This window comes from Agelaius tricolor, unplaced genomic scaffold (assembly GCF_023055355.1).
Source record: "Agelaius tricolor isolate 1412-34295 unplaced genomic scaffold, bAgeTri1.0.p SCAF_18, whole genome shotgun sequence".
Lineage (NCBI taxonomy): Eukaryota > Metazoa > Chordata > Aves > Passeriformes > Icteridae > Agelaius > Agelaius tricolor.
The window spans coordinates 907,630-1,049,189 of NW_027269278.1; the positions used below are offsets into that span (position 1 = coordinate 907,630).

Genomic DNA, 141,560 nt, shown 5'->3' on the forward strand with positions numbered 1-141,560 from the left:
AGATGAAGAAAACTTCTAGTGCCACTTACAGCAGGGTCAGCAGCAAAAAGCAGACTGTGGGTAAGAAAGAAGACAACCAGGTAAGGATGGTCCCTCCATCACAGCTCCCTGTCCTGAGCTGGCTGCAAACCAGCCTGGAGGTGAGGGGCAATTACAAACACAAGGCCAAATCCTCTCAAAGCAGCCCCAGGAGATGCAGCTCTCACCTGTGTTCAGGGTGTTCACCTGGCACCTAGTAGGGTGCTCTGTCTGTGCTGTCAGCACAGTGCCCAGCCAGCACATTGCTCCTGCAGGTACCCCCAGCTCATGGGGGTGAGGACAGCTAACACCTGCCTCTTGCTGCCCTATCTGGGGATGGCAATATGCAGTTATTTCAGGCTAAAGTGAAATATTCGGATTTTCTGGTGTGCAAGTGATCTTTTTTTGACATCAAGAAGGGTGTTTTGATGCCAGCTAAGATTTTGGCCCTTAGTTCACTGGGACAGAAACTGTTGGCTAGTGAAGGGAGGAGGAGCCTGGTGGAGAGGTTATGTGACGGCCATGGGACAGGGCAGCTGAAGATTATTTCATTATGCCAGAATGTAAATTAAGGTTGCATAGGAAATCTCTACTGTCTCTATAGCTTCTGATTATTTGGCTACAACTGCGCTGTGGTTTTAACCATGCTTAAAATACAATTTCCTAAGTTTTGTAAAAGCTCACTAAAAAGAGAATTCCATTAAGGGAAGCTCTGATTTTCCCCTAGTTGTCCCTGTATGGCTGTTTCTAAATCACTTGTAAGCCTTTTCTGCCATGCTGAGTATTACACAGCACAGAGCCGAGCAAAGTAAAATGATCGATATTATAATGGACTTCACATCCTAGTACCATGGCAGAAATAATAAATGTCATGATATATGACAGCCCTTCTAAAGCCCTATGGAGCCAAATGAGACGCAGTAAGCATATATCTCCTACTTCCTACCCCTGTTTTGCTTCTCTGTGTCTGTCCTTTGTTTCCTCCCACATTTATTTCCTCCATAATGGAAGACTGTAATTGTATTAAAAGTGACTCTGCACACAGGACATGCTGTGGTTGCACTGTTCCCTTCAGCAGGATCCAATCCACCGGGGTGTATTCTGGAGCTGCAGTTTGTGAGCTGCTCAGTGCCCTGGGGGCAGGGCTTTGGGCAGGTTTGATCAGCAGCCATGTCCTCCTGTTGGCATTACAGGTAAATGTAATTCACTCCCTTCCACTATTATTGTGTAGGATTTGCCTTCCAGCTCCTGTCTGACATCTGGGTCATGCCATAACTTCATTTGAAATTTTGATACTAGTTCCCATTTTCAATCCAACCCAAACAAATGCCTCATTTGCATTTTTGCAGCTTTTGAGGCTGAGGTGTCTGATCAGTTAATGATGCCTCTCTCTGCCAGGGACACCAGCAACTGCACTTGGTGGGATTTCTGCCTCTGCTGCTCCACAGATCCCTGGGTGTATCTTCACATAGTTGCCACTCTTCCTACCCTAAGGGCCACCCTCAGCAGTAATTACTTTGTAAAGATAATAAGAAATTAACCAAACCAAATGTTAGAAAATGAAATAAACACTGTTTGTTCATTGGTTCCTTGTGAGACTTTAAGGGGAGTAAATCACAGAATCACAGAATATCCATCCTCACTCATATGCTAAGCTGCGATTTAATTTATTTCTGTACCTTGTTTTCACACACAATTTAACTCTTACTGAATTTTAGTCAGCCTGTGGCACCCCACCTGAAACACCTCACTGGACAACCTGCTCTAAAGTTAAGAGGACGGTAGGGGATCATATCCTGATGAAACCATGCGTATCCTATGGAACTGCATTTGCTGTTTGCAAAGGGGCCAGCTTCATGGAAGAGTGAGGAAGAGGAATCTTTGACAGGGTAAGTTTCATTTTCCCATTGTTATTCTTCAGTTTGTCTCATTTTCAGCAACACCATTTAATGTTGTTCCTTTGTGAATGTGAATGAAGGTAACATGACTACAAGTTACACATTTCAAATCAATGGAGAGATAAGTGTACCAAGAGCCTATACGCTTTTATTTTTGCAGAGTAAGTGTTCAGGTAAGTGTGAGATTAGCACACAAGGGACCTGACTGGTGCAGATCAGCCCCGGGACACCATGACCTGGAATGTGTGGATGGTGAGCCCAGCCCAGGGCCACTGATGGGCTCCCACCGCTTAGGCAAACAAGTCTTTCCAGGACTGGTAGCTCTACAGTATCACATAACCCTGTGACTTTAAGCTTTGTTGTGACAGATTTCCCCGTGTGCCAATTCACATTAAAAAGTGATTTGCTCCCATCGCACGCCAGCTGAAAAGGAGGTTCCCACAATGCTGTTGTCCCTGGCAACAGAGCCAGTGGCACAGGGAGCAGTAGCTCGGGGTGGGTGCTCATCCTAACGGGTAATGCAGAGAAAGGGAGCTGCTTTCGTTCATTTATTATTTTAGCGAAAGATGACATCAACAACCAGCTTCCGTCACAGAGCGAGGAGGGCACGTTCCATTGCAGCACGGCTCTCCGGCCAGCGGAGCCCCTCGGGCTGCTAGGGCTGCAAGCCCTGTGCCAGGCCCGGGGCTGTGGCCGCGCCCCGCATCGCTGTCCCCACGTGCAGCGCGGCCGCGGAACGGAACGCTGCGATCCCCACCCATGGCTCTGCCCCACGTGTGATGCGGCCCAGGAGCGGAACGCTGCGATTTCCGCGGCCCCGGCTCCATCGCGGCAGTTCCGGGCCCGCGCGGGGCGCGGGGCCCGGCCCCCTCTCACGGCCCCTCTCCACGGCCCCGGCCCCCTCTCCACGGCCCCGGCCCCCTCACACGGCCCCGGCCCCGCGACGCCCCCTGGCGGCCCGCCCGGCTCCGCGCGCTACCACCATCAGCGTGCGCGCGTGCGCAGGGGCGGCGCGGGGGACCGAGGGACGGGCGCGCAGCTCTCGCGAGAGCACGAGGCTATATCAGCGAGTGGGCGGGCACGGGGCTTCCTTTAGTGCGCGTCCGCCCGCAGCGCAGGAGCTTCACTCAGTCGTGCCCCAGCCCCGCGATGGAGGACAGCGCCATGGACATGGAGAGCATGGGCCCACTGCGCCCGCAGACTTTCCTCTTCGGTAACGCCCCCCGCGCCACGCTCTCCCGGGGCCCGCTGGCCCCGTCGCCCCCGCAGGCCCCGGGGCCGAGCGCCGTGCGGGTGCCGTGCAGGGCCGCGGCCTGTGCCGGCCGAGCGCCGCCCCTCCGCGCGCGGGGAAGGGGCGGGGGGGCTCTCTCGGGACCGGGGGCGCGCAGCGGCCGTTCCCGCGCGCTCCCCACGTGGCGCGCGGCCCGCACGTGGCGGGGCCCGTCCCGCTTTGTTCCGCGCTTTGTTCCCGGTGCCTCCCGCCGTTCCTAAGGACGCGGCGCCCCGGCAGCGCCCGCGGAGCACGTGGCAGCGCGGCCGGAGGCGGAGCACGTGGAGCGCCGCGGCCGCGCGCGCCGTGCTGCCCATCGCCCCGGGGGAGGCCCGGCCGTCCACGGCGGGTAGGTGCGGAGCTGCCATCGCCCCGGGTACTGCGGCGGACGCTGGGCGGGGATGGTCTTAAAACTGCTGGGCTCGAACGGGCCGCGCGGGGAGCTGCGTGGTCGGCAGCAGGCCGCGCTCGCCTGGGGTTTTCCTCTCCCCACGTGTTCCGCTCCGTGCGTGCTTGGAGTGTGCCGCTAGTTCCCTGCAAGTATGAGGCCTGGAAGCAGCAAGCTGCCAAGTAACTAGTTAGCAAATACTTGTGTCTTGAATAAAACAGTAAGCTTATAATTAAACTGTTTTCTTTCAGGCTGCGAGCTTAAAGCGGATAAAGAGTTTCAGTTTAAAGTAGATGATGAAGAAAATGAACATCAGTTGTCTCTGAGAACGGCAAGTAGTATTTAGCTTTTACGTTTTCCATTTTAAATGTAGTGGTGTGCTGTGATGTTGGTTTTTTACGTGTCGTTTATTTCTCCAGTTATAATACAGACGATAATTGTTACATAAATCTGTTTAAAATAACCACCTCTTACTGGCAGTGGAGAATATTCTGTAATTTCAGATATTTTCTGTATTGAAAACGTTTCTCCACTGATATTGCATTGTAGACAGCAAGCAAATGCAAGGCTGGAAAAGGTTAAATATCAACTTGGAGTGGGTTAATAAATATATGCTAAATGGAATTAAAGACTAGACACTGAGGCATCCCTAAGGCAAACGAGTGCGGGTACTACAGGAGCAGAAGGGGAAGGATAGACTTGTAAGAGTCATACATAGGCACTCTCTTGTAGATTACTAGAAAGTTGATTTTTAAGAATCATTTGTGTGTTCACAAACATAGGTAGGGTTCTTTTTCTTTCCTAGAAGCAGATAATAAGTAAATCCAAATAAGAGAACAGAGAGTTTATATTTTGATTTATTGTCCTTGGTTTGCCCTCTCCAAGGATGTAACTGGGAAACCCTATCTTTCATTCAGATAATTCATCTGACAGACTCCCAGGGAGTTCTTGGATGGGTCCTTAGGGCTTTCTGGTGCCACACAAGTTAAACGTAATATTTCAAGGTTTTTGTTCTCGACTGAGCATGGTTTTTTTGAATAGCAAAACAATAATGTGCCCCATCCTAACAGACAAGAAATTAAAGAGTTGTAGCATCTTTATGGCATATTGCTGTGTTTATTTATATGCAAGGAAATGTTTTGATACCTGGAAGCAAGAGAGTCTTTAAACTGTGGACTAATTCCTACAGGAGAATTGCTTCCTGGAGGTACCTTGCATAACAAGTATCTCCAAACATTTCATGCTGTTACTTGAAACACTTCTGTGTTAGCTCTGTGAATCATGTGTTTTTCATCCTTGTATATTATGAAAACTACCACCTGGACTTGACAACAAGTAATTCGTTCTTTAATGCAATTCCTTTTGATAGAGGAGAATAGCAATGTTTAGGGCAAGTCCACATGCAGATTTCTTTTGTCTGAATGTTTGTTATGCAGTTAAAATTAGTGATACTTTAATTGTATTGTTTTACTCAAAGTTCTTTTTCTAATTATATTTTCTAAATTAACTGTAGCTTGTCTTCTGATGTACTCTGAGGGATGAAGTAAAAATCCACCCCACTACTTTGTTGTTAGGCTTGTGGGGGGAATGAAGTCTTAATGTCAGTAACCTGTTCTCATAGAATTAAAAGGGGTGATGCACAGGAGAAATAGGATTAACGTACCAAAGGACAAACTAGGAAATACATAAGAGACTTTAAGACTTGAAAGGTGTGGGACATGGTTGAAACAAAAAAGACCTTATTGAGAAGAGGAAGGATTTAAAGAAAAGGTGTAAAGGCAGCAAATACCTGGGGGCTGGTCTATGCTCCCAGATGTCTATCTTTACACCACCAAGTGTGGTGGTGGACTTGGGCATGAGGTACAGCAAGATGGGGAGAAAGGGAGTAAAAAGGAAAAAAGAGGATAGATGCAGGAGGTAAAAGTGCCATGAATTTCTGTAAATGTCTTACTAATGGCAGCTAAGAACAGGGATGGTTACTGCTTCATGACCTATTTGGTGTGCATTCTTTCAATGTAGAAATTAAAGCACATGCATGGATGCTTGACAAACATATGAGAATTAAATAAATAGTGCTATAGTATTGAACTGGGGCAAATGACAGGACATGGTCTAAAATTTTAGTTCCACTAGCTGAGCAATTCAGTGTTGTTGACAACACATTAGAGAGGTGAGATCAGAGCTGCAATTTCACCTCTCTGAATTGCTAATAACAAAATTTGCCAGAAGTAGTGAATCCAGTGTTCTATTTTCCAGCCTTCAGTCTGATACATCTTAAGTGTGGACTATTACAGCCTCATTAAAGCTCTTCATCTCTTGAAGAATAGAAACACAGCACATCTCGCGGGGGGGGGGGGGGGGGGGGGGGGGGGGGTTGGAAAGCTTTCTTTGTTTGGGGATTAGGGAAGGAAGCACAAAACCTTGTGCACTGCTGTTGGGAAGAGTTGTAGTCTGAAAGATTTGTGGTTTTCACATCTTCTGCATGTACTCCTGTTTGAGGGGCCCAAGGTTCAGTGAACTGGAGTTTCAGGCCTGACCACTGTCTGTCACTCATCTCCCTACAGAGTTTTGACTCTTCAGAAAGTGCCAGATTCAGTAAGGGGTCCAGGTACTTCAATTTAGAAATGCCTTGGGACAGCAGTTCCTAGTCTGTGGTGAATTACAGCAAAAGGCATGTGCATAAATCACAGTATTCAACTAAGCTGCTGTTAGAGTCCTAAGTGAATGTCAAATAAGCAAAAGGTGCACAGTGTGGTAAAGAGGAGCAGTTGGCAGATAAAATGTGGCAGGAGGGGGAAAGCTATAGGTGTGATTCTGTAGAGGAGATAATGTGTTCATACTTCTCTCCTTGGACCAGCTGTAGAGCTGACTAAACTTGCCACTGCCTCTTTTTGGTGCAGTGATCCAGCAGCAAGTGACCTGATTTCATTGTCATCAGAACATGCCTGGAGGTACCCCTTGGAAGTTTCAGTGTTGTGGAGAAAGGGTGTCAGCTTAGGATGGAGTCTGATGGAATAATTTGTAGTCAGAAATGCAAATTTCAGTATTTAATGATGCAGAACAGTGAATGGAGTTCAGAAGATTTAAAAATATTTAGGATGCTCAGACAGTGTCCTGTTCTTGACTTCACAGGTTACTTTAGGAGCTGGAGCCAAAGATGAATTACACATTGTAGAAGCAGAAGCACTGGACTATGAAGGCAACCCTACTAAAGTAGTATTGGCATCTCTGAAAATGTCAGTGCAGCCTACAGTAAGTGCAAAAACTTAGAGAATCTACTGTAAATTTGGTGTCTAGTAAGAAAAAAGTTAAGAAAGGCTTGAGTCAACTGAATTTTAGTGAAACTGAACAGTGTGTTCAGAGAAGTGTCTGTTTTACTGCATGAAGTAAATACATCTTTTTTTGTGCCTAGAAGAGTACTTGAGTCATGTGGAGATAACAGACATGTTCAAATTACACATTTTTAAGCGACCGTAATTATTCATGCCATCTATAGACAGACAGGTCCAGGCATATGCAAGCAGATGCATCTTTAGGTTGTGTTGCTTTCTTTAAACCTGGGATGGGAACAAGTCATTTTTTCTGCAGGTCCCAAGCTCTAATGCCACTCTGAAGATGATTGCTCCTCTCTGATTGAAGGGCGCCTTGTTGTCATTTCTGCTATCTGGAATGTAGTTTGACTCAGCTGCTGATAGTGTACAACGACAAAATGCTGGGGCAGGTGGGATGGATGATGTTCAAATCGACATTGCTGCCAAGTGGAGTAGAAACAAATGTGTATTTTTCTGGCCTTGGGGTGCTTTAACTGGGATAAGCAACGAGTGTAGTAAACCCCTGTGTGTGGCTTATTGACACTGAGTTGACCTTTTAACACTTGCAGAACACTCCTTTGAAAGGGAACTTGGAGTAGCTGTTAGCCATGGAGTCTCCAGCTGTTAATGCTCGTTTCCACTGGGGTGGAATGTCTGTTAAATACACTTTGCCTGGAATATGCAACTGACTACCAATGCTTTGTCTCACAGGTTTCCTTGGGTGGCTTCGAGATCACACCACCAGTGGTGTTGAGGTTGAAATGTGGTTCAGGGCCTGTTTACGTCAGTGGTCAGCACCTCGTAGGTATGTATGGCTGCTCACTGCTGTGTCCTGGCACCTGGCAGCACCTGCAGAACTAAAGGATGTGCAGCTGGTGCTGCAAGCAGTGCTTTTGCTGGTAATGACCCTCTGAATCTTAAAGGCACATCCTCAGCAGAAAGGGGCTGTAGGGCAGAAGCTGGGAGAAGTGCTTGCATGCCTTTGCTTGCTACTTGGTTTTTGTATGGATAAGGGGCATTTGTCATCCCTGGAATTTCAGTTCTAATTTCTCCCTTAGAAGTGGACCTTGTCCCACTGTTGGCTTTCTGCTTATCAGCTGAGTATGAGAAGACTGCCCATGAAATAGTTCTGGTCTTTAACTAAACTAACCCAGGACTAGTCTTCTCCTTTAAGAAATTGTCTTTGATCTTTCTCTACTAGTTTACAAAAGTGTCTCCTTAGGATTGGAGAAAACATTATTTTTGACTTTGTGTTGTGTGTGAAAAGCATTCTGACCAGTGTGAGGGGTGGTAGTTCACCTGATTGGGATTTCCTTGTAGTAGTACCTGCTTAAGTCAGGTGGAAAACCTCCTAGTCAGTGGTTAAGTCACTAGTGGGAAGCTTCCTGATATCAATTCAGCACCTCAGCCAGACCAAACCTACTCAGTTGTGGGTAATGCTCTTTGTTTCTTACTAGCAGTCTTGCTTTATATTGTTAAGTGAAATGAGGTTTTTACACTTTGCCTTTGCTTTATCAGCATTAGAAGAAGAACCAGAATCAGATGAGGAGGAAGATGATGCAAAAATTGTTAATGCTTCAACAAAGAGACCAGCAAGTGGAGGAGGAGCTAAAACACCACAGGTATATGGACTTGCAGTTACTTTGTTCGAAGCATTTTCTTCTAGTTTGGTATTAGTGCTGCCTCTAGGATAGTTAGATGCCTTGCTATTATAAGTGGGACATGATTATTTTGTACTAAATTGCAGAAGGTCCCAAAACTTTGCTGAAGGGATAGTTAAGACTGGCTACTATTGTGAAAATTCTGTCTCCTGTAGTGACAGCAGGTTCTGGTATAAACATCAGTGTACTGTAAGAGTTGATGCTGATTAAAGCACTGGACTTTCCTAACGAGGAAAGGTTAAGGTTCCTAGGCTCAGAGCATATGCAGTTAACTAGTCAATAGCTTTGGGCTTGGCAGCTGTAAGTTCCTGGGTTTAGCTAAATTGATTGAAAGTAGCCTTGTACTTGTGCCGTAGTTGTTTTGTATGGCAGTTGCTCTTTATTACCAAAAAATGGTATCAACACTTAACAGACTTTCTTTCTTAAAGAAAAAACCAAAATTAGCAGAAGATGATGAGGATGACGATGAAGATGAGGATGACGATGATGAGTACGTATTCCTGTTTTGATAATGTGTTTTAAAATAAAGGGCTAACTTTCAGAACATGAATTGTGTGACACAACTGGATGCTAAGTGAAAAAGCTCCTGTATCTTGACTGGGGAAAAGGCATCCTTGTCTTACTTATCTCTACAATGCTATGTAAATTAATGTTCTTCAGATATGTTATACTGGGCTTCCTGTTACTCACTAACTTCTAGAAGTAGTAGTGGAAGTCCCTAGGAAATGTCCCTTCAGTATTGAGGGAAGGGAGTGCATTTAACTGCTTCAGAGGTAATGCTTGCCCTAGCATTTAGCCATGTGTTAAGGTATAAAGTAAATTTGAAAAGATTGCTTGCTTCTTTCATGAATAAAACATTTTATTGGGAGGGAGGGAGGGGGAAGATCAATTCCTAACGTGGATCTTGAGTTATGGTGAGTGACTTCCTTTTTAATTGTAGTGATGAGGATGACTTAGAGGATGATGAGGAAGAAATTAAAGCACCAATAAAGAAAGTAAGTGGCTAATCCTGTGATATGATAGTAATCCAGCAGGTAGTCCCTTAAATCAATGAGTTTTATCACAGCTCTCTGGATTGTGTGAATGGGGGATGCACTAGGTTTAGTTCAGCCTGTGTGAAGAAATTATAATAGGGTGTAAAAGCACTTCAGTGTGAATGTGCACCCATCCAGTCCATGTTCTATTTCCTTGGCTGCAAAGGGGTGACTGGGTCTTACCAACACAGGAATGCAGCTGTCAGACGGTGTGGGCCTGGATAGCTGTTAAACAGCAAATGAAATCCTGCTCAAAGGGGGTTGTGCTTCGCAGTTCTAGTCCTGCATGCTGTGGAAAGGAGTTTTCAGCGACTTCTGATGCAAAAGGCTTTAAATGTGAGCCTCTGGCAGGGTTCACTGAGGGAGGGACGTGCCGGGAGGTGCTGTTCCTTCGGCCCTCGAGGGCCATCTGGTGGTGCTGTGAACGTGCTGCAGGGCAGCTGCGCCGGCAGGACAGCTTTTTTTCTTTTTTTTTCTTTTTCTCACACTTGTGTACTTCAGCTTGAATTTTTATGTTCATGCCTACTGTTTAAAAACAGAGATTTATAGTTTTACTTACCAATGTGCTGTTCTGTCCCTACTGAATTGCCATAAGTGATAGTGCACAGTGGCCTGGTAATGAGTCTGAAACACAGATTCCAGCCATCTGATGTGATCTGGGGTGACTAAACAAAATGGTCACCTGATTGATACAGGAATTTTAGACTCTGTGTCTTAGATAGGCATGTGGTATCATGTCCCATGCACATCCCAGACAATATTTCTGGATGAAATGCCAAATAAGATAACGGTTGTGTTTCAGAAAAAAGACAGCACTGAATGATGTAACAGAACTTGTTCTTGGGTGTGTTACTGTTCTGCACGAAGAGGTTTTCCTTTGGGTTCCTGTAACATGCTATCTTGAGTTTACTTGCAGTTCATTTGACAAATGAACTTGTGTGCTTGCTTTTCAGCCTGTTCGTGAGGTTGCAGGAAAAAATATGCAGAAAGCAAAGCAGAATGGAAAAGATTCTAAGCCATCCACACCAGCATCTAAATCAAAAGTGAGTGAAAACAACTGAGTAAAACTAAGGTTTATTCTATTGGGAAAGCTAGTTTCTTGCCTAATGGTAACTTCAAACAACATACTAACATTCAAATTAGGTTTTCAGATCTTGATATGAAGCATGTTGAAGGTACTGTTCACTGCTTCATGTTTTCTGTGAAACTCTTCAGTGATCAGTATGTACCTACAACAGTCAGGATCTGAAATCAGACATACTGTCTTTTGGGAATACTGGTAATTCTTTAGTTGGAAACACTAAATGTATTGGTTTTGTGCAGCACCTGGTACAAGAGGGTGACTGCCAAGTGTGTTTCCACTGGGGAACGCTGGAGGCTGTTTTCCAGTGGAAACAGGAAAAGGGACTCTCCTGACAATGACCCACTGCAGGACTGGCAGTTTCCTTCCTTGTTAATGCTGTGTGATTGTGTCCTGATTCCTTGTACAGCTTCTCCTTGCTGCATGTACTCAGACATAATGCCAGGAAGGTTCATACAGATATGAGCATGGGATGCTTGCCAGGACAGCATTTGAGAAGCACTGCAGGTGTGCCTTTTAAAGCATGACCTAATCTGGCTACAGATGTGGAGTAAACTCTGAATCACTAAAAATTTTGGCTATTTTTGGTTTAATTTCTATTCAAAGAGCTGTGGAGGCACCTGCCCAGAAGCATGAGACACCAGCTATGCTATCTCTAATAACTCAGATTTGAAAATGGTTATTTTTCATGCTTCTAAGGAATGTGAGGGAAGCATAAATTTAGGTTTTGTGACTGTCTGAAAACTGTATGGACTATCAGTGTGATAGCTAGTTTTGTAAAATGTATCTTATATTCTCTGTAACTTTATGTGCAAGTTACTAATGAAATAATTTTCAGACTCCAGATTCCAAGAAGGATAAAACTCTAACTCCAAAAACACCAAAAGTCCCTCTGTCATTAGAGGAGATAAAAGCAAAAATGCAAGCATCTGTAGATAAGGTGAGTGTTTGGGAATGAAGTTTCTCAGCCTTTCTTTTACACTTCCACAGATAAGAAGAATTGGATGTGTCAATAAATGGTTATGATGTTGCTGATTCCTGTGCTGTTACTATGAGTGGGTGTTGATGTTGAAGCTCAGAGAAATGAAAACACATTTGCAGGGAAAAGCCTCTACTCATGAGAAACAAAACCACTTTGTTTGTATTTTTCCAGTAGTGCTGATTAGCAGTTTGGTATTTCTTGGTGAACTGTCTCTGTTCAAATTAAAAAACCCATTTAGGCTATACTTACTGTTAGGATTACTTTAGTAACCCAAACTGTATATGCACTATTTAAGTCAAGTGGAGTTCTTCACGTGATTGGAATGCCTTGGTCTTGAAACAGTATATCCTGATGCTTGTAAGGCTCAGTAACTTCCAGAAGAGGGAGATAGGTGCTTGTGGTATGAGTTTAAGCACTGCTGCAGACCTGAAAGCTTTTGCTTTTTGGAGGGATCCGGGCTTGAGTCTCCCTTCAGTGGATGCTTCACCCTTTTAAGGTGTCAGGCCAGTCACTTGCTCCGGTTGTTGCCAGGCTTGACCAGCACTTGGTGGTCACACATGTCAGTAGTGTTCTTAGCAGCTATTTAAGTATAAAATAGAAAATCGGGTTGCAGGCTGGTTGGGCATAGCAGGTGATTCTTTACCTCCTGAGCCAGGGTTGAAGTGCATGTGCCAGCAAGGGCTGTGTTCTGAATATCCCTGTGCTTGGAGCAGATAGAAGTGAGGGCCTGCCTGTGGCTGCACTTGGCTGGCTCACAAGTGCTGATGTGAGTGCTAGGAAGCATTGTTGGTTTGCTGATGGGGTTTTTTAATTCAAGATAATACATTTCTTAAACCCATAAAATGGCAAACAAAGGTCACCTAAAGAATTAGGATCATCTTCTGCTTAGATCCATTAGTGTTTTGGAGCTGCTTTTTTCCAGGAATGCAAAATCAGACCAGAAGTGTTTAAATACAGGGTGGATGCAGAATGAGCAATGACAGGCTGTGATGAGGATGGAAATGCAGAGCCCTGGCCTGTGAGCCTGGCGTGATGGATGGGCCCATCCTGGTGGGTCACAGTAACCCAGGAAGCTTCTGTGGTGTTGGGAATGACTCAGGAGATCAGTGGTACTTCTGCAGTGTGAGCACAAGTGCATGAGCTGCTCACAGTAGACATGGGAGCAGACAGTAGACTCGTGCAGAGGGAAGCATGCAGAGCAGATAACTGGCAAAAAGAGCTTTAAAATACATTACCTGGTGCTGAATAGTGCTGCTGCTGGTAAGTGCTGTCTAGCAGGGAGCAGCTAAGTGTGCTGTCCTACTTGACATGCAATATTTCAACTGATTCACCTGGGAAATTGGAAAGTATTTCTTTTGGGACATAGGAAAGGAAACCAGTGTCTCCTAAAATAGCATGCTGTATTATTTTCCCTGGAGATACTAGGAGACAAGATGATAACCCTGTATGTATGATTTATAACTGAATCTATGTTGTACCTTTGAGCATGTGCAAACACAATTCCAGGGATTACAAGGAAGTGTTTCTAGAACAGTTCTTTAAATTAATAAAAGTCACATATTAATGAGTAGTGTATTAGTGAGTTTTAAAAGATAGATGGGAGGTCAAGTTCATGTTTTGCTTTAGAGAGCTGAAGTTAAAAATCTGCCTGTGAAGGGTGGCCTCAGGTTGTGTGTTGCAGTAAGAGTCCATAAATAAAGAATTAATTGTAATTTATCTGAGTCGCATGGGACTGTTTACTGCAAACAATGATTTGAAGTGGTGAACACTGTTATGCTCTTCAGCATCAGCAAAGAATCTTGGATATCGATTCAGTTTGTAGCCACGTCTGTCAGAAATAGCTGGGCATGGTAGAAAAACAAACTTCCTAAAATGGTTTAAAGCAGACTAGTGTGGGAAGTTGCCAGGTGAGTTCAAACTCCATGTATTGCAAAGGGTTTTCAGCATCATATGTTAAAAGCATTAAGTGATCTGCAGACCCTAAAGCTTGGTTTTTTTTTTTTCCAAATAGGGTACTACCCTTCCTAAGCTGGAGCCCAAATTTGCCAACTACGTTAAGAATTGCTTCAGGACAGAGGACCAGAAGGTAACAATTCATCAGAGCTTGATATAGTCCAAAAACTTTTATAACCTTGGGGATTCTTTTCCACTTCTTAATCTTTACAAGCTTTGGACTGTTTTAAAGGGTTGCAAACCACAAACAATACTTCAGGTTAAATATATGGGAATGGTTTTAAGGGTTTTAGTTGGCTAAGATGAGAAAGCTACTATTTTATTACATTTTTCCAGCTTTTATATGGTTGGTAAATTATCTCTTGCTTACTAAACCCACAGAATTTTCCTTTTGGCACCATATTGGCTAAGGAAATGAGCTGTGGTTTCCCTTGCTGCTGAATTTGGCTACCTCACCCAGTCTGGTGTTCAGCCCTTTGTTGGGGAGGGTGTCTGGGACAGCAGAGCTGTTTTGTGATGGAGATTATGGCATTCTCGCCACATTCTCTCCAAGAATCAACAGAGCTCTTGAAAGAGCACAAGCCAAAAGATGATACCAGGAAGCAAGTTTCTGAATTGGTTACTACTTAGCACAGACTAAGCTGAAAATCTTAGATTTCCCTATCAAAATTCTACCAAGTCAGTTTTGCAGTGACAGAATTACTTATGCTTTCCTGCTTCCCTTAATGGTTTGGTGTAAACTTGTCTGATGGACAAATTGATATGTTCCTGAAGGAATGTTAAAAGGCAGTCAGCCTCAGCCACTGGACCTGCTGTGGCATTAGCCAGGGTAGGCAGAGTTCAGCCAGTATTTGCCTCACTGATCCACACCCATCCTCTCACTCAACCTTCACTGAATTCTTACTATTGTGACCTAGTGTGAATAATAATCTTCTAGCAGAAGGATCCAATGTCATGCTTTCAACTTGATTTTCTCTGAAAGGAATGTACTTTTGTTACAATTTCTTGTCAGTATTTTCTGAAATTCAGTGGTGATAGTAAGCTAAAAATAATTTTTAAAAATGGATTTCAATTTCTAACTTTCTGTGTACACTTCCAGGTCATTCAAGCTCTCTGGCAGTGGAGACAGACTCTGTAAGAAAAGAAAACAGTTTAAACAGTTCGTTAAAATCTGCAATCTTACTTCTGTAACCATTATTTGGCTGTTCTTTTTACAAATACTGAAAGAGCTTTTCCTCCTGTGTCTGATAAATGTCATCCAGATTACCTTGCCAAGAATGTGTTGTCCAAAATGCCTGTTTAGTTTTTAAAGACAGGACTCCACCCTCAGCTTCATTTTAAGTATGTATGGAATGTTTTGATAAGGCATGGTGGTGGTCAGACAAATGGAAACGGTGGGGAGACTAAATGTATGTGAAAAAATAAAATTTAGTATTTTGATACAGTACTATTGTTTCTTTTTTTATGGATGAGGGGAATCTGCATACTGAACCCAGAGATAATTGGGCTTGAAAGTTCTCTGAGGAACTACCTTTGAGTATTTTAGCTGCTTCTCTTTAGCAAGTACACAAACTATTGAGTGTTGTCAGCTTCAGAAACAACTCCAGTTCCATGAGCTTTGGAGCTATGGAGCAGATGATTGGGAAGAAGACTGAAGTGGCAAGTGGGGCTTTATTCTTGTCTGAAAGTGACTGCTAATTGTATAATTGCCTAAAACAGCCCTTCCTGCATCTCAGTTTCTGACCTGCTTCACTGCACTTGGGTTTATGGTTTCTCTCTAATTACTGGGTTTATAGGGCCTGGAACTCTGCTTGTAAAATGCAATACTTTTATCTGGGATTTGCTGGCTGTGCTGTTCCTCTGAGGAGCTGCAGAGTCTGAGGCTGCCTCCCATAATGACTCCTGTGAGGATTTTGTGGAGAGAAGAATTAGCTTGAATGCTGTAGGGTGTGCCTAGAGAGCTCACTGAGTGAGTTCAGAGCCTGTGGATAAATTCCTGGGAATGCTGAGACTGATCTCCAAGAAATCCAAAAGCTTAGATGAGCAGGAAGTCCTCTCTGGTCCTCTGGCCTACACATGATGCTCAGAGCCAGAGTTAAAATTTTGGGGCATTCTTGTTACATGAAGTAAAAACATCAATGTAAGGGCTTTCAGGTGAAGGGAAGCATGGATGTCTGTGCCATGAGGATGAGACTCGTCAAGGCTCCTGTCTGCTGTCACTTCCAATGCATGACTGTTCCACCTTGTGTCCAGTAACTGCAGACATGGAGACTGGAAGAATACTCAGAAAACATTCAAACACTTGAATGGTAACTATCAAACTCTGCTTTAATCCTTGCTGTGTTTGGGAATTAACTGACTTGTGTTCTCATAGCAGAACACCCCCTAACTTGAGTAAAGCAGGTTGAGTTTTCCCCACTTGAAGGACTTGGGACACTTAGGTCCTGCAGCAAGTGGCTTTGCAAGACATGTGGTGAACACACGCTAGGTTGTGCTGATTGGGCATGGGGTCTGTCTTACTGAGCATTCTTTACAAGTTGTTAAGTTAGGATAGACAATTTGGTTTGCCACTGAATTTATTTTTTTATGTTTGCTGTTACAAAACCCTTAGTTCCTAAAGTTGAGATGCTGGGTGAAATGGAAAGCAGTACAAGTCTCCAGAAGCAAATAGCTCTTGGGGAAAATAGAGCCAAGGGAAGTGCATGGTAGACGAGCAAAACTGTGCAAGTCTTGTGTCAAAGTTTCATTTAAGCTTGAGTATAATTGCAGCATGTGAAATGGCAGAGTATAACGGTTTGAAATGCCTGTTTTGGTGGGGTTATGTCAATAGATGATGTCATATTCACAAGTGAGAGCAGATTTCCCTGGTGAAACAGGGCTAATGGCACAGACAGGCTTATTTAAGCAAAATTGCCCTCAATTTTGGCTGAAAGAAGTGAAAATTGTGCAGTAATTTCAGCAAGAAATTACTAGCCAGTAAAATACTCTGATTATTGCTAGTTTTAAGAAAAGCCAGGGTGTTGTCTGTCAGTAGGTGACTGACCAGAGCAGGTCTGGGGTGCAGCCATGTTCTGCAGAAGCATTGCAGGGGAAAGGCAGAGCCTGCTGATGCTGGGGTATAGTGTAGGTCAAGTCGTTGTCAGCTGCTGTTGAACCTCATGAGGCATCTTTGAGGCACCCTCGTGGCATAACAATAATTTCACATGGCCCTGGTTAGATCCCACACTGTTCTCTGCCAGTTCATGGAGTAGTGAGGGGTGGTCACTGCCCCACTTCTGGCTGTGGGGCCTTTCCCTGCCTCTGCTGTTGTGCTGGTCACATCTCCAAACCCTGGCTCCTTTTGGGACTGGCTATCTGGTGACTCTGGATGCAGCTGTATCCTCTTGGATGTTCGCATGCAGCTGCCAGTTCTTTCACTTTGAACAGAGCCTCAAAGTTTGATCTTAAAATAAGCTCAGATGTGAAAATACCTGTTGAAGAGAAAAGACAAGTAACAGATGTGGGTTTTTGAAGTACTGCTTTTGACTTTCTGCAGTTGAAATATGTTCTTGCCATGGTAATGATGGCAACAAAGCTGTAGTGTTTTGATAGCTGTGTTGAGGGTTCTGAGCCTCTGTGTGATCCTGGTCCTTGAGGATGGCTTACTTGAGAGCGTGGAGCTCTGCAGCCAGATGCATTGCTATTTCCTAACACTGTGATGGGGAAAAACTTTACAGGATGATGAAATGCCTCTCCAGGTAGTGGTGCCTTCACCTTTCCTTTGTACATGAATTGCCCCTACTGCTGCCGTTCCTGTTGCAGATCCTGTCTGTTCCAGCTTTTTTCATATTTCATTTCCTTCTGCAAGTGTTTCATTCCCTACAGTGAACAGGTAGCTGGTGTCCCCCTGTGCAGGACAAAGGGGAGGCCACCCAGCTGAGTGGGGGTGTGTGACTGTGCTGCAGATAGAGCTGCTCCATACAGATCTCTCTTGGCATCTCACTCCAGAAGAGGTGATAACAGAAGGGCACCATCCTGTTAGGAGCTCTCAGTCTGTGCCTAATTCCTAAGGGTGTTCAAGAGAAATGTTTGTAGCCGCCTTAGGTCTGTCCTGGGGTTCTCTTTGCTCCTGTGATCCAGCAAACCTGCCAGAATGGTTTTTTAGAGTCCAGGGGCTGTGATGAGTGCAAGGCTCTTTGCCCTGTGCTCAGCAATTGTTGAAGCCTTTGGAGAGAAGCAACTCAGGCATGGCTGGCAGGAGGGGTGGGAGTGTGTGTGGGCTGAGGTAATGGAAAACAGGGCCACGATGGGTGGCGGTTCTGGGCTCCTTGCCACCCAGACGGTCCCTCAGGGGCTAAGTTCATGCTCCTACCCAGATACCCCAAGCCATGTCCTGTCTCTTTTGCATGTGCATTACTGACTAGCAGCCAAACTCAACTTTTCCTTCCTTCTCTGTGGAACCAGCACCTAGATCCTTATTCTCCTCACTGTTTTCCCAAAAGGGCGTTACAGACTGGTTCCTACTTAAAAATGTCAGATAAAGCTACAAAAGAATGGGGTGGTTTGGAGCTCAGTGTTGGATGGAGCACAGTGCCTTTATTCCTGCCCTTGGCTAGTGGGCAGTAGTTTCTGGCAAGCAACAGCAAGTGCAATTGTGTTGAGTGAGGTTTGGAGGTTTTGTGATCTGGTATTTATTAAGGATTGCTTTGTCTGAGCCTGGTTCTCAATGTGAACACGGAGAGCTGAGTGTGTATGATGGGGTGCAGAAAAAGTGATGCTGGATTTACAGGTGTGCCTCAAGGGGCCTGACTTGTCCTCCCATTTGCAGGTAGCACAGGGAATACCCTCTTGGCTGCTCACTGGTTTACTGCATGGACACTTTTGGGAACAATTCTGTTGGATCAGCTCTTCAGTGACTGGCCTTTGGATTGTCTTACATAAATGAATTTTAAGCAGTGCCTAATTGGGACCAAGTAAATCAATCAAATATATCAAATGTTAATTAAGATGTCTGCTATGGGGACCACATCTATGGCCTGCATCCAGTTCTATAAAGATGACTCTTGCTCTTCTCCTTTCTTCAAAAACTTTTCTTCCACCACTTCTGTCACCTCTCCCTGACCAAGCCATAAGAGCCTCTATGGAAAAAGGATCCTGGGAGAAAACAAGCAAGAAAGGGCAATGAATAAAACAAGGGGGGAAAAGGTAGCCAAGGGTCAAAAGTGAGAATGGGAAAAGTGAAGACCCTGGGAGGGATGCTCAACAGGGCACCTCTTGTGCTGCTGCCTAGAGCTTCGTCCAGGACCAGGGCATGGCCACCACCCTGCTTGTACTGCAAATGGCAAAGAGAAGGAACAGAGCTGGGCCTCTCAGAGTTGATGTGCCTGATTCACCTCAAGTGATTACACTGGTACTAGAAACAGTCTTTGAAGACAATTGAAGGCAATTTTGTTAGAAGGGTCCTGGAGTCTTACTCAACCAATTGCTGGGGCCTGAAGCCTGCTGAGCCCCATCCAATTCTGTTGACTTACTGTATTTAAGAGAAAAGTTTTTCTTCCCTGTTTTCAAATTAAGCCTTAGGTTTTACATTGGTTATGGTTTTTCTTAATGAGTAGTAATGGCAGGGAGAGTGAAAGACGTATTGTAGCTGTTGAGGTATTTGGCATTTCACCACTGCAGCCACCTTTATCCGTGCCTGTTCATGAAACTTTTCCCACTGCTCCTTACATTTGTCCCAAAGCTTGTAATTGTGCTATTTTCCCAGGAATGTCCTTGATAAAAGGCTCCTAGCAGCCCTTATCGTGCTATTTTGAGGCAGTGAATGTTATCTGGGCACTGCTGTAAGTGGCGTAAAGCTGTTCCCTGGGTGTAAATGTGTGTGAGGACACCAACAACAGTGCACAGCTACAGCTAATAAGTAAAGCTTCCAATTTAATAATAAGGCCACGTCTGGTGTTTAGGACATTCTTCCCTGTTTCTTAACTATTTTTCCCATACTTTGAAGCCTTTCCTTCCAATTTTCTACATGGAAAATAGATTTTAATTCAATAATTGTAGCTAAGAGCAATAACATGTAATTGGACCACTGAGTGCAGGGCCTTCAGCCAGTCCTTGTGATCTCCAGAGAGCACAGGACAGGGAGATAGGGGGATCTTGGCTTCATTTTTAGGGTCTTGAATTAGGAGAGATGCTTCTACTTGTTCCCTCTGGCTTCATGGTTCTAAATAGTCCTTTCCAATTCCTTCCTAGTTCTACATCTTGCCTCAACCTTCTTGCTTAGTCCTTCACTGCTCTTCAGACTTTTCAGTCTTCTGATCCTTTTCAGTTCCTCCTCCAGTCTTCCCTAGCCACTGCTGTTGGAGCAGCATGGCCTTTCCCTGATCTCTGGGAAAAGCTTGGACACCATTGCAAACGTGCTCCTGCATGAATCTGTGCCCTGTCTGGGTTGCTTGGCAGTGTCCCTGAGAGCCCAGCTGTGGCTGGTGCCCTCACTGTGGCCATGGTGGAGAACACTGATAAAAGCCCTGCTGTTGTACCTCCAAGTGGGTGGAGCTCTGCTTGCAGGAGACGTTTGTGCATGCCCCAGGAGAATGGGACTTCCGGAGATGTCTCTTTACTGATCTGTGACATTGCAGAAAAATGGCATTTTCCAATATTTTTTAGTGTAAATCCACCCATATGACATTTTCTAAATCCATGCTCTGATGCAAAGTGTGGCTACAGTTCCTCTTCAGAAAGATTAGTAGAAACACAGGTTTTTCCAGTGATGTTTTCAGAAACTGAGCTGTCTCACAGCCCACCCTGAGTTCCTCCGGGGTCACTCATTCACATGTGGGGACAGTGACACAGGGCATTGAGAGGTCTGTGATGTCACCAGTCAGTGCCTGCATCAGCACTGAGCTGCCCCTGCAGTGTCCCTGCCAGCTGTGGGGACATGGGTGGTCATGCACGTTGTGTGAGGTCCTGCCCTGAGCCAGCAGCTGGGGCAGAGGGCAGGAGCCCAGGGTGGTGGTGTGGGGAGGGATGGGTCATCCCAGAGACAGGGCTTGAGATGGGGACTTGCTGGAGACAGCTTGATTCAGAAGACTTCAGTCAAAGAGGTTTATGTTTAAGAGCTGTTGAGCTGAAAAGCTCTAAGTTAAGGAAATATTAAGTTTTGAAGCTTAACAGCTTGTGATTTTTTTTTTTTTTTTTTTTTTTTTTTTTTTTTTTTTTTTTTTTTTAGGGAAAAGTGAAACCATAGAGGAATATAAATCCAAGGAGCCAAGCCCTCGGATTTAATGCAGTGCAAAGGCTGAAAAGTGGAATTTCCCACTGGTTTGTGTAGGGTTGTCTGCAGAGGTTGGCCTGTTCTTGCCTCCCTTCAAAAGCATTCTAGCAGCTGTCTGATGCTTTCAGAGGGGAGCTGCCGTGCTCCTGGGCACTGGGATCAAGGAAGGCCCATGTCCGTGTCCACCCTGTGCCAGACACTGGAGCAGGGTGGCCGGGCTGGGGGACACAGGGTGGGGGCAGGCTCTAGCTCAGGGGCTCTGGGCACTGGAGAGGGGCTGGATACCCAGGAGAGCAGGGTGTTGAAGCAACCCACTGGTCTGCCCTTTAGCTTGAGTTGTCCATCATTGTTAGGGACTACCCTCATTGCTCTGCTGATAAAACACTGGGATTTGTTTATGAGTATGCTGGAACTTTTAGAGGAATCTGAGGTTTCAGTCCCCAAATCCCATTGAAAATCCAAGGGGTGTTCCAGTGGAGTAAAAACTTTATAAACTCTGAAACCCTGCCTGCTGAATAATGCCTGCCTCTCCAGGGTTTCTTTTCTCTTATGAAGTAATGATACACATCAGAATAAGGGCTGTAGCATGCTAGGTTCTCCCTCTGCAAGGGGCCATGAGACATCCCTGTGGTCGAGAGCTGGAAGGGATGCTGCAGTTGCCTCTGTTCCCAAGAAGTCCAAGCTGTGACGGCTGAATCCAAGTCCTGACTGTTCTTCACCATCTTCCTTCTGCAAGACTGTGCCTGAATGTGGTGGAGCTGAGGCTGAAGTCCTGTCCTCCTGGACAGTTCAGCGTCATTTTGAGGTGGCTTTTCTGTCAAATGGCAGTAACTGCAAAGCATCCCCCTCCTTCCCTGAGTGTCCACACTATGTGGCAGAAGTGTTCCTTACCTTGGGATGAAGTTGTCTTTCTGTGTGTAAACTGGATAAAGAACATGCACCCCAGTCAGTCTGAAAGTTGTCTTTCCTTTTACCAAGGCTTTCAGATTCAGAAAACCTCCTCAGCTGGATTTTCTGTTAGGAAAAGTTTGCTTATAGAACACAAGGCTGGAAATGCAGATAACAGGAGCAACCACACATGGATTTGCTCACTGGCAGCAGGGCTGGGATGTAGAGCTGAACTTGGTCTTTATACAATATCAGCCCAGGTTTTTCATTTTAATTTAAATCTTGGTGTACCAGATGTAGCAGGGCCAGATCCCGGCCATTCCTGCTGGCTTCTCTTTCACATACCAAAGGGGTATCTGGGGTAGGAAGGCTTCCCATTCAAGCATGCTCTTAAGTCCTTGGCTCCATTGAATGGGCTCCATGCTCTGTGAAATGCCTGCTCCTCATGGGATTTGGACCAGTGGAGCAGGGCGAGGGAAGCTCATTTCACTGGGGGCACCTTCACTGCCCTGCAAGTGAAAGGTCAGGCTGCTCAGACTTTGATTTGAGCTGCTGAAGGGCGGTCACTAATCCAATAAGCCAGCGAGGGACTGTAGGACACAGCCTTAATTCAGGCATTTGCAAGGGTGATTGGAAGGCAGTAACCCCAGGAGCTCCCAGGGTGTCCTGCAGTGCATGCTCCTACCTGGCCCTGTCTTGGTTTATAATGTGTTGAGAACGTCAGGCTCTCAGGAACTGCTGTGCCAGCCTTCACACCCTGAGCGTGCTGTAAGAAAAATAAACACCCTTAAAGGTTTTCCAGTGGGCATCAGCTTCTCTGGCTAGATTTGTGCTGGGAATCTGATCACACAGGAGCCTTCAGCAGTGGAGCAACAGGTTTGGGTGTGGAGCTTTTAATATATATACACATATACACACACGCTTGTATATATTCATAACAGCATGCTGCTAAATGATATTTCTATTTTTTCAGAGACATGTATGAGCTGCCTCTATTCTGTGCCCCATCTGTGTTGTTCAAGATTGGTAGTCTGAAATTCACCCAATATTGGTATTATTCTCCAGGTAACTATTTGGACATTGAAGATTTAGGGATTTTGTCAGACTACTGAGGCACAAAGGATGGCTCTATTTTAAAAAAGAACTTTTGCGATTACAAATACAATAATTGAAATAAGAAAACCCTCATGTGCCCTCTTTAAAACAACCCCTCGTGTTGCCCTGGCAGTTTTTGCTGTTTGACATGTCCAGGTCCTTCTGGCCTGTGTGAATCCAAGTCCTTCAGGTCATGGCTGCGGGGGCAGCTGTGCTACCAGCACATGGCTCCTCAGCGTGGTCTGGGCCAGCATCACCTGGGATGAGTTTTTCCATGTGTAGCTCACAGCTCTGTTGTAGCTGCTGTAATTTTACGTGCTGTTGGGGCAATTAAAATGATAAATGTTAGCAGCAGCTTTACAAATTCCTTTTTGAGCTGTTCTGCTTCCAGCCAGGTGCAGCAGCCCTGGGCCACCTTGGGTATTGGGCAGAGCCATCAGTGACTGTCTGTGGAGCTTTTTCTTGGAGGCAAGTGATGGAAAAGCCTGAGGAGCAGTCAAAGCTCATGCTGACAGGTGACTGTGAGGCTTTTGGAGGAGTTACTGCCCCTGGCTTTGCAGAACTCCTGTGTGCATTGGGCAGCAGATACTGGACTTAGCCAGGTGAGTGGCTGGTGGTGGGCATGACCCTGTACCTTTCCTGTGGGGCTGAGCAGCACCTACTAGCATAAGATGGCACAGGCTGGGCTTCTGCCACCCAAACCTCTTCCAAGAAATGAGGTACTGGTGATGATTAGGGATATATGGAATATTTTCACATCTAAGTTAAATACTATGATCTTGTGAGTCCCCAAATTCTGAATCGTTTCAGTGTAGGCATCTCAGTGAGCTCAACTTGTAGGGCTCAGGATGGTGACTCTGATGTTCTTGGCCATGCTTTCAGCTGTGGCAAGGTGCCATGGGACTGCCAGGACAGGGATGCATGGGGCCTCTGATGTTGGTGACATCAGCAATTGACAGAAGTTTGGGTTTTTGGTTTTTTTTTTTTTTTTCTTTTTAACTTGCAGATCCATAAGAACAGAAGTGTGAAGTCTGTTAGATACATCACAGACATGTGTTAGTGCTGGAAATTTTATAAGGATTTGCTTTGATCACTGTTTTAAAACTTAATGTTTTCTGTGCCTCTTGAGCCTGAAACTATGGGCCAAAAAAACCTGTGAATTGATACCTGAAGGCTCCCCAGTGATGAACTCCAGGGATTAAAGATGTTGTTTGATTTGTGGCTGAGAGTGCCAGGGGAGCGAGCACCTCAGTCCCTGCAGAGGTGGGAGCAGCTGGGCCCGACACGCTGCGCTGATGCACGCTGTTATTTGAGTGGAGAATTTGGAAAGCTCAGAGCTCTGAGCTAGGGTTATGTTCTCACTTAATAAGGTGTTAACTGACGTTGGGTGCTCTTTGGAGAGTTCGGCTATGTGTGGAGGTTAACGGTTCCTGGCATCTTGTCTGCTATAAACGAGCTTTCAGACAAGAGGAAAGAGTTACCACACGCTATCAGCGTGTGATTTTTTTTTTTTCCTAAAAAAGCAAACCCCCAAACAAACAAAAAAACCTCCCCAAAGCTGAGGCGGAGGAAGCCTCTGGGCTTTCCCCGGGGCTGCGGGAGGTGCGGGGCGGCGGAGCGGCCGCTGGAGGGCAGGCGAGCCGTGCGGAGCGGCGCCGGCAGCGCGGCGCTCTGACCCCGCCGTCCGCGTCCCGCCGGGGAGCGGTGCCGGGCCCATGGACCGGGCGGCCGCGGCTGTCCCGGCCCGCGAGGGGCCGCTCCGGGGCTGCCGGGCCCCGCTGCCGCCCGCCCGGGGCTCGACGGGCACGGGACGCGCTCCTGCCCCGTCGGAGGTGAGGGCGCAGCGGACTCCGGGCAGCTGCGGCCACACGTGCCGGTGAACGGGGCAGCGGCCGCTGTGCCGGGGGTTCCGAGCACCTGGCGTCCCGGGCGAGCGGCGGCGCCGCCCGTTCTGTCGGGCCGGGCAGGGCTCGGGGGAGCCCGACCCCCTCCCTCGCTTACTCTGTAAAAAACGCTTCCCCGGCCGGCGCTGCCCGCGGCCGGGCGGTGCCCCCTCCGCGCAGGCGGTGCCAGCCCCGCTCCGCCCGGGCGGGTCCCGCCTCCCGCTCCGCGCCCCGCGCATCGCTATGCCGCCCGCCCGGAGCGCGGCGCGGGGCGCGGAGCGGAGCCCGGAGCGGGGCGCGGCCGCGGCCGAGAGGCTCCATCCGCCCGGCGGGGCTGGCCCGGCCCGGGGGGACGCGGGGGGGCACTTGCTGATGATCGGAAGTTACTGACAATAAGCACCTTCATCCCCCCAAAGGCGGAGAGAGGGAGAGGAGGAGGAGGAGAGACAGGGGGAGAGGAGAGCTGATGCCTGACGAGTCACTCGGCGGAGGCAGAGCGGGCGGTACCACAACTTCCCGGCGGCGCGGAGCGGCGCGGAGCAGCGCGGCGGGGATCGGAGCTCGCCGGCCGGATCGCTCCCATGTCAGCGCGGCGGCGGGGGACTGCGCTCCGCTAGCGACCAGCCGCCGGCCAACCCCGTCCTCGCCCAGCGATGTATTCACTGCTCTCAGCCTGCACTTGCCTGTAAGGATTATGGCATATTTCTAAATATTTTTTAAAATGTTTAAAAAGATTTAAATTTTTTTTTAAACTTTCATTCTGGAGGCTCCGGTTGCATTTTCCTTGCAGCCAGGTGGTAATGGGGACCTGAGCCTTTTTATAAGCAGAGCATCGCTCTGAACCCTTTAAAAATTGCAAACAAAAACAAAGAAAAAACCAAACAAAACAAAAATCAACTTTAATCATTCTACCGCATCATTTGATCTTTTGTTGTTTTTTTTCTCCTCTCCAGATGTTTACATTTCCTGCTGCTGTGCTTTCAGGTACAGGTACGTGTCCTTTCTGTCCTCTCTCGCTTTTGGTTGTAAAATAGAAACAAAGGCGGCGTGCTGACCTCGAGTGCGAGGCAGGTTTGGCTGGGGCTTTCACTTGTTTCCCTCTAGTTTTTATAGCTGTATTAAACCGAGCCCCGCACCAGATGCTGGAGTGTCACTTGCCCTGGACCGGGGCTTCCCCTGTGCTCAGCTCCCGTCCCGTGCTCCGCCGTGCTCTGCCGCCGGTACGGGCAGGGGTGCAGCCGGGTGCGCCGGTAGCCTGCCGTAGCAGCATCCTCTGGAGTGCATTAGCCTGGCTAATGATGTGAGAGGGAGAGCTGGACTCTCCTTGCACAGTGTTGATTGATGCACTTGCCTTGGAAGAGCAGGCGCTCTCCTGCTCGCCCTTTTTTCCCATTTCTTTTTTTTTTTCGCCCCTCTCTTCTTTTAAATTTTCTTTTCTTTTTTTTTTCTCCCCCTCTTCGGTAACTCACTCCCAAAAACCGATGCTTTGAAAAACACAAGTTTTCCTAGCCAAGAGAAGGAGGCTGCGTGCTCCCTCCCCATTATTCAGTAGAACGCCGTCCAAGTCAGCTCCAGCCTTTGATCCTGTCTCGGCAGGAATGAGGCCGTTGGAGGAACACCCTGAGCGAGGCTCTGCAGCCCAGGTGCCCGCGGGGTGGGGATGGCAGCTGCCCCACTGCCTCAGGGATTTTAGCTGGACATCCTGGAGCGCACCCACCTGCGGGGCCGCGCAGAGCAGGTGCCACTTCGGTGGCTCTGGCCACCTTCCCGCCGGAGCTGGGGGACACTTGTGACACCCTTGGCCCTGAGTTGTGCTTTGGCCGGGATTGCACCTGCTCAGCCTCTCCAGATCCCCAACGGCAGCAGGGGATGGTCCTGGATGAGCACAGCCTTGGAGGGGGCTCCATCCCTCTGGCCAAGCTAAAACCCGAACCAGCCCCATCCCCTGCTCTCCCACCCATCCGAAAAATGCCCGATCACATTTTTTTCCTCATCCTCTCCAAAAAGTGCAGCTCGAACCCGACACCAGCAGAGCCTCCCCTGGTGGAGCAGCCTCCCCAGCAGGAGAGGATCCGCAGCTGTAAATTACCCTGCCGTTGGAAGGTGTTTGCTCTGTTTCTCTGGTGCGGATTTTTTTCAGCCCGAGGAATCACAGGCTGCGCAGGGCTCGCAGCGCCGGAACCCTTTGCAGCGGGGAGAGGTTTTTTTGCGCTTGTGCGGTAACTGAAGTTAATCAGCCCTCCAGCCCCCTTCCTCTCCCCCTCCCTTTGGTGCTTTTAGTGAATCAGAAAAAGTTTGGCTGGCTGCCTGGAAAGCACTTGCTAAAATCTGATCTCTTACTTCAGCAGCCTTAAAACAAAGTTATTGGCATTTATACAGTTGGAGCTTGCAGGCTTCCAAAGCAATAAAATAATAAAAAAAAAAAACAACAAAAACCCCCCCCCAAAAAAAACAGGAAAAAAAGGAGAAAGCTCTGTGCTCTGGTGCTATTAGAACCATACTTGCTACCTTTTGTGCTGATTTTGCAGCGTTTTGGGGGCTGTGAGGTGGGATGGCTGCGCTGGGCTCTGCGGAGGTGTCCTGGCTGCGGCTGGAGAGGCGGCGGAGCTCACTGGGTGACACACACAGAGCCGAGCTCCTTCGGCGATTGGTGTGGGGAGCCAAAACATTAGATTAGTCATACTCGAGGGCCTTCGAGTGAGTGTTTACAGTATTAATGGTAGATGAAAAGATGTGAATGCTGTAAGTTTTTATTGCCCATTTTGTTACACTTTCTTTCTGGATTTATTCATGGGATTACATGTTTTGAGCCTGAATGGGACCAAGGGATTATAGGATTTCTTTAATAATGATCAGTTTGGGTAGGAGTTAGCCTTTGGTGAACTGGAGTAAATTAATGCATCACTTAGGTTTAATATTTATTTAGTCTAAAGGAAGTTGTTTAGTTTTGCTTAAAGGGCTCTGTGTTGTATTGGGGAGATTTAAGAGTTCCTGAAGGGGATTATATTCTAAGGCTGCCTCTCGCCCTGCGTTCAAGCCATGATCTGTGGCTCATCCTGTGTGCTGGTCTTAGAATTACTCTGCTCTGCTGCTGCCTGGTACCTGTGGCTCTGTGTAGAAATCACCTCAGCGTGTGTGGGGCTGGAGGGATTCTGAGACAAAACACCATGGTTTGGGTACGCTCTGTGTGTTCGAGTGGATCCTTGTGTGCAAGGGCTGTGGTGCATTGACGTGTGAGCTGCTGCAGTTCTGTGGTGGGGGCTCAGCTCTGGCCAAAAGCTTTCTCATAGACCCCAAGGCCACCCTGAAGCCGCCAGTGGATGATGGGGCAGCTGTAGTATCTCCTGTGGGCAGGTTATGGCAGCACTGGGAAGTGTTCCCCAGCCCTGGCCACAGGGAGGTTGGAGGGTTGGGAGTTTCCAGAAGCAGGATTTAGACCCCTGGAGGAGTTGGATTCCTCCAGGCCTTTGCCATCGTGTGACATTTCCACCAAGAAGCGCAGGGATTAACACATGGTGGGACAGAGGGGAGCACTGCTGGAGCATGGGTGCAGCACAGCCCTGGGAGCAGCCCTGGACCTCACAGGGCTGCCTGGAGGATAGGTCATTCACCTTCCCCTGCGACAGCAATGACCCTATCTTGTTTTCTTCTCTTGCCTCTTAGGAAGTCACTCTGATGCTTGGAGTTGCTACAGTTCCAAAGCAGGGATACTGGATACCCTTGCAGACCTGGAGACAATAATTTATTTATGCAGGTTGTTCTTAGGAATGCTCTTTCACTGATGGTTACTGAGCTCTCCCTATATCATGTCTTTAACATTTTTCAGTTTATTCTCCTACCTTTTCACACTTCCAGGAGCAATTTCTCTTCCATGTGCTTTTGTTCTTTATGCCCCAGAGTGGTTTTGGGTTTCGCTTTGGCTTTGGAGTCAATCTCTGCTCTACAAGCAGGTGAGAAACCCCAGAAGCACCTTGCAGGGTTGGAGGGGATTGCCCCATGCTGTGCTGGCTCTAGCAGCACCAGTGACCCTGAGGATAACAAATTTGGGGACATGAGATCTCAGAGGGCCCCCTTTGCCAGGGCAGGTGGGGGCTGGAGGCAGCTTCAGTGTAAGTTGAGCAGTAGGATCCGAGGTTCTGAGTGCTGTCCTGGTTTGCAAGAGCTTCCAGCTCTTCTGTCCCTGAGCCACCTCAAGTGCATGGCCAGGCAGAGCACGGGGCAATGCCAGCGTGGGCTGCCCTGGCTGTGCTGCAGAGCAGAGGGTGGTCCTGCCCCAGCCTCTTCCCTGCCTGATAAACCTTGCCGTGTTCTCCTACACGGAGTGCATCTGTCTTAGATTATGAAGAGGTCCCTGATAGGGCCAAATCCTTTGCTTTTATGGCTCTTGTAGGTTAAGATCCAGCTTTGGAATCTGATCTAGAAGCAAACAGGAGGTCAGAGGAATGCACAAGGCAGCACTAGGCTATTTTCACATCTGCTGGTGTTGTGTAAGAGGAAGGCTGCTGTGTGCCATGCCAATAGCAACTTATGTTTCTCCTAAGCTCCTGTGCAGCGACAGACAGTTATTGTTTGGGACATTGTAAAGTGAGACACAGAGAAGCGTTGCTTCCACACGTTCAGTGAGCCAGATCCTGCGGTCTGGCGAAGCCACACACAGCACATGTCAGAAGCGTGAGCCTGCTGAGCAGCTCCGTCCCCTCTCCCTGCCTGCTGATCCATGGCTGTCCTCCCGGGGACAAGCAGGACGGGTGGTGAGTGCCACCAAATAGCTCTGGGGACTCACTGTGGAGAAGCCAAAGGAGGTCCTGGTCACAACCTGGCCAGCTTGCCTTGGCTGGCCACTCCTTCTGCAGGTGTGCAGCAGTGCTAGAGCCACAGCTCCCTGCCTGCCCTGTCCTTGCCCTCCTGGTGACAGCACCAAAGGCAGGTAGCTGGACTGCACATCACCAACAAGGTTATTCTCATGTCTCCCCTCCCTGCAGATGGGCACCCACCTGCCTTTGTCCTCTCTGGGTGGCACAGTGTCTGTCTTGAGGCGGTGCCAAGGCTGAGTGTGCTGCCAGGGATGGAGCTTTGGGCATCCCACATTGCTCCTGAAGTGCTGTGGGATGGGGTAGGTGGTGCCTCCGTGGGCTGCTCCTTCCTTGTTGTCAAGCCCTGCGTGCCAAGACTCCTTGGGGCCTAGGCTGGGTGAGAGCCCCCCAGGCTGGGTGATCCCGTGCCTGCCCTCTCTGCTCAGCCTGGATTGGGAACACCACGTCCTCAGCACAGCATCCCTGTGCCAGTACCTGCCTCCTGCTCCATGAGGGTGGAGAAGTCATCCTGAAAAGGACAGAATATGGCAAATGTGGTCTGTGCAAGGCTGGGCAGCTCTCTGTTGATTTTTCGGATTGCACCTGCCTTGATTACTAGGCAGTGAGAAGACCAGAGAAACTGTGTAAGCAAAGCCTGAGTTAATGAGCAGAGGAGCTCAGCCATGTGAAAGTGCTTGGCCCCATCATGGGCTGGAGCTGATGGGATGGTCCCTGGGATGGCTTTGGCTCCGTGCTGTGCTGGACTCCCAGTGATGGATGCACTTCCTCACAGTATGGCTCTGCTGGCCTGCAGAGGCAGGGTCCTGTTGTACATGAAAGCGTTTGATCCAGTTGCAAATGCCCTTGCTCTCCAGGAAATAACCATGTGGCTTGCCACAAGGGATTTTTATTCCCTGCTGCTGACTCATTGCACCAGAATACAAAGTGTTGTGTCCTGAAGCTGCCCTGTGTATCCTGCTTCTGCCTCCTGTACTTTGGAGAGCTTGGGCTTGTGGAGGAAGAGGAGACACATTGGAGCAGTTGTCTGGGCTGGAGCAGGGAAGCTGAATGGCAGTGGGCTGGGGCTTGTGCTGATGTGTGCTGGGGTTCTCCTGTGGGAGGGGTGAGACTCAGCTTAGCTTGGGTGAGCATAGCTGTGGGTCTTGCTCCTCACACATGGGGATGTGCAGCCTGTGCCCCACCAGCAGCTCTTGGCTGCCTGCCCTGGGCACACCATGCCTTTGTTTTTCACTGAAGGTCCCCAGCCCTTCAAAGTGCTGGGATGGGTTCTCTGCCACAAAGACCCCTCAAAGACATTTAGCAGGGAGATTTGCAAAGCTGTTTCCAGGTTCTCACCCCAGCCAGGCTGACACAAATGTGAGCTGCTTCAGCATTTGGGGGCTTGGCTTTGCTGTGGCAATGGGCAGCAGAACAGAGCTCCTTGGGGGCTTTGTTCTGCACCCCTGCGTGAATGCAGTTTGCTTTTCCAAAGCTCCAGAGATGTGTGAGGTGCTTCAGAGGAACGGGGATGGACATGGGTGTTGTTGAGGAGAGTGCCTAGAAGGACATCATGAAGTTCAGCTTTTAATTGGATGCAGTGTGATGGTTGTGTTGTATTTTGCTTTTGCTTTCCTTATTGCACCTGACAAGTACAAGACTGGATGGGGGCTCGGGGCGCGGGGTTTGGAGTAGTGCAGGATTTGAAGTGGTGTGAGGTTCAGTGCAGTGTGGGATTCTGAGAGGTGCTGGGTTTGGAGTGGAGTGGGATTCACGGGAGGAATTCCTGCTCAAACTCAGAATTAGTTTTTCTTATAGAGTAGCTTGGCTGTAGCATACCAAGGTGGGAGAGAAAAGAGCAGAATGGGCAAAGGGTGGCACTGCCTGAGCTCTGTGGCTGTGGCTGGCATGTGGGATGCAGCTGGTGCTGTGAGTGACTGCTGAGGGTTGCAGGAGGCTCAGGGAGGATGAGCAGCACTGGGGGCTTGGGCAGCCACACTGAATACTTGATTTTGCTGTAAGCTGATAGCACTGAGCTGGTCAGCCAGGCCTCTCTGCTGTGTGAGACTGAGCTCAAGAGAGAGACTCATCTGGGACTGAAAATCATTATTTTGGATATATAAGCTACTTCCTAGATCCTTGGGAGTATTTTTATGTATCTCTTCCTTTCCTTAGGACTCTGTTTTGCTCTTTCCTCTTCTCCCTTGCAGAGCTTCTTTTGCTTTGTTTTTCCACAGATTTAGATAGTTTATTATGATAAGTGCAGGTGAAAAAAATGTGTTAATGGAACATGATTTAAAAAGGGAAAAGAGGAATGGCTGCTGTTGGTGACTGCCCAGGGATGGGGATACCTCCTGCCAGGGTCCCTGCCTGGGGTCTGTGAGCTGCTCTGGGAAGCCTGGGGTGGGTTGTGCTGGGGGAGCTGGGAGCCCTGGGCCCAGGGAGGCACCTAAATGCCCTCCTGCCTGTGAGATGCTCTGCTGCAGGGCATGGCCTTCCTATGCTCTGATGCTGAAACCAGGGGGCTTCCACCTGGGTACTTGTGGCCTGGAAGGTCCAGACATATTGTTTTTCTTTCCTTCCCTGGGTTTTTGTGTTTTGGTCACCTGCTGTGCCATAACAGCAGGTACAAGCAGAAATTATGCAGAGCTGTGCAATGTGCTGCCTACCTAGCATGTCGCCTCTGTCCTGATGCCTCTCCAGATGTCCATGGAGGATTAGGCATCCTGCAAAGCAGCTGGAAGGAAAGTAAGAAAAAAACCCCAAAATATAAAAGACCGTCTGGCTCTGCAAAAGTATTTTGCTGTTGCCATTCAGCAGCCTCGCCATAGCATGAAGAGAAAGAAAGGGGAACAGAGAGGAAGGAGGAGGCTTAGCCTGTCATGGTCTGTGTGTTTCCCTTTGTGCTACCTCCTCACAGCCCCAGGGGCTGCGGCGGGTGGGAGCCGGCTGCCAATCTTCCAATCTTCCCCCTCCAGGGGCTGGGTTCTGGTTGTGCCCCCGGTGCTTCCATGTGGCGCTGGTTCCCTGGGCAGTGCTGCCTCAGCCCCTGCCTGCTCTGCCCACATAAACAGCTGCATTTCAGGCTGAACCACACGGCAGTGACAGCACATCCTCCCCTTTGCCAGGCTCTCTCACACCCTGCTCACTGTGCCTTTTCATGGAGTTACTGCCTTGGTTCTGCTGCAGCCAGGAGAGCCAGAACAATTTTAACCTCTGGAGCTCAGGGTGCAGAACAGCTCTGATGATGTCCTGCACATGGCTCTTTGCCTGGGCTGGTGCTGCTCTGGCTGCAGGGCTGGAGCTGGGCTGGTGCTGCTGAGTTTGCTGCTGCTGCTGCTGCTGCTGCTGGAGGTCAACGTTGCTTTGGAGGCTGTGGGAGAAGAGGGGAAGATCTGAGGTCACTGGGGTAAAAGGCCTCAAGTTGTGCCAGGGAAGGTTTAGATGGGATATTAGGAAAAAATTTCTTCAACAAAAGTGTTGTGAAGAACTGGAAGAGTGGAGCCACCATCCCTGGAAGTGTTCAAAAGATGTGTGGGTGTGGCACTTGAGCACCTGGGTTAGCCATGGGCCTGGCAGTGCTGGGTCAACAGGTGGATTGGTGATCTTAGAGGATTTTTCCAACCTAAATGATTCTGTGATAAGAAGTGGGCAGCACAGGAATGGCCCAGCACATCCTGCTCACTGTTGTGTGGCTGGAGATGGACAGGAGGTGGGGCAGAGTCCAGCCCATGGGCTCACCCATGTGGAGATGGAAGTGGGGGCAGGCTGGGGATGCTGGCACTTGCCCCAGGCAGACCCAGCACCTCCATGGTGGCCAGGCTAAGGGGCTGGATCTGGAAGCAAGGAGGAGCTGGCACTGAGGGAAAGCAAGGTGGAGAGGGGCCCGGTGTGCCCTGTGATTCCTCTGCTTGTCTTTTAAAATCCAAATGGATGGATGCTAAATCTTGGTGAAGGTCCCAGAGAAGTGCATATTGTGTGGATAGAAATGTTAGGATGCAGCAATAAATAACGGATTGCTTTTCCTACAAGGTATTCCCAGCACTCCTTAGTCCTCCCAGTTCCTTTTTCTCCTGTATTTCAAATCCCTTTTTTCCTGCTAGAATACTATCTTTGATATAATTTTGAAGGAGAAATTAAGAACTTTAAGCTTGTTAAAAAGCTTTTGTATCTTTTGGAATACCCTGAGCTGCTCTTGCACAGAAATCCAGAATTAACAGAAAAATGCAGGGAGCAGCGATTAGCCTGGTCAATGACTGTGGGTACTGTGTGTGCTGGGTGTCTGTAGGCATGGCTGCTGGGATGGGAAGCCCTGGGAGGATAAATTAGAAAGTGGGTGAAGGACATTTTTGATAGAAGGGCATTTTGCTGCTTCTCTGATGGTTTTTATCCATTTGAGGAGAGGGGTGGTCTGAAAGCTGGCAGTGCTGTGACCACCAGGACTGGGGTCACTTCCTTCCTGTCACACCCTGGGTGATCTCCTCACAGTGTGGCTGCATCGCTTCTCCCGTTGGAGTATGGGGTACAATCCTGGTCAGATAATTGGATTTGCCTTCCCAAGCTGAATTCAAACCACAGGTGGAATTGGACTGCATTGTAGGAACAAACAGGGAGTGGAGTCTGTGCTCTGTTTCCAGCCGTGTTCTCCAGCTCTAACACGAAGCTGCTTTTGGCCCCCTTACCCTCCCAGGCCGGAAGGTTACGACCCTACATGAGCAGCCTCAGTCCCTGGGTGTGAGGCTGCACTGTAGGACTGCACAGGGCAGTGCAGTATTGATTAGCTGTACAATAAATTATGATGTATGTAGGTGCAGGTTTCTGACCCTGTGGTCGCGACCTTGCGGTGATTGGGAGCGTCCTGGCCAGCTGAGATCAGAGCAGCACCAGCAATTGATGGGGCAGCACTGCTGCTGCTGCTGCTGCTGCAGGGACAGCACTGCTGCTGCTAATGCAGGGACAGCACTGCTGCTGCTGCAGGGACAGCGCTGCTGCTGCTGCTGCAGGGACAGCACTGCTTGCTGCTGCTGCTGCTGCAGGGACAGCACTGCTGCTGCTAATGCAGGGACAGCACTGCTGCTGCTGCTGCTGCTGCAGGGACAGCACTGCTGCTGCTAATGCAGGGACAGCACTGCTGCTGCTGCTGCTGCTGCAGGGACAGCGCTGCTTGCTGCTGCTGCAGGGACAGCACTGCTTGCTGCTGCTGCAGGGACAGCACTGCTGCTGCTGCTGCAGGGACAGCACTGCTGCTGCTGCAGGGACAGCGCTGCTGCTGCTGCTGCAGGGACAGCACTGCTTGCTGCTGCTGCTGCTGCAGGGACAGCACTGCTGCTGCTAATGCAGGGACAGCACTGCTGCTGCTGCTGCTGCTGCAGGGACAGCGCTGCTTGCTGCTGCTGCAGGGACAGCGCTGCTTGCTGCTGCTGCAGGGACAGCACTGCTGCTGCTGCTGCTGCTGCAGGGACAGCACTGCTGCTGCTAATGCAGGGACAGCACTGCTTGCTGCTGCTGCTGCTGCAGGGACAGCGCTGCTGCTGCTGCTGCTGCAGGGACAGCGCTGCTGCTGCTGCTGCAGGGACAGCGCTGCTGCTGCTGCTGCAGGGACAGCGCTGCTGCTGCTGCTGCAGGGACAGCACTGCTGCTGCAGGGACAGCACTGCTTGCTGCTGCTGCTGCTGCTGCAGGGACAGCGCTGCTGCTGCTGCTGCAGGGACAGCACTGCTTGCTGCTGCTGCTGCTGCTGCAGGGACAGCACTGCTGCTGCTAATGCAGGGACAGCACTGCTGCTGCTAATGCAGGGACAGCACTGCTGCTGCTGCTGCAGGGACAGCACTGCTGCTGCTGCTGCAGGGACAGCACTGCTGCTGCTAATGCAGGGACAGCACTGCTTGCTGCTGCTGCTGCTGCAGGGACAGCGCTGCTGCTGCAAAGACAGCACTGCTGCAGGCACAGGCATCTTTGTCCCAGGGAGCAGGCAGTGCTTCAAGCTTCCCCTGCAATTCCACCTGGAGCTCCGTGCTGGGAGCTGGGCTGTGCCAGCCTGACCCCAGGCTGTGGGCATGGGAAGGACTCTTTGTGTGTTTCCATTGGGATTCTCAAAGCTGGAACATCTCAGGCTGGAAGGGAGGAGTGAGGGCAGCTCTGGCCAGCATGGAGAGTCTGCCCTGCTCATCACAGAACCAGAATGGTTTGAGCTGGGAGGGACCTTAAAGCCCACCTCGTTCCACCCCCTGCCATGGCAGGGACACCTCCCACTGTCCCAGGCTGCTCCAAGCCCCAGTGTCCAACCTGGCCTGGGACACTGCCAGGAATGAAGCAGCCCCGAGGCTGCCAGAGCTCCAGGAGTGTTTGGACAGCACAGGGGTGGGACTGTTGGGGTGTCTGTGCAGGGCCAGGGGTTGGACTGGATGATCCTAATGAGTATCTTCCAATTCAGAATATTCTGTGATTCTCTGGGCAATCTGTGCCAGTGCCTGACCACCTTTCTAACATCTTATCTATATATCTCTTCTTTTACTTTAAACCCCTTCCCCCTTGTCCTGTAATAAATGGGAGAAGTCTGCCAGCAAGGCAGACAGCTTGCTTTGTGCTGTTTATGTTGAAGGAGTAGGTAATAGGAATTTAATTGCTCTTTAAATGTAGCAAACAAGAAAATTGAATTGATTTGCTCAGCTTTCATTTGTGGGAGCCTGATTTCCCCAGTGTGCACCATCACTGTGTGAGCCAAGACACCGAGCACCATCAGGTTCAGTTGTGGGGTTTCACTTCCAAAGGAAATTTGTGCAAAGTCTGATCTGAGGTGAGCAAGGCTCAGCTGGCAGAGCTGCCCTGTGCTGGGTAGTGGCTCTGGGGGGTGGCACCTGAAGGTGTCCCCAGACCAGACAGGGACCGGGGGTGTCTGGACAAGGCACGGGGCCTTACATCCCCCCAGTGCTCAAAGAAAGGGCTCCTGGGGGATCCCCAGCTTCATGCCACAAGGTCTCATGTCTGTGTCTGACCATGTCTGGCCTGAATTTTCCCCCAGCAGCATTTTCCCACTGCTGGTGACTGGTGATGGACAGATCAAAACGTGTGGGGTTCTCCCTGGTACCCCCAAGTTGTGCAGGGATGCAGCAGCCCAAACCTCAGTGATTTTAACACCACTTTATTTTTTCCCTTATTTAAAATATTTTAAAAAACAGATTTATTTTCCTAAACTGTTGAGAATTGTTCCCTGAAAATGGGAACCTTGCAATCTAAATTAATTAATACCAAATGTGACTTTTCCCTAACTCAACAAAGCTGAAAGATAAGAAATCCTATTTGCCTGGTGTTTGCAGTGTAAATATTTCCAGGCAGAAGTGTGGCTAATAGAGATCAGAACAAATCTTCTATTAGAAAACAAACTCTGCTTTTCTTTTCTGACCCTAGGCTCATGTTTGTTATATGGGATCCTGAAGGCAGATTGACAATTTGGTTTGGATTAAAATCAACACATGGTTTATGCCATATTTTTGATAAGGCTCAGTAGTAATCTGATTTTTTTTCCAGGCTGTCTTTAGTACATAAGTAGTAGACTTGTCCATTCCTGGGAATATTTTTGCAGTGAAGCTATTGAAGAATTTATTTCTGGAGGGAAGATGAAATTTCTTGTTTTAAAAACTCTTAAAATCCCAAGTCAAGTTGAAATCCATTAACTGCAAGCTGTAAGCTTGATGTGAGCTGGGCAAACTTCAAGCTATTTTATTAACTGATCTAGACAGTGTTTTCTTTAAATACCTTTGGAAGGACAGAGAGGAGGAGACTGGTTCATGCAGGGGGAGCAGAGCAGGTCCCTGTGCTTTACCACCAGCACCTAGTTCCGACCAGCAGGAGTAAAAACTGCCACCATTTGCACCTGTATGTGCTTGTGAGCTCAGGCTTCTTCCTGGGAATGACAGGCATTGCCACATGCTGCTGGTTCCCTCCTTGGTGAGTCCCCAGAATGGGCTTTGGTTACCCTTGGCCCCTTGGGTACAAACAGCTGTGTATTTGTACGGTATAGATTTATCCTGTTTATAAATAAGCTTCACTCTCCAAAGTGAGTGTCTCTTTGTCATTACTGTGTTTCCTAGAAAGAAGGTGAGGGAAAACAGTAGAAAAATTGGGAATGGGGAGGACCCAAGGAGGAACTGGGAATTGCTCACTGCCTTTGAACTCTGTGCCTGGAAACCCATCTGCAAAGTTCTGGGTCTGTGCTCACTGGAGGATCCAGACAGCTGTTGTGGCTCATTCTGTGGCCACCTCCATCTCTGATGCCAGTGTGGAAACTTCCAAATGGGATTATTTGATCAGGATTAAATGGGTCCCAGAGTTGTCTTTGGTGCTTGAGGGTAACTGGTGCTGGCAGGACTCATTGGGTGATTGTTCAGTGCTAGAACTGGACACTGGGAAAGCTCTGACTTGATGGTGATGCTGAAAGCAAGTGAGATACCTGTGCCAGCTGTACATTAACTCCCTTGAAAGTGGAATTAGTGGAGCTGAATGTTGCCTGCATCTGCATTCATTTGAAGGTGCCTCCAGCAGCAGGTTGTGCCCAGCAAGGGGCTCAGGTGAGCTGTGCCCTGAGTGACAGCTGCTGGGACATGGCCTGGGCTGAGGTCCTTGTCCCTCAGCCCGTGGAGTGGGTTCCCTGCATGCCCCTGTGCCGGGTGAGCCGGAGAGCTCTGGCCTGCCATGGAAATGTGTGTTTGCACAATTAGCGTGGCCCCTTCCTTCCCTGGGAGCAGAATGGTTTATTGATTTCTGTGGCCCACTCACCCCCACCTATTCAGCAATAATGACCCTTCCACCCCAACTCTAAATCATCCCAGCATGCCTCGCCCGTAAGCCCTCTAATCTTTTTGGGTTGTTGTTGGTATTTATGCTCGTGGAGGTTTATGATCTGTCAGTGCTGGCTGCTGAAATGCTTTATTTATCCATAGGCTGGGCCACACAGGGAGCGTCCTTATTCTGGTATCATGTTCAGGATGCTGTAGTTAAGGGTTGTGTCAGCACTTCCATGCACAAATCTTGTTATTCAGGGGTTTTGCAATTCCGTGGAAAAGAAAACCAGCGACCTGGCACGGCAAGGGGAGGCTCGAAGGCAAACATGAAAGCCCAACAACCCACTGCTCATTTAGGGATTATTAGATGGGCAACCTTTTTCCTTGAGGAAAGTAGCCAGAAACATCCTCCTCCCTTGGTTTGATTTTGTGCAAAGAAAACCCTCTTTTGTGTGCTTGTGTTGGGGTCAGATGGGGAGAGCACAGAGAGGCAGGACACTGGCTGGGATCCTCTCTGGATGCTTGGGAACAAACCTGTGGCTGGTGCAACCAGAGCTGCCTTGTCCTCGGAACGTGTGGCTGTGGAGAGCTGGGGAGCTGCTCCCGGGGCCACAGCCCTGGAACAGCAGGTGATGGGTTTTATAAATGTGATTTATGGCCCTGTTAGTGCAGGAGCTTGTGGGCTTATAAATTATTTTGAGATTTCTCAATTATAGAGGGAGTGTGGTTTAAATGGGAGAGATAACAGGGCTTGAGAATGTATTTCAAAGGGCTTTTGGGGAAGGGAAGGGAAGGTATGGGGTGATCCTGGCTGTGCTGGAGGAAGAGCCTTTACAGACCAACCCAGCCAGCATATTTTTTATTTCTCCCTGTTAATGCTGATGGGTTTTGTGGGCACTCCATGGACAGCCTGGAGCAGAGTTCATAACTTGGAGCAAAAATGCTCCAAGCATGGCCTGGGACAACAGACTGGAGCTAACATTGAGGGTGACTTGCGCAAGCAGAATTGATCAGTCCTCAGGCAGGAGCAGGCAGTGGTGAAGCAGTGAGGGAGCTGACAAAAAAATGGAGAGACAATTTACAAGGTGATACAGTGCCAGGACAAAAGGAAATGGCTTCCCAGTGCCAGAGGGCAGGGATGGATGGGATATTAGGAAAAGTGCTTCCCTGTGAGGGTGGGCAGGCCCTGGCACAGGGTGCCCAGAGCAGCTGGGGCTGCCCCTGGATCCCTGGCAGTGCCCAAGGCCAGGTTGGACACTGGGGCTTGGAGCAGCCTGGGACAGTGGGAGGTGTCCCTACCCATGGCAGCATTGGAACCAGGTGATCCTTAAGGTCCCTTCCAACCCAGGTCATTCTATGACTCATCCTGTGGTTCCTCAGGAAGGGGACTCTGTCACAGAGGGAAATCAGGATGCCAGACTGCTGCTGGATCCTTTTGTTAGCAGGTACGAGGCTGGTGTGAATGGCAGGGACTCCTGAGGAGGTCCCTTCCTTCCCCTTGGCACCATTCCCACAGAAGGTCACTGGGTGTTACCTTGTCAGAATGAGCAGGAGTGGAACTGACTGGAGCTTAGTAAAAGATTTCCAGAGAGGACATTTGACAGAGGAAGGTGATGCTGCGATAATTCAGTTAGGTCCCCAAGTGTCTCTGCTGAATCAGCAGAGAAGCCACCTCTCACCTGAGGTCAGGACTTGGGAGCTGCTGTGGGGACAGTTGCTGACCAAGTCTCTGTTTTCTTTGCAAATGCAATGCAGAAAGGTATTTTGTGAGTTCTGCCCTGGTGTGCACTGCTCGGTAGTTGCCGTGTTTTACCCTAGAGGGAGTTGCTTTTCTGCAGTGGGAGCAGGGATCTGTGTTCCTTGGAGGGTGTCAGGGGACCAGATGAAAGGAGCTCCTAGGATAAGCACAGTATCACTGCTGAGGTGCTGCCCCAGCAAATGTTTATTCTCTTATAGGGAGGTTGGTCTTGGATGATCTTCCATCTCCTTCTGATGGCAGGGTTTTCCTGAGTATCCCTCGGGTTTTCCTGAGTATCTCTCAGGTTTTCTGTATCTTGTGCCTTTGCTCCTGTTTTTGTGGCAGTCTCAACTGGGCTGGCATCAAGCAGAAGAGCAGAGATGTCACCTTGAACCTGGCAGGCCCATGCTTCAAATTGACATTTTTAAGTCCTTGTGGTGAAGAACTCTGCCTTTTTCCAGGGTTTAGGAAATGCCTGACCAGTTTCAGGGTAGTGGGCTTGGGGTTTCTGCTCTGCCCTGCTGCTGTGGCCAAACGGGTTTGCAGCAGGAGCATCTCCCCTGGGGAAAGGGGAGAAAAGGTCAGGGGTGCTTTGAACCTGGCAGGTTTCTCAGTAATTGGACTCGGGTCCAATTGAAGGGGTGAACAAATTGCTGGTAAGTATTTTTAGTGGGGTGCTGCAGCTTTTGTCCCAGGAACACCCCACTGGGAGCTCTGCCCACTGCAGCCCCACTGCTGTGGCCACCCAGGCTCCTCCAGCCCTGGGTGAGCAGCAGAGGGCCCTGGGGATAGCAGCACGCTTGGGTGGGGCAGGCAGCCCCTCGGCCCTGTGCTCACCTGTGCAGAGCCACCTGTGCTGGGCAAGGGCTTAATTCCTGCATACCAGGGCAGGTTATTTCAGCAGGAGTGCTTTCTCCATCAAGAAAATAAGGGTTTTTGTTAAGGTAGTGGAGGCATTTGTAGCATGCCAAGCTCCCCGGTCCCACAGTTTCACAGGGGTTGGTTGGGGTTGTTCTGCAAAGCCTGTTGCAGATTTCTTTGCAGCAACACCAATGCTGTGAGGAGGGACAGGGACATGAAATGACTTCTGAGAAATCTGCGTGTCCTGGAGTGAGCAGTGAGGACAGCAGCACAGAGCCTCTCAGGGATGCGGGGTCCAGCGTGGCCCATGTGAAGGGTGAAGGACATTGCCACTGGTTAGCAGAGTGCAGGGGACATGGATGAACACAGAAACTTCCTCTGGAGCCCCATGCAGAGATGAGGTGCCAAAGCTGGAGTGGTCACACCTGTGTGGTGTCAGCTCAGACCTTGCAGCTCCGACCTCCCTCGCAAGCCCTGGGCAGCGGCTCGGGGAGGCAACACTTGGCCAGGCGCAGGGGAAGTCAGAAGGACCACCCAGTTCTGATAAGGGCAATTTAGAAAGGAAGGGGAAGATTGTGAAAAGAGGGGCAAAGGGGCACAAAGGGAAGAAAAAACCCACCCCACCGCCGAACAAAACTGAAGATCAAGACTGCTGTTAAACACACTGCCTGTGAGGGAGGTCTCACCGTGCCTTTTCTAATCTAGAGCCAGCCAGGATTGTATTAACAGCTTCAACGCAATGGAACAAATTAATCCCTGATGTAATTGAAATCGGTGAGGTCTCACAATAGGTGAGTTTGACCCAGTGGGATAGAAATAGAACAAGTATTGGAATGAAGGAGTGAAACGAAGTCACACTGTTCAGCCATTGGTATTTCATTCCTAGAAACAAAGGCCAGACAAATGCAGAGAATACATGGCTCTGCTGGGCATGGTTGAAAGCTGCTCAATAATATCAAGCTTTGAAGGGATATTTCTGTGTGGAGAGGAAGTATATAGCAGAGATATAACAAGCATTAAAAAAGACAAAGAAAGAAAGGAAGAAAGAAAAAGCCCTGCTTGCTCCTTGCCTGATGGATAGCATGGTAAAATAATACCAGCTGTTAACTAATAATCGTCACCATCATTATCATCAGGATATATCAGAATTGGAGAAAAATAAGAAAAAGAGTTAAGGTCTAAACTGTATTTCTGGAGACTTGAACTGTCAAGAGCCCATGGCAAGCTGTGGCGTCCCGCAGATCTCCCTCAGCTGAGGTACATGAGGTTGGTTTGCTTTGGTCAACACAGGTAGCAGGAACTGGTCCCACTGGGAAAGAGCTGCCTTTGGGTGCTGGGAGGGGGCTCAGTCTTGGCCCCTTTGGTGCTGCAGCACCAGGGCACAGCTCAGGGGCACAGGGGGCACTGGGGCTGCCCAGTGCAGGCAGCTGAGCTGCTGCTGCTCATGGTGACATTGTCAGTAACATGACCTGGGAGCTGCTGGCAGTAACCTGTTCTGAGCCAGTGAGAACAGACAGGTGCAGGGGGAGATGGGAGGCTGGGGGTGATGAGAGGCCATGAGTGACATCCTGCCTCCAGCTGGGCTCCTAAAAGCCATTCATCAAGGCTGAAACCCTGCTCTTCCCCAGGATTAACCATTTCCCAGGGTGCAACAAGTTTAGAATCTCAGCGTATCACACATGGGGCATTTTCACAGTTCTGGCTATGGCTCATTCCACCATCAAAAGGAGAAACTTAGTTTTCTTGAAGGTGGCATCATCTTTCTCTAGAAAATGGTCAAATATTGATTGATGGGCCATAAAACATTCATTTCCTCAAACTCTCAGATTCCAGTTGTTTGGCGCTCCCTCCAGCCTCCCTCCTGGTTTCATACCAGGCTCAGTAACACTGTGCCTGCCATTCCAAGGCCGACAGATGCGTTGCTTTTGCAGTGGTGCATGGCTTGGACAGCCAGCGGGGTCTTGGAGCTGCTGGAGGTGTGGCTGAGTGATGGCTGCATTTCTCAGAGGTTGTGTGTTTCAGAGAGAACAGAGGTCTGGCAGTGCCCGAGGAGATTCAATCTGCCTTTCTGAATGTACAAGGCAGCTCTCCAGAGGAAAGGAGGCTTCGCTTGCAGAACAGCTTTTGGATCCAAGTATGTGTCACCTCATGGAGCTGTGTCCCTTTTTCTAAGCCCTGGAAATGTGTTCTCCTTGGGTCTTATTTAACATTTCTGAAATCCAAAGGGATGGGCAGGCTTGACCCCCACATCACCCCATTTCCTTCTCCTTTTCCAGCTTTCTCACCAAAAAGAAATACCAAAAAGCATTTCAATGTAAATGCCATTGGTAAAGTTTTTTGTGGAATCTCATATCTGATCACTTTGAACAACCACTTCCACAGTGCTGCATGCCCTTTCTCACAGACCATCCCAAAAGGTGCACAGTCACCATCCATGGTGACATCTCCCACAGTTTAAGAGTGCAGCTTAAATTTTTGGATATTTATTTTTCAAGACAAAAATATTTTTCCATGGGTATCGGGAAGAAACAAACACCAAAGCAAAGCTCTAAGTTCTGTTTTTTGGAAAGGCTTAGCTCTATTGGTGGAATTCTGGCACTGTTGCACCATGGCCTCTCTCCCATTGGATGTGCAGAGCTTCACTGTAAGGTACCTTCTTTGCATATCTGAGCATGGAGCTGCTTTTCCAAACATGCTCCTAAAGCCACAGAAGGGACCACACCCAAGCACTCCTGTCTAGCTGTGGGAGGCTCTGTGACATGATGATAACAACATCATGGTGGTGGATTGACTTTGCAGTTAAATGGAGGAAAAAGGAGTGCATTGTGTTTCACTGTGTGCTGAGGGTGGCTGTCATGGGGAGCTAGCAAATCCTGCTGTGATTTGTATACAGGAATTCTGCCAAAGTCATGGAAGCAAAGTGGTTTGTTACTTGCCTTTGAGGGCTTGAGAGAGATCTGTCTTGGATATCCTCTTGTTGACCTTATTGAGTTAACTTTCATGTGTTTAGAAGGTCATGGAGAAAATCATTAATATTAGCTTGATTTGATGGCTGAAAGGTAATAAGTATTTCCTGCTTATCAGATGGGGTTTGAGAGGACTTTGAATAGCCTGATTTGTTTATCTTTTGCAATTGGTATGGCCCTTAGCTAGAGGGATTTTGTATTCCTGGTTCAGCTGGGGGAATGACATATGATTGAGTGACATACGGAGCTCTCTATTGAGTGCTCTTGTAGCATAAATAGCAAAACACCAGGAAATTCTCAAGTCCAGCTCCCAGCTAACTTGGGTATGCTGTGGGCCTTGGACATCTCATGCTGTAACGCTTTATGACATGAACAATAACAGATTAACATCCCCCGTTACTGGAAAGCTTGAAATAGAAAAATCCAAAGTGCTGGAGGTTGGTTGGGTGGAAAGCCAAATCCTGCAAACGTGGCTTGGCACGGCCAGGCTTTCATTGACCTTGGCTGGGCTGGGATTGCTCCGTTCACAGGAGGCATCCGTGAGTGCAGAGATGGGGCACGAGCCTGTGCAGGGCTGACATCACAGAGCTGCTGTTGGAGGCTTTTGCTGCTGCTCCTGAGCTTTTCTTGGGTTAATGCACAGTGAAACCTTAGGCTGCATCAGCAAAATGGTCCTTCCCTCACCCTCTGTCTGGGATTTAACAAAGAGGGCAGTCGTTCTTTAAGCTGAAGGATCATTGTAAAGCCATTTAAAATGAAATCCACTCTTATTTGAGACTCATTTGGCAAAAAAGCACATGAAAATCTCCCATTGTGGACTCGCTGGAAGACAGATGTAATTTCTGGTTCCTTTGGCTTGTTGGGAAAGGAGGTAGAACTGAATGCTCCACCTTGAATGACCGGGCAAGGACAGCAGACAAGGGAGAGCAGCTTCCTTTCATGAGTGAGGCATTTTTGTTGCTTCTGGGGCTGGAGGTGATGGTTATTTTTAAAGTAAATGCTGTTTATTCCTTTGCATAAACTTTGGATAGCCAACTGTACTTGTAGCTGGATATTATCACTGAAAGGTGTAGTGACAAATAAATAAAAAATGGATAAGAAACTGATGGAAAAGGAAAAGAGAGGAAGAATGAAAATGAAATGAAATTCAATGCTCTGATTTAACAGCTGGAATTTTGCAGGTTATAAATTGTTGCCAAGGAATGAGGTGGAGTTACACAAAACCACTGTCTTGAGATGCTGAAATCGACATGCACAGACAACAGCCCATACCAGCTGGACAGATGCCAGACAGGACAGAGTCCTGTCTCCTGTGTCCCACAGTGCTGCTCAGGAGCTAGAAGGTGCAAACAGCCCTTCCCTTCAGGGACCTGTTGTGTGGAGCTCTGGACCCAGGGTCTGTTTTGCTGCCTACGTGGAGATGTAGATGATCAGACTGAAAGGCAAAAAAGGGCCTCATTTCGTGTATGATGTGTTATGTGCAGTAATAGCATTTCAATAGTCAAAACAAAAAAGGAAAACTTGCTTTGGTGAACAGGAGTGAAAGCCCTTCAGTTTAAGGGACTTAAAGACACTTCTGCATTCAAGTGTATTTGAGGGTGAGTGTACTTGGTTTCAGGTGACTGAGTGTTGGTGATCAGTTGCCAAAGGAGACATATGTTACTAATTTTTATGAGATTTATAGAAGAGTCTCTCTTTTGGTATATATATATGGACTTCCTTATCTCAGAGAGGTTTGCTGCTTGAGGGAGTGTACCCTGTAGGGAAGGGGTCCTGGGAGAGTGGATTTTATCAATGATCAAACAAGTTTTATCTCATAAAATCAACACTGCGTGAAATTTTTTCTTGGGTATTGATATTCTCTGCTGCAGGCCAGATGCAGCCCAGGCTGGCATGGGTAATTCCCTTTGGCCACCCTCCAGCAGAGCATCCTGTTTCCACAGGGTGGTTAAGTGTGAGCTTATCTTTAAGCAGGTGGCTAAATCCGGGTGGTTTCACTGCTGCTCTTACCACGGCTTCTGGCCAGGGGACAGCTCAGCTGCAAGGGAACCTGCAGCCTGTTCCTCTTCCAGGATTTTTGCCCTGAGCAGAACTGGGCACTTCTAGGGAAGTGGTGGAGTGATACAGGCTAGGCTGGCTGTATTTCAGGGTCAGCATCACCTGCTGATTCCTGCATCAGCTACTTCAGGTCTTGGCTAAGGGTGGGGCCATCCAGCTCCTTGGACAGGGGAAGAGGAGATGTCACCCCCTGTGCTGCTGGTGCCCTTCTTGCAAAGGGAAGGGGCGCTTAATTAGCTGATCTTAGGCAGGACAGTGGTGACAAAGGTGTGTTGGTGACATGTTGGAGCTGAGCACTGTGCGGGATGCTCCATGAGTGTTCCTGGGCCCACCGAGGCACTGCAGCTACAGGCTGGAGCCTCTGCACTCTGAGTGCTCCAGAGACAATTAGAAGATAATTAAAACATGTTTTGGAAAACAGATTGCATTTTCTGTTGGGAGTTTCCAAAAAAGCAAAGCAACTTGCCCTTCCCCCCATTTCAAATCCCACCTGTTTTGGTTTTTTCCTAGAAAAATGTGAAATTCATTAACATGTGGTGAAAGCAATGTAACGACGTCATCTTGATTTAAAATCTGTTTTAAATCTTAAAATAATGGAGCCAGAATTTTAGCTGCAAATAGCCTTGCTTTGTGGGCACAAGGCAGACTGTCAGCATGACTGGAACCTTTCTGGGTTTGGTAGTTTAGCATCCTTTGCAGCAATGGGATTTGAAAAGAAAGGAAGAAAAGACATAGCAAGGAGAAAAATAAATTAATATGATTTCTGTCAAAAGTCAAGTGCTATGTGCTTCGCTCAGGTGTAGCTGTGGTGCCTGGAGAGGGCAGGGCAAGCAGCCCCTGCTCTCTGCTGGCCAGAGCTCTGTCAGCATCCTGATGTGGCACCCTGCCATGCCCTCTGGCTAGGGGCTGCTCCTCCTCCCACTCCCCAGCTCTGGGTCACAGCTTCTGGCCACCCTGTTTTCTGAGAGTGTGAAATATTGTGACCCCTGTCTGTCACCTCTGACAGCGCTGTGAATGTCCCAGCATTGCCCTGCCTCCCTTGTCCAGCCTCTGCCTGTGCCTTCAGCTCCCTATGGGCTTCTGACAGCCAAATCAGAGATAAATCACTTTCTCCTCAAAACATCAATACCAGAATCCCAGATTTTACTAAGAGCACCGAAGGCAATCCCACAGCATCACTGGGAACCTCATTGCTGCTGCTGTGCTGAGCTTGGGCTTTGGCTCAGGGTGCTTTCTGAAGGTCTGGTGCTCAGCACACTGCTTTTCTTCCTGCTGCAGGCCTGGGTGTCCCCAGGATAACTGGAAATGCTGCAAAGTTCTATTGAGGTTTTGACTTTCAGGCTTCACTGTATTTGCTGGTATGAGGTGATGTGCAGGAGGCTGAAGTGGGGATCTTTGGTGTGTTGTGGCCACTTTCTTTATGTGTTTTAGTCTGGAGCAGATCTGAACAAGGATTTATTGACCTTTTCCATTTTCATTGCCAGTTCCCTCCTCACACTGATACATCAGAACACTTTTGCTTGCAGGCCATGTTTCATGTCATTTGTTGTCCTGTAAACTCTGCCACCAAAATGTTGCCCATCTGTGAGTTTGGAGTGGATGATGTGGATGTTGTGGTGCAAATGCTCCACAGATCATAGATGGACAGTTCATGGGGCAATTTTTGGGGCTTCCTATTGTTTGGGTGTGAAGAGCTTTTTGGGTGCATGCTGCCCAGTCTCTCCTTTGGGAAGGCATCTTGAGAACAGTGGTGTTATTGGGTCCTCTGACCTTGGGCAAGTCAGGATGACTATTTGGAAGGAAAAGTGGGACTCCTGTTTTGATATTTCTTGGGGATACTTAAAATAGGAAACAAAATGAAAAGTTTATGGTAATAATTTAAGCTGTAGTGAACTAAGGTTAATTTATTCCCTTGGCCAGAAGAAACAGATGAGGTGGCTGAGGTTGTCAGACCCCTACTGATCACAGCCACTGGTGAAAAAGCTGGTTTGACTCTCACCAGTCCTCCTGTGACCCCTTTTGAGGTGGACAGAAACACATCCATGGCTGGGGATCATGAGATGGCTTCACTGCAGAGCAGAGTTGGTCAAACAGTTAAGCTGCAGAGTGTACAAGTGTCACTTCTATTGTAGTGGACTTTATGCCAGTGTGAAGTTGAAGTCCATACTGCTAAGGGCAACACAAAGAGTTTTTCCCCTTGATGTTTTCCTGCAGTTAACTCAGAGAATCAGTGCAGCTGCTGAAGGAGATGCACCAAATCTCTGAGAAGGGTTCGGCTGTCTCCACTCTCCAGTCTGGGCCTGTGTAACCTGGTAGAGGCTGCACATATGCAGTGGGGAGCCTAATTTATGGTCAGCATGGCTGACTAGGATTTAATCAAAGCAGGGATGATCAGAAGTTTTTATTCAAAAACTCCCAGTTTGATTGCAATGGCCCAGATTTGGTTTACAGTGGAGAATCAGCTCTGGATGGCTGCTAACACTGCTGCCAAATGAAAGGCAGCCAAATCTGAGGCCCCCAGTGCCAGTGCCCTTGGCAGGCCAGTCTGCAGTCCCTCTGCCCCAGAGCCTTGTTGTGTTCATGCTCTGTTCTGCTCTCTCTCCCCACTCCCCACCCATCTCAGATGTTTGCTGCTGAGGAGAATGTGGATTTTCGGATACACGTGGAGAACCAGACGCGAGCGAGGGACGATGTGAGCAGGAAGCAGCTCCGGCTCTATCAGCTCTACAGCAGGACAAGTGGGAAGCACATCCAAGTGCTCGGCAGGAGGATCAGTGCCAAAGGAGAAGATGGAGATAAATATGGTAAGAATATTTACTGGGATCCCCCAGACTTCAGGTCAAAGGCTTTAATCCAGGGTGTTGTGCTAAGAACCTCTTGGGAGAAAAGTAATAAGAGCAATAAAAACCAAAATAAAAGGAAAAATAACATTTCCAGGTTAAGAACATGAGATTTGTTTTGCTGGTGCTGCCTCCCAGCTGCAGGCAGTTCCAACAATACTGCCATGCCCCAATTTATTAGTATATGGTTGAACAAAATGTCTTTCTCCCCAGGCCATGAGCTCACAGTGTGTTTACTGCAATTCATGAATGATACCTAAATTGGTGATTGGGGAAGTCCTTTCCCCATGAACTCTTGAGCTCGTGTTTGGGTGAATCCAGTGTTTGAATGAAGCCCTTTCTTCTTTTCGGGTGGTGGGATATTTGGTTTAAACTGAAAGTAGACTTTGAGAGCTTTGAGGTACCCCAGAGTTCAAGCTGAATCTCTCGAGTGTGTGGATCTTGCAGGATCCCTGTGCTGACAGCACATTCAACTATTCTTCTTGTGATTTGCACACAAGCAACATGCTGGAAACACTGCTAGAGCCTGGGCTATGAAAAATGCTGTAATTCTGGTTCATTTTGAGATGGTTTCTGCTGAGATGCTTTTACTCTAGTTGGCTGTTGGGAGGAGTTTAGGGCTGTTGAGAACACTGGTCCTGTCTGTGTTTGGGATGTGCAGCCCTGTGAGTTCCTGTGCTGCTGCAGAGGTGTGTGTGAGAGTTTGCTGGCTCAACCATTCGTATGGGATTGTCTGGTGCAGCACTGGTGAGATGGAGCTGAGCTACGAGGAGGGCAGGTCAAAATCTGGGAGCGGTTGTTCCCTCGGGAAGCTTCAGGACGGATGAGGCACACGCTGAGCACTGAGGACAGCTGCTGCCACTGCAGGTGTAGCAGCAGCGTGAGCTGTGCCACGGGAAGCGACAGTCAGAGAGCACCGGGCAGGTAGGGAGTGACCCCCCCAAAGCACTTGTGTGGGGTCAGCCCCTCTCTCAGAGAAAGCCCTGCCCTCACGTCTCATCAACCTTGCCCTTTGTCATTCCCAAATTTTTTCCCAGATATTACAGGAATGAAAAGTGCCACTTGGCTGCTAATTATTGTGTCATTTTATGGCATTCATCCTCCTGAGCTCTGATGTGTAAACGAGGCGCTGGGCGCTGCCGCCGCCGCCCGGGTGCGGCTGCTGCCCGCGGTGGCTGTCAGGTGCCGTGATGGAGTTTTCCTCTCGGTGAAAGAAGGCGGCATTTACAGTGGGTGCAGCAGGGAAGTGTTCCCGGGAGCAGCTGACAAGTGCTAATTTATGTGTCAAAGCCCATCTTGTCCCCTTCATACATATGCAATCGTGTCTGAACAACAAACCCCGCGTGCGGGAGCGTGCTCGTGGCCGAGGGCGCTGCTGCCGTGAGAGCCCGAGATTCTCGGCCGGGAGCTCCTGCATCCCTGCCTGCCTCCAAACCCCCGCTCCTGCATCCTTGCCTGCCTCCAAACCCCCGCTCCTGCATCCTTGCCTGGAACCAAACCCCCGCTCCTGCATCCTTGCCTGCCTCCAAACCCCCACTCCTACATCCTTGCCTGCCTCCGAACCCCCGCTCCCCATCCTCGCCTGTCTCCAAACCCCGCTCCCCATCCCTGCCTGCTCCCCCAGACCCCGTCCGGCTCCGTCCCCAGAGCCTCTCAGCAAACGCGCCGAGGCTGTGGAGCCTTCTCGCCCCCAGCGCTGTGAAAGGTTATGGAAATCTGCTCTTGGTGCTGCTTGGCATGGAACACTCAGAGCATGATAATCGGGAAGACAGTGAGGTGGGACACGGCGGGCCGGGATGGATCCACGCAAAGCTCCTGTCTGGGATAATGGAGGGGGGAGAGATGTCGGAGTTACTGGAGTGAGAACCATCTGTGTTACAGCCCAACCTGGACACAAAAGCAATGACACAGGGTTCATTATGTGCCAGGAACCCCGCCCCCTGAGGCATTATTATGGAGTAACCTTTGATCAAGACCAGAGAGGCTTAAACCGGGTCTGGGAATCTCAACAGTTGTAAACTTTTGATCCACATCTCCGTCTTACCGATCAGGTCTGCATCTGGAGGAGGACACCTCTCCTCCCACGCAGCAGATGGCTGAGTGTCCCCCTGCCCTTTCCCTGTCCGTGACAGAGCCGGGCTGTGCCACCCTCGCAGATGGCACCGGCTCCTGCCCCGGCCCTGCTGGGGGAGCACACGGCGAGGATGATGTGGGCTGGTGGCCTAAGGATTGCAGCTTGGGGAAGGTTTTAGGAGGAGAAACACGTCTGAGAAATGTCTGAGAAAAGGCAAGAGACGTGAGCAAAAAGGTGCCCGTGAGCTGGCTCCAGCCGTGCATCCTCTCAACAGCCCGGTCCCATTAGGAGAAGGTGACATCGGGCAAGGGCCACGCCAGCTCAGGGTTCACGTGGGAAGCTCTGTCAGGGCGAAGGTCCCTGGTGCTCATCACCAGCCCTTTAGCACCAGCCCGTTTTAAGGATAGCGGAATAAATAATGTTTTAACACCTCTTTCCCGTCTTCCCTTATATTCACAACAGTGTCCAAATGTTTCTTTTTTCCTTTTTTTTTTTTTTCCACATATCCAGCTTCCAAATGGGAGGGTTGTCCTGCCTTTGAAGGGAGGTTACTTTTATTGCAAGGCTTATTGACTTCTGTAAAACTTGTCACCTCTTGGTTGCAGAGAATGCCCAGAACAGAGGGGAGGTGGCAGATCTCAGGCAGGGAACTTCTGCTTTCCAAGAAGCCACCCCAAGTACAGAAAAATGAGCAGCCAGCCCTGGTCAGGGAGGTATGCTGCTGCAGGGCTGGGGGATCCCAGGGCAGAGGAATCCCCATTGATTGTTTTATCCAGGTGTGTAAATGCCATGTGCAAGGCAAAATGCATGCTCTGCAATGCATAATTCTGCTGCCGTAACAATTCCAGTGTGTAATTTTTGGTTTATGCATTCTTTGGGGCCAAGATCTGGTCCTGTGTGTTGGATTATTAAATGTCAAATTAAGTCAGTTAATATAATTAATTGAGTCGATGTAATCCATTTAATCAGATGGATTTGATCCCTTCTCGGATGATTTAGAATCCATTAACAGATAAGTCAATTATTGGACTAAATTAAATCTAATAATAATGCCTACTGCTCACAGCAACACTAATTAATCTAAATACACTTACCTATCTCCTAAGGTTGTTTTTTTTAAAGGCTTAATTGATGTTCCTAAAGTGCTCTGAGATCTTTAGATAATAGATGATCTGTGTGAGCAAAATATTATCTCTTAACAGACTATAAACTAATTAAACGACTGATGTATATACAAATTGCATTTTTACTTTAATCCCTTGAACCTATTCAGAAAGAATTTGCACTGGCCCAGAAAAACAATATTTCTATTATAAGCTTATTATTGCTTTACAGGTTCCTAAGTGGTCCTTTCATTCAGAAAATGAAAGGATGAAGGAGAAAAAACAACCATTAAATTGCTGACAAAAAAAAAAAAAAAAAAAAGACCTGGAACCTTTATAATCTACCTCCGATAAATGGTACAGATAGGGAAGAGAGGGATCAGTGACCTGAAACCTTAGATCCTTTCATTTATTTTCATTTCACAAAAGGCAGAAGACATTCTATCCTGTTTGTTCATGATCTGTGTATCCGGCGCAGTTGGGCAGGCAGAGCTCTCTTGGTTGGGTGAAGGCATTTTTTGCCTCATTTGTATTTCAGAGGTTTTTGGTTTAATTTGTTCCCAGTCCTGCTGTCCTACGGGGCATGGAGCAGCGATAGCCGTCAGTGCAGAGGTGTGAGAGCCCTCTGCTCCCCTCGGTGGAGAGAACTTTAATTTGCGGAGTGTGGGGGTGTCCCGGGGGCTGGGCTCGGGACAGAGATACATCCCTGAACGGCACCTTCCAGGTGGTGTGTGCTCCATGCATCCATTCCATCACAGCTTCAAAAACACTCTCAAGTCCCTCAGGAGGTTACAAACCCTGTGTTTTATAAACCGTCCTACCGATAAGCTCTCTCGTCTACACGTGGAGGCTTTATTTGGGGACACCCTGTGCAGGGGCAGGGCACAGGTGGGGCATCAGCACTGGGCACTGAGGCGGTGCCAGCCCCTGGAGGCTCCCCCGGCTCAGCGGGTTCGGCTCAGAACTCCCGAGGGACGGGTTTGGGGTCTTTGGGTTTGTCAGTGGGGTCAGGAGGGAAGGGCAAGGGCGTTGTGGGCACAGACATCACGCCCCACACAGATGTGCTGCTTTGGGTGGTACAGAGACAGCAAGGCGCTGAGGCAAACGGGTGTCACTTCCTGGGGCCGCTCCAGCCGGGCTGCTGAGCCCTGCAGCCTCCACCTCCTGCTCGAGCTGGAGCTGCCCTGAGATGCCAGCGGACCTGCCCACGGAGAGCACATTACTGCTGTCTAGACATCAGCCACACTCCATCCTGCCAGAGATTTCATTTGTGGTAGAAGTGGGCTCTGTTCCATGAGGAGGTGTAATATGTGTGGAAAATATTATAGCAAAATAGCCTCCTTTAATTGACTCTAAATTTTGCAGGATTCCTTCCTAGGTTTGGGTAATCTGGTGCTCTCCAGAATTAATGGCTGACATAGCACTTCTTCGGGCTTGGCAGCCTGACAGCTAATTTAGAACTCCCTAAACTCATTTCACTAATGACTCCCATTTGTTCTATCTGAAAGCCTGGAAACAAATGCAAAATACCAGTGCCATTGTCCCATCTTTAGCAAGTCATTCTTTCCCTCAGTATTTCTGGCACCTTAACAGCAAGCTGCCTTGGGAAATCTGATTAACCCTTTCCCTTCCTGGAATAGTTTGAATCAATTTTGATCCATCTCCTGGAAAGAGCAGGAGTAAAAAACTAAACTCATTGTGGCTGGAAGACTCAGAATTTCTGTGCAAGAAAGATAAGAGATGTAGTCCGAACATCAATTTTGATTTGTGAAATATCACTGTATTTCCGCAGTTTTTCCACGTGTATTTCCAAGCTGCTTTTCTTTCCAGGAACAGGTGCGTGCAAGGTTTTGTCTGTCAGTGCAGCTCAGCCCCAAATCCCGCATGAGCTGGGATCTGCCTTGTAATTTATTGTGCTGACCCATCAGAATGGCTGTTTCCCATTTAACCCACATATCGCTGCCTCCAGTCTCTTCCCATTACAGTTTTGACATCACAACAAGACAAATAAATTTTTTAAAAGACCTTTTATCTTCTAAACCATTTATTTTCACTTACTTAGCCCGGGGGCAGAGCTGACCTCAGCGTAGGGGATGATCATTCACCATGGCAGCTGTACAGTCAGATGGGTCCTGGGGACAGGCCTGAGCCAAGCAGCCTTTGCCCTCCAGCTGCTGTGCTGTGGCTCTGGGCTTTTCCCTGCTTGCCTAGCAATCCCTGAGAGCTGTATTATATTTTGTTCCTTAAAACGTCTCCCCTTTTCATCTGCAGTGGGGCAGCGGTGAAGCTGTTCCTTGAAAGCAGATGAGGGGATGAGCTGAAGTTTCAGGCAGCTCAGGGTTTTGCTGAGCCAGGAGGAGCTTCTGTGTGAGGCAGAAACCTGAGCTGGGGCTGGGGATGGAGCTGGGGCTTCCAGCTTGCTCTGGGCAGCGAGGGCTCTTGGTTGCCCTCACCTTCCTGGTGGCTCTGAAAAGTTCTATTTGAAACACACTGTTAGCATCTTATACAAACCATCTGTATATTGAAGACATTTTCTGTTTTTATTCTGCCATATTCTGTGCTCGCGGCAGTGTGGGGAAAAGCCTTGCTTAGGCAGGATGAGAAGTTTGAGAAAAATCCTAGCCTTTTTGATTCATGACAAACCTCTTTTGAACAATTAATTTGTTGCCAATTTCCTTTACTTTTGATTTTGATAGCTGCTCTCCTGAGCTCCTGCTGCAACCAGCATCACACCTGAAGCTGAGTCTCTCTGCACCATTCCTTGTTTTGTACCTGCATAACAGCAAAGCCTTACGTTTATTTTCCCTCTGACACCGCACTGATTTTAGATTTCCCTACTGCTGGATCTTGCGATAGCTTAAAGAACCTTGACTTTCATGGGGAAACAAAGAATCTCCTTTTAACTGGGTATCTATACTTCACAAGTCTCCACAAGCACTGGTCAGGGTTTTGAAAGCATAAGCCTGTCTGTCAGCAAATATTAGAGACTCAGAAATAATGAGGAGAGGTAATTTAGGGATCTGCTGATAATTTGTCATTTTTAATTCTTGTGTAGAGTGGAAAGTGAGCTACAAAGTGAAAAATCTTTATTTTCATGTGAGTCATAAAAGGGTTTTTGTTAACAGTTTGTGTGTGTGTGTATAATTCCGCACTGTGATTTAAGTGTTCCCATTAGAAATGCAGAATAGGAAATAGGATCCCATCTGTGAGCAATTTAAGAGGAAGTGAGACAATGGAGTCGATTGCTGCTTCAGTTTAGATAATCAATACAAATATTATTAGTATAGTGATTTATCTTCTTAGACACTTTATGAAAATGTGAATGCCAGCCCCTGAAGACAAGTCAATATGATGTTATCTGCTCCTGCCTTGCTGTGTTTATGGTGCTTTCCCACGAAGGTCAAGCATCTGCTTTGTTAAATGTTCTTCCCTGGCTCTGATGAAATAACACAGAAACAAACTTAGGGCTTTCCTTTCTCCTCCATGGCTCCAGAAATGCTCTATGCTTGTCAGTATAGTGATTACTTCTGTCTGAAATCTGTACTGGGGACTGCTGGGGGGACACTGGGAGGTGATCTTCAGGGTCTTTCCAACCCAAATCATTCTGTGATGAAGTTCTGGAAGAAGTTTGCATAATTTTAAGTATATTTCTAGGCCAGGAGTGATTCTGTGCACAAATGCTGAGAGCTCCTTTGGGTTTAGTGCAGTTGTTTTGTGTTGGTGCCTATTACCAAACCTTGTTTTGTGCTCTCTGAGGTTTTCCCATATCTAAGCATTTGGCCAGTCATTGATTAATTCAAGTCAGTTCTTGGGGCGCAAGTAAAAGTACCCTACAAATAGGCTAGTCTGCATTTCCAAAAGGGTTTTTAATTGCTTGTACTTTGAAGAAGAAGGAAGGAAAACATCATCAACAAATGCTCTTGTACATTTTGCTTTGTGTACATTCCCATACATGATGTCAAGTGGCCAAAGAATTTTTTTCTTCACAAGAAACATTTGGAAAGAATAAGAAATGTCAATAACCCTGTTAAAAACTGCCTAACTAAAGACAGGATGGGGAATACAAAACTTGATGTGAAGATTACACTTCTCCTTGAAGTTATCATGGAACCTCACTTGCCTGTTGTTTGAGATTCCTAAAGTCAGATTCCTGGAGACTCATGGTGGTGTTGGCATTGGCCACACCTCACCTGGAGCATCTCCTACTCCAGGAAGGGTGATCTGGGGTGGTGGGACGCTGGGGCTGGACCCTCCAGACACTGGACACAGAAGGAACTTTGTTCCTCATGTATAATGAAGCAGCATGAATTTCATCATCTCAGTGTCCTCATGTGTCCCTCCTCAGCCCAGAACCCCCTCAGCCCATGGTGTGGCAGCAGGATGAAAGCTTTGCAGATGGAGAGATGCTAAGGAGACAGTGCTAACGGAGACCACACTGGTAGCCTGGGTAGAAGTAATTATTTGGTGCTTTGAGATGCTGTGAGACTGTTCCTATTTTCAGGTTGGGGTTTCCTCAAGAAAGGTGCTAAATTTATAAAAAATAAGGCACTTCAGTCACTCGGATTTCACCTCAGCTCTTTGAAAAAACAGATAGTCAGGAATTTCCGCAGCTGCAAGGTGGAGCACAGCAAACATTAACAAGGCCAGTAGCACTGCCTGGCTGTCTGCAGGAACAGGGAAGAGCCCAGGTCCTGCAGAACTGCACTGGTGTTTGGCAGAAAGGTGAAAAATAATGAAGCTGTGAAGAGGAGAATCTGCTGATGCATGGTGCTTGGAAAGCTGGAAGAGTCCAGAAAGGGAGCTGAAAATACCCCCCAAAAATTACTATCTGTGGCTTGAATGAAATAGTGTCCGATCAGCATTCAGAAACCGCTGAATCCAGGCCGTTCCAATACTGGCATTTTCCAGACTGCTTGCCAGTCGGATGCAGAGGAGAACACGTGTGGAGCGTCTGCGGTCGCAGTGCTCGCAAGAAGTGGAAGGTGAGCTGGATGTAAAGGCAGTGAGAAGTCCCAGTAAAAAATAAGAAACACCTACTTTTCATCCAGTGAGGAAGTGTGGGGCTATTGGGGTTCAAGGGAGCTGCACTCAGCAAGCATCCCTTTTAATAAGCTGTGTCAGCAATAAATAGTGCCCACTTTGGTCCCTGAAGAGCTTTCAGTATTTTTGAATGCCCATAATAGACAGTTCATGCTTTCATGGTGAACACAGGGGCTGAGACCTTCTCAATATATCCTGAGCTTTGGGTCCCTGAGTTGTGCTGTAGCTGCCTTGGGATGTGTCTGTCCTTTGCTGATGCTGCCTGGAATGGTGGAGCTTGAAGTGTGATTGGGTAGTGCTCAGATATTTTTGCCCTTGTCTCTGTGAGCTGAAACATGTGCCTGGAGGCCTTCTCCTTTTCTGCATTTGCAGCTGCCAAAAAAGGTGCCTTTCTTCCCAGAGCAATATGAACAAAACCCCACCATCCACTGTGGCCCTGCCTCTTTCAGCTGTGATGAGTTTTGGGTGTTCTCCAGCAGTGACAGCAGCTGTGCTGGCTGGAGGGGTCTGGCCCCAGGTATTACTGTGGAGAGGAGTCCTTGTTCTCCTGCGCTGCTCAGCTGCTCTGGCCTCGTCCCACAGCTGGGCTGGTGGGGCAGAGAAGGAGCAGACATTGCTCCTGAGCAGCTCGATGGTGATATGAACCTTTGGTGTTTGACCCACATGGTGGGTGACATGCTTGGGATCCTGGCTTCGAGCTGGTGTGCTTTGGTTTATATCTGATGTACTCAAGTGCTTTTGGAAGGACAAGCAGGAGAGGAAATGGCTGTTGGAATGTGAGAGGGGAGCTCTGAGGTACTTTGTGAGAGGGATGTCACCCCCAGCCTCTGGAGGCTGTGAGGACCTTAGAGTAGAGAAGCAGCAGGGAAGGGCTAGGAATAGGATGGCATGTAAGCACCAGAAATGCCACTAAAAAATATTGTCCAGGTGTCCCCAGTGCTTGGCCAGGGACAGCTGCAAGTCTCACAGTCTGCAGGGGTGAGTGCTGAAGCAGACTGGGGGATGCTTCAGGCTCCTGATTTCAAATCACATACTTGGTTAGTTAGAGGGTGAACACCACAGCTCCCAAAAGCTGGTCTTGTCCTCTTGGCATCAGTGATGTAGGCCCAGGTTCCAGTGCCAAAGGAACTTGCCTAAAGGTAACCAGCATAAATCCCTAATAAGGTTTCTGCTGGTTGCATGGAGGGATCACAGGGCTCGATCTCTGTTACAGCCAAGGCTTGATTATCCTTTTTCCTACACTCCCGAAACTCCACCGACTTAAACAGAGCCATTCCTGGAGCTCCTGTGTGAGACTGAAAGGAGATTAAGTGCCCAGCAGTGCCTCCCATTCCTCCTGTGTCTTGCACCTTTGTTCAGACCTTGCATTTCAAACCATTTTAGCCCGTGGGAGGCAAATCAAAGCTGTTAGGTTTGAGCCAGTGACAATGGCCTGGTGCTGTGTGGTGTGCCCAGCCCCTTGCCTTTGTGCAACGTTTGTGATTCTTGCCTTTATTTCATTTGCTTCGGCATCTGCATTTGTAACCGTTTTTTTCAAGTGAAGTTTCTGACTGGTGACTCATTAGGAGTAAATAGGCAAAAGGATATTGACTTTACACCTACTAATTTGGGGGTGCTAACAAGCACATGTAAGAGCTTTATAGTCACCGGGTAAATTGTCCCACCTGGGGGGGCTGGAGGAGGGGAGATAAAAAAGCATTACAAAGAAGCAGCGCTTTTGTTTCTAGCTCCTAGCCTTGGCTGTTCCTGCTGCTACTGGAGCTGGGGTGGACGTTTGATGGTCACCATTGCTGGAGCCTATTCTGAGCTTCCCCGGGATTTTCCAGCACCATTAGACCCGTGTGGGCACGGGACTAAGATCCTAATGATAGGATGCTAAATATGTTCGCTCGGAAATGAGGTGCCCCTTACATCGGCTGAGGGAACAAACCCTCCTTCCCGTGGTGTGAGTGCAGGCCGGCCGTGAGTCAGGTGTGCTGTGCCTGGAGGGCGGCTGCAGACACAGCGTAGCTTGAGCACAGCCCGTGGAGGCTCTGCCAGCACAGCCCAGCAGTGTGGGATGGGTGCCTGCTGGTAAACGTGACTCCCTGTGCCTGCGAGGGCACCAGGGTCTCATGGTCATGGCCGGGGGCAGCTCACTCTGCTGGGTTAGTGCTCAGCCCTGCTGGTGGTGCTGGGACCCTTGTCAGCTGCAGATGTGTCTGTCCCTCTCCAGCCATGCCTGCGACACAGTAATGCCACCCTTAGGTGTGCTTAGATCAGGATGTCACTTGCTCAGAGAGTGACCTGTTGCAGAGTAGCTGGAGCACAGCTGAGAAGTGATGGTCCCCAGCTCTAGTGGTCCTGCTCGAAGCAGAAGGTTGAGCTGGGTCACCTCTTGAGAGCCTTCTCAGCCTGAATGAGTGTCTTTCAACACTGATTGTCAGAACAGAACTGGCAGGTAAAGGCATTGGTGATCCCTTTCTCTGATTTTCCTTTGGATGCATTCAGAGGGACCCTAGGGCAGTGACTTTTGTGGTTTGTCCCCATTTGGGATTTTTGTATTGAGATTTTTAAGAATGACTTCAAAAACTGGAGATAGGCAAAGTTTTTCATCCTCCCGCTTTGGTCCTTCTGCCCTTTTGCTCAGCTTGGGGTGACCCCCTTGTGTGGAACGGATGATACCATCTGGTACACAAGGATGTGTAAGCTGTAGTTTATCTCAGAAGATGTGTGCTGGGAGGGGAGAGGCGTGCTGTGTACCAGGGTGAGAAGCAGCTCTCATCTCGGCTCCTCTCTGGACACAAGCCTGGTGTGCTGTGTGCTCGGAACAGAAGAAAACAGTCCCTGCTGGCTGTATCTGATGTCAGGCTCCCACTCTGTGGCTGTGACTTCAGCCTCACCCCTTCTCCTCCTCTGTGCTGCATCCAATATCTGTCTCTCAGCAGGAGGAATCTGAGGAAATGCAGCAAACTTCAGCTCCTGGGGCTAAACTGTTGTGCTCTCTAACAGCAAACTGTGTTGAACTAATTGACAACCAGCTTTAAACATACCCCAATCAAGCAAAACGCATTGATTTATTTTTTCCTCTCTCGCCAAGCACTAAGCAGCTTCCAGCTTGGTTTCCTCCCCAAGAAGTGGATAACTCATCTATTGTGTAGTAAAACTGATGGGCAGTGTTGACTTCTATACAATCCTTTCAGTATGCTTAGGGAGGAAGGAGTTCTTATGCTTCTATGAATGTTTGACCACTTAAAAAAAAGCAAAACAAAAAAAAGCCCAACCCAAAACCACACACAACAACAAAAGATGATCCATTTTCTCTGGATGTCTTTGAAAGAAGCTTAGTTTAGAGACAGACTGGAGAGAAAGGCTATTGATTTTGTTTGACCTCCAAAGAGACTGCGGTCAGTATATTTTCCCTGCTGGAGGTGGTTCAGGGCTCTGAATTTCCGTGTCAGCGTTTGTATCCTGAAGCACGCTGAAGCTTTTCTGCTTCTTCAATAAATAGCAAGCTGTAGGGAAAGGTAACGCTGGAGTAAATTTATTTCCCTCTGGATCTGCCCTTCCTTTCTTTAGCTTGGTCATGTTGCTGATGAAGCATTTACAACCTTTTTCATTGAATGCTGTGCAGGTTCGTGGGTTAAGCTGAGACTACAAGCATAGTTTTGTAATCCCTCTCTTGCTTTTTCCAGGGCTGAGCCAGGTCCTTTCCCAACCTCTTGCCTGCACCAACAAGGAACAAAATACCTGCCTGTGTAGAGTAATAAATGTTCTAAAAACTGCCATCCTCTCTTCTACCCTGATTATTCTCAACCTTTGCAGAGGAAAGCCTTCCTGATTTTTGCTTAGTCTCCTAAAGAGAAATAGATTATTCTGTCTGGGGACTTGGTTGTATTGGAAATGCTCTGCTTGATACAGGTCTGTGTAGTTTTGTAGATGTTCTTGTAAAATGGCTTATGACAACTGATGTGCCCTTTCTCTGGTAGCCACCTACCAAAGGATGGCTTCCAAGGATGGCAATACCTGTGGGATAAGTCTGTTGTCAGGTCTAAAGGAGCTTCTTGGAGCTCCCTTGAGATGAGCAGTGCCAGTAGGCATCTCTCCATGCCAAGATGTCAGCTGTGTTATCTGTGTTATCGCCTCCTCATTTAACAAAACGCCTCGCCTCACGTGGTGTGGGTTTGGGGTGTGTGCTTCAGCCTGAGTGGCCACAAGTTCAACACAGGCAGTTTGCTGCTGTCAGCACATCAAAGGGCAGCCTGATAAAGCTGCTACAGTGTAATCGAGTCATGGTAGAGAGTTACTGATGTTGGGTACCAGCTGCTGAGCTCCCCTGTCGCCTTTGCCAGCAGGAACTTCATTCCTAACTAACACAGACAGAGCTTCTTCTTGGAATCCCCTCTTCAGAGGAAGGGTTGGTCTTCCTGCCACTGCCAGCCTCACCTCTGCTTCTGGCTGTGCTCTGGGTCAGGGTGGAGGCTGCTGCTGCGGGTGTGTGAGACCTGCAGTGTGTGTGGGCTGCTGACAACTGCATGGCACCAGTTTCTAACTTAAGCACTCCATTTCACTGAGAGCAATGGCCCAGTGCATCCCTAAAAAACAATGAATGGCTGAGGATTTATTTGTGCACTCTCGGCCAGGCTGAGGCTGCAGCCTGTGTTGCATGTGTAACTCTGCTGAGACCCCAGAGCAGGACTTTGAGAGCTCCCCAGAACCTTTCACTGCTGTCTTCAGCCAAAAGCCCCACTCCCCACATCTGAATATTCAATTACATTAGCCCCTTGCAAATGGCTCAGCAGTCATCTCCGGGAGTGGTAAGAAGAGAGAGCTGGAACTGTTAAGCCTCTGCACAAACACGAAGGCAAGGGACAAGGAGCGGATGGGAAGAGCTTGTGGGAGGGGGTAGATTTGCAAATGGTGTCCTCCTGTTTGCACTGGACCACTGGGTAGGACAGGGCAATGCAGAGCGGCTGCCATGGGACAGTTTAGTCATATTTATTACTAAATTAATACAATACTTATTATAATTATTGTATCAAGTTATAATTATTACTTATAATAATATTTACAAATAAAGACAAATATTTTTATTAAATTAATACAACATTCGTCAATGCACTGCTTGCTTTGGGAGTAAGTAGTCCCGAGCTTGTGGTCTGAGCACAGACTGGGCTGTTAGGTATTGCCCACCTGAAGGTCATCATAAAGCTTTGTTAATTAATAAGCAGGAAGTTTTGCTTGGAGTCCTGAGCAGCAGGTGATAGGCCAGCTGAGCATGTTGCTGGAAGGATAGGTAATCACAGGGAAAGCAGCAATGCTCTGTGTTACCCTGTTGCAGTGGTTTTCAGCGTGTGGTCAGCAGGACATTGTGATGATGGATCAGAAATATGACAAATTCTTGTTAATGATCAACATCAAAAACTAAGAACATGTAGAAAAGCAAAGATGTCCTTGTGTCCTAAGTGCCTGTAATCTGGTTCTCAGAGCTGGGTACCAGAATATCCCTTTGATTCTCAAAGGTAATTGCACCTCTTAATTAGCTGGAGAAAAAAATTCCCGCAGCCTGAGATCTTGCTGTATAAATTATAATTAACCCCTTGGCACTGGAAGTTGAGATTTCCTGCCCCCAGGCACAAATGCAAAACACATTAGCAGCACTTGACATCAGGCCCCAAGCAGCCAGGGGTCAGGCTGCTACCCCAAAATCCAGCTGCACTTCCCAGTGCAGTGGGGAAATGGCAAGGAAGCCACAGGAACCCAAGGGGAAGCTCTAAATACACCATTTGAGGGTGTTTGACCTGCTTTCTTTTCAGAGCTGCAAATGTCCCAACAGGAAGGACAGCACAGAAAAAAACAAATCCAACCTCGGGAAAGAGCTGGGAGCGAGGAGAGGAGTGGATTTGTGAGGCGACATGGCCGGGTGCCCCGCCGTGAGAACGGCGCTGGTGCTGCCGCCCCACACACCTCCAGCCCAAGCATTGTCTGGTGCCAGACACACTTGGCTGTGCCTGTTGTGTGCAGGGCTGGGCCACCCACTGCTGTCATTCACCAGCATCCTGCTTTTTTGTCTCCTTTTCATCGCGCCTGCTGGGGGATGAGCGTTAACTCCTCACACCAGAGGTGACCTGTGGTGAAGTGCCAGGTTGGGCAGCTGGCGGCAGGGAGGTGACAGCATGGCTGGGGGATGGGGGCTGTCCCGAGCCTGTCTGCACCTGTGACACTTCCCTGCTTGCTCCCTTCATCCACACTGTGACCTCGGAGGAGGGCCAGGCCTGCTGAGCATCTGCAAAACCACTCCACAGAGTCACAGAACAGTGAAGGAAGGGAAGAATGGCTTGGAAGGGATCGTAAAGGTCAGGCAGTTCCTCACCAGGAGCTTGCACTGAAGCTCCTTAGTCCGTGTTAGCTGGTTCCTTTGCTCCTTTGGGGTCCTGGATGGAGAAGTGGCTCCCTTCTGGCACAGGTCAGGCTGCAGCTTTGTGCTGGGCTATAAAGCCCTTGGAGAAGGTGTTGTTGGCCAGGGGCTGTCTCTTGTCCCACCACTGTGGTGTGTCCTTGGGTTCCTCTGTTCTGGTGGTGCTGGCCATGAGTGTCCTAGCAGTGGTTGCTGAATTCAGGTGGTGGCAAACATGGGGAGACTTGGTCACTTTGGTGGCATTTGAAGGTGGCTTTGTCCTCCCTTGCCAAAGGTGGGGGCAGCCCGATGCTTGGGCTTGGCACACAGATGTGGCCAAGGGCTGCCTAAAAATATTCAGGTCTGTGTAGGTGTAGGAGTGGGCAATTCTCTGTGCACTTCAAAGGCTGGAAGGAGATAACAGAAGGGGAGTCAGAAGGTGTCCTGGTGGGGAGGAGGGATGTGCTCACTGGTGTAGGGTAGTGAGTGTTGGAAGGAGGTTTGGGTTTGTCCTCTGTCTATATGTCTGCAGGTCCTTGGAGTGAATTCTGTGCCCATTGCAGAGCTGATCACAGAGCTCTCCAAGCTAAGTGAGCTTTTTCAATCCCAGTTTGGATGGGTGTGGGCTGCACACCTACAGCAGAAATGTCCCCTGCCAATGTGGCACCTGCACCTCCAGGGATCTTTTGCCATGCAGGTCCTTGGGGCCAAGCCCTTCAGGGTGGGGAGAGGAGGGCAGGATGGTCCATCCCAGGGAGAATAAGAAAGAGGAGAGAATTTTGGATGGAAACAGGGGCCTGAGTCTGAGCTTAAAGGTAGCCTGCGTCTCTAGATAAACTGAAATAAATAGCAAATAATATAATATAATAGAGATTTTCTGCTGTCAATGCTGCTTCTCTAAACTTAGAATGTCCCCCCAAAAAAGCTATTGGGAGATATTACCTCTTTGCTGCTCTTTATAATGCCACAGATGAGGACTGGCTTAATTCTGTACTTGACTTATTTTTTATATTAAGATTTAACATGGGATCTGCTTTTCTTAATCCAAACACTTATGATTTGAATGCAGAATTATATTTGAGATTTTTAAAGTACCTTTATTAAAACGTAAAACTAATTTTACAGTTCTGACAGGTCTTATTTAAATACCCAGTGCCAGATGCCTTTTGTCCCAAATGACTTCAGGAAAGAAAAAAAAAAGACTTTTAAAACTTCTCATGCAATTAAAATGCAGTAAAAGGGAAGTATATAGTCTTACATATGCTGAGGACTAGGGGTAACAGTTTAAGAGAAGTCCCGTGATAAATGTTGCCAAAAATAAATATGTGAAACCAAAGGTGTTAAAGGGAGAGTTAATGTGATACCTGATTTTTGGTGGTCGTTGCGCTATTTCTGTTGCTCATGCCCTGAGAACAGTTGTAAGAATTGTGCTGTGTCTATAAGGAGAAACCTCTCCAAAGGGGGTGGTGCAGAGGACTTTTCTCCATGGTCCTTCCCCTGAGGCACTCTTCAGGGTACAGCTGGTTCCAGGTGTCCCCAGGCACTGTAAGAAGATCAGTCCTTGCCCACGTCTTTTAACCCTTACTCCAAAATAGTCATACTCTCTTATATCCTCTGACCCAAGAGTGACGATTTTCTGTACTTCATTTAATAATAAGTTATCTTTTATCTGGCAAAAGGGAGCTTCAGCAACACAGGCATTAAGAAGTCAGGTATCTTTGAAACTGTATTTGTGACCATGTCTAAGAGCAAATCCTGCTTAAAATCTTAAAACAGAAAGGAATTTTCCCTGTGTGCCAGAACATTTACTTCTGGTAGGTTGCGCTGCTGCCTTTGCTCCTTTGGGTTTCAGAGCCACAAGAATCCCACTTAAAACACCAGAGCATCCTGCAACTTTATTTTCAGCATATTTTTCACTTGCTGAAAGAAGTGAATGTTACAATGAGTCCCTTTTGAGAGAATGCATAGACACACTTCTACTCTGATCCATAAAATTAATTATATTAATTTCAGCTTTTACTGGTGCAGAATAAGAACCCTGCTTGGTAGAACTTAATCTTTGTGTATTGGGCACGTCTGATAATTCAAGCTGTACTGCAGATGCTTGACACATTTGTCCCAATCAGCCCCCTTTTGGAGCACTGAAAAACACAGCAGTGGAGCCTGTACAGGCTGACTGCTGGAGTGGGTGAAACCATCTGGGTGTTGGGATGTGGGAGAGATTTATGTGTTTGGGACTCCTCGGAAAGAGGAGATGGTGGTGCTGACATCACTCCTACTTCATCCCTAAGGATGAACAGCCCTCCAGCAGCTGCCTGAGGGAGGTGGGCAGTGCTGCAGGGTCCCTGTGCTCTCTCCTGAGCTCCTGGGCACACACGGAGCAGCTCTGCAGAGACACGAGAGCACATGGTTTCCTGGGCTGGTCATTCTCTCCTTATTGTTATTTTTGTGTACATCAGTGTTTTTATTGGGTCCAGCTGAGACTGGGAACAAGAGAGTCAAAATACCTTCCTTGGGGTTTGTTCTTGCAGTAATTCTAACCCTCTGCGGGGACGGGAAAGGTTGACACTCTTTCCAGACCCGAGAGACTCCAGCGCTTTGGATGCGTTTCAGCAAGGAGCTCAGGGCCAGGTTCTGAGGTCGTTGTCTGTTGGGCTTGACTGTGTCAGTAGGAGTTTATTCAAATGAGAATGATCAAAGACATCAGGGTTTGGCCCTTTATTTTTCATTTTAGGTGCTTTTTCAAGCATAACAGATCTTCTGAACTTTTTTGAGGCTCATCCTTCAGTAATTCCAGACTCAGAGCCTGGCAGCTTGTCAGGCAGTTTTCCTGCCTCTGTAGAAATACTGTCCACTTGAGCTGTGCTTGGAGGCAGCAGGACACCCTGGTGAGATAGAGGAATTTCTGTGCTAACATTCTGAACGTTTCTCCTTCCAGGCTTATTTCTTAGTCATGGCAAGTTTGCAGGTGGCAAAGTTCAGGGCAGAATTTGTTCACAGCTGTCCCCGCCCAGGCATTTTTAAAGCACACAACCTACCCACCTCCCTTTTACTGAATCTTGTCTAGATAAACTTATTCACCATCGTTGAAGCAATTACCAAAATATTTTTAGTGTCTCTTATGGTGAATTATGTATAAAACATCTGCAAGAGGTCAAGTCTGATTCCCACTGCTTAGTCCTGTTTTCTTAGATATACAAAAGGGTGCAAATGGCTCCCTGTTAGAATGACAGTATTTTGCATTCATTTCTCACATGGCTAAGGGATGACCAGCCTCTGGGTAGTACCAGCCTGGGCCAGTAATATGGTACTTACAGCTCCGATAGGGGGGGTTGTTTCTGTGTGTGTTTATTTGTTTTGTTTTTTCACAGAATTACAGATTCAGGGATTTACTAAAGTTTTATTTAAGTTGGACAAAAATCTCTTAGACCTACCTACCTACCTTGGTATTTATTCTGGTCTGATTCTGGTCTTATATCTGTTGAACTCTCAAACAATTTTCATATGTGTAGGCTAATAAAAGATCTCAAATTAGCACATTTTCATTTAAGCTTCTCTCAAGATGTGGTGACTAGAGTGAGTTTGTAGGGACTATGTTTGGAAGCTTTGTCATCCTATAGGAGCCTGGCAGTCTGGGGAAGAGGACTTGTAAGTTTTAGAACCTCCTTTTTACCTTGATAGTGCCATTCTGGCATAAACAACACATCTCTACAGGGTGGGGAGGCAGAATCAGCCTGAGATGGTCCCGGAGATACCTGGGGAACACCAGCTCAGCATCATCTCCTGGCTGTGTTTTGTTAGCTACTGCTGAAGTGGTAGGGAAATTTTTTGGGTGGGCATCACTACAGGTAAGAGCTCTGTAATGGTCCAGGCCAGGTTGTACAGGGCTTAGGGCAACCTGGTCCAGTAGAAGGTGCCCCTGCCCAGGGGGTTGGGACTGGCTGAGCCTGAAAATCTCTTCAAACCCAACCACTATGTGATTTCATGTTTCTAGGAATGGTGTGTCAGGCTTAAATAGGGAGTGATATTTAATAGTGGAGAATGATACTAAAGAGCCTGAGAGTGCTGCTTTCTGTGCTGACCATCCCGGGCCGTGCAGGCTGGGCTGGCTGCAGCACAGCGTGTCCTGCCTGCCCAGCTGCACAGCTGGGCACTCGGGCTGGTGTGCTTGGCACCAGCATGGAGATTCCTGCGTGTCTTGGCCCCGAGTGCTGCAGCCGAGCCCAGGGAGCGCCGAGGGATAGCTCAGAGTGCTGGATGTGGGACGGGAGCCGCCCGGGCGTGAGGCGGGGCTGTGGGAGCGGCAGCGCCCGAAAGCAGAGCCCGGAGGCCGAAGCTGCCGTGGCTGCTGCGGAGGGGAGGCCCGAGGGAGGTGCGAGGAGGGGAAGGGGTCTCCGTGCCGGGATCCTGCACCTTTCCCCTCGGGGTGGGCAGTGGGCAGCACACAGCCCTCTGTCCCCAAAGCCTGTCCCCAGGCTGTGCTCCCACCCTGCCGCCGCTGGCAGAGGCGGGACCCTGCGGCCTGTAGGGTCTTTATCAGCACTCGAGGGACTTCCGATGTGTGTGAAGTCCTTTGTGTGGAAGTATTTACAAGATCAGGTTGCTGCAGTGGAAATGTCTTTGAGGTCTTTGCTGCATTATAGATTTTCTTCAGATGTCTCCCATGCAAATATTTAACTTGTCTGGTTCCTGAGAGCTACTGAGGCAGTTGTGCGGTGGCAGGTTGTGCCTGCAGCCTGTCCTTTGTCCACACAGAGCCCTCGCTCCCGCTTCTCTTCCCATCCCGCAATGGGGCAGGAAAACCTGCCAGGACTTGGCACTCGGTGGATGTGTTGGTGCCCTGAGGACCTTACACCCCAAAAAGTCTTTGTCCCCACGTCAGCAACAGTTAGGGTGCTTTCACCGAGTGAAAGTTATAGCGTTTAAAAGAAATCTTCATTTAGAGTAACAGCATCTTTCAAACCCTGGGCAGGACTGGGAGCTGCTCCGTGGGCAGCCTCTGTGCTGACACCGAGCACTTTCCTGGCTCCTGAAACATGGTGGCTTAAAACAGACAATATCTGGAGCCTGGGTCTCAGAGCTGCTCTTAGTCTTCCTCCCCATGAACATACCGTTTAATAATTTGATGTGCATATGCTGTGCTCAGGAGAGACAGGATGAGCTCAGGGCAGTGGTATGTGGGTCAGAGCACCAGCCTCACTGACTGGGGTGGTTACTCCTAATTTGCACCTGAATATTTGAGAAGGGAGCTGGGTTCTGTGGATTATAAATATTAAATACCATTTAGTTTGCAGGACGATGCAAGCGTGCAGACAAAACTTGGGGATGCAGCCTTGATTCCCTCACTGGGCCACAGCCTGCAGGCTTCATTAGACCCTCCAGACTTTACCTAATTTTGGTGTTACTCCCTCATCATTACATCATGACTGTGGAGACAGGGTCATTCTCTCCTATGTTGTGGTCGTGGAAGGGATTCATGTGGTTTTGGTAGGGGTAGGCAGCGTTTGAACAGATTTCAACTATTTTAAGCACTGTTGCCCATGCTGGGAGTCTCAGGAGAAGATTCAGTCTCAGCAGAGTGGATTTTGCTCTCCCATCAGATGTGATCTATGCACTGTGAAAGATGGGAATGTCCTTGTTCACAGCTCCAGGGTTACAAACTGGGAAAGCTGCCCTCCATCCCAGGTGCTGTGCTCCCAGCCTCAGTGTGTCAGTGCATCCTCTTCATTAGCTGGAAATGGTTTCGAGTCTGAGAAGGTTCTCCTGACTTCTCAGAAAAAGAAGTGCAACCAAAGCAACAAAATCTTTGTCCCCTCTGAGATCCTTTTCCCCAGTGTCTTGCCAGCTGCAAGGTGCCTGTGGACAGTGTAAGCAGCTTTGTTCTTTCTCCCTGTGGCTCCCTTTGCAGGGGTTTCACCTGAAAAAACCACAAACCAGTGGATAGACTTGAAGTATCTAGTCCTTCTGCACCCTTCTTGTGTTTTCCCCTTTGTCTCTTTCTTTATCTGGACCTGAGGATTTTGTGATTGTAAACCTTACACTTCTCGGGTGCCCTCTTTCTCCTCTCTTTCCCTGTGCTTTTCTGGCTCCTGTCCTCCCACTCCCAGGAAATATCTGAAAGATAATTTGGCATATTTTCTGCCACCTTCACATATCTCACATATCTCCCTGACTTCATGTTTTCTTAGCTGGTAGATAGCTTTTCAACATATATATATATATATACATACATACATATGTAATTCTTTTCACCTAGACTTGTGAGGAATTCCAGTCTCTTCCAGTGGGAGTTTTCAGGAAGGTTTAGGTTAAATGGGCCAATAAGGCAAAACATGTAGCAGGAGATCTCACCCTCTAAAGACATCTTTTCTCTTTTGCTCTTTATTTTATTCCCCTGGAAAACATATCAGAATATCTAGCTGTCAAAGAATTTAAACAATAACACCTGATCTGAAGATTGGAGCACAGGGCCTTTGAAAATAAAGATTGTAATCTCTGTGTGGTGTGTCCAGGGACAGATGGGGCTGGAAGTCAGGGGTGCTGAGCACCAGAGTGCTGTGGGGCTGCTGCTCTGGCATGGTGGCTCTCATTTCACCTGAACTCTCCTGTACATTCTCTTGGATTTTCCCTGGCACTTCCATTGTGCCATGGCATACCTATCACAGGACAGGACAGCATTCAAGTCCAGTTTGAATTAATGTAAAATATGTTGGCTGAGCTTTTCTCCTGCTGTGTGTGAGTGGAGGGGGAGACATGAGCAGCCCCTGGGTGCTGGCTCAGCCTCCACCCCCTAGGACCTCTGGTTGCATCCTTCAGGGCTGGGATCCATCCCAGAGGATTTCAGATTTGCTATTTAAGGTGCCTGTCCTTGCTCCTGAGAGAACTTAGGGAGATGCCTGTTGCACAAAGAAGCATCAGCTGTCAGGGGTGCTGCAGACCCCTGGGTTATAGGTTATAACCCACCCTAGAGCTACACTGATCTCTCTTGTAGAAAGGGGGGGTCAGGGATCCCTAGAAATAAGATGTTTCCTACATCTTAAGACTCAGATTTTGCAGAAGTGGGAAACCTCTGTGAGGCCTTGGCCTGTCCTAGGGCAGCTCAGGTCACAGCAGGGATCAGACATCTGAACCTCCTGGCCTCTGTTCCCACTCCTCGGCATGGGGTGCAGGTTGGTCCCTGGGGGTTTGGGCTGTCTCTCAGGGCCCTGGGATGGATGCTGCTGTGTTTGCCAGCACAAATGTCTCCCTGGATGCCTGCTTATCCTCTGGTGCTCAGGCTGTGCTGTGGCACTTGCCTGGGAGGGATCTCAGGCTGCTGTAACCTCTGCAGCCTGCAGGAAAGGTGACTTCCATCTAGTTCTAAATTATGACATTATTTTATTAGATCTTTAAACTTTAGTTAAATTTTTTATTTAAAAAAGGGGAGGAAGGTATCATATTTTAATTAGTAGTGGTGCCAAAGGAGTCCTAGATTAATTATTTGAAATCACTCCATCCAGATGGTTTTAATTTTCACAGCAGGGAACCGGCATCTTTTTAAGGTGATATTTTTCAAATTAAAATCAGCTTGGATATTAGTCATAGTGGCTGCAGAGCGAGGGGGTGGGGAGCATGAGCCAGTGTGCCCCGTGTTTGTCCATCTGAGCACGGGCTGCCACGGGGACCTGCGTCAGAGGGGTGGGAGCTGCTGCCTGTCCCGTGGGACCGCAGCTCACGGCTCTCATGCTGGAAGGTTTTGTCGGTGTTAGCTCCTCCTTTGGCTGGCCAGAGGCTGTATCTGATGTTCAGAGTCACTCTCAGCAGCTTTTTACTCTCAGGCTGGGGTGGACAGGGAATGCCTCACAGCTCAGAGGGAGCTGTGCTCTCCTGTTCTGGCCTGTGTGGAGCCCTCTCTGACCCCTGTGCTGGGTGGCACCACACCAGTGTTCATGCCCAGCTGGTTTGGCCACTGCACATCTGTGAGCAGCTCCTTGGTGCTCTGGGTGTCAGCCATGGCTCCTGGACCAGGCTTTGCTGGCTCCACAACCTTTGCTCTTGTGCTGGCTGCTGGACTCCCGCTCTGAGGCTGACCTCCATCCTCTGCTCATGTGAGGAGAAGCCCTTTCAGAATCACCTCTTCAAAGGCAGACAGTCCCACCTTTGCTGTTCTCTTGTCTGTTAATGCTGCATTGCACCTGAGCAGCCTCCCCAAGCTTCCTGGAGCAGTGGGCACTCACCAGGTTCCAGCCGTGCTGCTCAGCCTGCCCTGGAGGAGCTGGCCTGGCCCTGTGCCATCACTCCCCTCCTGGCTGGCTCACCTTGATAGCCTCCCTTTGAGGGGTTATTTCTGGCTCAGGGCCCTTCCTCACAGAAGTGGTCACAGGTTGGATACTGACCTGGCAGGTGAAAGGACAAAGTGGACAGCACCCAGTTGTCAGGTACCTAAACCCGTGAGGTGTTTCTGAAAAACTTCCATAAATATCCATATCTGTGCATGATTGCAAGTAATATCCTGCTGTAATACAGACATTATCCCACTTGCTGTCAGAAGGCAGTTATAATTTAAATATCCCCAGTGATAACAGGTTTAACAAATAGATCTAAATAAATGTAAGCAGCTAGTAACTAGAAACCCCTGAACTTACAGATGTGACTGAGCTGTGAGGGGAAAATTGTTTAGGGCCCTTGTGAGTTAAAGGTCTGTGATATTTGCACTGCTGCAGAAGCCAAAAGCTGACTTTACAAGTGGGAAAAATATTAATGTGTTTAAATGAAACAAACTCCTATTTCTATCCCCATGGTAAATCCTTACAATGAACATATTTGCTCTTAGAGGGCTTTAAAGTTTGAAATATGAATGCCAAAAAGAATGTGACTTTTTGCAGCACAGATCAAACATTCTCCAGAGTTTGGCAAAAGCTGTATTTCTACGGTGGGGCTCAGCACTCACAGGCGTGAGTATTTCCAGAGCAGGAGCGTGGAGCTGCACTTGCTGACACTCACACATTCTTGCATTGTGTTTCAACCATGTCTCCTTTCTCCTCCTCCATGTCGGGGATGGATCTGAACCAAAATGTCCAGTCTGCCTGTTCCTGCCTCTCTGGGGAAATTCCTGGAATCCGAATCTTGAGCATGACTGGAATTTGTGTTTAGATTAGAGATGAAATAAAAGGCTGGATTTGGATCTGTCTGGGGTTTTGAGATGATGATGATGATGATTATTATGATCATGATGATGGCATGCTGCTTGTCTGGGTGGCAGCCTGGCCCCTTCTGCAGCTACAGCTGTGGCAGAGCAGGGCGTTAATGGAGATGCAGCAGAGATCTGTCCTCTACCCTGGCTCCTGCTGCAAACCAGCTCTGGCATCAATACCCTGCAAGACACTGAGATTGGCCACATTTCTCCCAGCTAGAGCTGGAGACCTCAGTCTGGACTGCCAGAAAGAAATTTCTGACCTCCTGGATGCACAACAAGGCATGGAGGACATGTGCAGGGTGGGTGTGCATCAGACAGAACAAGCAGTGCCAAATTTCTCCCTGCTGGCTGTTGTGGTGACCTTCAGGAGGTCACTGTAATGTTTTGCACTGGAGTGTGTGGCTGAACCACTTCTGTGCAGTGTTTGAAGGCTGCTGGCTGTGGGGAAAGGATTTTCTTTCTTGTCATGCTAATCTTTCATCTTCATGAGAATAAAATCCACATTCTTATCCTCCAAGAACCCTCCTGCAGCGTGAAGGAGAGCGTTGTCATTGGAACAGGCTGCCCAGGGCAGTGGTGGCATCACCATCGCTGGAGGTGTTTAAAAGCCGTGTAGATGTGATACCTGGGGACAGGGTGTAGTGGTGGCCTCAACAGTGCTGGAGGAACAGTTTTGGACTTGATGATCTCAGAGGTTTTTTCCAATATAAGCAATTCTCTGGTTCTATTAACACTGAGCTAATATTGCTGGTGGTGGTGGCGTTGGTGTGACAGATGGAGCCCACACGTGTGGTTATATTGTGTTTATTGTTGGTTATTCTGTGGTAAACCAGCTTTAAACCTGGGGTATCTGTGTGGGAGTGAGTGGAGAGGTGTCAGTCCTGCACCGAGCCATGAGCTCGGCCCTGGTGCTGCCTGAGGCTGTGCCCTGCAGAGCACCTGGGCATGGTGTGGTTCAGCTGGGCACTGGGACAGTGCCTAGGGAGATCTGCACCCTGTGCCTTCATGGGACCACACAGGTAAATGCTTTCTTTTCTTCTTCCTTTCCAAGCCCAGCTTCTAGTGGAAACAGACACTTTTGGAAGTCAAGTCCGGATCAAAGGGAAGGAGACAGATTTCTACCTTTGCATGAACAGGAAAGGCAAGCTAGTGGGCAAGGTAAGTGTTTCCTATTAATTCATCTGTAACCTGAATGTTACCTTGAGCAGCCTCCTCAAGGCTGTAATGATGTGTTTGAGCCTCGTCTGTCAGCCTCAAATGACGAGCAGGACGGGGGATGTGGGGTTTGCAGGGAAGCTTTTGCTCTCCCAGGGGCTCTCCTGAGCCCCCCCAGGCTGCCAGAGGAGCCCTGCAGCCTCACAGGGCTCTCCAGTGCTGCTGCAGGTGTGCACGGGGTCGTGCCTCACGTGAGATGTCACCTTAGCATCCCAGAGCCATGGCCACCTCCACAGCACCTTCCTCATCTGGTCTTTCTTTGGGGGGACATTCAAATATGAATTTCCCCCAGAATTCCTTTTGGGAAGAATTCAGAGTAGAAGCGCAAGCAGAGCACTGTGCTGTGGTTTGTGCTGGGCAGCAGAAGGCTCCTTCCTGCCCTCCAGGAGCCAGGGACTGGCATGGCACAGCCAGGGCTGGAATCTGAACATTGGGGGATGCCTTCCCAATGGAAGCATGTAACAAATTACAGTGTGTTCACCCCTTCAGCCCAACTTGTGTGCTGAAGTAGTATTTTTGTAATTCACACAGTCCTTCTTTATGGCTGGAAAGGCTGGAGGCTTGCTAACCAGGAAGAGGCTTGTGCAAAGCTGAAGTGCCACCAAAAAATAAATGTCAAATAGAATATTCCAGCCTTCAAACCTCAACTGTGTTCACTTTGCACCACCAGGAGTTCAAATTGAGCATCTTTGTGGCCGTGAAAAATGGAAGCAGAGTTTTGTTTTTAGTCAAGGCAGTGAAAGCCGTGCTCCCAAACAGAAACCAGAAACCAAATGGCTCTGATGAAAAATTATTTACTGTTGTGGTCACAGGAGTGACACCTCTGATAAAAAATTATTTACTGTTGTGGTCACAGTGGGACACTGCCTTCCCTGGAGGACCTCTCCCTCTTCCACTTGTGCTTCCTTGGGGATCAGATGTTCTGTGGAGGCTAAGACCAGGTTATTTGCTGCTAGCCAGGGCCCTGTGCCTGACCTGCTTTGGAGCTACCTGTCAAGGCAGGAGGCATCCAGGGCACTGCTTAAAATCAGGGAGAAATGGAAATTAGCACTCTGAGAGGGCTGGGGCAAAGCAGCCAATTGTCTCTGCTTCCTCCACTTGGGTTACCACCCTGCATGGGACCCCATTGTTTGGTCTTGGACAGGGAAATTATTTTAACTGGTTTTAAACCATGTTGGATGCTTTTGAAGGTTGCATTGGACACAAACCTACCTTAGATTTTTCTGTGCCCTAATTTTCCATCCTTTAAATGTGATCATAGCATTTTCCCCAGATCTGAGCATTTTCCCCAGAAATGTTGTAAGGATAATGTTGTTGATGTTTATGAGGTCATGATACCAGTCATGGAGACCTTAGAAGCACTCAGGTGGGGTAAATTGAGCACAAAATCTTAGAAAAATCCTTTTCCTTCAGCAGACCTTGCCCCAGGTGGGTCAGCAGTGGCACAGGGCAGCCCACAGCCTTTCCTGTTCTGAATGGAGTGCCCAGGAGCATCCTGGCAAAGTCAGGATGTTCCTGGGCACTCAGTTTTTCCAAACATACCATAAATTTATATGGAGTGTGTATTTAAGGCTCATCCCTTGATTTGGCCCATTGGGCACTGAGGCAGGTCACTTGTTTCACTTGTCACCTTTCAGGCAGCGTGAACCTTTACCTGCCTCCCCGTGTGCTTTTCATGGTGTTAAGCTGGTAAATGTTTTGTTACAAAGAATAAATAAGTCGTTCCCGTAAATACTGCTGCCCTCCCAGCCCAGCCTATGACAATTTCCCAAAGCAGCCGAGCTGGGCTGGAGGGAACGCGGCGCTGGGCAGGAAAATGTTCCAGACGTGTTGCCCATATTAACAGCTCCTCATAAGCAACAAAAGAAAACAATAGCATGTCTTCTTGATACCAAAGAGTGTGGTTTTAATTAGTGTCATGGTTTCAGCTCTCTTTGTGGCAAGAGTTTGAGGGAATGCTTTTTAGCCTGAATGCTCTAAACAGCCAGTAAACCCCAAGGAAAACATGAGATAAAAGTTACGCCTGGGCTTATACAAATATTTAAGTTCAGTCTGGGGGTGGAGGGGAATGAAGCCCACGAAGTGATTGTTCCATGGTTGTCCTGCTATGTTCATTTGGCAGGAGAGGAGCCATGGGACCAACCCAGGCCTTTCTTCTGCTCGTTTCCTATTGCCTTGCACTGCAGAATCCCCAACCAGACCAGCACATGCCATCTGGCTCTGTTCTCCTCCTCACTCAGCAGTTTTGGATCCCCCCCAGTTGAAAACCTGCTTTGAATTTAGCCCCTTTTGTATCCCATAATCACCTACAAAGAGTGCCACGGTCAGGAGCAGGTTGTTGTTCTCAGCTGGAACTGGTGATGAACACAAGAGCTCCAGAGGTGGACAGGGCTTTTCCCCACCTTGGAGCTGGCTGTGTTGCAGGGAAGTAGATTAACTCCCCAGGGGTAAGAAGAGCAGCCTTTGTGTCCTTATTTCTGATGATTGCACCTCCACCCGAGTTTCCCAGCAGAGCCCTCTGATGGAGCCTGCTCAGGAGCCCCAAACCTTGTGGGTTTTGCCTGTCTCAGGTGCTGCTGTGTGTGTTCACAGGCAGCAGTGGCCAAAGGGCTCAGAGCTGGTTTGGGCAGGCTCCTGACTGTTATAACAGCAGCTGCTGCAGTCACTGGCACTCTGTGATGCTTTGGAAAATGAGACAGGGGATGTGTTGTACAGCAGTCACTTCTCTGTTACAGGTGAGCAGCGCTTGGGGAAAACAAACTAGAGTGTGTTTTTTGTGGATTCTTGGTGTTGTTTTGAAGAAGGCCCAAGAAACATTTAGATTTCTTTCTTTTTACTTCTGCCCATCTGTTTCTTAGACCATGGTGTTTTGGAGCTACATAAAAATTGTAGGTCCTGAGTTTTCTGGTCTTCCTGAGGTTTTCTGTGAACCATTGAACTTTATTATAAAATCACAGAATTTTGGGGGTTGGAAGGGACCTTAAAGCTCATCCCATTCCACTCCCTGCCATGGCAGGGACACCTCCCACTGTCCTAGGCTGCTCCAAGGCCCAGTGTCCAACCTGGCCTGGGACACTGCCAGGGATCCAGGGGCAGCCACCGCTGCTCTGGGCACCCTGTGCCAGTACCCTCAAAGCAAAGAGTTTCTTCTTTATATCTGGTACAAATTTATCTTCTTTTAGTAAAAGCCATTACTCCCTGTTCTACTGCATCAGGTCCTGCTAAAAGGTTTGTCCCTGTTTTTTTAACCTTTTTTAAATACTGAAAGGCTGCAATAAGTTCTTCCTAGAGCCCTCTCTTCTCCAGGCTTTATGGTGGAATCACACTATGGTGGAATCAGGAGAGAGATGAAAATAGGAAAATTCAGAACAAGAATGCCAGCTGCTTTTCTGAGAAACTTTTTTGTCTTTAAAAAAAATATTAAACCTCTTTATTTATATCAGGTTTTTTACAAACACAAGGAGAAAAGGACTCAAAGGTGCAGTTCTTCAAAGGAGAGGCACAATGTGACTTGTCCACTTGTGACAAGTCATCTAGAACACAACAACTCTGAATATTGGCAGTAATTCACTGTTAGAGGCAAAGAGGAGCTGATGGTCTCTTTGGAGGTGCTCTTGAGCTTCTAACTGGTTCTCCTGGGGAGTCCTTCTGTGTTTTCTCTCTCTGCCTCAGCTTCTCTTATCTCATGCATTTGCATTGAGATGAGGCCATTTGTGTTTGCTGAAGGCTGGCAAGGGTGAGTCACTGAAGTCTCCCAGAGTGAGGAGCAGCCTGGGCTGAGCAGGTGGCTCTTACCTGAGGTGGGCTCCAGCTGCTCTTGCTGAGCCTGTCCTTACAGCACATCCAGCTCCCTAGAACTGCAGGATGCTGCAGAGATTGCCCTTCACTGCCCTGTCCTATCCTCTGCTAGGAGAACATTTGCAGTCAGGGGTCTGTGTGAAGCCTGAACCATCAAAGGAAGGCCAGAGCCTGCCATTCTTTTGGGCACAGCCAGGGTCGGTGGCTGCTGCATGGGGAGCAGAGCAGAGCATCTCCTGACCCCAGCACTGTCTCCAGGGAAGTTCCCTGACACCCCCTGTGGGATGAGGCGGTCTGGTCAATGCTGGTGCTCAGGCTGCAGCAGGTATCCGTGGGGAGGGTTCTTCACACTCCCACCTTCTTTCAAAGATCCTCAGTGATCTGGTGTCCACACACTCTCAAAATCATGGTAGTATTGGGGACATATAGGGGCATTATTTTTGTAAAAACATTTTAATGAGTTTGTTTATTCCTCCATTCTCTGAGCTGAATGTGAGCAGAGGAGAAAAGCTGTTTGGTGAAGGGTAGGAGGCTGTGGGCAGCTGGGTGGCTGAGGCAGAGCTCCAGACAGGTGACAGATCATTTGGGTGCCTCCTGGGGATGTGTCCCCTGATACCACGTCTGCAGCACTGGGGCCCTCCCAGCACTCCCAACGAGCAGTGTTGAGCTTTGGGCCCCAGGCACAGCCCAGCTCCTGAACAAAAGCTGTGCCAGCCAAAGCCTGGCCGTGCCAGGGCCATGTCATTGGTACAGGGGACAGGAGGTGGCACGGCCAGGCTGGCCACCAGTGCCTCTCCCAGCCCTGACCAGCACCACTGTGCTGGTGCCACTCACAGCAGAGACCTGCCTCTGAACACAGCATTTTTGCTGGTGTGATAACTGCTTTCCAAGCCAATATATTTCTTAATGTTACCAGAAAGTTGCTAATACCATATGGCAAGGCTCTCTGTATTTTTGCAGGACAACAAACAAATTGTTGCTAGATGCCAGACTGCTCTGGCAGAGCTTTATCACTGATGCCTGCCAGCAGTAGCCTTTAGGGGATAGTAATAATTTGGAGTTGTTTACATTACAGCTTTAAAATAGGGGTTTTCTTGAGGCATGTGTGTGTTTAGTCAGGAAAGTTGGCTAAAAAAACTCTTGACAGCATCAAAGACTGAAGGTGCCCACTGTGGCCTGTAAATGTGCTCTTGGCCCCTGAAACCCACTGGCCCCATGGGAGAAGGAGCTGTGGAGGCTTCAGCAGGAGCCTCCCTTTGTAGGGAAGGAGACTCACCTAGGTGGGAGACACTAGGGGATCCTCCAAAGCCTTTTTGCTGTATACCTGGAGCAGGTTTTCATCAGTTGGCTTTGGCTGAGAGTGAGGTTAAGCTTTCTTGAAAAACTGTCTTTGAAAAGCTACTGGTGGAGAATCAGTTCCTCACTGCAGGGCTGGGGGCTGAGGTAAGGACACTTCAGGATGAGCCCCAAGCCCAGTGCCCTCCACATGCCCCAGTCCTGTGTGACATTTGGGTGCCAGTGCTCCTGTGCCTGCCATGCCAGGGCCATCCTGGCAGCCAGGGGTGCTGTAAAGGTGCCAGGAGGTGTGTGGAGAGGGCAGGGGCACCCTGGGGTTGCAGTTTGGAACTCTGGTGCAGTACATGAGGTGTTTGCCCTGCTCAGCTTGTATATTTAAAACCACACTTAACTGCATCTTGGATTTGGGGCAGAACTCTAAGTTTCACTGGAGTTAAATTCTTATCCAGAATTTTTCCTGGAGTTGCACAGTATTCGGGTTGCTTGAAAGGGGCTTGTAAAACCTTACGTTTTTGAATGCTGAATTTGCAACATAAACATGAGCAGGATTGGTGGGGTGTCAGGTTTAATAGCACATGTTTTGTGGATCTCTCTGTGACATGCTCAGCCATAAACCATTCCAACTTGGCATCTCATGCAAAAGCAGAACTTGACATGGCTTTTGCTGGGTCTCACTCAGATCTCGTTTGGAACTGCAGTCTGGGTCTTCGCTTTCCTGTAAGGTTTTTTTAGTTTAAGTCATCTAAATAAACACATGCACTGGACCCTGAAGCCAACCAGCTTTGGACATTGCCATACTTAGGACAGGGAGACCTGATCTGGAATTGTCTCAAGTGTCCAAAAATCTGGAATCAGAGCCTGCAGGATTGCGAAGGTCTTAAAAGCAATGAGATGACAAAACCACTTTTATTTTGGTTGGGCTATCAGAATCTTCTACGTTTATCTGATCAGGCTTTTTTCCCCACAACCTGTGGAAAAAAATAGAATTATTTTTCTGAAAATTTAGAAGCTGAGAGTCTCATGAAATTAAAAGTGGAAGTGGAAGCTAAACCACACTCCTCCATTCTCAGACCCCAAACATCATTGAGAAGCTGGAGATGAGCTACAAGAAGGGACCTGGGGGGGCCCTGGTCCATGGCCAGTTGGATCTGAGTCAGCAGTGCCCTGGAGCTAGGAGGGACATCCCTGCCCTGGGACATCAGGGGCAAGGGAGGGATTGTCCTGCTCTGCTCTGGGCTGGGGCAGCCTCACCTCCAGTGCTGGGGCAGTTTTGTTGCCCAAAACTACTTTTATCTATATGTGAACATCTCCAGTTAACTTAAGCTTATCAGCACAGCCCTAATTCTTCAAGTGTTTGCCCTGAAATAAAGCAAATGGTCATTTTATTTAAAAAAATAAACATTCTTCATAGTATTATTTTTATGATAAGGACTCGCAGGTACTCTGCTGGGGATGTGAGCACTGTATGTCCTGGCTGTGTCAGGGCACCAGAGAGCTCTGTAACACATGTACAGGTTTATTGTGTTTCCTCTTTAGGAAATGCCGTGTTTCCTTTGGATATTTCTAAGAAGCCCCAGTTCTCTCTCAGACTAAGCTTTGCAAAGTCAAGGTTCACTTGCAGCCCCAACTTGTAAGCTTGACCTCTGAATCGTTTCCTTATCCGATGGCTGGAAGGTGTCCATACCCTTCCAGGGAAGAAAACCATCTTCTTGAAAGCTGTGTGATAATTTAATTTAATCCTTGCTGTCCTCAGGAAGCAAGTGTCACCATAAAGCTGCTGACCTCCTGTCCTCTGTTTTGTGGTGGCTGCAGCTGTGTGTCCTGTTGGACTATTTCAGTTCCCTAAGCTTTAATGTAAATTAAAATTACTGATGGGGATCCCTGAGCCCTGGTCATGCCTTGTCTTGTCTGGGTGGAGAGGGTGCTGCTGAATGCATCTTGTGCTGACAGTTATCAAGTTGGATTTAACTGCTTTCCTCACAGCATTTAATCTCCTAAGTGCAATTTTTTGTTGGTCTTGAGCATCTCTTAAGCTGAGGGTGATGTTTCTTCTAAGCACTACTTAGCAAATATACTGATGTATTTAACTGCAAGAAGGAAGGAAGAAGTGCAGCCTTGTCTCTCTCAAATGGGTGCAGCTGAGATCATGTTCAGGGGACTCCTGCTCCTCAAGGGCTGTTTCTCCTTGGCTTGCAGCTTGGTTTTGGAGAGGAGGTGAGAAGACAGAGGGTATTTTTGCGGTGGAGAATAAAACCTGTGCTCTAACAGTAGCAAAATAGAGTCTATTTGATATGTCAGTTACAGAACTATATTTGAGGTCCAAGAAATGTAGATCCTGCTTAAATACATTTTTGTTCTTGAGATTCTCTTGCCTTATCTTTTGGGTACCCAGAGATACGGAATTTTGCCTAGGGAGGACAAGTCTCAAGCCTTGCATTTGTTGCATAGGGATGGAAGTTGGTCACTCACAGGCTGGAACAAATCTGGATGATAATTTTTTCTGGATGGCACTTGATTTGATGATGGATTTCTCTCTTTTCTTAGTAATATAACTTGACATGAAGAGAACTAATGCCATCCTGCATACAAACAATGACCTTTCTGGTTCTAAATTTCCCCCATTTAAGCTTGCTTCATGGAAAGTGGTGTCACTACTGGAATCTTGGCTGGATGAAATTGCATTTGTTTGCAATGATAACTTACAGTAAGTGTGCATGTTTGTTTAATGTGAATAAATCTGGGACAAACACAACTTTCTATGAGGTCAGCAACTCTTCTAGTCTTGTTATCCTGCTCCACTTATCATCTACACCTGGGTTTTAAACAAATTTTTAAGAAAACAATGCCTGTAGTGGCACAACTCTCTGTATCACAGAATCACTGAGGTTGGAAAAGCCCTCCCAGACCACTGAGTCCAAGCTCTGCCTGGTGCCCACTTTGTCCCCAGCCCAGAGCACCTCCAGGCCTTCCTTTGATACCTCCAGGGTTGGGGACTCTACCTCCATGGGCAGCCCCTTCCCATGTTTAACAAATTCCGCCTGATGCCCAGCCTGAATCTCCCCCAAGCCTGAGTCTCTGTCCTCTTATCCTGTTGCTTGTTCCCAGGAGAAGAGTGACTCCCACCTTGCTACAATTATATATTGATTTGAAGCCTACATGAAATATGCTGCTGCTCTTAGATGGCTTTTATAGAAAATTCAGGACTGGCCTATGGAGGCTGGAAATGACTGCTGGAAAAGAGCTCCCAGCAAAGCCCAGCAGAGCCCTTCAGCAGCAGGTTGTGCTTTGTACAGAGGGGTAAAAACACCTTCCCATCCCTTACCACATGCAGCCCCTCCCAGCTTCCATGGAACTGGACCTGGTGGGTGCAGATAACAAGAGATGCCATAGATCTGCTCAGATATCACATCTGAAACCTGCCTGGGGATTCAGACCTCCTGAAGAGCAATAGCTTCCTGCTCCAGGGAACCTGCAGTTTTGACTTAAGTTTCCTAAATTTTCTCTTGGTTTAATAAAGTTCGTTTAAAAAGCAGTTGATATTTCTCCTCATTAAGTATGTGCAGCTCTCTGAGATGCAGTTAGGAATGTCTGTCAAGCAAATGTGCATCTTTCCAGGTGAAGCCACCTGGTTTACCCTAATTCAGGCTGTGGCCACCCTGCTGCAGTGTTGGCAGGAGCCGTGGCAGTGACGGAAGGAGCAGGTGAGGAGGCCTGTCCTGGTGTAACCCCAGCCTTGCCTGGTCCAGCCTACAGAGACTCCTTTCATCTGTGTCCTCCAGTTTATCCTGTGACAGAGAGCTCTCCCAGGGCAATGTGGGGATTACTGAACTTAGTTAGAAAAAGGGAATTTTGGAAGGGAAGGTGGAAGGAAAGAAAAATTTTAAGCTGTTCTCTTCCTTCCTCGGTTCCTGCAGCTTGTGCCTGGCACAGACAGGCACAGGGCTCTGCCAAGCCTGCATGTCCTGACCCACACATGCAGGACCGTGCCCTTTTCTGCCTGTTTTCGGGAGGGATGGGGTGTTCCCAGCACATGGGGGCAGCTGGGGGCAAATGTGGGCAGGGCTGCTTTGGAACGGGGCCTCTGGAGGGAGATGTGCCCTCCACGGAGCATCTCCTCTGCATGGTTTTGTGTTACTTCCCTGCCTCGTGAATGCACTTAGATGTCCTGTATACATAATTAACCTCTCCGCTGTGCTGGCAGACACTTTTATTGAACTGCCCATCATGACTCCTAAGTATTTTCCTCGGAGGATTGTGCAGGTTCAGAGGGCAGAAAGCTGGAGGAAACGCGCATGAGGCTGAGTGACTCTTGGCAGTTATGGATGCAGCTTCCCTGATTTACAGCCTGCTCTAGGAGCAGGAATGTGCATTTGGGTCAAGAGGTGTCTCTGTGGTCAGGATGCTTTGTCATAAATCCAAGATGCTGAGCATCAGGATGCTGCTGATGGATCTGTCCCGATAATGCCCATAAAGTGCAGGGGATGGCTGAGCACTCAAGCTCACTGCTGTGAGTGAGCAGGTTCTGCCACCCCAGAACTGTGGGCTCTGGCAGTGCTGTGCTCACCTCCCCATCGTGTTTTCCGACCTGCCTTTAGAAGGTGTGTGTGTGTGTGTGTGTGCGCGTGCCCGTCAAGGGGGAGAGGGGCAGTGCTAAAAGCTGTGACATTAACACTGCTCCTGTATTGCCTCCTTCCACCTGGGATTTTCCAAGCCATGTGGAGCAAGTCTAGAGGAGGCTCCGAGCATTGGCCCTCTGGCTTTGAGCTAAGCTTGTGCAAAACTGCAGAGAAGGAACTTCCTGAAAGCCTCTCGTCTCTGGGCACTGCTGGGGGAACAGCTCTGGGGCTGCCAGGGGTTATCAGTGGTGTTTGGGGCACCAGCCCTGAGTCCTCAGCTGGGCATCCTTCAGGAGCAGCTCACGGGGAGTTCTGAGCCATGCTGCTCCTGGAAACCCAAGCCTTCCTTGCTCTCACTGCTGTGAAATCTAGGAGACAACAAGGTGGGATTTTGTCCGTGTAATGCAGTGGGTGAATCTAACAGTGTCAGTGTCCGAGGGAATTTCAGCAGTCCTTTGAAATGATTGCTGAGCTCAGTGGGTGTGCCTCACACCTGGGGGTGGCATGAAAACCAGCACGGTAGGGTGCCAGGGCTTGGGAACCCCGTCTGTCTGTCTGTGTGTGTGTGTGAGAGAGAGAAGGATGGGTGCAGGAAGGGTCCCTTTTCAGCGGTTTTCCTTGTAAAAGCCTGGGTGCGTGCACCTCTTGGAAACCTTTTGCTTGGGTGGTAGCTTTCCCTACTCCAGAATTTTTGGGAGGTGGGGTCTTACTTCCTTCGCAGAGGGAGATGCTCTCCATTGTACGGAGGGCTGGTGTCACCACGGTTTGACTTCGAGCCTGGGGGCTGAGCTGCCAAAAAGGTGATAATTAAACCAGAGACTCAGCCCCCTCTCACTTGGAGTGCTGAGACTCGCTGTGCCCTCTGCCAACCCGGCATGTCTGGGATGTTTGGTTGTGTTTGGGGTTTTTTGTTATTTGCAGCACATTACCAGTCGCTCACCCAGAGAGCTCCTAAATACAGCAGCACTTGAGGAGGGGAAGTGTTTTAACCTAAGCTTAGCTAACCCCGATCTTTGCAAAAGAAAAAATCTTTTCCGTCCTGGGGGCTTCTCCCGCCGCTCCTCGCTGTTACCCGAGTAGCTGCCGTGAGCTCATTGTTGCTGTGAAAGCCGAGGGAAGTTTGGATTTCCCGGTGCCCACTGCGCCAGATTTGTGAAGCGTAAATGAGAAAACCTGCCCTGGCCCCGTGTGCCATAAAGAGCTGCTCAGGTGGCTCGGCGTGGCTGCGGGGGAGGGCGGGGGCGGCTGCTGCACCTGCTGATGCTTTGGCTCGGGCTGGTGGCACAGAGCGGCCGCGAATTCCCCCTGAGCCGCAAGCTGTTCGTGGCAGGAATGCCTCGCTCCGAGGAGCGCTCCTGCTACGACAACAAAGAGCTCTTTGATCCTTTCCATTTGGAGAACTTAAAACGAGAAAGCCAAACTACAATAAGACCAAGTTGGGTCATAAAAGGAGAGCAGGAGCACCAAAGCGCTCCGGAGTGTAATTGTAGAAGCAGCAAATGCTTTGGCACTTAATTCTGCTTTAGTGTCAGTTCAACGTTTCACGTTTAAGACTGGAGAGCCCCTCACCAAATGCTCTGCACAAACAATCCGGGGCTGCTCCTCGGTGAGCCCCGTGTGCTCGGAGAGCCCCGGCCCAGCGCGGCCCCTCGGCTCTGCTGCGCTCAGCTGCGCGGGCTGGAGCCGGCTCGCGGTGCACAAAGTCTGCTCGAACCCCTTACTGCAGGGTGAGCCTGGGCTGCTGCTGCTCTAACCCTGCCCTGTAAAAACCCTGGCACCGCTCAGGTCCCTGCCTGGCGCTGGACACTGACCCAGTGCCAGCGGGGCTGCTCCCCAGCCCTTGTTTAGGAGATACTCTGCTGGAGCCAGCCCTGGGTGCTGCTCAGGCTGGGCTTTCCCCTCACTCTGCACAGACCTGGGCCACGCCCCAGAGCTTTCCCTGGAAGGTGGCATTTAGATGAGGCATTTTATAAGGCATTTATCAGAAATTTGGCTAACAGATACCACATCTTCCCAAAGTTCTTGGGCTGTGTTTAAACAAAAACATGCTCTGAATGATTTCTTTGCAAAGAACTGACCTGCCAGGTGGCACAGCCTTGTTGCATAGCCAGGCAGCAGCCCCTTGGCCAACCCAAACAGTTTGGTCTCTGACTTGCAGAGGGCCTTTGCAGGAGCAGGGTTGTGCCTCTGCTGTGTCCTGCTCTGAGCAGGGAGCGTGGCTGGAGCTGCTGCCAGTGGGATGATGAGGCCAAAAGGCAGATGCAGCCAGTGGGGCACATGAGGGGCACAGGAAGCCCTCATTCCTGCCGTGGAGGGGACAGGGATGTGGGGCTGGGCGTGGGACTTCCTCTGTCCTGTGGCCAGGCCATTACACTGGGCCAGACAGCCCCTGTGCAGCTTTGAGGCTTTCAAGAATTTCTTTATTGTCAAGAATCAGTTGAAAACACAAAGCTCCGTGTTTTGGAGAGTGAGTGCTCTGCCAGGCACATCCCTGCCAGCACAGTGTGTATGAAATGTGGCTTGGCAGCAGCTCCCACCTGCCTGCATTGGTGACAGAGGGTGCAGCCCTGGGTCAGTTGCACCAGGAGCTCCTGGGGAAGGGTGAGCCCGTGGCTGGAGCAGGGAATGATGCTTGGATAAAGCTGTCTCCCTTTTCTCTTTCATCCCCCTCTCTTTGGAGGTGTGAGAGGATGGCTGACAGACCCAAGAAGTGTTTTGCTATGGCTCAAGTAGGGAACTGATTAAATTTTAAATGTTGGTCACCTGATGCTTAAAAATTACTGAAAACCCTCACAAATTGATTTTTCCCCTAATAGGTTGCTGTGAGTACAGTTCTTCATGGTGTAGGTAGCTTGTGTGAATGATTTATCCTGTTGGGGATCATAAAAGAAACTGTAAAATTATGTTGTCAGTATTTGAAAATCATTTGTGTGTCTGTGACGTGTCTTAGCACATACAGGAATGCTCTGTTTGGGGAAGTGAGGTCCTTATCCTGATTGATCTCTAGGTACTTGTAAATGCTGCTGTAATTTCATGTTATCAAACCATTTAGCTCTTCCTCTTCCAGAACGAAGTTATTTTATCTCATGCACCTTGTTTACTTCAAATTAGCCCTGAGGTTGGCCTGAAGTTGCACCTTGTTAATCTTCCACCTCCTGTCTCCGTCTTAGGCTCTGTCGGCAAATTTGAAGGTATAAGTAAATACTTTTTTGTTATTAATAGAATAAGTTCCCCCCTCCTACACACATGTTTTCTTTTCATTCCAGTCTTCATTTTCTGTGAAAAACTGACATTGCAGTAGAAGCGGAACCCTCCCAAATTGCATGAAAAACCCTTAATTCTCCTAGCAACAAGGTCAGGGCTCAAATCCAGTCCCTTCCCACGAGCATGGGGGGAACAACCCTTCCAATTACCTGCGGTACAGATCCGGTCGGTTCACAGGCACCTGGCTTTGGGTGGATTTGAATCCCAGCCATGGTATTGTTTAAAAATTCTCCACTCACTGGGGAAGGGTTTGTAGTGGGCTGGGCCCTGAGAAACCTGGAGCTGGTTTTATGGCTTCCCATTGAAATCTGGTGGAACCCTGTGGTGTTGACTGATTTCCCCCTTTGCCACTCATGTGGCTTTGATCAAACCCAGGATTTGTAGAATGACACCCCCAGGAACTGGAATCACTGAGCTTTGCCCAGTTCTGCTGTTCATTAAAGCATTTGTGAGCTTCCAGTTGGGGATGGTAAAATGAGGACCTTTGTGCCTATCCTGGATGGAGACTGCTGGTCCTAAGGCAGAGCCCCTGGATTAGCAGAACTGTTGGAAGAGTTGCCAGAATTCGCCCTCTTAATGAGACCTTACCTGGTGCTGAAAGCTTCGAGGTGCTGACTTCAGAGCAAACATCACCTTCTGTCACACAGATGGAACCAAAGCTCTGCTAAAGGCATGGAGTCCTAGAGGAATGGCTGGCCCTGGGGGCTGGTGATGACCAGCCATCCTGGCTTTCCTCTGTTGCTGCCTCCAGCCTGGGTCATGGTGCCTGATGATTCCCCTGTCGTGTGTGTTTGGGGCTCAGGGGTGCAGGGAACCCTGTGCAGCATGGCCTGGAGGGGTTCCCTCCTGTTCCATGATTCCCTGCCCTTCCACAAACTGCAGCAAACTCCACAGGGGTTGTGCAGCACATTTCAGGATGGCTGCCCTGGAAGGGCAGGGTGAGCTGTCCTTGGGGAAAGGATGGTGACCATGCAGGGTCTGGCTGCTTACCCCAGCCTTGTGCCCAGAGGGGCCCCTGAGCAGAGCGGGGGCTGGTGGCTGAGCAGCTCACGCTTCCCTGCCCCCCCAGGATATGATGGGTAAAGTGTTTAGTTTGGGTGGGCAGGGTTTCATAGTAGTATATGTAGGCCTGCAGTTCCAAAAAACTCATCTGATATCAGTGAGAAGCTGAATTGGCCTATGATGGAAATACTTCCTTTGAGTTTGCTGAGCTTTAAATGAAGTCCTGTGTGATGGTTTATATTTACTTATCCTGTATCTACTCCTGAGTATCTTCTGATGCATAAATCAAATCATGTGACATTCTAAGTACAGTACCAGTGACTCAGCAGTTAAAGGGCAAAATGTTTTCTGGCAGAAGGTTATGGGTGAGAAGAATTTCCTTTATGCTCAAGGACTTGAAGATGCAGTTGTGTGATGCTGTCACTCCCTCCAGTGCTGCCTGTGCTGGGTGAGAGTCCTGAATGCAGAGATCCTTGTTCTGCCATATTCAAAGCCCAGTTCTGGGTCTGGTAGGATCTCCAGGCTGAGCTGAGCCCAGTTTGGCTTCAGGGCTCTCCAGGGTCCCAGGGACTGGAGTGGTGCTGGGGACCCCAGTGGTTCCAGCAACCCTGGAGCACCATGTGTGGTCCATCTGCCAGGGGTTGCCCTGGGATCACATGGGGGAGAGTTTTCAAATTGCTGTGGAGGCTTAGACTGAAGCTTGTCATAATTTTAGTGGGATTTGGGTAGTTGGGGGTGAAAGCCCATGAGGTATTTCAGGAGTGAGGGGTAGAAGGGGAAACGCTGTTGTTTGGGCCATGTGAGATTCTGGGGTTTGGTTTTTTTCTGACTAAGTATGATGTTTCCCTGGCACGAATTCAATTCATCCTCTCTCCCTAAGGGAAGAAAGCAAAGCTGGATGTCTTGCTTTGCTTGCAGTTGAAGGCACTGGACTGGATAAACTTAATTGTTGTCTTTGAAAAAGTTTTCTCCCCTTGGATAAGAGCATTTAAAAAAAAGAAATTATGACCTCACGCTTTCATGCTTTAAAAAAAAATCTATTTTAGCTGATGCTTGTTATGGCTCTTATTAAGAATGTTTGAACCAAAAAAGAGGTCCAGATGTGATGATTTTATTTATGCCAAATCGGGTTTTGGTCACTGAGCTTGCATTTGAATTATTTATTTTTTCTTTCATTTTTTTTTTTTCCTTTTTCAGCCTGATGGCACCAGTAAGGAGTGTGTCTTCATTGAAAAAGTCCTAGAAAACAACTACACAGCACTGATGTCTGCAAAATATTCAGGCTGGTATGTTGGATTCACCAAAAAAGGGAGGCCGCGGAAAGGGCCCAAGACCCGGGAAAATCAGCAAGATGTACACTTTATGAAGAGATACCCAAAGGGTCAAATGGAAATACAGAAACCTTTCAAGTACACAACAGTCACCAAGAGGACTAAGAGAATACGACCCACCAACCCCAGCTAAAACCAGACAAAAATAGTGTCACAATAAGAAACCACAAAAAGAAAAAAAAAAAAAAAAACTGCACCAGAGGAATATTTTTACATTAAAAATAAGGAAGAAGCTCTATTTTTGTACATTGTGTTTAAAAAAAATAAAAATAAAAAAAAATTAATAAAAGACTAGATGGCAAATGCTGGGGAAAGCTGTTCGGGATTAATTGTGACTTGAAAAATGAAATTAACTGCTCTATTTAAATTGACTTCTTGTTGTTGATGACACACAGGTGCTTCTTTTGCTTTTTTTGGAAAGGACAACTTCTCAAGCATATCCCCAGAGGGAAAAAAAATTATTAAAAATAAATAAATAAAACCAAAGAAAACCAAAGTTCTTTCCCAAAGTTACTGAGACCCTGCCCCGCCAAGTGCCGGTTGCAGTAATTATTTATTGCCTGCTGCCCGCCCGCCAGGACAGGCGGCGGCTGCAGGGACGAGCCCGCGGAGCTCTCGGCGCACCGACCCTCTGTACCCCTCCTGACGACATTGGGAGTCACGGCTCCGTGATCCTGCATCCCGCTCACTTCTGGAGAATGCTGCTAACTACATTCAAGTGACTACAAGATGACCTAGTACACCAATGATAAGGGAATATTTTAAAACCAGCTATATTATATATATTATATATATATAAGCTATTTATTTCACCTCTCTGTATATTGCAGTTCCATGAACCAAGTATTACTGCCTCAACAATTAAAAAAAATTATTTAAAACATATGTACATATTTTTGCTGTTCACACTTCTTTCCCCTCACTGAGTAGTGTTTTTTAAATGTATATTTATCCTTTATGCGAGGCTGGCAGGAAATGTTCGGGGCAGTTTCCCCACTATAAACTTCATTGCTGATTCTGTAGTTCCTCCTGTTCCTTAATACCATCTTCCTCTTCCTCCCTGGTTGTTTCCACAAGGAAGAGTTTCAGTGGGGTGATGGTGGTGGGCTGAGTGTGAGGGAATCCACGCCAGTGTTTTTCAAGAGCGGCACATTTGATACCTTGCAGTCCAAGGAATATTTCCTAAAGCTGTGGCCAAGCAGAAAGTAAACTGGAAAATGAGTATCTGACTGCATTAACACATACTTACGTGTGACTTGTGTTTCCTTCATTAGAGCTTTTAGAGGGGCTCTTGCTTTCAGCTGTTTAATGCAAAATTGCGGCTTTTAAAACTTGCCCTCAGCCAGATAAATCCCTTTCCTTTGTTCTGCATGGTTCACCTAGCTCATCCAGGAACTTGTTTCCTTGGTCAGTCCAGCCAGCTTTCCTTCCAGGAATTTTGCACAGGATATGGGTGATGTAAAGTGCCCCACAAACAGAAAATGGGGAAAAGAAGCAAGATGAAATATCTGACCTCAGATTTTAGCTGGAATGCTGATGGAGCCCAAGTGGAGTTTTAAGGAAAAGCTTGCTTGGCTTTTCCTTCTCTCTGTCTGCAGACATGGCTACATTCCCTGGGTACAGCCAGGGCTGGAAATGCTCAATGCCACTAAGAAAGATTTTCTTGTTAATCAGGAGAATGACTCTCCCCAGAACAAGCTTTCCCAAGATAACTTTGAGAGCTGCAGCCAAATCCTGCAGATCAAAGCTGTTTGGGAGATGGGGCAGATAAGCATGCAAGCTTGAGGATGCTTATCTGAACCAATCTCCAAACCTTGCAAGCCTGGAGAAAAATGAGCAGTGCTAAGCAGGGTCACTCCATGCTGCTCCAGGAGGAGCTGGAGAGCTGTACAGGTGATGCCTCACGCCAGCTAAACATGGGAGGTCACTCAACAGCCCCTGTCCCAGGGGATTACTGGGAGCTGCTCTCCTGGGGCACCTGGAGACAAGCACAGGAGCGGGACCCAAGGGTGGAATTGGTTGGTGGGGGCTGGAAGGCTTTGCCAGCTTTGTCTCCAGATTGATTCATGTGGGAAGGATTTGGGGAAAGTTCAGAGGAGTGCTGGGGTGGAGGATTGGGAGCAACTGGAGATTTACTGCGTTAGTACCTCCAAGAGAAGACACCCAGTTGATTTCCAGAGTGAGAAAGGTTTTATGGGTGCCTTTCTTCTCCTTGAAATGTTGCCATGGCCCTGATGGTTTCGCTGTTAGAACAACAGGGTTTATTTGCTATTGGAGAAATTTAAAGGGGTGGGGGCAGTAAAGGCTGGAGCAGTGTGGGCAGAAGGGATCTCCTCTTCCAGACTGGGGCTGGGAGCAACCATGGAGGATCTGCTCCCCATCCCACAATGGGAAATTGGCACATGGGAGTGAGGGGTCATACAACTGGTATACAACTGGGGCCTCTGTCTCTCATGTCATCGGTTTACAGGAGTATTTCCTGGACAGCAGTGGGACAGGTCCCTCAGGCTGTGGAAAGGCCGTGTGGTGAGAGAATTAATGCTCACCTGGATTAGGTGATGCTGGAGGGATTTGTTGGCTGATGGTGCTCATTAAGCGTTTGTATTTGAACATCTGCTTTCAGGCTTTATTAACAACAAAAGCAGGGGCAAAGGTGAGAATTCCCCTTCAGAGGACCTCCATGTTGGACAGAAGGGTGCTCTGGGTAGGAGACATTCAAAGACTGAACAGAAATAGGAGAAATCCATCCTGTGCCCAGTGAGGGACAGCCCTGTGCGTGGGGCACATGGTACTCTTGCCTGGGCTGTGCTCAGGGATCGGGCCAGGAGCTGGTTAGAGGTGGTTGTCAGCAGCCCTGCTGGACAGGTCCCTTTCTGACATCCAGAACAGAGAAGTAGCTTGTCTGTGGTGTTTAACCTAATTTTGTCCTTTCAGAAAATCTTCAATCACCCTGAATATGAGCTGAGATTTCCCATGGAGGCTTTGCATTTGATTTACTTTATAATTGAAGATTGTTAATGAGGATTTAATTGCTATTCTGGGATTCGCCTCAAGAGCGAGGGACGTAACACTCTGTGATGGCATTAATGTGCATGGAGCTCTGAGCGGGCACACTTTAACCAGTACTCTGCTTAATTGGCATTAATACAAGTGTATTGGAGATACTGCCTCAGAAACACTGCTGGATTAATCACACTGCTGTGATAGCTGAGATCAGAGAGAGGCACGGGCTGCTAATGCCAGGCTGGCTTTGTCGGGTGCAGGAGCCACCGAGCCCAGGAGGGAAACTTTGTGGGTACAAGTTTTTTGAGCATGTTGCATGAACCAGAGCTGTTTGATGAGACCTTCTGGGTGCTGGATCTCTTGTGCTGTCCCTGTGAGGGTGAAGGGTCAGTGATCACCACTCAGCTAGGCCCAGTGTCTGGTCCAGGCAGGGCAAAACCTCCACCCCACAACCGACCATGGTGGTGTTCTGCCCTGCCTGCGGCTTACCACTGGCCAAGAGGACAAAGAGTGTCCTGGTCCCTGTGCAAGGTGCCTTCCAACCCCCTGCCAAGCTGCCCTGGTCTTCCTACCCCCTGCCACAGAGCTGTCAGGGCGTGACTGAGTTCACATCCCTGCAGCTGGAGCCCCAAAGCTGGTGTGGTCTTTCTTCCCTAGCAGCAGAGTTGTTCTGTTCTGTGTCTGCAAGTGCCATGGCAGGCTCTGACCTGAAGTGCCCAACAGAGCCTGATCTGCCCCTCTGGGCCAGCAGCTGGCTTTTGGCAACAATCCCTTGGGAGCACAGGCATGGGAAACCCATGTTTGTTTCCCTGTGCTGTCCTTGCAGTCTTTAGCTCAGGATCACCCCCCTGGTGCTGGGTCACACAGACAGTTTGGATGAACTTTTCACAGATGTGAAGCAGTGAGGCAGCCTCTTCCAGGAGCATGTTTGCAGATTTAGCCCTGCCCTACTGCACCTGCCCAGGTGTAGCCTACCTGTGATAGAAACTGATCTCTTCAGCTGCATCTCTTACACATCAACATGTGTGATATCTGTGCAGCTGTAATTATAACAGCTTCTGGGAGCATGGCTGATCCATCCTCCAATAAATGTCATGAGGTGGGACAAGGGGAGAAGGAAGCAGTCAGGTCAAAATAATGTCGTTTTGGGAAGGGGTGCTGCCCTAGTAGTTAAATGACAAGAAGACCCAATTTCTATGTCCCTGGCTTGTGGAGTTAAAGCCATAATCTGAACAGGCTGGATGCCCTCATGCCTGTGAGCCCTGTGTGTCTGTGGGTGTGTGTGTGTTGGAGTGGGGCAGAGCTTGGGGAGGACCCTAAAAGCGCTGTGAGGCCTGAGCTCAGCCCAGCCGTGCCTGCTGCACCACCTCAGTCTTTGCAGCAGTTTATTTACCTGCTTATGGAAACATGGCAAGGTGGAAGTTAGGTCTGGCCTAGGCAAACTACCAGCCTAGACCAGCTGTTAAAGCCAGGCTTGACAGGCACACATGTAGCCATAGGGGTGGTGTTCTGCACCACCTGCCTGGTGATGTCCATCAGCTTTCCCTGATTCTCTGCTCAATTTGATGTCTCTGTATTTTCACAAAAGCAGTGGAATGGGAGTTCAGCCATGATTTTAGACTCCAGCTGGAGAACATGGTCTTTGTGTTGTTTAGAAGAGTTTGTCCACCAAGGAAGATCTGACTGAGCAATTGGAGTCAGCTCTAGTGGGACAGGTTGGGTAACAGAAAACATGGGTTACTTTGGCTCCCAGAGCACACTGTGTTACCATGCCTGCCTTTGAGAAATAAGGTTGGAATAGGTGAAAACATGTATGTGAAATAGGGGGTGTATGTGTGTAGTGGTGTTTGGGCTTTTTTAGGCCATTGCATTACTCTGCAACACAAGTATCTGCTGGTGCAGGAGGAAGAGGAGCTCTGTGTGTGGGGGGGTCTGTACATTCCCCCAAGCCCTGCTCAGTCATGCTCATCCAATAGAGGGAAAAGGGTCACACAAAGCAGGGGTGTCCCCTGGGAAAACAGCTTTTCTCTGCTGTCCACTCTCAAGGTATTAAACACCGTGGGTTGTGTCTGCTGTGAGGCAGAGCAGGTATATTCCTATGCAGAATTTCCTGGTGCTGTGCCAAAGGGTGGAAGTTTATACTTAAGATTCACAACAGCTGTTTAAAGTGCCTATGTCTTATGCCAGCCATACCACCTGAATGGCCAAGGGATATATATAAAACTTCAATTATTTTTTGAATGTTTGTTGTTATTCATTTGGAGACAGATGAGAGGAGATTCCTCACAAATGATGTAACCTATGTAGACTGTTATTTCCAACAGTGTGAGCTGAAAAATTAGGGAGGAAAAACCAGGTCAAACTGAAACTTATCCTTTTTTTCTTTTTAAGTGAGACAAAGTTCCGAGTGGAGTGATTTGGGTTTACCAGAGACATTTAATTCACTCTTATTAAGGATTTATTTACTTTCTTTAAATACATGTGATTTCATAGGAGAAAAAAAGAGAAATAGAAGTTTCGAAGGTAAAAAACAATTATGTGATGAGTAAAATAGTCTCCCCTGTCTATTTGTCAGTTGAAACTGATTTGAGCCCCCCACTGAACCTTCAGTCAGTTTTCTGTTGCTTTAGCTAATGCTGCCTCTCTCCACTTGCTGAGGCCCTGGATGGAACCTTTTCTGGAGCCCACAGATGGGTGCAGAGCCCAGACCTTCTCCCTGTCCCACCTATTCCTGCTGCCCTCCTTCTGCCCCCATACCTTTTATAAGAGGCTGAATACTGGCTGATGGGAGCAAAGCTCAGAACACTGTTTTCTTTCTCCTGTGGCATTTTAAGTGTCTGTGTTAAGGTGCCAGCCCAAGGAGATCTACACTGTGAGCATCCTCCAGAGTCCCCCGTCCCTCAGCAAGGTCTGGCACATACTGGGGCCTCCGTGGCCATCAAGAGCTGTGAATTTAGTGGTTACTGACACAGACAAGCCAAGCTGTGAACTCTGGGCTCGTAGTCACCAGTCCCTGACTGTTTGTTGTGGGTGGGACTCGTTTCTACTCAGAATTGTGGAAAGTTTAGTCCAACCAGTGCAGCGTGAAGGTGGCTGACACCTGCCTGGGCAAGGGCTGATTCCCAGCCTTGGAACAGACTAAAGAGTAGCTGTCTGTGCATCCCAGTGGCTGCCAGGCTGGAGGACCTGTGGCTGAGCCACAGGAAGCATAACTGAGTTATGCTGGGCTTGGAAAACAACTGGTTGAGTTTCCCAAGCCACATCAAACCCATATAAAGAGAGATGAATTGGTCTGCTCAGGCCTAAAGGATAGAAAACACTGCCTTTGTTTTGAAAAAAACAACCGCAGCGGCCGGGAATAACAGAAGACGTAACCGCACCAAAGCCTCTGATGGGAGTTTCCTCGTGGGTTAAGCAGCGCAGGCATCCTGAGGTTTGCAGTATGTTTTGAGGGATGTCCTGGATGCAGGACAATGTGGCCCAGCTGGGGGAAGCACTGCAGGTGATGATGATGTTCCCCTTCCCAGCTGAGGGCTTCTTCCTCCCTTGGAATGTGTTTTCAGTGGCTTGTGCAATCCCAGTCTTGGAAGGGCCAGTTTTTTTCTGCTGAAGAGGAAATTCTGAACCTGCTTTTGTCCCAAGTGAATGCAATGAGCTATGGCAATCATGGGAGAAATTTGTAATTGAGAAATTTCACCTCAAAACTTTGCAGCTTGAGGATTCAGAGACGTGCCCATTTTGGGGTACACCCCTATGACTACCCAGGAGATAGGTGCCACCAGAAACTCTGGCATGGGTGGAGCAGCGAGGGTGCACAGAAAGGCTGTCCCAGTGTCTTGTGAGGCTGTGCAGAGTCAGCAGCCCCTGTGGTGACCAGTTTGGAGCTGGATAGGAGCAGAGCCCACCATGGCCAGCTGGAAGGTGACCATGGCCAGCTGGGAGGTGACCATGGCACAGGCCTGGAGCTGCTGCTGGCCAGAGGGATTTGTGTGTGAGGCCAGAGGGAGCGGCCAGGAACCAGAGGGAAGGCATTGGTGTGTGAGGGATGGGCCATGGCCCAGCCAGCAGGGCCTGAGTTCCTGGGAGGTAGCGCGTTACTTTGATCAGATGATCGGATTTGCATGAATCAGAATGTAAAAATCTTGGCTGGGGTTTACAAAGGAGTCTAGAGAAATGAGCTGCTCTTTATGTGTGTATCTGACATGAGCACAAAGTGAAAACCTTTCCACTCCTTGGTGGGACCATTTTCCAAGGAGAGAGCTATGTGGAGCTTAGATGTTGTTCACAGCCATGGCAGGCTTTCGGGCTGTGATCATCTCTGCTCGAGAGCTTTCAAAAGGATAAAATGAGCCTCCTATTATGAGGACTGAAAATAATCCTAAATGAATAACACACATGCAGCTTTCACAGGCACACATTTCTGAGCCATTGGAAATGTTGGCACATGCAAACAAATAAAAACACATGTGCCAGGCCTCTGGTTTTCATAGATGCCTGCATGCCATGACATTTGGGGGGTGGCATTGCCAAGAGCTAACGAACCAGATTCCTGGGCTTGACTTGCAGAGCTGGCTTGGGGATGCAGGGACAGAGAGGGAAGGCCTTCGGGCTGGGGACAGGCTCTGGGGACCATAGCACCACAGGAGAGCCTGCATGGGGTGCCTGGCCACGGGGGGACAGGGCAGTGGGGAGGGCTGATCCCCATGGAGCAAGGTGGGCAGTGGGGAGGGCTGATCCCCATGGAGCAAGGTGGGCAGTGAGGAGGCTCTGAAGCAAGGTGTGCAATGGGGAGGCTCTCTAGAAGCAACCTGAAACCAGGGATCTGAGACCCAGCTTGTCTGGAAGGCAAAGAGGTGATGGAGAGCAATTGCTTGGAAACCCACAGCTGATGGCAGTGCCTGAAGCACTCCATACAGAGAAAGTCTGGGTGAGTTGCCTGTGTGTGACTCCATCTGATCTTAAAGTTGCCATGACAGTGACAGTGGCAATCACCATCAGAGCCAGCACCAGCCTCTGGGGACCCTGATGGCGAGGGATAGGGACCCTGCATCTGCCCAGAGCTGGCAGAGAGCTGGGCTTGTGCAGGCTGTGCCCTGCAGAGCAGCTGGGTGATCACACAGCTCCATGTGCACCATCCGTCTGCCTGCCTGTCTGGATTCCTTGGGAAAGGTAAAACACCGTTTCCTGCAGGGTCAGATATTTTGGAGGGGGAAGAAAGCAATTTGTGGCTGTGTTGTCTGCCTGATCAAAAGTGTTACCGGACTGAGCTACACAATGTGCACTCTTTAAACCGGTCCCAATTAGCCCTTCTTGCTAATGCTGCGTTTCATTCCTGGGAGACTGCACTGGGAGAGCTGTTATGACTTTGTGATTGTGCACATACCTTTATGTGCTTTCATTCTTAATCCCCTTTTTGCAGAAGCCAAAAGGTCTTCCAGCCAAAAAGGAAATCAAAACCTTTTGTTGGCTGCTTCATAAGAATTAAGGGTGGGATGAAGGTTGTAGCAGGATCTTAATTAGCCATTGTAAATAACGAGAGCGGCAGTGCCTGCAACCATATACCACCTTGGGTTGAGATATTGTCAGACCACACAAAGCTAGGTGAATGGGCAGCACAATGGCAGATAAAATTCACCCCTGATAACTGCAAGGCAAGGCATGGCAAAGAATAATTCGAGCTGTGCCTGCACTCTGTCGGGTTCCACGTTAATTGTAATCATTTATTCTCACAAAATGAGTGCAATAACAGCCACTCTGGGGTTTTTTTTCCTCTTTGCTATTGTGAGAGTAAAACAAAATATGAGGATGGTTAAAGAGAGGGATGTAAAATATTCCCTAATTCCTGTCTGCTTACAGCATAGCTCCGGAGGAGACCCTTGCTAACACACCGAGCTTCTCTCTGGATACCTGATCTCAAAAGGGGATATAGTGGAAATAATAAGTGTTCAGAGGCTGACAATGAAAATACTTAGAGGCCTGGTGAGGGAATGCTTTATGTAGGTATTGAAAGGACTGTGCCTGCTTCATTTAGAGACAGAAAAGTAATGAATAGTCTAGACTGCAGAGAAAGTAAATTGGGATCTCCCACTCACCTGCCCTCCCAACACAGAGAAATTCAAAGAAAGGCAGCAAATATCAAAACTGCTGAAAGAGAGGGGTTCTTGACTTGGGGAAAATTAACATGTAGCATGGAAATTAGCTTTGGGCTCAGACAGTGGGAGCCTGGAGAGCAGCCTCAGAGAGGCAGGGTGTTGGGCAGCACACCCCCCTACAGACTGGTGCTTCACCCATCCCACCCAGTGAAAACCATTGGGGTTCAACCTTGTTTCACCTACGTTAAATAGCTCTGGAGAAAGAATAACTCCACATGTGTGGACTCTGAGTCCTTGCCTTGTCCTGTGTCACAGAGGCCTGCTGTTCTCACACTCCTGTGCTGCCTGAAGGAGCAGCAAAGATGCTCCATGATGACCTTGCAGGACACTTGTATGGTCCATCCTCACTCTTTTACCTTTCCATCTCCACAAGAAGCTCCACAGGCACCTATTTCCAATGAGACCTTTGAGACCTTTGCCAATGTGGCAATCCTGGTTGCAAACCCTACCTTGCCTTTTCTCTTGGCGCTTTTTAGATTCCAAGGCCCTTCCTGTGTCAAAGAGGGACCATCCCATTTGCTCACCATCAATATAGCTCCAGTGTGGGATGTGGCAGGGATGTATGGCCGTGTGTTGCATGGAGTTGGAGAAGAGAATTGTCCTACCCCTCCACAGGGTGACCCAGACCTTGCCCAGCCCTCACTGCCTTTCACATCAGCCAGCCAGACAACTGAGCACAAGTGGTCCCATTCTGGAGGTGGAGAAGTTGGGATTGCTTGTTTTTCTTGAACATGGCAACTTTTGTTCTCCGTGTTTCACAGCCTGATCCTACAAGTTCCTTGCACACATTTGGGCTGAGATCTTTTGTGACCTGGAGGATTTAGGTGCTCAATTCCCATCTGTTTGGCACCTTACAGCCAGATTTCTCCCGTGATTTCAGGAGGAGATCCTTGCACATGACAGGCCCTTTGCTTTGGGAATCTAAATGGCTGCATGGCATGGTTTGCTAGGAAGCACCACAAACAGCTGCTGGGCGGGAGTGAGTCTGGCTCTAGAGCTCTGGGCCCTGCCGTGGCTGGTGTCTTCTCCAGGAGCAGCAGGGGCTGGGCTGGGCAGCACAGCTGTGGGCCTGGCCCAGCTGTGAGCCCACCTGTGGGCCCAGCTGTGGGCCTTGCCCAGCTGTGAGCCCGGCTGTGGGCCTGGCTGTGGGCCTTGCCCGGCCGTGAGCCCGGCTGTGAGCTCGGCTGTGGTCTGGCTGTGGGTCTGGCTGTTGGTCTGGCTGTGGGCCCAGCTGTGGGCCCGGCTGTGAGCCCGGCTGTTGGTCTGGCTGTGGGCCCAGCTGTGGGCCCGGCTGTGAGCCCGGCTGTTGGTCTGGCTGTGGGCTCAGCCCGGCTGTGGGCCCAGCTGTGAGCCTGGCTGTTGGTCTGGCTGTGGGCCCAGCTGTGGGCCCGGCTGTGAGCCCGGCTGTTGGCCCGGCTGTGAGCCCGGCTGTTGGTCTGGCTGTGGGCTCAGCCCGGCTGTGGGCCCAGCTGTGAGCCTGGCTGTTGGTCTGGCTGTGGGCTCAGCCCGACTGTGGGCCCGGCTGTGAGCCTGGCTGTTGGTCTGGCTGTGGGCCCATCTGTGGGCCCGGCTGTGAGCCTGGCTGTTGGTCTGGCTGTGGGCTTAGCCCGGCTGTGGGCCCGGCTGTGGGCTCGGCCCGGCTGTACATGCTGCTGGCAGACGCTGCCGTGGGTGGTCTGAACGCGGCCCAAGGTGCCCTAATCTCCGATCTGCTGCAGCAGCCAAATTATTCAAGGCTGGAGGTTTGCTTCGTACCTGTGCAAGGTGTGAACCCAGACTGTGGCCTGTGAGACAACACAGCAAGGGCAGACCCTCACTCTTTCCAGGTGGCTCCTCCAAACATGGGGTGGCTTCACTCAGGTGCTGGGACCACCTGCCAGCAGCTGAGCCACAAGCCAGCAAAGTCCTTCTTCCTCTCAGGGCATCACTCTCCAAGGGCAGGGGGCAAGCCAGATCCCACAGGCAGCTCCCAGCCACCTCAGGAGGCAGGGATCGCTCTCAGGAAGTGACTGACTTCGCAAATAAACCAAAACCCTGCCCTTGGGTGGAATTCATGACATGTAAATTTATAGGTGACTTCTGTGTAGGGAGGGAGCAGTGATGGAGTGAATGCCTTACAGTTGTTCTTCATTAAACACCTTTCCACCCGAGCCAAGAGGTTCCTACACCAGAGCAGCAATCAAAGCCTCTCCTGGCAGCCTCACAGCCACAGGGGAAAGGGCCACACTGCACCTGGGACACAGACAGCAAGCTCCAGGGTGGGTTTGGCTGTGAGCAGAGGGGAACAATGACACCTGAAGCAGCCCTGCTGGTAGGGTCTATCCTGCTCAAAGAGGTCAGAAAATCATTGCTCCAGGAGGAATTACCCCAAGTCCTTGAAAATGGCAGAAAAAATGGATCAAAGGAGTGCACAGGATGAAAGATTAAAAGTCGTTTGGGATCCAGAGAAGTGGTGGTGGGTGCAGGTAAAAATGTGACTGTGGCTGGAGGTTAGAGAATCAGGGTAGGGCTGTGCCTCTGTCTGCTGGCAAATATCTGGAGCATTTTGTTCTGTTATCTTCTTTTGGGGGTGCATTATCAGCTTCACATCTGCCAAGCAACATCTCTGCTGTTTGAAAGGTGTAGCTGGTTCCTGGGCAGGCAGTGCATCTTCCTGGAGGGCGCAGGGACACCCACTAGAGTGCTGGTTGTGCTGTGACGATGCGGGGGGACAATGTGAACACGCACCTGCACGGGGAAAGTGCAGGCCTCCCTCCGGTGAGGTCCTTTGCTCTGCTGTATCTCAGACACATGCATTCAGTGTCCTGCATGGATATCTGGGGTAAATTGAGTCAATTATCTCCCACCATCTCTGTTGAAAGTGGTACTTAATCCTTTCCATTAAACCTTTTATCTGACATTAAATGGTCATTAGTTTAAAAGAAGAAAGTTAAGCTGGCTCACTTTCCAGATGGAAAAACCTTTATAATTGCAGTAAAACTGCACCAGGGCAGTTACCAATAATGTTGTTTTAGGGAACAAAAAAAATCATCATCAGTTTTGTATTCATTATTTTTCTGGGCAAATGAATTTAAAAAACAGAATATCTGGCTTGTAACTTGTGTGCACGTTATTGTGTTTACTGCTAGACCTTCCTGGAAATTTCCCGAGTTAGAAGAAACATTTAAATTATAACCAGCTCACATTTCTGGTGGGAATCTTTCCCAGTCATAAATAATAAGGAAGTCTTTAGGCTGATGAGGAGGAATTCAGTTTCATCTCCCCAGTGTTTTCAGTCAAACCCAGGAACCCAAGACCCTGCTGCTCTGGGAGTGAAGAGGGATGCTGCTGGGGATCCAGGCATCATTGCTCAGGCTGTGGGTGCAATGGAGAAAGCAGGAGACCTGACTCACCTGCCCGTTCTTCTCCATGGACTCATCAGCTGTTTGTGTCATTAAGGAACAAGTCTTTGCTCACCTACACCCAACACCTACAACCAACACCTACACCTACACTGTTCCACCCTGGAGGAGCTCGGGTTTTCTCCCAGGGCTTCTCTAGCCGGGATGTGTCACAGAATCACAGACTGGTTCAGTTATTAAAGCTCATCCAGTCCCACCCCCTGCCATGGCAGAGCCAGCTTCCACTGTCCCAGGCTGCTTGAAGCCCTGTCCAACCTGGCCTTGGACACTCCCAGGGATCCAGGGGCAGCCACAGCTGCTCTGGGCACCCTGTGCCAGGGCCTGCCCACCCTCACAGGGAACAATTTCCTCCTGCTATCTAATTTAACCCTGCCCTCTGGCAGTGGGAAGCTGTTTAAAGGAGCAGGAAGGGAGCCAGACTTGGTGGGAGCTGCTGGGAGAGTCAGAGCCCGTTTCTGCTCTGACCATGGTGTGACCCAGGCAAAGATGGTGGGTGCAGCTGGGGCCCTGGAGAAGCTCCCTCCCCACTGTACACCAGTGACCACCTGCCCTGGGCACACAGGGACACCCTCCCTTGTGCCTGGTCCTGTCACCACCTCCAGGGGACACCTTCACCAAGGCCATGCTGAACCTGGGGCTGGACTGGGATGATTGAACAAGGACTAAACATTAAATAAGGAATCAGCCAGGGGTCTGGTGAAATATGACTGGGAATTTTGTCCTTTGTGCCTTGGAAAGTACAGCTAAAGGAAATAGATTAAGTTTTGCATTTTTAAACCTTTTTTTTCTTGAAAAATTATTTATCTTTTTCTAGCCTAGAAACAAAATCTAAAAATATTGAAAAGTGCAACGAATGCATTTCAGGTCCCAGGTTTTCTGATTTTGACAAAAAAAGAGGCTTCCTTCAATGCAAAATTTTTGTTTACCTGTAAACGTGTGGAGATTTCCAGCCAGCTCTTACACTGATTATTCAGTTCATAAGATCTGAAATGGCAGTGCTCAATTTTCCAATGGTTAACAGTGCAGTGCCAGGCCCTGTCCTCCTGGCTCCAGCCCTGTGTCACCCAAGGCAGGGCAGCACTGAGCCAGAGCAGGGGACCAGGGAGGAGGTCAGCTGCTTGGTGAATCAGGGCTGTGTTGACATGGCCAGTCCAGCTCTTGCCATCCAAATGTTTGTGACCAGTTTGTATCTGAGGCCCCAGAGCAAGGTGTGCTGTGACCTCCTTCCCAGGATCCATGTGCTTGGTGGAGGCATTATTTCCAGGAAGCAATCCCGCTCCTTGTTTAATTTACTTCTAAATTATAGATTATGTGGTCCATGAGCCACTACATTGGTGCTGTTGAATTTACAAGGGATGGATGAAGTTCCTGCAGTGAAACTCTCCTGTGGCTGTGGGAGCTCTACTTTGCCCCATGAGGTCCTGCTGATTTCGGGGAAGGTTTGTCACCACGTAAGTGAGTGGGAACTGACTCCATTCTTTAGGCCTGGGTCTGTTTTTGCATGTGGATGCTTTACTAACAAGCCACACGCCCCGGCTGTGGCTGCCCCCTTAACATTATATGGAGCGGGTTATTTGCACTTGTTTGAGCATTTTGCTTATGCTGGCAGGGAGCCCTCCCTTCCTTGCTACCTGCTCTGCTGCGTTTGCCATAGCCAGGGAGCTGGCAGGACCAAAGGCTCGTGGAGCTCCGTGTACGTCCCAGGAACTCGGTCCTGCCAGGGTTTTGTGGCAGTAACAGCCATAAAGCAGAACAGCCATGAAGGCAGGAGCAAGAGCAGCCCCTGTCCCTGCTGCTGCTGCTGCTGCCTGTGGCTGCCAAGCTCTCTGTGCCGGACCAGGGTTTATTGAGGCTGTGCTTTTTGGGGCTAGAGGTTTGTCCAGCATTTAGCACATCAGGGGCTTTGCATGAGAAAAGTCATAGTAACTGAAGAGCAGGACAAAGCATGACAGAAATTACGAGGAGCATGAGCCCCTTCCCTATGCACAAGAGCTGCTGTGAGAGGCTCCTGTTTGCATAACGAAGAGCTCGGCTTTTGCTGTCTGCCTGACTCATTTATGCTTTTCTGCAGCTCTGAGCCCCAATCCAGCTAGACTTGACATTAGCAGATGCCAAATGAATATTTGCACAAATGTTCACCAGAGAGTTTTTATGCCGCTCCCTCCCTCAAGGTGGCAAGTGTGGGTGTGGAGAGCTGCCCTGCCCCTGTTTGCGAACATGTCCCTTTGAACTCCCTGGCGGGGAGGGTGAAAGAGAGGGGAAAAGGTTTTCCAAGCAAGAAAATAAAAATAATTAATAAAAAAGTCACCTGAACAGGTTCCAGCCTGTGTTATTTTGTTGTTAACCCAGAAACCTGTGGATACTGAAATCTGGGAAAGGAGTGGAGGAATGGAAACTGCCTCAGTAAGAGCGGGAATGTGGTGAGAAAGAAAGCAAAGCCGAAAAAGCCTCAAATCATGACTTTGCTTTTTTGATATGAAAATTAGACACATACAAATTAGCTAGGAAATAATCCTGTTTCTTTCAGGGTGTTGGGGGAGGAGGAGGCATTAACCTTAGAAAGGGAGCTCTCTGGCCACCCCAGGGAAGGTGGGAAGTAAGTGTCGGGTGATGTGTTGACTTTAATGCAGGAAAGGAGCCTGCTGCCGGGAGCAGCACTAATCCTGCATCTGCCTTTTGGGCTGTGGTTGTTAACCTCCTCCTTTGTCTCCTGGACGTGAGGGCCCCATTCCATGGGGTGCCCACACACTGTCCCGGGCACATGGGCCCCTGCTTTGGCTGGGAAGGGCAGAAAGGGCCAGCTGGGCAGGGGTTTGCAGCTGAGGAACTCAAACCTGCTCACCTGGAGGCCACCCATGCTGGGCACAGCAGCGGGTGCTTTGCCACACACAGGGAATGGCAGGGATTTGGTGGTGGCTCCCATGGGAGCAGGACAGACCCTTCCCCTTCCAACAGCCCCTCAGAGGCTCAGGTGGGAGGCAGGATCCAGCCACCTTTCCCAGACCTCCTGAGGCTCCAGCTGGGTTTGCCACGAGCCTGGGAGTGGGAGCGGCAGCGAAACGCCTGAGGATGGAAGAGTTAAGCACACCCTGGCAGCGCTCCCCTGCCTCCCCTCCCCAGGCTCATCTAGCAGATGGGGGAAATACTAATTATCCCCGAGCGAGTGGTAGCTGTGTGGTGAGGGTGATGCTGTCCTGGAGCTGTGCCACGCCGCTCAGCACGAGGCAGCACTGCCGAGGGAGCGGGGTGAGCCCGTCCGGGGTGACCCAGATGCCACCAGCCTGGCAAGAGGATGCTGCAGCAAATCCCGTGTTCAGGAATCAAAGCAAGGACTGGAAATAGGCTTGGCTTTTCCCATCCTGCCGTACCCTTGCTTTGGGCACACTGATATCCCTAATTCCTCCCAGGAATTCCCAAAAGAACAAGTAGTTTTTAACCACTGCAGTTGGTCTTTGCAGGTAACTGGAAAGCTACTCTGGCAGAGACTGTTTTGTTAAAAAACAAGCAAACAAACAAAAATCCACAGATTTTGCATGTCTGCGATGCCAAAGGTGCCTTGTCAGCAGGCAGCTTGTCCCTGGAGTTTGCAGGGTGGAGAGACAGGTGCCAGTTGTGTCTTTTGAGTGAGGGTCTGTGTGTCTGCCCCTCCCTTCTCCCCCAGCTCCCTCCCACTGCTCCGGGCTCTGCAGATGAAAGCTGCGTTCCAAACAAAGCATTATTGATTATTATCCCCTCGAATTTCAGAGCGGGCTTGCATTTCATGTACACGCCACAGTCCATGGGCTTGCTGGAATAAATAACACATGGGAGCTTGTTCGTATGCCGAGTCAATAGGGAGCTGTCGGCTTTCATGCGATTTCACACATTTTTTCAGCTAGCTCAGCAATCCAAATGCAAAAATCCAGCAAACAGGGACATCGTGTTTATTTCTGACAATCCCTGGAGAGGACTGTATCCGTAAACCAATGAATGGATTACACTCATCCATAGATGATGGGGTTTTTTCCATCTGTGACAGATATAATATGGAAAATCTCCATTTAATATCTGATCCAAGAATAATTCAATACAAGTGAGTAATATAAGTTAAAAATGCTGTAAGTTCTGTTTAACTCCTTCAGGGTGGGAGGCAGAAGCTGGTGGAATGGAGCTTGTGCATAGTATCTCCTCTCAGCAACCTGACATCTGTACAACCCTGAGGACCACAGCCTGTGACCAAGTGATCAGGTTTGGACCCTTGTGAAGGACACCCTAAAAGCCTGGCTGAGAAATGAACAAGGGGTCTGAAAGGCAGAGGTTGTAGGTGGATCTCAGTCAGTGTTGTCATGATGGTGTTCTAGAATAGTCCAGAGTCCTGGAATCAGAGAATCACAAAATGATTTGAGTTGGAAAGGACCTTAAAAATCACCTTATTCCAATCCCCTGCCATGGCAGGGACACCTCCCACTGTCCCAGGCTGCTCCAAGCCCCAATGTCCAACCTGGCCCTTGGCACTGCCAGGGATCCAGGGGCAGCCCCAGCTGCTCTGGGCACCCTGTGCCAGGGCCTGCCCACCCTCCCAGGGAACAGTTCCCAATTCCCAATATCCCATCCATCCCTGCCCTCTGGCACTGGGAGCCATTCCCTGTGTCCTGTCCCTCCATCCCTTGTCCCCAGTCTCTCTCCAGGTTTCCTGGGGCTCCTTTAGGCCCTGCGAGGCCACCCTGAGGTCCCCCCAAAGCTTCTCCTGTGCAGGTGAACAATGGCAGCTGTGCCAGCCTTTCCTCCCAGCAGAGCTGCTCCATCCCTCTGCTCATCCTGGAGCCTCCTCTGGCCTGGCTCCAGCAGCTCCAGCTCCTGCCTGTGCTGGGCCAGGGCTGGGGCAGCTTTGCAGGTGGGAAATCACCTGAGCACAGGGACACAGGGAATCCCCCCTGCCCTGCTGCCCACACTGCTTTTGATGCATGATATTAATATATCTAGAAATATATACATACACATGTCTGTGCATCCATAAACACATACATACAGGCACACACAGCCACACACCCATTACACATACACATACACATATGTGTGTGCCTCTCTGTATTCACTGGTAGCCTCCCAGCATCCCAAAGCTTTTGTCCTTGACCCAGTGACGAGCAGGAGAGGAAAGGCAGCAGATGGGTGCAGACAGAGAGCGAGCGCAGGGAGAGCCGAGCCAATATTGCTCACTATGATAGACAGTGGTCTTAGCACACCAGCAGCCTAATGCAATGTTTCTTGCTGTCAATTTTTTGGTGGATATGCTGGCAACGGATGGATTTAAGGAGGAATGTGAAGTGCCAGAGCTTGCTGCTGTTTGCAGGGATCTTCCTGGTGCAGAGGAGGGCACTGGGGCCTATCAGTGCCATTGGAAAGGAGCAGGCAAAATTATTTATTGCTGAAAGTCCAGATGAATTTAATGTATGTTTTACGTACCTGGAGACTGGTTATCCTTCAGATAAACTGGGAATGAGACCTGGATCTGGCTGTGGGCACAGACAAGGAGAGCAGAAAAATAAGGTTTTGCTATTATGACTGAATTTTGTATGGGATAGACGTTGGGTAACATTTCCCCTTTTCATCCTGCCTATCTGCATTCTGATATCCCTGAGTACCCTACCTTGTCCTGTCAGCCATAGTCTCCAAATGACTGTGCAGAATTCAGGAGTATTTTGGAACATATGTTCCCCCACCTCTCTGGGGCCAAATATTTCCTTCCCCCCCGCAAGTACAAGGGAGGAAGTAGCTGATTAACACATTCATTACTCATTTTTGGTACAGCACAGTCCAAACATCTCAGGTGTAGCCCCTGATTTTTGTGGTGAGCACATTATACACTCCCTGAGCAACAGCTGTGGAGCACTTGGTTCTTGAGAAATTAACTCAATTTTGTGTCTTCCCAATAAGCAAGAATTATATTGTTATTAGTGTGAAGTAGATTTGGCTAAACCTGCTGCCTTGAAGATGCTTGTTTATGGTTAGAGCCCTGCCAGCTCTGGTGCTGAGGTTTATGGAGTTGTATAATGTTTGTGTGTGTCCCTGTGCCTTTACTGTTCGATCAGTGAGCAAAGAAAGAGGAAATCAGATTTGTTAGCAATAAAGTAGTGTACAATAGCTATTAAAATAGGGTAATTACATAATTAGCACAGTAGTGGTAACTCACCCAGCATGAACAACAGTAAAACAGGCCCCTGTTTCCCTCGGTCCGACTCGAGCCGGGACCCTAACAAAACTTCCAAAATGGTTATTTAGTAGAAACACACACGAAAAACTTAAAAGCTATCGTAAAACTGAGAAGGGAGGCACAAAAAACCACAGGGAAGCCAAACACTTTCAAAGAAACAATAGTAAATTAGGTGTTAAAGATATAAAAGCCTGTTCCCTAACAATTTAATTAGGTAGCATGTCTGTTACAGACATTATGCTGCTAGTTTTGGAACCCATGGCAGGGCCTCACAGCTCTCAATTCACACTAGCCCCCAAGAGAGGAGTTTGTTATGAAGGACTGATGTTTTTGCTCTACAGAAAAGTGTGATGGTAATCAAGTGAAAATGGCAGGTAGCACAAGAAATTACTATTTTTCTTTGCAACTTTCCTTTACATATATTTACAGTAATTAAAATCCCAGTTTGAAGAATAGTTCTGGTTTTAATTAGCACCTGCCTCCGTTTCATCTGAGCTCATTCCCTCAAAGAGGGATCAAAACAACAACACTTTCCTGAAATGAGCTTGAGTTTGAGCAGTGTGAGATAAGGCTGCCCCAGCTCCTGTCCTGCCTGTAGGAATGGGGCTCAGCCTTTGCCTGGGTGTGCAGCTTTGCCTGTGCTCTCCTTAACTGCTCCTGCAGCCAAACAGCATCTCTCCTACTTGAGAGTGAACCTCTTCTTGCCCATCTGAAATCTGGCTGGTGGGATTCTGGCTCTACCGAAAAAAAGGGAATCTTGGTGGCTTTCATAGAGTCATAGTTTTGCCTGGGCTGAGACCACTGTTAGTGACTTTTAAGATTAAATTTGTGAGGTGGAAGTGGGGACAGGAGTGCCAGGGGAGGAAAGGGTTTTGCTTTTTAAGAGCCTCCTGTTAAATGGAAGGGACAGTCCAACTGCCCCAGTGTTGCTCAAAAAGTCACCCCATCCCTGGACACTGTGATAAAGCCTCTGCTATGACCTCTGAGGCTCTAAAGATGTGGTTTTTTCTCTTGATGGCAAAGAGGGTTGCAATTAATGACTGCTGTAGAAAGAGAGTGATCTAGTGGGAAGAGTCTCCCTGGCCTCTTCTCAAAGGTAGGACACTCAGCAGTAATTCCTGCTGTGCTCAGGGCAATTTTTAGGGATAAAGTTTCCATCAGAGTGTTGCTTGATGGTTTGTTCTTCCATCACCTCCCAGCAGTGTTTATACACAGGAATGGAGAGGCATCACAAGCTGAGGCGTCATTTATTTTTAGTGGAGTTTCTTTGCTTAAAAGTGATGGCATGTCCCTGGTGGAGTTAACCAAAACAAGTGAAAATGTCCTCTCATAAGATCCCAGTTGGTTTGCAGGCTTTGCCTGAACCATCAGTCTGATTTTATGTCATCCAAAGGGGAACGTGCTACCCTGCCCTTACACCACCTTCATGCTGCCTGCACCCCCTCAGTGCTGCTGCTCATCCAGCAGATCTCAAACAAGTGGTGTTGTCACCAAATGAGACCAAACCCACTGGAGAACTGTCTTAGCTCCCTGCAGAAATGGGAATCTTCAACCACTGTTCAGTATTTGTCCACTCCAGGATGCAAACGTGCAGGTCCACTCCAACACTGCCACTGGAGGAAAAGTCAGATCTCTCTTTCAGAGCCTGCACAGGGAAGTGCAGGAGCTGCTGGGCTCAGTGCACTCCAGAGAGGGGTAACAGCTCTTCTAGCATTTTTTGAGGCTTCTAAGCCTTACTTATCCCTTTGCACTTCCAGATCTCTAATGCTGTGCTCAGCTGGAAAAGGGAGGAGCACTTCAAAGCAGGACAGGTCTGCTTCAAGCACCTCTTTCTTTCTGAGGGCAAGGTATGGATGCAAAGCAGCTCTCCTGAGGAAGAGCTGCTCCCCGCAGCCCAAGCACAGTCCCTGTGTTTTGGGAACATGCACCCCTTGCTTTGTATTGAGAGAATGAGCCTGGGCTAAAGTGCCTGCTCGGGAGAGGCACTGCAGGGCCTGGGGCTGCTCCCAGAGCCGAGAGCGCTGCTGCAGGCAGAGCTGCCTTTCAGTGCTAGTGACCAGCAGGGTTGGATGGACGGGCTCCTCTGACCCCATCAGCTGCCCAGCTGAGCTGCAATGCTCAGAGAGCAAAGATCCAGTGACTTCTCTTACTCTGGTATCTATGTCCAAAATTTCTCTCCAGGCCACCGAGATTCCATTTCTCCTCCCAAAGTAGCTGGCAGCAGCTCCCCTCCCCAGGGAGCAGAGGCTCCTGCATTTCCATGTTGTTGTGTGTGTTGTTTGCAAAGAGCTTTGGAGCGAAATCTTTCTCACAAGGTTTTTTTTTTATTAGCACTTCATTGTTTTTTCAGGGCTGGAAACATAAGCTCAGCCATCCCGATGCTATTTTGGACCTCACACCTCTACTTGACCTAAGAAAACTAAGGACAGCTGCAAAAATACAAACAAATAAATAACTTAGAGCATTGGATATGCTTTAAACCACTAATGAGCTGAGCCTAACAACCCCCCTAGGAGGCATATGTTAATTTATATGTTTTCATTAAGTCTAGTCTTCAGCTTCCCGATTTGTCTGTGCAGTGTGTCAGGGTCCTCAGTGAGCAAGGGAGACAGAGCTGGGCCTGGAGTGTTGGAAAGAGCTGGAAACAGAGCATTTTCTGCTATTAAACTTTTGCTGAAAAGGACAGTGACAGTGTTAGGGAGGTGTAATGGGATGTTCTGGTCACTGCATGTGCACAGACATCAAGCAAAGAGCTGAAAGAATGCCCGTAATGGTGCCTGGTGGGGAGGAGGATGGCACAGATCCGCAGGGAGCTGCCTCAGCCCTTGGTGGGACTTGGGGCCAGGGGCTCTTTGCTGCCAGAGCTGCAAACCCCTGCCCATCTCACTTCACTTTCTTCCAGCTGAGCTCACATTTCCCACAGACAAGTACTGAAACTGGGAGAAAATCAACCATTGGAGAAGGGGATGGTAATGTTCCCCCTCATTGCTTCTTGGTGTTACTGGATGTCAGTGGTTCTGGCATAAACAGCTTGTTCCCCCTTCCGAGCTCTATTTTCCAGCTCGTTCCTGTGAAGCAGCAGTTATTAGTGACTTCACTCCAGATCTATTGCTCTGGGATTTGGGAAGTGCTGCCACTCCCTCAGCCCACATTGCTGCTGTGGGGTGGGGAGAAGGAGAACTGGGGAATAAACAGAGCTGTCACCTTGCACAAAGTGGCAGATGGAGCTGCTTGCACTGCCCAACCCAGCTGCAGCCCCGAGGTGGGAGCCAGGGCTGTGACCAGGGCCAGGACACGCAGGAGCTGAAGGAAACCATCGCCTCCAAGTATAAATAGCAACATGAGATCCTCACATAGCAGCTGAGATAGGAAAGCACTGGACACATCCATGCCCTGCAGCTCCTCCTCCGTAATTCCTGGAGGCTAACGCTGTGTGTTGGGTGGTGCAGCAGCAGGGTCAGTGGCTGATGAGGCTGCTGCAGCCTCTTGTGCTCGCCCTGGGCCGTTTGATCCATGGGAAATCCAACTTGTCCTCTTCCACAGGGCAGATGCAGCCACTGGACTTCAGGCCGGAGTGATCGGACCTGTGGAGACAACGTTTATGACCAGGGCGCAGTTGAGATCTTCAGGGGGGGTGTTGAGATGATCAGGGGTGTGTTGGGATAGCAGAGGGATACTGATAGAGAGGGGAGCCAGCAGTGCTCATTGCCCAGCCCTACTCCAGACATTGGTGCTGTCGTGACAGGCAGCAGAACAGAGTCCACTGACTCCAAATGTCTCGTTGATTGGAGAACTGAGATGGGTAAAAATAGCAGCTTACTGTTGAGGAAAACTGCTTCCTGTCTGGGCCTGATTTCATCGCCCAGGCCAGTGCAGCTGCAAAACCACAGCCTGGCTCTGTCACTTTGCGCTCTGCTTTCACATGAGATCCAATCACTGCATTTCAGAGGGGCCTCTGGTCCTCAGGGCTCTGCTTCAGGGTACCCAGCCTCAAATATTTGGGGCTCCACATCAGTCACGTTTGAAATATACTGTTTGTTTATTTGCACTGAGACTGCCCTGAGAGGCTTCCTTGCTCTGCTAGGAAGTTCCCACCCTGTTTTACTTATGATCTAACCTTGCAATTCGTAACCCTCTGGCTGGGAATGGGCACCCATGAGAGGGAAAACTCACTGTCCCTGCTTTGTGTTGGGAGTGTGGTCATTTCACAGCTGGACTCGTCTCCAGCTGGATGAGCAGGGAAAAGGCTGGAGAGAAGTGGAGAGAAGAGCAAGTCACAGACTGGACACATTTCTCTTGAATGGGATCCAAAGGCTGTAACCTGCTTAGGTGCAACAGAATGCTGGTGGGTGTAGGAGCAAAGGCTGAGGGAACTGGAGCAATTTGGTCAAGATCAACCAAGCTGATACTTCAAATTGTCTTACAGGCCAGGTTCTTCATCTCCTAGGACTGTAACCCCCAGTTTGCCTTGCAGAGGTGAAGTAATTTTATGGGTGATCTTAGAAACTGCCCCTGGAACATGATTGAAGCCTTTTTTGAGGCAAACAATCCCATGGGTGCTACTGGATTTCTGGGATGGCTCCTCTAGAGAAGGTGGAACCAGTGGTTTGGATCATGTCTCATCCTACCAGCTCATGCTCCTCTGTCTTTCTGCAGATGACTGTCACCCCATGGTGCCACAGCCTGTATGGTCACCCATCCTCTGCTTCCTGCCCTGCCAGGTTATCACCAAACACACAGCAAGGAGCTGCAGCATCTGAAACAGGGCTAAGGCAGATGGCAGATGAGCTCCAGCAGTCACTGGGCACCTTCAGAAAGAATGGAGCATCTCTGACCCAAGAGTGCTGCTCTGGAAGAGGAGAGTGGCTAAATCTCACCCAGATCTGATCCTCTGCATTGAGCAGCCTCGTGTTTCACAAGCACTTGTGTTGTGACTTACACCAGCAAGTGTTTCCTCTGGTTTTGGAGCTATCTTGTGTGGGTTCTAGCTCCTCAGCCTGTGGGGAGGCTGCCTGTTCAGTGTCATATGACACTTCAGTGGCCAGAGTTTCTTCACAGTTGTGTGTCATCTTCCTCATTTTTGGTAAAACTGCATTCAGATTTTCTTTTCTTCTTTCCATCTTAGGAGTAGAATAACTCTGAGGATTTGTTCCACTACAATCCCTCTTCCCAGAACAGTAGATAAATATTTCAAGCTGTGTCTGATTTGATTTAAGATCTTATTTCTGTTGCTGAGGTACATTTTCCTTGCACGGAGGACAGGCTCCATCAGAGCTGTGATGATTCACAAAGGGCTGATTTGCCAGTTGTGTTCTCTGGTTGTTGCTGGGCTTGGGAAGCAAATCTGCCCTGGACCTTCCCACAGACCCAAGGGTTGCAGCTGGGTCAGGCTGGGTGTTAATGGGAGCTGCTCAGAAGGTGGAATTTCCTGTAGGAGAAGCTCTGACACTCCCCAGCTCCTTTTGTTATTGAATCAAGATAAAAAGGTGAAATTTGGAAGTTTCCCACAAAATGTAAATTTAAGAACTGTTCAGAAAAGAAAGCCTTATTTAAGTGATTTGTTTCTACTTTCCTATTATACAAAATCAGGAAAAACTAACATTAGGAAGTGGGAAATGTAAAATCTCCAGAAGGTTTGGGTCAATATTCAGCTCTATGCAGTAGTGGAAGCAAAAAGACTACAATGAAACGAAGCATGTCAATGCCATTGAGAGGAACCAGCGCCGTGGTGATGAAACCCCGTGTTTTGACATTCTCCTGGTGTAAAATTTCATTGAAATTGACAAACTGCCGAGAAATATTTTGATTTTTAAATAGACTTTACTGGATGAGAAATCGCTCTGTTGAAAAATTTTCAGCTGGCTCTATTGCAAACTGAGTCAACAGCTGATGAGCAGACCATGTCACTGCTGGGGAGGGCTGGACACACGCGAGGGTCAAACCCCCAGTGCTTGAGCAGCCACTCATCAAATACCATTTGCCTGGAGCAGGAAGCTGGGCTGGACAAGAACGACAGTGTTTGGCTCCTTGGGAGTGTCCAGATGGCCCGCACCAGGCGCTGCCTCTGCAGAGTGGACACAGCCCAAGCTGTTATCAAGGCTTCTCGCAGCAGCCATCAAAGAGACTGACAAGTCAGGATGCCTTTGCCCGGAGCCAGAGTTAGGTCCTAAATCAGCCTCTAAATTCCAAGCAGATGTAAGATGTGGAAGCAGGAGGAAGATAGTGAGAGGAGCTGTTCTCTGGAACAGACCTCCTGGAACATGTGCTCCTGTCTTCTGCTAGACAGGCATCGACCAAAGGAGAGCATCAGATCTGAGGAATTGCTGGTTCAAACTGACACTTGATCTCCTCTTAGGTGATTCCATGTGCATCCATGGCACATGAATCTTAACTATCTGCTAAGTCTGAAAGCCTACTTTGTTCTGTGGTCAGCTTCAGAGCGAGAGGAAACAAACATGCTGAATTCCACAACTGCCTCACTTCCAGTAATTCCTTGTAAACTAGTCAAATTATATACCTGAAGTGCTAAAAAATAATAGTAACGGAACACTTAAGAAGAACTGTCCATCACAAAAATGTGTGCCCTGTTTTTGGGTACATAACCATGTGGTGTTTTGTCTCTAGGTGGAAAACTCAGCCAGACTCAGCCCAACCTGAGGAGCTGCAGCTGCCACAGGTACCCACATGCATGGCCCAGTTTGGCCATGGCTACACTGGGAAAATGTAGGAAGACAACAGAGGTAGCACATCCCCCCACTCTGTGGTTTCTTTAAGTGTTGTTCATTCAGACTATTACACAACAGGAGGAATTGTCTGAAGAGTTTCACAGCTGGGAGATGTGTGTGATAGATTCATGGTAGGAGATAAGACCTTTTTTGAATGCCTGAGGAAGGTAGACTACAAGTCTGCAATGACACGAGCTGTGCTCATTTGTGAACCCTAAGGCTCTAGAGTGCTGTGACCCCAGGGAGATCAGGGTGGGTTTGTGCTGGAGCTTGGCCACGCCGTGGGCTGGGATATGGCATCAGTACCTGGAGAGGGGGAGATGAAAGCTGTTACCTGCCAGTCACAGCCCTTGGACATGGACAATGAACAGCAGCATCCCAGCACATGTGAGGACACCACTCACACAGAGCTTACACTGCAAGAGGGAAACCTACAAGGCTCTGGTTTGCAGTGAAGTTCTATTGTTTACTTCTGCTGACCCTTAGGAAATAAACAGGTGCTCTGGTTTTTTTTTTTGTTTTTTTTTTTTTTTTTTTTTTAAATGTTTATGCTGATTTGCTGGGAACATCTTGGATAACTTCTCCTGATTGCTTTTTTATGTGGGTTGAAGGTTAGAGTTGGGCAGAAAAACAACCGATGGGCTAAAAAGGAGATTTTTGGTGCACATGTGACAAATGCCAGGTCAGGAGGTCCCACCATCATCCTCATCTGGCTTGATACCCCAGGGCTGTATTTAGTGACCCTTCTCTGAGGTGACCCTAGCTTTTCCACAGCTCCAGGTACACAAGAAGTACCACTGGTAGCAAGAAATAAGTGGGTAATTTGTAATGAATAATCTAAATAGCAATGATGCCTTTTTTTCCAGTATGTGAGTTGTCTATATGAAAAGGTTGGATTTTTCTTTGAGAAACTTCTTATTTGGAAGGTTTTTAAAAAAATAATCTCTGAAAAGAAAGGAAATCTTGCTCTGGAGCTTATTAGTGAGTAGTTTGTTGTTAGTGTTTGATAGTCCAAGTCCAGGCTGTCTTGCGTGCATGCACACAGCTCACATGGACCTGATTAAATCCCTCTAAAACCCAGGGAGCTTTCCTGCTGGCACTGGCAGGCCCTGGAAGGTCCATGGAGAGGACCTTCCTCATCTGAAAGGACAGGAATACTCTGGGATAGGTTTGCTCCTGGCTATAGGTATTCATCATGCTTGCTGAGACTCTTCAATATTGGCTCAACATCTGTCCATTCAGAGAACAAACCTGTCCAGTAACTCCTTGGGCAACAAGCCTGACTGAGCTTTGGGCTGCATCCTTGTAAACTCAGAATTTAGCAAGGGATTTTTAACAGGTTTTATGAAAACAGCTTCTTGGGAAGAGGAGAGAAGCCAGCCTGGTATTTAAAGGGCTAGAATTATGTGGGATGAATTTTCTGACTGTGCCTTTCCAGCTTCCAAGCCCAATTCCCACTTTCTTTTCATTCTCTTGTGTTGGTTTGTCCACTGCAGCTCTCATTGCTGGCTCTGTTCCTGCCTCCTAAGCCCTGGAAATACCCAGCTGCCCATCTCTCCCCCAGAGCCACCACATGTCTGGGTGGGCCACAGGTGCCACCTGTCACAGTGAGGTGCTGAGAGTGGAGCTCCTGGGACATTCAGTCCTGTGGTGCTGCCATCAGTTCCCAGGCCTAGAAACCCATTTATGAACTCCCAGCTGGAGCTTCCTTGTATCTTCAGTGACCTACAAAAATCTGGTTCTGCAATGTGAATTCCTTCGACTGTCCCCAGGAGCACTTCAACTCTTTGAAAATCTCCCTCATTCCCTCTTCTTTGCCTGCTGGGGCTTTGGCTGATGGAGCATGTCAGGCTCTTGGAGCCCTCAACCCAACTGCTGCAGCACCACTTGATGTCTTCTCAGAGTGTGGAAATGCTGTAAAAGAGCAAGAGTGCTCAAGGTTGCTTCTTGAAACAGAGTAAGCACTGAAAGCAAAAACTGCTCTCTGAGGGAGAAAAGGGGGTCTCTTGCAACCGAAGAAGGTTCAGTGGCTGGCTCAATGGGTTGCACAGATCTCTTCTGGCTCCCAGTCTTTGCGTTGCTCCCACAACCTCTGAGGCTTGGCTGTGAGTCTGGTCCCCACCACAGTCACACTTCCTGACTCTTTCAGGAGCCTCCCAGTTTGCCATTGTGATGCAAACTCTGCCACAGCTGCTGCCCCCGCTCAGCTTTCTCCAGCAAAGCCTGTCCCTTGCTCCCCAGAAAGCTGCACCCTCTCCCCCTCCACACTGTGGTCCCAGCTGGCCTGGAGCACAGGAAGCAGGACAAGGTCTGCTGCCCCAGAACAGCCCTGTCCACATTGGAGCACATCTGTGAAAGAGATGTGAACGAGAGAGATGTGTTCCAGTCTTTGCCCAACAGCAGGCTGAGGGTTTGCCCTGCTTCCCCCAGCACCTCCTGGGATCCAGACCCAAACCCATCCCTACTGTCAAACTCTTCCACAGCCCAACTTTTGCCTCTTTCCAGGCTTGTCTGCAAGTAGAGCAGAGGGAAGGGGTGAAGAGAAGGCAGAATGGGTGATGTCTTTTAAACCAGAAAGAGGTTATATTTCCTTGGTGGAGTCAGTGCACATGTATCCAAGGAAGGACTGAAAATTGGAAAGGAACAGAGCCCAGCTAACATAGCTGTGCAGATAGCCATGGGTTGGGCAGCACGGAGCAGGAGCACTGTGCCATGACAGGAGGCTGGCGTGGGATCATCTCAGATTATTAGAGCCTCTTGTTTTATAAGCAAGGTTCTGGGGGAGGAAATATGTAGTGAAGTGAAACTGGTGATTGTACAGGCACGCCGGCGATTAGGGCTGCAGTGGGTGGGCAGTCTGTGGGGGCTGCTGTGTTAACTCCAGCCAAGGAGAGGCACATGCTTTCCAATCTATGCTATCTCAGTTTCAGTGCTGCAGACAACCCATCAGGGTGTCATTAACAAGCAGTTATTCTGCTCTTATTGCTGCGCTTTAAGGAAATATGTCAAAGGCATTTCTTGTGAGCGAGGTCTCGGTGCGATCAGATTGCTCCAGCCTTCTCACAGCATTCCATTCAGATTATAATACACAATAGTTCAGACCCTGCTGTGTCCCATTACTCAATTATGAAATTGCTTTAGAAGTTGGAGCTTACTGATTGGCTCCCAATGATTTCATACCCATCATATTTCTGTGTTTGTGCTCTTGGGCTGACTGCTCTGTCTGGTTGGTTCGAGCCATTTTACTCCTCTGTTTTATGCACTTGCATATATTTGATACCTGTCTGTATCGTTAACTAGCTCCCTCAATATGCTTTGCAACTTCAAACCAGGCTGTGAAAGTGCAAATTACCTTTGAGGGCTGTTGCTGGGGGTGTGGAGCCTTCATGTTATTGGCTCACGGCTGAGAGAGGTGGGAAGGTGTAGTGAACCCAAGCACAGCCCCATGGTGCAGAGCTCCTCTGCCTCCCCTGCCTGGCAGATGTGCAGCTGCCCACGAGGGAGCAAAACGGGGAGAGGATGATGAGGTGGCAACTGAATTTTTTTGTGCAGCTTCTGCCAGTCAGACTGAATACTAAAGAACTTATCCTCCAAACATCACAACCATTTCATCTGCTACCCATCACAACCAGCCTCTATAAAATTTAACTTTGTTCATTAATTACTCACAAGGGGCAAGGAAAAAGTGATATTGATAGTTGGTGAGACCTGCTTTTATGTATCAGGTCTTGACACAGCTCTTTGCCCTCATGGAGTAAACCTTTCTCACTGGTGGAAGATTTGCTGGAGAGAGGCACTGCTGCTTTATGTTAAAACAGGGATTTTACACCTGTTAAAAATGAACCCCAGGAAACCTGAATAGATGTGGTTTGATTCTACTGAATGACACAATTTATCCTGTCCTGCATGAAAGGAGAGCAAACAAGAATGAAGTCAGGAGGATTCAGCTTGTGCATCTTTGAGATGGTCAGTCCTGTTTGAACCCACCCATGTAAGAACTGAAGCAAGGTCCTGTTCTAAATTAGAACAGTGTTATGTGATCTAGTTTAGAGAGCCAAAATAAACTTGGGCTTTGAACCTTTATAAAATGACTGCAAGTATCACTTTGAGCACCTATTATTAATAGCAGTGTTAATTTTCAGTACCATTTTGTACCACCCAAAGCAAAAAAGCTGAGGCTGATAAACTGATAGTACATGCATTGCCAGAGCCTATTAGAATCAAATTGTTGACATCTTCTAGGGACATGCTGAGATTACAAAAAAAATCTGTGCAAAAATGTCCTTGGTATGCAATTAATATTCTGCCTCCTCTGTCAATAAAAGAATGTGATTCAGAGTCAGAGGGAACTGCTCAGGGGGTTGGATGTGTTTGGGAGCTGTGGATGTGGAGCAATTGGAAGCCATTGACCTCATGCTCAAGCCCTCAATCTGCTCTTCAAGGGGGGGAGATTTCTTAATAAAACCCCTGAAGTCTGGTGGTCCTTCAAGAGCTTCCCTTGGGTCAAATCCTGAAATCCTCTGTAGGTTAAGCCCTTGCTGGAGACATTTAGATACATGCACAAGTTAAGATGATTCAGGACACTGGATCTGTCTGGCTTGTTTTTAAGGAATAGTTTCTTTCCCAGAGTCAGTGTTTAGCATTTTTTTGTTCCTCCAGTTCAGAGTAGACCACCAGCAGGTTTGTTTCACCCTCTAGGTGTTATCAGGGAATTACTGGAAAGCAGCATGACTTTATATACCTTTGATGCTGGTAAAATGATAGCCCCTTCTGCCTACACAGGGATGTAGCTAGAAGGTCTTTAAAAGGTTTCAGTTTATAGTTCCAAGATGAGTTAAGGCTTTGGCAATGGCAACAGGATCCTCTCACCTGCCAGCAGATAAGGATCATCATAAGTGTTCACCATTCTGGGTTATGCTGTTCAGTCAATTGAATACTCAAAAAATATCCAGCATTGTGCCATATACATTTTTCCCTTTCAGGGTTTCCCCTGGATGTGATCATTCTGACGACCTGCCACACCACTAGGTGCTTATCTTGCAAAGTTATTTCATGTATTTATTAACTCATTGTGTTTACTTATTTAAATATTCTCTTTAGATGAGACATATGGCAATTGCTGGCCAGCTTACTCTCAGCTGCTCCTCAGATCCAGCTGCTAATATCATTTCATAACTTGGCTTGTGTAGTTCAGATCTGTACCAAAAGACTCTGTTTTGAATTACCATTATATTTTATATTAATACTAAGCAAACTCACAGCTGTCCTACATTGCTGTTTCCACCCTCCCTGGAATTCAGCTCTCAGACAGAGGACATAACACTCTTGTATGTCTGTCTCTCAAGCTTTCAGATCTGTCCTGGACTTGTCTTGTCTACAGCAGAGATGTGCTAATTGCCACTGCAGCATTCTCAGCTTGAGAGTTCCATGGCTTTTTCAAGGACAGGCCTAAGTCAGACCTGACCTAGAAAGTTTTCCAGCAAAGCCACGGTGACTTTCAACTGGGCAGCCCAGGAAAGACTTACGTGCAGACTATCCAAAGTCTCTGAGGGTGTTTGGGATGGGATTTCAGAAGTATTTGGTCACCTAAAGATGAGGAATGGTATCTAGCAGGATTTTCCAAACCACACTGGGCTTGTGTCTGTCTCAGGAAGTCAGTAGAGTTAAGCTCTGAGGCACACTGGGGCAGAGGGCTCCATGCCCTGGACACATCTGCACATCTGCAGGAGCACCAGCACCTTTTGGAGCCTGGTGATGGTGAATCCCAGCCTGGAAGCTGAGCACACACCTTACCCCAGCTCTGGGGAATGGTTTCACTCCAGAATAAAACCTCCCAGCTCACCTGCACTCAGCTGCTGTCTGGGCCTGCTCAGATGTGGGGGCTGCTCAGGACAGGCATTTCCAGCTTGCTCCATCACTGAGACTGCACAAACAGCTCTCATCTGTGGGAATGACATTTCAGTCAGCTGTGTGACCCAAATATTTTCTTTTTCCTGCAGAGGCAGAGTTGTTAGGGAAAGGGAAAATATCAAACAGTTGGATTTTTTTGTGCTAAGTCCTGGATGAGCAGTGCTCACAGCCACCTTTCAGGGTGCTGATGTGCTCAGGGCCCTACTTCTTTAGGACTAGGGGGGAATGTGGCCTTCTGCTAGTGAACAGCTCAGCCCTTTCCAGAGAGGCAGGGTTTCATGCCTGTACTCACTGAAAGCTGGATATTTCTGTTGGTGCTAACGGGCCATCTTTTATGGATGGAAATAGAGAAAATATGTGAATCCACTGTAAACCCCCCCTTCAGCAATAGGGATAAAAGGCTAGCAAGCATCTCAGGTGACTGTGGGGTGTGCAGCAGGCTGGCAGCCGTGGCACCAGCACACTGAAACCCACAGCGCTGCCAACAGGCACAAACCCGGCCCCGCAGGGACATGTGGCCAGATGTGGGTTTGAGGTGCACCTCACCTGGGACTTTTCCAAGGTACACCGGGATATCGTGCTGTGCAACTGAGAGCCAGCTCCTCACCCTCCATCTTCTGCTTTCTCCTCAGAGTGGATTCAAGTTTATTTAATCTCAGATTTCTTGCTGAAAAATGCTCAGTGAGCATGAAATGCCTTTGAACTCTGGGAGTTTTGCTACTGCCTGTAACAGGGCCGGGAGCAGGGAGCAGGGGGTCCCTCCGTGCCCCTGCACACTCTGGGAGCACGTTGGGAAGTGTGTGGGGGGGGGCACAGGGTGTGCCCCTCATGCCCTGTGCCCCTGCCCGCACACGGCACACGGCGGGGGCACTCTGAGCTCCATGTGAAAGTGTTTCCAGCCCAGACAACAAACAGCTGCGAGAGACTTGGAATCCATCAGAAAGCAGATAGCCAGGAAACCCTTTCCATGAAGAGAAGAGGGGATTTAGTTGCTGAGGGCTGCAAAGTTGCATACATTTTCCTAAAAAAATCGTTCGTAGTGCCAACGTGAAGATTCCGTGCATTGTCAAAACGAGCCAAGATTCTTATTAAAACCAATCACTTTGGTTTGTTAAGCTACTTTGCTGTGGTACCTCTAAGCCAGCAGATGTACTGGGGTTTAGGCCAAACCTGAGGTGGCTGGAAATGACTGTGAGCTGAGCAGATGCAGGGGATACTCTGCCACAGGAGGCTGTGCTGTGGTACCTGGGACACGGTGTGTCAGATGCTGGCTGGCTCTGGGAGCAGAAGGGCTCCTGATAAGGCTCCACACTAGAGGAGGCACAGGAAATTTCTCTGAGAATCCTTGGTGCCCCCCACTTGCAGACACAGTAATGAAACAGAAGAAAAGAAGACAAAACCCACATGCTATTTATTGTAATCGTCTTTTCATTTGACTGAATGTCATGAGTAACAAAAACCATTTTGAAGAGAGGGGTCATGGCTTTTATTAGGCTAACTGTGGTGATACCAGGAAAGCAGAAGAAGCACTTGTGCACTTGAAAGCTTGTCTGTTTCTCCAGCTGTACTGGGCTAACAAAAGCCTCACATGCTTCAGCAGTACCACTGTTAGCTTAAGAAATAAATGTGATGCTTCTAAAGTGCTCTTCTGCTCTTCATGGCAGCAGGGTTGTTCCACCCAGGCTGATGAAGACAGGGTATATGAAACAGGAACCAGGTCTGATAGGTCTCTGGTGGATGTACTAATGTAACTATTCATTTACCACCTCAGCAAACAAAGAATCCTCTTCAAAAATCTATTGAATGTGTATTTGAAGATAGAATTATTAATATTGACTTTATTCAGACTATACCACTGGAATTAACAGCACAAGCCAAACAAAGGTTAGAACTTCTAGTGGGAGGGGTAGAGATGGCAATTCCAATAGTAAATGCATCAAAAGTCAGGAAGCTGAGAAATAGGAATTCTTAATTTCCTGCTTCTTTATTGAGCCTTTTAGTTCCTCCCAGCTCACATCTCTCTGGAGTCAGTGCTAATGTGCTCCTTTACATACTGTTTCCATCTCCCATCTGGTGCTGGGAGAGCTGCTGCTCTCATTATGGCACACAGAAGGAAACCTGAAAGCTCCTGTTTGGGGAAGAAACTGGTGAATGCAGAATGGTTTCAAACCAGATGTGCTGGGTTGCCCCAGATGCAATGGTCTGTGCTGGGTACTGGGTGGAGCTTCTCAGTGCTGTCCCATGGTGAACACTTGGGGAACATTTCATTTTCAGGTGTTCTGAAGTAGACCTGGGATTCCCAAGGGGAAGACGTGTTTCGTGTCAGGGAAGCGTTTGCAGATGGCTGAATAGTGACTCTGTGCTTGGTGTCCTGGAAGTGCTGCTGGACATGAGACCTGCCACCATTCCCAGGGTGTTCTCCCTCTCTGGGGAGCACTGGAGCTCAGTCCCTGCCCTTCCTGTGGGCTGCTGAGGTACACTCAACCTTTTAAAAGCAAGCACCTCCAGGAATGCCAAGATTGCCATGATCTGAGCAAAACCTCAGACTCAGCCTGCCTTCAGTGAGCGGTATTCTCTCATCTGAGCTTTAAGGCAAGCTCCCAGCCTATCAGACTCTTGGCAGTAATTTCCACACCAGTTTGTTGTATTTGGACTTGAGATTCCCCCTTGACCCCAAAAGTCACACTAAAATGCTAAAAGTATTTTCTTTACTTGCTAAAGAAAACACAGAGGGCTTTATTTAGTTATTCAGAACTCCTCAGTCATTCTTCAGTCACTTCATGATTTCCAGAGATGTTATCTGTGCTGTTGTCTCCCAGCTCACACTGCTTAGACCAGCTCAGAGGGGAAGGAAAGCTGTTACATTTCATTGTCCTCAAAAGAGGGGAGAAAAATCCAACTCGTGCTCCCAACCCAAACAACTCTGCTGCCTCGTGCATTCTTGACAGCCAGGAAGGCTCTCTTGAATCCGTCTGCAGCCTTTAACTCCCTTCTAACAAGCTGGCCATTTCCATAGAGAAGATTTTTTCTCTACTGATTTATGAGCTTTAATTTATATGCAAGCCTGGAATACTTGCTTTGGGAAGAGTTCTACCTCCAGCCAAGTGAGGGCTGAGATGCAGAGCACTTTGCGTGGTATGTTCGGTATTTCCACGGCACACTCTGCAGCAGCCCAAAACACCCCAATTTCAGAGCCAGCTTGGTTGTAGGTGGTGCCCAGCACTCTCCCTCCGAGCCTGGCTGGGCCAAGAAGTTGCATTATTGAATTGGGTGGATTTGAGAGCTTTGGGAAGCCTCTGCCTGACCCAGGCAGGCACAGTGTGCACTGCAGCAGCCTGGGCTCCCATGCAGTCCCTGCATGACCTGGGACATTGTTTGACCAGGTTTCCATGGGTGGTAATGGAATTTTCCAATCTGGAGCTGACTCCCCAGAGCCTGGGTGTAGGTAGGATTGTGCTGACTCTGCTGTTTCCTTTGGAAATGATGGAGAACATTTGCTCCTTCTCTGCATCAGGTCAGGAACTCCTGATTGGCTTTGGTGCCTGGTGATCTGTACCCTGAGGCCTGGTACCATCCCAAATTGCAAATTGCTACTACTGCATCTCAGCTAAAGGATGGTACCTTCTACCTGAAGGGTAGTGGATTTTATCAACACATTACTAGTTTCATCCTATGCAATGTAGAAGCAGCATGCTTTTCATCCACTGGTTTGTTATCACCACTTGCTGTGCTGTGTTACACGTGCATGTGAGGGCATTGGCTCCTGGGTCCTTAAAACCTCTGGAGCCATGCTAAAACCTCTGGAGTTTGGTGGAACCTTCGGAGGCTTCAAACTTGACTGGAGTGGAAGGGGGCACATGAAGCCCCATAGGTTGGATTCACTGATTTAGCTCTGGATGGAGATGCTTGCACATCCTGGAGCTGGTGAGACCTGTTGGCTTAGTGGGTCACCCACACAGAGCTGTCAGTTTGCAGCAGCAGTGTTTACACCATTCTCAAGTCTTTACCACTACTATCCGTTCACATCAACTCCTGCACAAGCCTCAAAGTGCTTCATCTCTCACGTTAAGGTCAGGATGTTGCTACCACCCTGTTCCCCACCTCCAGATCTGTATGGGAATAAAAAGACAGTGCTTTAAAGCAGACTCTGCTTTGGGTGAAACCAGGAGGGGTCGGGGAAGGTGGGGAGAGCTGTTGTCTGCTCAATGGTGAGGAGCTCAGCAGTGTTTGGTTCTTGGCAACAGATTTGGTCTGCTCAATACCCAAAAACTTGTCCTTGCTTGGGACACCACCATCGCTAGGTGATGGAATTAATTACTGATCAACAACTGGATCTGAAGTCTGGAAGGATCCTGCTACACATGAGGAACTCCTTTCATCTGTTGGACAGCTTCTCTGACTATTTAGCCCACAGCAGCCCGTGGGGTTACCTCTGCCTGCAGCAGGCCCCTCTGAACACTGAGGTCTCCCATGGAAAGTGGTGTAGGGTTCATGGAACAACCCCTGCTGGGGATATGCTCAATCCTGAGGATACATGTAGGTCTGAACGGAATAGCGTGATGGACATCCCGGGAGGCTGGGAGTGTGGATTTGGATCCAGGCACCAAGGCTTACTCACACCCTTATGATAAGCCAGCCTGGGGGAGAGGCATGGGGTTATTTATCTGTTTGGCTGTAGACAAGGCAGTAAAAGGTGATCTTTTAGCAAGCTCAGAATAAGGAAACCTGAGTCAGAGACAGCCTCAGCCTCCTTCTCTGCTATCTGTGCTGCACTAAACAGGATAATTCATCACTCTCTCTGGCTTATATAAAATTGCACTCTTGGATGTGACCTCCCTCATGGGACCCACTCCACCCACCAGTACCTCCCTGACCTCATCTCCCCTCTCCCTTCTCCACCTGGCATCTCCCCTGCAATGCCTCTGCTCCCCTCCCATCCTGCTGGCAGCCCCTCGCCCCTGGGGCCGGTACTGAGCTCGCTCTTGCCAAGTCTGGCTCCTGCCTTGTTTTTCACTTCCACCTGGGAGTCCCCTCCCCTACCTGCCTCTCACCTACACCTACCTTCCAGCTTTCCCTCTCCACCACTTCCTGATCGTCCCTCTAAATATAGGCTGTGTGGTTTGGGAGTTGCCAAACAAACAAACAAAAACCAGTGGAAGGTTGTGGTTTCGGATAATTTTCTCTTGCTTACCTCAAGTGAGAAACCACCTTTCACACAAAGACATGGCCAAGCACAACCCAGCCCTAAGCCAGAGAAGCATCAGCAGGGATGGGATCAGCCATGGGGGAATCAGCTGGGCTGGTCCTTGCAGGACATGGAGCACAGTCAGTGTAAAGCCTCTGCTTCCCACCCTTCTGAGTTACTGTGCCACACCAGCTCCATGTTATTGGTGAGGAAAACAAAGCCCAGAGGTGGTCATCTGACTAGCTTCTTCATCTCGTGAAGAACATTATTCTCCACCAACTAAATCAGCATGGAATGGATTGATCTGGGTTGCTGCTGGGAAGTAGTTAAACTGTCTCTTGAAATACCCAGGAACTGAATGTCTTTAGGCATGACACCTCCAGTGTTTGATCAACAGGTGTCTGGGGAAAAGGCTTCCGAAGCAACAGCAGCAACAAAATCTAAACATACTAGCATGTATATAAATATATGCATATTATGTCTGAGGAATATAACTTGTCTGATATTAAAATCACAATGGGCTGGGGGAAGAAAACCCCAAGCCTTTAAGACACAATGTCTTACATAGCTGTCCTCTTGACCCCACGGCTTGGTAGATTGTTCTCATCTGCATCAGTTTGTCTGATAAAATATACTACTTTTATCTGTGCAAATTTCCTTTCTAGAAAGGAAACTGCACAATCTCTATAAATCCTGTGGATTAAGAGATTAATGGAGCAATCCCTGGCCTTTGATTTGAGGAAAACCAACAAAGTTTTGCAACACCTTTTGCTATGTCCTTGGTGTTGCAGGGATGGACACTGCTCTGTAATCTGTACATCATCCTCCTTGTCTGTATTCCATCATTGCAGCTCCTCAAATCACAGAGCTGCATGTCCTGGATTTCTTTGCTTTTTCCAATGTGAAGAAAAAATCCCAAAGGCTCCATTAAAGACGCCTGTGTCAGTGCCTTCCTCCTCCATGGCATCACGGCTCTGATTTCCCACTCTGCCAAGAGAGCTGAGTTGTGTCAGCCCTGTGAGCTGATGGTGCACTTCACAGTGAAATGCCAAAAGAAGTAATTAGAGAAAGACTGAAACAATGAAGAGCCAGGTCTTGATATCTTGCACTAACCTTGTTATCTAGAATTATTATTATACTATCACTTCCACTGAGATGGGCAAAATATAAGCCAGGCTTGTCCCTGGTTAAATTTTGCCCTTAGGTACCAAAGTAACAGGGATAATCTGCAATGAGTTTGCCAGTGTTCAAATTGAGCTCTGAACTGTACTGGCTTTACATCCTAATGGTGACAATGAAATGTATTGAGCTAGAAACGGGTTGATTTTCCACCAAACAGGGATGTACTGGAGCATCCACCTGATAATTATGTTGTGCTGGAATGTCCTGAATGATTCTTGGCTTTGAGGAGCTTGTTGGCATAGATGGTTAAAGCAAATTTGGGGGTTTTATGCAATACATTGTCATGTTTTTAGCTCTTGGAGATGATGCTGTGTTTCAGGGCTGGCAGCACCAGTAGCATATGACCATAACTGTGTAAGTACAGAACAAGGGAAACATAAAATGAAACTTTCCATGTTTCAGAGAGTGGAAACAGAATGAAAAATGCAAGACAAACTGGGAAAGAAAAGGGTTAACCATTTAAAGGATTGAGTCAAACAAAATATATCTGTGCAAGAGCCTCCCCAAGGAAGTCACTGAGACCACATTGCTTGGATCATTTAAAATTGGACTGTACAAAGCAATAGAGGAAATTCTGCAGGGAACAATCCTTCACTGGCAGGTGGGATGGATTCAATGACCTAATAAGCCTTTTCCATCTCTAAGTCCACAAGATGAGCCTGTAACTAGTGCAATATGGCTTTGCCCAGAGTTCCCATGTGTTGGCTGTGAGCAGAGCCAAGCTGCACCAAACTGTGTTGTGTTTAAGTTAACTATTTCTGTAGTTCTTTTACCCTACTCTGGTTCCTCTTTTAGCAAAATTCCTCCCCAGACAGGTAAGTCTTTTATACTCCCTCCATTTTTTGGTATGTGAACATGTTAAACCACATACTGTGTCATATATTGTCCTTAAAATAGAACAAGAGGGCAGGAAAAGAGACACCCAGCACCAGTAACGATGGCCCTTTCCAATGGCCATGGACACAGAAGCAAGCCTGCATGAGGAGGAATAGCCCAGTGGGTTGAAGGGGGCTACAGAACCATGCTGGCACCACAAATGAACTCTTTGGATGCCCCAAATTCACATTTTGGGACAGTGCCACAACCCATGTCACGTGAGTTCCAAGGCTGTGGGACCCTTTCTCCTATTTTCCTACCATAAGGCTTTTAAGGAATGCCAGTGCTGTTGCGATCTGTGCCCATCCCTCGGAGAGAGTCATTATCCTTGATCTTTTAGGCTCTAGAAAACACACACACAGTGGAAACCTGGTAAGGATAAAGGCGTTGTTACCCAATTGGCCACACATCTTTGTTTTCTCCCTGATCCAGGCTGTGTTCTGGGGAGAGAACAGCAGCCTCCTCACCCACCCCATCTGAAGCCCAGGGCTGGAGCAGAGATGACCTAGCTGCCCCTGGACTGACTGCTGTCTCCCTGGTGGCTGCTGCACTGTGCTCAGGCATGAAGCAGCAAATCCTCCACCTTCTCCTTATTGTTGCTGGTTTTTTTCAGGTTTTATCAAGAGGAACAACTCCCCTCCCAGCTGGAGGCAGAGCTAAGGGAGGGATGGCAGTGACCAGAGCACACAGAGCACTGCCAGCACATCCAGGAACAGGTTGGAAAGGGTTGACAACAGGATGACGAAATTCTGATTTGTACCAAAATCTCCATGTCCTGTCTCTATACTCCAGCTCATGCCATGATTGCAAAAACCCACAGCTGTGTGAAGCATCTCCAACATGAGTCATTCATGGCAGCTCTGTCCTGCACAGAGCATGCGAGGCACATGTCTCTGCTAGGAAAGAAAATTTCCCTTCACAGACCTTTTAAATATTTGTTGTGATTGCTGTACTAATTAAATTCAGCTGTTGCAGGTAATATAACTCCTGACAGCTTCTTTTTCTTTTTTTTTCTTTTTTTTTCTTCTTTTTTTTTTTTTAATGATTTTCTCCATTTTAGAGGGCAAGTGAGCAGCGCTTAAAGGTATATGGTCTGTCCACTGGGATAGCTGCTGGCAGAAATGCAGAGCTTTGATTGAACTCTGAAGTCATGGCTTTAAACTGTGCCAGTTTGCCTTTGCCCCAGATGAGGAGGGACCCAGCCACAGGGCTCTGATGTGGGGGCACAGACCACCATCTGCCTGGATTTTTCCTTTCAATCTGAGACACTGGACATCCAGTGCATGAAATGGGAAGGGACAGCGTCCATCAGGTTAGCCTTTCCCTAGCTTGCTTTGAGTCTTTCTGGCCCTCAGCACCACCAGGTCTGCAGTTGCTGAAGCAGGCTGTGCTCCAGAGGGGTTATCCAACATTGAAACCTTCGGCAACGTGGTTCAGATTTGCTGGCAAATTGTGCAGATGAAAAGGCAGTGTCTTACAAGAAAACTGCATTTTTGTGGTCTTGTTCTGATGCTGTGCTGCACCGTGTGTGGGTTTCAGGGCTTCCCGGCGCTCACCTTTCAGGTTGTCAAGGAGAATTTCTACTTGTCAAAAATGATTCGAAACGCCCTCCCTGTGTGTCCTCCAATGTTTTGAATTTTAAGGAGTAGCCCCGGGGCAGTATATTTAAAACATGATCTCAGAGAAACTGGTTCATCGCGTTTGGAAGCCTAAAGAGCGAGAATGACAACGATAAATAGACATTAGGGTTTGCGGAGTCACACCGAGGTCAGGCGCTCCCCCTCCCCGCCCCACCCCCACGATCTGGGCCAGTTTTGCCTTTCCTCGTTCAATCCCAGCCCGTGTCTGTGTGCCCAGCGATGCCATCCCGGCTGCTCTCCGGGCAGGGCTGCCCCGCTGCGGGCCCCGGAGCCCGGCGGGCCCGGGCTGGGCACGGCTGCGCTCGGCTGGGCACGGCTGGGCTCGGCTGCCCTCGCCCAGCGGCACAAAGGCCCCATCTCCGGGGCTGGAGCACCTGCACACCTCCCGCTGCCCCTGGGACCTGCGAGGCTCCCCGGCCTTCGGAAAAACCAACCCACTGCCTTAGAGACTGGAGATGGGGATGATAGCGGGTGATTGAGTTATTGCACGCTAATGAGCTCTGCTCCCCTGCCAGGCCGCAGCAGCCCCGGATGTGCCCGCAGCTCCCGCCCAGCCAGCCCCGGGCCGGGCTCACCGAGCTGCCCTGGCTGCCATCCCCGGGCCCCTCACCGGGCACTGCCCGTGAGCTCAGCGCTGGGGCTCGGACATCTCCCCTCGAAACACAGCCGGGTATTTTGTGCTTCCGGAGCTCAGAGAGGGGATTGGCGAGGGAATGAAGCTCCTTTGTTTATTAGGTAGTCTGGCTCCTGGTTTTGGATTACAGCATTGAGTTTGCAGAGAGGCAGAGTTCCTCTGGAAATGAGAGTGGAACTACATTTGCATTTAGCAAAGTGCAAAACCGTCCTAGCAAATGCCACTGAGTAGTTGAATGGCTGTGAATTGCAACCCCCGGGCTTCCTTCAGGTGCTCCCAAAGCCTAGGTTTGCCCTCCGGGTGTTAATTACACTAACAAAGAGCGGAAGGACTATCGTGAGAGTTGGTCCTGGCTCCTTATTCCAATTTTCCTTCATTATGGCTCTTAGCTTTTGGTTAAAGCCCATCCACTAGTGAAACAGCTAGTGAAACAGCAAGAAACAAAGCCTTCTGGACTTTGGGGTCCCTGCAGTGCTTGGCTCTCCATAGAGGTCTGTGGCTGAACCATCACCCAAAGAGTCGGGGATCGCAGAACCTGCTTGGGTAATGAGCCACCAGTTTGTCCTGTGTTTCAAAGAAGCCTTCTGTGAGCTAAAGAGGCCAAATAATATTTTTCCCCCACATTTTTTTTAACTTTGGGCACCTTTGCAAATGACTGTTCTGGCTGGGATGGAGCCCCTGAGTGCCAGAACACCACGGGAAGAGGCTGCTCTGTGATACTGCCAGCCTGAGGAGGAGGAGGAGGAGGAAGCGCTGGAAATCCCCTAAGCACGCCTGTTTTCTCGAGACTCCCAACTCAATTCTGCAAACTCAGAAAATTTTATATAACTTGGTTTAGTCAGTTTGGAGGTTTAAGGCACTTGGCTGTGCATCTGGATTGCATCTTGGGGGAGAGTTATCCAAAAAAGAGCTCAGGCAGAGCATTTGGAAATTCAGCCATTTCTAGTAAAATCAAAGCAAAGCAAGAGCATGGGAAGGGAGTTTCTTCTTTGGTATTTGGTGTGCTGGACTCTGGATTTAAACCCCTGATCTGTGTCAGTGCTTTTCAGAGCCATCAGGTGGTGGAGGAAAGGCAGGAAGTACTTCAGGTAGCTGGATGTGCCCCAGGCCACTGTCATCTAACCTGACACCCTGGCTTGTGCCAGTGAAGGGAACTTAACCACCCTCTGCATTGAACTGTCTGTGCCACCTGAGGGACTTTAGAGCAAGAAAACCAAATTGATGTATAATTCCTGAATGTCCAAATGACTCTGCCATCAGCGCTGCAAACAGAACAAGCACAGCTTTCTGCCATGGTGGTTTCTGCACCAGCGCCCAAGGGCGCCACTCAGCCTTCCCAGTCTGCAAATCTTGGCCTTAGAAAACCCTGAAATGAAATGTTTCAAGTTGAAAAGTCCAAGTCAGCTCAAAATAGAAACAAAGAAAGTTAATTTTAAGAGCTCTTTAATTTTTAGCCCATAAAAGCCAAGAAAGTTGTGTATTGATGAGACACTGCCTCGAGACAATTGAAACCCAGCTCAGCACCCTGCTGGGGTGTTGACTATCCTTAGGTCTCGTTGTCTTCAAGAGCTGATAGAGATCAGCACCTCCAAGGTCTGAACCTTTAACCATTTGCCATGTTTTGCCTCACAGGCAGCTGCGCTTCAGCGGTGGGTGAAACGATTCCTCTTTGTCTGAAAGGGCAAATTCTTCTCTTTAGATGTTTGTGCTCACCTCCCATTAACTTTGGTATGAGCTGAGCTCATGCTTCCAAGAGCAAAATTTGGCTTATAATTTCTGCATGCTTGGGGTTCCTCTGGGTACCATATAAATGTAAGATACTGTGATTCAGTGCTAAAGAGCAGAGAAAACACAAGCCCCCAGGAGACACCGTCAGAGAAAACCATATAGAACCTGTGTTTAAAACAAAAAAGAAAAAAAAGAGAAAGATTAAGAAAAACAATTGAGATTCATTCCAGAGGTGGTTTCACTGCAAGCTGAGGACAGAGCGCACATCTCTGCCGTGATCACGTCCCCACTCCGCTGCGTTCCGGGCCGGCGGAGCAGGCGCAGGTTGGGAGCGTTATTGAAAACGTCTTACCTCCTATATTTTCTGGGTTTTAATCAAACTCACTGCGCTGCCAGAGGTGTTTCATTTACCAGGAGAGGGGTCAGCAAGGCAGCCCTGAGCAGCAGGAAATAGCAAATAAAGAACTGTTCCTCCATGCTTGGAAGCTCTCCGAGGGCAAGCAGTGCTTGGATGTTCATTATTGCCTTCCCTGCACCCCGCACAGATCGGGGGCACCCTGCTGTCTCTCCTGGGGGGGCACATGGGCTTGGGGGGGCAATCAAAGGTTGCTGCTTTGGGAATTTTGGTTATTGTCTTCTGATTTCACTAACCTGCCCTGCGCCAGTGAAAAGAGCTAACAATGCATGTACTTTATAATTCTGTTTTCTATCTGCTGCCATTTTAGAGTTTCTTGGCTTGTTACAACTGTCATAAAATTACTTTATTATATTTTCCCATCTGTTACATTTTCCCCTCTTTACAGGGGGACATTGCATGATGCACACACGCTAATTTAGCTTTAAAATTATTGTATGGCTGTTGTTTATGGAAAACGAATGCTGTATTTGTGGAACAACATGTGACTTCTTCATAGCACCAAGGAGAATATCTGAAGTCCATAAACTCAAATGTCAGCAAATGGACAGAGCTGCCCCCTCCTCTCCTGCCCCAGCCCTTTGCCTTTATTTGTGACCTCATCTACCTCAGTTAGAGCTGCAATTGCTCAGTACAGCACTGATCCCCTCTGCATTCCCAGTGCCCAGCTGAGAGATGGATTCTGCACTGGAGCAGTGCACTGCCTTTGGTGGTGAAGCTTCTGGGTACAAAATCAGCCATAGGAGAAGTGATTACACACACACATGCACACACAAACATGAATAACCAGGTGGATCTGCTCTTCCTTCCTTGCCTTTCTTTTCTTGTCTTTGATTCTTCTGATTCTTCTGTTCAGCTTCGTCAAAGCCTCTTGATTTGACTCTTTCTCATAGCAAGTGTCAATTGGGAAGTGTGAGGTGCCCCCAGTCTCCCACTCCCATCACAAAACCTGGGCTGTGACACCACGGTCTGGGAAGCTGGCAGGCCTGGGGATGCTCTGAGTACACACTGGGGCTTTAACAAGGCTTTCTGAAACTCCTTCTCTGTTTTTTTTTTTTTGCTTTTTCACTCCCACTTTTCATTGCAATTTGCAGAGCCACTGATGGTACCATCAGCCCATGTATTCCAATATTTATGAGATGTATATTAAAGACTTGATACTGTTAAATTATGCATATTATTAGATGAAATTGAGTGTTTGAACTGGGGGTTTGGTGATCCCAAGGGGTTTCTGAGTACACAAAATCTTGTTTTAAGGAAAAAAAATAGATAATTTCATCTCAGAGTCCCACTTATGTAAAATCCACCCCCTTCTTCCCTTCACCTCTCCTTCCTGCCCCTAGGTGTAATACATTGTACTTTTAAAACATAATTTTATCTACAAGAGAGGAAACAGTAACTACTCTAAAGGGTGTGCAGAGGGAGCCCATTCCCATCACAGCGGTGACCACAGAGCATTTATGGAAGGGATCAGGTTTGCACTGAACGACTCCAGCAATGATGTGAGCATCCTGTCTCTGTCAGGACTTGTGGAATATCCTTTGTGTGGGATTCAATACCTGACTGTGAAATTCAGGGATGGGGCTGGTAGCTGTGCTTTGATCACAGCTGACTGGGAAGTCTGGGTGCATTTTCAACTCCTACAGTTACCCAAGAGATTGATGGCAGCAGATTCAGAAAAGGAACTCCAGGTTTCCCATTTAGAATAATTTTTATCCGTTGATTGTGGTAAAAAGGTTAAAAAACCAAAAGAGGGGATCTGTCAATACTCCACCTGACCAGGGCAGCTCCAGGTGCCTCTGTGTTGCCTCTTCTCTGGCAGTCGGTGCATCTCTAGTGGATGCTGTCCTGCAGCCTGAGCAAAGGGAATGAACAATTACGCACAAACCTGTGGCTTGTGCAGGAACTTAGCTTGATGAAGACCTCAGACTGAACTGGCAAGTGGGTTTTGTTTGAACCCTGCAGCCCCTATGCTCAATTCTTTATTAACTTTTTCAACATGTTCTATTGCAGTCAGGCAACAATATGGGAGCTATCTTGCAGCTAATTTAACACCTGTAAATTCCCATGGCTGGTAATGAAACCTTGTATAGGCTAGTAGGTGAAGCATTTGCTTCATATATCAAAGGTCATTAGTTCAGTATTTGTTAACACTGTAGCTTTTATTAAATTTTTTCCTGCTTTTTTTGCATCAGTGTGCTTACAGCCTGATTAATTCTTCTGCTTCCCAAAGCTAAAGAGGTAAAATTAGTATCACCTGACCCAGAACGTTTGGGCTAAATTTTTTGTTGAACTCTGAATTAGCCTGCTAGAAATTATACTTCCAAAGCTCCTCACCCATTCATGGACAAGCAGATTAGGAGGCTGTGTGAAAAAGGGGAAAGAGGAGAGACAAGCTCCTTGCAGCAGGGAGCAACAGCTTTGGGTAATTTGTGTGCCTCCCAACATTTAAATTAATCTTTGTGGCATATTCAACAACTTGACAGCTCTCTACTAGCATGAATATATTTTTATTTCCTGGCTTTCCCAGTTTTGCTTGTTTTTTGTTAAGGTAGTTTACAGTTTTGGACTATTTGGAGGCAATCCTTGTGAGACAGAAGATGGTGAAGAGGAGACACAACCCAGCGCAACCAAACTAAATAACCTGCCAGTAAAAGATGCCCTTGCTCAGTGTCCTTGGACACACTGCCTGGTGCTGGATGGGGACTGAAAGCCCCTGATTTAGGGACAGTCTCCAGCAGTGATCCCTTTGCTCACACAAGGCTCATCACTGCCCTGCCCAGTGCTGTTGTTGGAAGTGCTCCTTCCCTGTGCTGAGCAGGCTGTGTCATCCCTGCTGCACTGCCTGTGCTAAAAACAGCTGACACAGGGAGCTCCAAGCCCTACAGCTGCTTTTCCTGGATGTTTTGTATCTAAACTGACCCTTTCTCAACCCTGTCATGGGCTGGGTCCACCACAGTAGCCAATTTTTCAAAACACAACCAGCACAAAGCAATGTTATAATGAAACCAAGCAGCTTCTGGAGATGAAATCACAGGGATTCTACATCCAAATGGGATGCTGCAGTTCCTGGGAAGTGCTGAGTGTGTGCTTTTTCACCTGGAAAGGTCCTGGCATGTATGCTGTTTATCAAAATAACAACTCATTGAAACACAGCTGGAAGTGCTGTCAGAAGTGTTGAATGAAGTGCCGCTGTCTCCAGACTGCTGTGTCTCTGCTGGCTTTTCCAGAGAAGGGAAATCAGTGGGCTCAGAATGAGCCCTGAACACAGAACTCACCCAGTGGTGTCTGACTCTGTCAAGAACCTGCAGCCAGCACTGCCCCACATCACAGACCTTCCAGAGTGGCACCTTCCCCTCCCGTCAGCCTGGAGTGATTCTGGACTCTGCATCTCACAGTAGGTGCCACTTGTCACAGCTCCCCTCCCAGAGCCTGCCAGGAATGATCCTGGTTATCAGCAGAGAGAAGAGATCCTGTTTGCATTCCTCAGACTCCCTATTAATTTAACCTAAAATGAGCTGAGCTTTTTATTAACCTCTTTATGCTGCAGCATTTTATAGAATATTGTGTTCTTTGTAAGGCACTGCTGGTTTTTTATTCATATCTGTGTCAGCCTCAGAGCTGGCTTTTTGATGCAATTCATTAATTCACAACTGAAATGGCTTTCTCATTCTACAGCATTTAGATGCCAGACATTTTCTACAAAGCTTAATAAAGTGTGTTTTGTACTTCATCACTGCACTACCAAGCAGGCACATGGATATATTCCACCAGACTATTCAGCTTGCACAGTAAGAACCCTGAGGTACACATCTCTTTTAGACAAAGGAAAGGATAATTGTTATCAAGTCAGAGGTGGTCCAAAGTCATGAGCACCTTCTGTATGTATTCTGAATAATGTAAATATGATTTCCTTAGTTCATACACACAGATTATGTCAGACAATTCATCTATGCTCAAATGATAAACATCATTTGAGGAACATGACTACCAAACCCACTTCTATGCTAAATAGCAGCAAAGCCTGAGAAGGGCTCAGCTTTTCAGTGATGCAGCTGCCGCACCCATTGGCTTGGGAAGAGCTGTCCTGGGACACCTTGTACCAGTGCCACCCCCTGTGCCAGTGCCACCTTGCTAGGGTCAGATGTGTCGCTGGTTGCATCAGTGGCCTCGGAAGCCTCAATGGTTGCAGCAGCTGTGCAGGGACTGACACCATGATCCAAAGCCCGGCTGCAGAAGGAGTTTGAGTGTCCAGGCATGTCCTGCCCTGCCCTCAGTGGGGCGTGGGAAGGGCAGAACCAAGCGGGGGCTTGTGTGTGTATGTGTGTATTTGCGTATGGGCATGTGCCAGGGGAGGCTCAGGATGGACATCAGGAGGAATTTCCCCATGGAAAGGGTGCTCAGGGGGGTTTGGCTCAGGGGCTGCCCAGGGGGGTTTGGAGTCCCCATCCCTGGAGGTGTCCCAGGAAGGGCTGGAGGTGGCACTGAGTGCTCTGGGTTGGGGACAAGGTGGGGATGGGGCACAGCCTGGACTTGATGGTCTGGGAGGTTTTTTCCCAACCCTAATGATTCTATGATTCCATGATTCCATGTGTACACATGTGTGTACTTGTGTGTGAACACACCTGGCCCGGGTGGCCCAGAAACACCAGGCACAGAACAGGTGGATGTTTTCCCTATGAGCTGTGCACAGAGCAGCCCAGGGCTGCCCTGCCCTGGCAGTTCCAGGCCTGGGTGCCAGGCAAGGCCCACGGGCACATGCTGGGGAGGAGAAGGATCACCTCTACTCCTGCCTGGCTGTGAGCACATCTCACTTTGCCAGGCTGCCATTGCCCATTCTCCCAGCCCTTCCCACTGCTGCCACATGAGGAAAGGATGCTGGATCCAGCACTGGTTAGAACTGGAATTATTAACTTGACTAGCACATACCAACTCACCCCCAGAGCAGTGGGTCCAGGCTCTTCCAACCACAGCCACAGTGAATGGTGGTTGGTGGTTCCTTTTAATTGGGGAATTTAATTGTTTTAATTTAACAAAACCTTGGTTTTGTTGCAATTTCCCCATATGTCTTCTAAAATGGCCTGAAATGATGCAGGCCAGCCCTGCCACCTCTCCACTGGCAAAGCCAGTGCTGTGCCAGGGCTGGCCTGAGCATCCCTGTGGGTTCAGACAGTGCCTCCCCCTGCAATGCTTTGATGTGCACTTTTCAAAGCATTTAAAATGAGATAGAAAACTCATACTTTACAGTGTTTCTGTCTGTTTGATTGAACTTCTCAAGTCTCTCCATTTCTCTTCAGACGAGGAGAGCCTGTGAGCAAAAAGCCAAGCTTTTTCCACAGCTTATGTTCTTGTAAAAACAGCTCCAAGTACACACATTCTGCTCCTCACTCCAGTCGGGCTCCACATGCCAAGTCAAGTATTTATTTTCATTACTTTTGAGACCACCAAAATTAATGTATCTTTCAGACAGGAAGAATTTTATTTATTATGGTGGATTTGAATCCAAGAGATGAAAGAAGAGCACCATGCATCTTGAAGGCAACTGAGCCTGGGAGTGAGAGGAGACGGCCCGACCTGCGTTCCCCTCCCTCCCGGGCAGCAGCCCCCCCCAGCCCTGATGTGTTTCCATACAGATGGACCACAGCTCCATGGAACCTCCAAACCAACACTGTAAATCCTGCCACAGTTATAGTAGCAAGGGCAGGTGTCAATGCTTTAATCAATTCCCCATTTTCCTGAGTCACTGGTGGAGCTCCTGGTTGATAGCGCAGGTTGGGTGGAGTGTGAGGCTTCTGGAGGGAATCTGTTCATCCCTGGGGAGCATCATCCAGAGAGAAAACAGATTAATTTTTCCCTTTTTCATCCCCGAACTCCTGCTACTCACTGAATGATCTCACCTGTATTTTGCAGGTGTTGTCTACTATTTTTTGCTGTTTGTCACAGTATTGCAGTTTTTCTCTCCTTCTGAAACCCACCCCAACACGTCAGTGCTGGAACTGCTTGGTGTAAAAGAGCTGGAAGCTGTGTCCTTGAGCCAGCACTGTGCTCTACAGTGCATCTTCATCAGGAAGTCCAGACCCAGCAGGGTTTTGCCTCTGTTTTCCTATGGATCCCATAATGAACTTCTTTGAAAGTGTAGAAATGGAATCGTAGCTAGTTAAGGAAAAAATGCTGCTTCTGTTCCTTTCCAGTGTGGCTAGAGTTCCATCAAAACATTGCCAAAGTAATTTTGCCCATTAGGAAGAAAATGGATTTCAACTCTGCAACAACTTCAGAAAAAATCATTTCACTTCTAGACCAGAGCCAGTCACAAGATGGATTGGGCTGGTCATTGACACTGGTAATTTTTAGGCAAAAATATCCTACTGAGAAATCTCATTAATGTCACTGCAGTCGAGGCTCTTCCACACAGGGAGGCAGCTGGGTTGTGTCATAGAGATGAGAGGAAACTGTGGTGGGGCTGGGAGGAGGACAAAATCAATGAGAAATTAGGCTGGGAAGTTCAACATCTCATACAACAACTTGCTGCTTCCATGAAACTCACTGAAGCTTCAGACAAGCCCTAAATGTATTAACAAGGTACCTGACCCCAGATGTCCTGCTTGAAGTAATGCGAGTTTGGAAGTCCTCAAGACAGAGCATCAGATGCCTCCCAGGCTGTATTTGATATGATTTTTCATTGCAAAACCTTCAGTGGAACTGTGATGTTTAGTTGCTTTCATCATCTCTGATAACACCTCAAGCCTGGTCCAAGTTCTTTAAGAGAGTAAAGAGAAAAAGCAGTGTATTGGACACCTAATAAAGGAGAATTTGTAGTATCCACAGTTAGTTTGAATTCAACTTAATTGTTTATTACTCTGAGGTCTCTAAAGGATAAAGAATATGGAATAAAATATTTCTATCACCTCAGCCTTTCTCAAAACATTCACAACCTGTTAAACACTAGGGTCACTAACTTTGAAATGATCTCACAATTTGATTTCATTATATTTTAATTGCAAATGATATATTGTGGGGTTCATGGAGAGTGAGAAGCTGAGACCAGGCAACATTAAACCCCTGCTTTTTTTCAATTCTCCAGCCAGATGTACTGCAGGCAGGTGCAACACAAACTCCCAAAGACCCTGCTAACGTAAGGAGAGCCTGACCTAGAGGGACTGATGTGAATGAGCTTTTCAGGCCGTGTGCTTATTCAGTCCTGGCTGGGGAAAGGCTGCCAGCCCCGGCACGCGGTGCCAGAAGTGTGGTGGTTTTTTTAATGCAAAGTTGCAAAACCACAAAACTCATTTTTACTAGTGACCTTTTTACCACTAATTGTCAGGGTACTTTAAAAAAAAAAAAAAAGGCGAAAAAAAAAGAAAAAAAAAAAGAAGCTAGTTTGGTCAGGGCTGAATTGACATCCCAGAGACTCTGTCCCGGCAGCTGCTCCTGCACCCCGCTGCTGCTTTCCCAGTGTTTGCATCCAAACCCAACTGGGTCCTGCCTGGATGAGTCAGACAGCTTTCTGGGTTGTTGTTTGATTTTTTTTTTTCCTTGCAAAGCAGCTTTTGATTGTGAAATAAATCACCAAAAAATAGCTGGAGTGTTGGAAAGAGGGAGCAGAGTTGGGGTAGGGGTGCAATCAAGGAGGGCCCTGGGCTGTGTGAAGGTGGCTGCTTTCCCCCGTCGCCTTCACTGTCTCTTTCTCTCTAAGAACACACAGGCCTATTTTGCCCAATTTCTAAAGTTTTTTACACATGGTTACTCAGTAGCTGCAGCTGGACTCACTGTCCCTTTGAGAGTTCAACCAGGTTTTGAACTCCTTTGCCCAGTTTTTAATTCTGATTCATTCCCTGATTCCATTGGAATTGGCGACATGTGAGAGGTGTGTTTGTGAGCAGAGCCTGGCCTACTTTTTCCACCTCCTCTGCAGAGCATTCTACTGAGGGATGAGGGACTGAGCCAAGGCTCAGCTAGGGGCAGAGGGACTCTCAGCCAGGTGACCTTTTAAGCCCATCCAGTTCCACACTCTCCACACACTTTCATGGAGAATCCCAATTTCAAATGAAAAAAGGAGACCAGTCTATGTTGACAAGTTCCAATAAATTAAATCAATGTTCTAGGCCTACTTTATTTATAATTTTTGCCATGTTACACTTTTATTGAATTATAAGGGTTAGACAGGATCTTAGACATCACTTTGTTCTACCCCTGCCATGGCAGGGACACCTCCCACTGTCCCAGGCTGCTCCAAGCCCTGTCCAGCCTGGCCTTGGGCACTGCCAGGGCTCCAGGGGCAGCCACAGCTGCTCTGGGCACCCTGTGCCAGGGCCTGCCCACCCTCACAGAGAACAATTCCTTCCCAATATCCCATCTAACCCTGCCCTCCTCCAGCTTAAAGCCACTTCCCCTTGGCCTGTCCCTCCATCCCTTGTGCCCAGTCCCTCTCCAGCTCTGCTGGAGCTCCTTTGGGCACTGGAATGGCCCCTAAGGTCTCCCTGGAGCCTTCTTTTCTCCAAGTGGAACACCCCAAACTCTCTCAGCCTGGCTTCTTCCCACCAGTATCCAAGAGCCCAGATTGTCACACTGGGTATCTGTTGTCACTTTTACAGACAGAAAATAGAGAAATTTCCAGCTTAAATGAGAAAAAACCAGAATTTACAATAAAGCACTTGATGACTAATGACTTGGGGATTGTGCTCAGTCACATTCATGTGGTGAAGGAATCTCCTTTCTACAAAAGAATGTTGGTTTTGCTTGGTCTGTTTGTTATTTTTTGCCATTGTCTCCCAAATTTTTCCTGTGGCTCAGAAGTCCTAAGGTGATTTCCTCTCCCATTCCAAAGTCAAATCTTCCCTGAGTCCAGCAACTACTGCAGGACAGCTTGGTTGTAAACTCAGGGTGGAAGCACTTTCCTTTGGTTTTCCTTCTGTCAGCAAATCCCAATTTTCTTTTTCACTTCCCAATATTTATAATTATCTCCAGAAAACCCTCTTGGCCTCTCACTTGCCCAGGCTGGTTTATAGCAGTGCTAAATGCTCAAAACCATCTCTCTGCATTGGCTGCTGGCAGCTCCTGCCTGGCCAAGCCCAGCAGGACAGGGTTTCCTGGAGCACAAAATCTCCCACCAGAGCAGTTGCTGAGGGAGCACTGGGTTGAATGGGAGATGCTGGGGGGGCAGGACTGGCCCTGGAGGGGCAGGACCTGCCCTGCATGCATGCCCACCTCTTGCCTGGTGCTGCATCTTCACACACTTGCTCTCAAAAGCTCTTTGCTTTTGGAAACAAAATTTCAGCAGTAAACAGTTTTGGAGCTTATTTACAGCTCAATTTACTGAGCATCCTACAAGAACACCAAGGGAATGCTGTGGTGTGTTGTCGGTTGAGTGTGGTCAACAGCAGAGAAGGTTTCCCAGAGTTTTTAATGCATTTTGGACCCCTCTCCTTCCTCCTCTCCCCAAATATCTCACCAGTACCAGTGCAAGCCTTACACTAGGAACACCACAGC

The 141,560-nt window shown here is 48.4% G+C and overlaps 2 protein-coding genes across 3 annotated transcripts; both read left to right on the plus strand.

Annotated features, from left to right (window-relative positions):
* The first annotated feature begins 2,970 nt into the window (after positions 1 to 2,970).
* On the plus strand, positions 2,971 to 15,043 carry NPM1 (nucleophosmin 1). The gene is made up of 11 exons (XM_071442976.1): positions 2,971 to 3,129; positions 3,826 to 3,905; positions 6,707 to 6,826; positions 7,597 to 7,690; positions 8,404 to 8,507; positions 8,975 to 9,036; positions 9,487 to 9,541; positions 10,534 to 10,623; positions 11,500 to 11,601; positions 13,655 to 13,729; positions 14,696 to 15,043. The coding sequence occupies exons 1-11, from the start codon at positions 3,066 to 3,068 to the stop codon at positions 14,732 to 14,734; spliced, it is 885 nt and encodes a 294-aa protein (XP_071299077.1). The 5' UTR covers positions 2,971 to 3,065; the 3' UTR covers positions 14,735 to 15,043.
* An 8,279-nt stretch (positions 15,044 to 23,322) lies between these two features.
* On the plus strand, positions 23,323 to 89,918 carry FGF18 (fibroblast growth factor 18). 2 transcript variants are annotated; one of them, XM_071442977.1, is made up of 6 exons: positions 23,323 to 24,660; positions 25,128 to 25,396; positions 25,665 to 25,701; positions 48,527 to 48,707; positions 73,563 to 73,669; positions 88,900 to 89,918. In XM_071442977.1, the coding sequence occupies exons 2-6, from the start codon at positions 25,365 to 25,367 to the stop codon at positions 89,164 to 89,166; spliced, it is 624 nt and encodes a 207-aa protein (XP_071299078.1). In that variant the 5' UTR covers positions 23,323 to 24,660; positions 25,128 to 25,364; the 3' UTR covers positions 89,167 to 89,918. The 2 variants fall into 2 exon arrangements, with proteins under 2 accessions (XP_071299078.1, XP_071299079.1); XM_071442978.1 differs by lacking the exon at positions 23,323 to 24,660 and having other exon boundaries at positions 25,009 to 25,396.
* The last annotated feature ends 51,642 nt before the right edge of the window (positions 89,919 to 141,560 follow it).

Excerpts from the sequence above, each read along its gene's own strand:
- NPM1 (XM_071442976.1), top strand. The coding sequence starts at position 3,066 with ATGGAGGACAGCGCCATGGACATGGAGAGCATGGGCCCACTGCGCCCG. Across the intron at positions 6,827-7,596 it reads AAATGTCAGTGCAGCCTACA|GTTTCCTTGGGTGGCTTCGA; the intron begins GTAAGTGCAAAA and ends TTTGTCTCACAG. Across the intron at positions 13,730-14,695 it reads TCAGGACAGAGGACCAGAAG|GTCATTCAAGCTCTCTGGCA; the intron begins GTAACAATTCAT and ends GTACACTTCCAG.
- FGF18 (XM_071442977.1), top strand. The coding sequence starts at position 25,365 with ATGTATTCACTGCTCTCAGCCTGCACTTGCCT. Across the intron at positions 25,397-25,664 it reads CTCTCAGCCTGCACTTGCCT|ATGTTTACATTTCCTGCTGC; the intron begins GTAAGGATTATG and ends TCTCCTCTCCAG. Across the intron at positions 48,708-73,562 it reads AGAAGATGGAGATAAATATG|CCCAGCTTCTAGTGGAAACA; the intron begins GTAAGAATATTT and ends TTCCTTTCCAAG.